Genomic DNA, 144,179 nt, shown 5'->3' with positions numbered 1-144,179 from the left:
TTTGCAAACAAAAACGAGACACCAATGCAGACACGCAGGCTTACATCTTTAAGAACATGATGAAGGTGAACTGCTACCAGTGGAGTTGCATCTGGCCATTGTTATCTGCCCTGCTTTTGGCATGTTTGAACTGCCTTAGATGATGATGTTGCTGCTGCTGCAGCCAGGGCACCACTGGGTTTGATGCCATGATGTTCATTTGGCCACTGGGGCCTTGGAGCCCCACATAATCTGCCCAATTCATTTATTTATTTATTTATTTTCCCTGACAAACCAATATACCAATAATGTTAGTGGCAATGTCATTTATGCTGCTGGCAGTTCTGGTGTTGGTGGCTAGTTATGCAAGTAACGTTAGCTGAGGTTCTTGTTGATGAAATGAAGTTTGTTAATAAATAATCCTAACGTGAATGTTACGATGAGGTTTCCCGATATAACAATACAGACCCAGAAGGACATTGCCTTAGTGCCCTAAAAAAATGCCTCACCAAAGGCCAAGTGACCTTGTCCCTAAAATGACAGACTTCCTGACCTGGTTTCAACTATACAATTGTTTCAACATCCATATCTTATCTGAGGGAATTCTGTCATCTACAGCTCAACAATATTGACGTAAATGAGAGCGTGGAAGGTGATGAAAGAGCCTTCGAGATTTGGCATGAGCGGGAGGACTCTGTGAGGAAGTACACTCTGCAAGCACGTACTGTCATCATTAAGAACTCTTGGCTGCGGGACCTCCGTGACCTGCAGCAGCGCTACAGTCTACCAGCCTGGAGTAAGTGTCATCTACACACACATACACACACACACACACACACACACACACACACACACACACACACACACACACACACACACACACACACACACACACACACACACACACACACACACACACACACACACACACACACACACACACACACAGTGTCTGGGGCTTCTCTAGCTTTGTGTTAGTCATCAGATCAGATTTGACATTTTCAAGTAACCTTGTAATGGCAAAAGACACTATACATTCCTAAATATTGTTATATATATTATACAACATAACACAATGCAATATAATACTGTACCATATACTCTTTCACCAGGTCCGCCAGATTTTGTTGAGATTTTGGCAGATTGCACAGCAGAGCTTGGACAGACCGTTAAATTGGCTTGCAAAGTCAGAGGCATCCCCAAGCCCACGGTGGTGTGGTATAAGGGTAAGGACTATATTTCCTGTGGGTAAATCTATCTTTTTTTTTGCATAGACTTAAGAATTCAAGTCCCTCTCCTCTCTTGTTAGATGGCCGTGCAGTAGAGGCAGACCCTCATCACATCATCATAGAGGATCTTGATGGCTCGTGCACTCTGATCCTGGACAACATGACCGCAGATGACTCAGGCCAGTATATGTGCTTTGCTACCAGCTCTGCAGGCAACGCCAGCACGTTGGGAAAGATCACTGTGCAGGGTAAGTCATGGTGCAATGCATTCTGGGGAATAGATTGATTCAATCATTCGAATCTTTCCCAAAATGCATAATGAGATGCAAGTTTAGCGCTTTACACAACCACTGTAGGATCCGCCATGTCGTTGTTGTGACTTGCATACCATTCTGCATTTTCTTTCTAGTTCCACCCCGCTTTGTCAACAAGATTCGAAATGCCACTCTAATCGCTGGTGAGGACGCTCAGTTCACGGGCATCATTCAAAGTGCTCCAAGTCCTAAGATCAGGTAATCTAAAGCAATGAGCTCATTTTTTCTCCTACTTCTATGTACACAATCTTTAATTCAAAATATTAACACTCTGCATATTGCGTCATGGTCAGATGGTTCAAAGAGGGGCGCCTGTTAACCGATCAAGAAAGGTACCAGACGTACAGTGAAACCCGCAGTGGTGTCCTAGTCCTCATCATTAAAAACCCTGGGGAGAAGGACCTTGGACGCTATGAATGTGAGGTATGGTATTGCTCCAGCATCTTTGCAGTATTTGATGGTATTCTATGCCAAAATGAATCACTGTTCATGGCAGAAAAAAAAGCACATGCAGGTAGGATTAAAGTGCACTTGTTAGCCCGTTCAGTTGGATGATACCTACCAATATATATACGTTTTGTAGCCAGTAATATTTCTTTGATGTTAAGTATTTCTTCTTTGTATTAGAATACACTGCAATTGTTTTTTATTTTGTTGTTGTCTCCAGCTGTCTAACCGTCTTGGCAATGCCAGATGTGGGGCTGAATTGTGCCATGCAGTTGTAGCCAAGGCCAGCGACCGCAGAGGGGAGCAAGCCATTACAATTGAAGGTAGTACAGAATTATATATTTTTTTTTAAACAGACCCACTTTATCATGCCCCAACATCATATATTGGATTGAAGTTAATCCTTCTTCTTTCAAACCCTATTTCTGTTGCAGTCACTGAACAAGAGACCAAAGCACCAAAGAAAACCATTATCATGTAAGTTGCCAAAGTTGTAACTCAGTTGTAACTGTATTAAATGTAAATGAATGACCTAATTAACTAATTACACTCAATGGTAATTGGTCATTTTTGAAGGATTTTTTGAATCAACTCTATTATTCACCATTACCGAGTGCACCAGCTAGATGAGTCTGAAATCAAGGGGTGGAAGCACCAACCTGCCGCATGCAAAGCTATCAAGATGATGACGATGATGTCATAATGTCATGATGTCATGATGTCATGATGTCATGTCCAGATGTCATGATGAAGATCTGATTGCTAGTGCTTTCCCTTACATTGTGTGCCTTCTTCGTCCTCAGAGAGGAGACCATCACCACTGTGGTCAAAAACACCCGACTGAAGCGTCACATGTCCCCCCGCCGCACCTCGGCCATGGGCGTGTTCCGCTCGGAGACCTCCACCCCTGAGTCTCCCAGGCAGAGACGCCCGACGCCCAGGAAAGCCATTCCAACACTCTACGTCACGGAGCCAGACGGGGCCGCGGGGAAGAACCCCAAATGGGTAGAAGTGGAGGAGATCATTGAATACAAGGTTAATAAGTCCCCGAAGCTACCACGGAGACGGGGTCCTTCTCCTGCTCGATCAGAGAGAGAGCATGTCATTAGATCAAAAAGGTCCTCACAGACCAACCCTAATGCCAATAACAACAACAACAACAACAACAACAACAACCGTGTGGAAATCATTGAGGCGACTCCAAATGCTGGTGGAGAGGCAGAGGATAAACCCGAGGAAGAACCTCCATTTGTTGTAGAGTCAGAGCCTGAAATTGACAGATCTGTCTTCAGAGGTGCTAAAAGCTTGCCATGTGGAGGTCACACAGTCATCCTAGAAGACCTCCAGGACTATGTCCCACAAGATGGGGAGGCCTACGGGAGAGATGAAGCCCCGTCTACCTTGGATGTGACTCCCTGTGAGGTTTCTGTCATACAGAGAGACATCAGCGAGCCCACTGTTGGTCAGCCTGTGATATTGAACCTCAGGTGGCCTGTGGCTAAGCCTAAGCCCAACATAGGTTTCTTCAGCCGCTTCAGAGAGCATCTCTCAGGCGTCCTCTTTACCTCTGGACCACCCACATCCAGAAACCAAGAGGAACAGCGCTGCCACAGGAGTAGCGCTTGTGCCTCCGGTCAGCTCACTCGCACCGTAGAGGCATGCGAGAGCCACATTAACCTGGAGATCAAACCTCTTTATTGTTCTGAAATCCAAAAGAATGTCAAGGATAACCAGATGAGCTTTAAGACTCAAGTGTCTGCACATACTCGTGGAGCTGTTGGCGAAAAAGTGCCTTTTCAGATGATCAAGACAAATCTGAATCAGAAGCCTTAGCCCCGGGAGTCAGTCAGTTGAAATGCGTTTGTAGGGTTCTCTATTGCAGGGTCAGAGATCACATATCAGGACTCACAGTAGCCCTTTTAGTCTTAACAGGGAACATCTCTGTAAACTCTACTTTGAAGGGCATATTTTGACCTGTAGTTTGCTCCAAAAGGCATATCATTCCATTTCATGCAGCAGACCTTAAGAAAATCTACTTATTTTGGGCCCCCTTTAATTCCTCCGTGTTCAAAAGGCCCCGTGTCAGCTACCAGCTACCACGCTGTCCGTCATGAGTATTGGGTTAGGGTTTGAGTATGTCTGGAGAATAAATCAGGGGAAAAGGTAGTTTATTGCAGTATACACAGGTCCTTAGTCCTCAACATCTTGCAAAATGGAAACAATTGATAGTACTAGGTAAACAGAAATGACAGCTTTGGAATGATTGGCTGTCAAGGAATTGTACTTATTTAGGACTGTTGTGATACAGTTGCACAGCTAAATGCTGTTGTACTACAGAACACAGTTTGCTTTTTTTTCTCTAAAATCAACTCTGGAGAAGATAAATGGTAAATAAAACGACATTATCTGAGCGTGGGTGCAAACATCTGAATTGAAGTGTTATTGTATTAATATACACACCGGTTCTGAACCTGGGTGTTTTGAACACTCCTGATCTTTCAGACTTCAACAAATCCAATCAGTATTCAGTGTCCCATAGACTCTGTTTCCAGACTATTATAAATGTGTCTTCATAGAATGAGCGCCTTAAATCAATCATAATATGTTGCTCATGTAAACCAAGAAGAAAGTTTGAAAATACAATGAAATTTACATTTAGGTGGGTGACTTAAATGTCTGTTTTATTTTTTTTTCAGAAACAAGGCCTTTTATGTGTCATACCATTGTATTAAGGTTTGGGCTTGCCAAGGCAAATATTTACGATAGCTAAGAACCACACTGGGGCATGTTATCATACACTGCACTTCATGCTCAAAATGAGGAAGTTTTTATGTGTGAACATTTTTACCCAAAGTGAAAGTAGAACCAGAGAAATAGTTTGTGATTAATTTAGTGCAACAGAGTATTGGGTGGAGAAACACTGTGACGACGATTGCAGTGAAATCTCAGTGATTTTAGATTATTTATTTTAAAAACATGCTTTAAAGATTTGAATGTATGCATATCATTTTATTTAGTTACAGTTGTTGATGATATTTATGTAGACACCATTGCCAATCTCCACTATGTCCTAACCATTGGTGTGTGTGCACTCTTGCTTGTTTTATTGTATTTTCTTTTACTGGATCAAATTAGGACAACCTGAGTGCCTGTGAGTAAGTAGCTGTAAATGAAGATTTGCTCGTGTTGGAGTTTTGAGTAATAAATATCTTGCATTCATTCATCAGTATTCGTCAGCATTTGTGTCTTTTTTAATCACACCCACCTGCCACATTTGTGTCTTTTTTAATCACTCCCACCTGCCCTGCGACCCCCCCCCCCCCCCCCCCCCCCCCCACATTTGTTTAGGTAACCGGTCGTACAATATTGATTGATCTTGATTCTTGTACATATTTTAATGTAATTTCTTACTATTTCCTAGCAATTACAGGGAAATTGAGAAGAGTTAACTTAATATGGGTACAGTAAAAAAGTATTCGCCCCACTTGGAAGTCTCCATCTTTTATTCTTTTACAACACTGAATCATGGTCAACTTCATTACTTGATTAAACATTTTTGACACTGATCAGCAAAGAAAAATCGTTCACGTCAAAGTGATAACTGATCTCTGTAATAAGTAATCTAAATGAATTAAAAATATACAATATAAGCAATTAGAGCTCCAAGCGGGAAGAATGTTAGTTCATTTATATAATAAATTATAAAAGAATAATTTGTATGCGTTTTTCGTTGAACTGGGTCCACTTTATGAAGTTTTAGGACATAGATGAAGATCTTGTTAGATGTTTTAGATCAAATGTATGCAGATATACGGAAAATTATGAACGGGTTCAAAACTTTCTAGCACCACGGTAGAGTGCAAATAGAATTTTTAACCTTGCTTTAATGAGCTAGCTGTTTTTTATTTCATTTAGCCAGCTGGTAGATATAGGCTTAGATAGGGTAGATAACCTAGTTACAAATAACATACTGTAGTAGTAGCTAGCCAGCCAACTTGCTAACGTTAGTTTGTACAGTAGTAGCTACTGTACATGATATGATAGGGATCACAATGATGTCCCACCTTACTCTTTTAATACCTCAGCATGTCTGTCTTGTTTCAGAAACTTAGATATTTGCTGCTTTGTCTGTATAATGTCATCTTTTTTCCCTATTTCTTTTCACTTATAAGCGACAGTTCTGACAGAATTACATTTTGACGGCTCAATATTGAAAATAAATGGGTGCATACGAATTAACGTACTTTTACAGATAAAACCAAACAAGTTTGTAATATAATAGGGAGATATGTTTAGGCTTCATGTTGCAGCATGAGGAAAAATAAACTGACGGCAAGCATCATGTAATCAAAACAAACAATGCAAACACTTTATGATAACATGTCTTTCCTACAGAGGGGGGCGCTGTCATGGCAAAAAGTGGCCGGGCGCAAAAAAGAGCCCGGGTGATGTAATATTGGCTTTCGAACGACTCTTGAGTGACGTCACCCGGGCTCTTTTTGGATTTACCCCAGAGCATCTCGCATTATACTTCGCTACCTGAGACCAGCTTTCCTGTATTTTACCTGCAATAAACCAAGCAAACAACCATATGCTTGATCTTTGACTGTTAGGAAAGTTGTTGACTCACTAGTTTGTTAAAGTGTCAAAGTAAGCACATTTCAACAGGTTTCGCCGCTAGCATCTCGTTAGCGATTAGCAATTCCTCCTTTGGCTGCTTTAAGAAGGTCCTTAATGTTTTGTGATTAATAGACATATCCGACGGCACCCACAATTACATTTTCACAAAACAGTGAATTGTTTGCACCACCTTTAACTATAGAGCACAACGGGAGGAATTGCTAATCGCTAACGAGATGCTAGCGGCTAAACCTGTTGAAATATGCTTACTACCGGCAGGTGTAGCTAAAACGGAATACTTCATAGTTTAGGCACAATATTAAGCGACTAAAAAGTAGCTGATGGCTTTCGAAGACTCTTGAGATTGAGGCTGACTGATAGCCAAAAAGTGCCCGGGTTAGGTAGTGTCCGGGTTACGTAATGCTAGCTTTGGTATAGCAACTGTCACTCAAGAGTCGTTCAAAAGCCAATATTACGTCACCCAGGCTCTTTTTTGCGCCCGGTCACTTTTTGCCATGACATCGCAAAAAAACTGCTCCCAGCAAAAAAATAAATTTTTGCGCCCCCTTCTATATCTCCAACCAATATTTTGACATTAAAAAAAAAATCTAACATATGGGTAAAATGAGCCAAAAATCGAAAGAGGAAGGGGTACCTACCTCCTTGCTGTTGTCAGAACATGTTAGCACATTGAGGGGTATGGTTAGATTGTCATTTCTGATGGCAATACAGTGCCTCCAGTAAAAGGAGTGTCTGTGTGTGTGTGTGTGTGCTATGTGATGTGTAAATGCCCTGTGTGTGTGTGTGTGTGTGTGTGTGTGTGTGATGTGTAAATGCCCTGTGTGTGTGTGTGTGTGTGTGTTATCTGACAGATAAACCCCCTGTGCATGTGTGTTTTGTCAGCTCCAGGTCCAAGTGCTGCTTTACTACCTTCAGCATCAGCCCATATCCTTCAGTGAGCTCAAGAGGAACACCCTCTACTTCTCTACTGACGTCTGAGCCCTGAGAAAGAGACTACTGCAGCAACAGCCTCCTCCCTCCAAACTCCACAATCTCTTCTACTGCCCAGGCCCCAAACAGAGGAGGCCAGGCACCATCAACAGTGGAAGGACACAGACCCTGCACTTCACTCATTCATTGCATTTGTAAAGTCTTTGTGTTGTTATCTTATGTCTAGAGAGCACCCATCTCACGTCAGAAGAGGAAGAACTGGAGTGGAGCTCTCATCCGAACCGGTTCACACAATTACTCCTCTAGTCAAGACACCCTCCATCATGTGATTCACCAGAAGACCAGCGGGGAAATCAGGATCCAAAACGTCCAAACACTTGGCCCGAAAAACACCTGCCTTTACACTCCACTCTTTGTGTGTGTGTGTGTTTGTGTGTTTGTGTGTGTGTTTTTGTGTGTGTGTTTGTGTGTACGTGCGTGTTTGACACGAGAGGCCTTTGTTCAGGCTGTGGGTTCTCCATAATTATCCACCTGAGGCCGGTTACTGAAGCTGACACCAGCTTAAGTGAGGTTAGCTCCCCAGGATTCACATATGACATATTTTATAAATGATATTTGCTCAGTAGTTCACCATTTTGATTTACTTCTCTTTAGCTTTGTCCCTGAATTAGAGGACAGTGTGTGTGCGTCTGTGTGTGTGTGAGTGTGAGTGTGTGTGTGTGTGCGTGTATGTTTGAGTGTGTGTGTTTCTCTTGTGCACTTGTATGTGTTGTACTCTGGTTGAACCCTGAGCCTCTTGAAGGCAGTGACAGTTCTGTCCCCATTCTCTTCACATGCTCATGTTTTAGAGAGGGATGAGTCCATGCCAGACTGGCACTATTTATTTGGAATATATCAGTCAGTAAACCAAGTAGTGGTTATGGTAGAAAATATTTCATGTTTTGAAATGCACAAGTTAAAATCTGGACTTTAATCTAATAGTAATGTAGTGACAGAACATGAGACAGGGGGTTATGCAAGAAAGCCAACTATCATTATGGGTGAACTATAAGTATTTCAGTGTGAAGGAATGAGTCAATATTCCTCTCAACTACTGTGCGGGCCTGATCAATAGCTTGTGGAAATGGTTGATTGAAGCTATTGTTGTGTATTCCAGTTATGGCTCACATACCTTTTCAAACTATGATAATTTAATGTTATTTTTTTCCTTAAAAGCTACATTTATTACAGTAATTAAAGGCAAAATGTAAAGAACCTGTAACAGATTCACAAACTTTCAAGCACCACTGTGTGTAGTCATCCTCATAGTGAAGAACAAATGGCAAAGTTACACCAATATGCATGCAATAATAAGTTTCATTAAAATAGCCAGATTGGGGTTCAAAAAAATATAATTGAAAGGACCGAAGAGTTCTTAGAGGATCCAAAGATCCAAAGGATCATTGAGCTGTGTTGGTGACTTAAACAGCTAGGTGAGACAGTCCCATCTCTGGAGTAGATGTGTTGGTCAGCCTAGTTGCAGTCTCTTTCAGTTTAGTTTGGCTCTCAGAAGCAGTCAGTTCAGCAGTAGCCTCATTGAGCCGAGTCTCACAAGATGTTGCACAGGCTGAAAAAGAGATGGTGATGAAAAAAACAACACTTTCCAAGTACGTCTACTTAGTGAATACTCAATGTTACAGTAAATGAATGTATTTTTACGTGTTCAGACTTTGATCTGATTTGATTGAGTTGTTTCAGTTACCTGAGACATTGATGTTCTTTTCAAAGGACTTATCATTGTCACAATGCCCAATTTTAGCACCTTTCCTTATTTTCTGATAAAGTAAGAGAGATGAATCATTTCAAATTCAAATTTGAATGAATAAAGAAATATCTAAACTGCATACTCACAGATCATGTTACATCAATTTGTTCTTCACTCAGTAGCCTCTGTGATCAGCATTAGTACACATAATGTCTAAAATTACAATAACATCTCGTATAGAAACTAAACGCCACCTTAAAGGAGAACTTGAATCTCGGCATCCTGAAGAAACAGCACCCTACGGTCTCTTCCTCCTGTGGCATCTCCAGTGGGCCAGCAGATACAGGAGCCTTGGTGACCTCAGCCAGCGTCTCACTGAGCTCTGGGAAAAAATAGGGAATGATTTATATATCCGCCTCATCCAAACTGGTTAATTTATAGCAGGTAAAATCATGAAAATAGTTAGATCTAGTTCAAGTGTTGCTTCAAATATCACCATGCACTTACTCGCGTTTGCAACAGGAGATGCTTGGCTTACAAGAAGACTCTGTGATCCTCTCTTTGATTTCTGAAGAACACATAGTTACATAGTGAATAAAATATATACCCTACAACTGGGTAGAGTACATCTTGTAGTGTATAGACAGTATGGCTGTATGACAGTACAAAACTCCAATAGCTAAATGATATGCATGATACTCCACCTTTGACTTGATTGTTGGCATCTTCAGCCAAACGGGAAACATTTTTTTCTTGGTCTTTTCCTTTCCTTGGTCTTGTCCAACTGCAGCTTGAATTGGAGGGAGGTGTGCAGAAGCTGGTATGCTGGTTTGGCTACAGGTCTTTGTTAGCTCTTTTGTTAGCATTTCAACCAGTGATGATTCAAACGATGGATCGTGTGATTCAAGGGCAGAACGGAGCACATCTTCAGACCCATACTTTCTCGTAAGTTCCTTGTAAACGCTTCTGTAAATCTGGTGACAATTCAAATCCTGAGGATAACTTTCATCATCTGTGATGTCAAAAGTTGTATCGAGCTCAGACAGAATCTTCTGAATCAAGTCTCTGGACATATCAAGCACATTATCTGGAAGTCCATCCTGGTTGGTGCCAATGTCCTGGTGTAAGCTATTGACTTTCTTCAGGAGTCGAATGACCAGCATGGAGACCAAGGAGGCATAGTCATTTTTGTCGGACTCTAACATACGTAGGTGACATGAAATGGTGACTCCTTCACACTGACTATTTTGCATCAAATCCTTATGTTCGTCAAAAGTACGAGGGGGCAGATTGTTTGAGTTAGTGGTGGATGATCTAGTTTTAGTGTCCTGTGCCTGTTGGTTTAAGAGTTTCTGATCCTCCTTAAGTAATTCCTTCAAGTCACAAGCATAATTTTCCTTTAACTCTGTGGAGAGTGCCACCATGACTTCGTTGGTCATCATTTGTGTGAATACGTTCATTGTACTTCCAAACACATCAGGTGATGATTTTGAGGTCTCTAGATTATTCTGTAAAAGTTCTTGATTCTCAGAAGATGCTGAGGGGAACAAACATGACAGGAGTAGTCGCTTCACAGCCTCCTCTACATAACTGTAAACGAACCCTGATGGAATATTATTCTTTCCCTCAGCTCTAGATGTTAATTTGCACAGAACAGAATCTGAAAGACTCTTTCCAACTGGCACGGAAATGGTCTGGAGACCATGATAACCTTTTAGTGTTTTATGTACTCGATCTGCAATATCACAGGAATATTGACCTATTTGTGTTTCAGTGATCAATTTCTCCAGTCTTCCAGTGATGGGTACACGTTTTTCCCATTCTAAGATGGTGTCTAACACACTACTGATGGTTTCATTTGCACATCCAGGAGACAATGAAGCAGCATCCATGTCAACAAAAGTATGCGTCAGAAGAGGGGAAATCCGTTCGATAAACACTTCAGGGGGAACAGAAGTACCGGGGAGTTTGGTTTGGTCATCTATTTCTGAGTGAAATGATACTGAGGAGTGTGACAATGGCAATCCAGGGCTTGGTGACCTGTCTGTTTCTGTTCCAATGTCCATCACTTGTACTTCATTCAACATAGCACTAAGGATCTTATCAATCAGCTCTACCTGCTTTAGATTTTCTGCAGTCTTGAGATCGGGAAGTTCACTCTGCATGGACACAATTACTTGGCTAGTGACATTGATGGCAGAAGCCACTGTAATTTCTTTTTTACTGTCAGAGTGAAAAGATTTGCAAAACAATTTCCCCACCATGTTCTGAATAGCATTGAACATTCTTTGAGATGTTGTCCTGTAGATCCTTTTCATTGGAACAACAGTTCCTAGGGCTCGTGTTTTCTCCAAAAGATCTTTCATCCCCTCAATAACAAATCCAACAACATCATATGATGTTGAATGAACCTCTTGGCCTGACATTTTGTCCTTCATGGATTCAATAATATCATCAACTAGATCAACTGCAAGAGACTCTGACAGGGGACCAGATGGAAAGATAGCATGAACCTGACAGAGGTCTGTTTGACTTACTGCTTTGGAGTTTGACTCCTCGTCATCTTCAGCAAATTCCTTAACTGGGGATTCGTTCTCAAGAGTTTTGAGCAAAACCTCACTCACTTGTTTTGATACCCTTTGCTGAAATTCAGTGCCAGTAAACTGGTTGAGCAAGGGGATGGATTGTGATAGTCTTGAGGCTTTAGCGTCCTCAGCCATCATGGGTGCTGTAGTAGGACCAGAGTCAGAGTCCTTAATGATGCATGAGGCTGTCAAATCCACATTCTTTTTGGAGATGGAGGAATACCCCTCTGGTAAGGCAGGCACAACTGGATCCAAACCACTGACTATTCTGACAGATTCTTGCAAAATCTCATCGACTTCTTTCTTGGCTGCTGCCAAGAGCATTTCATTTGTTATCCCCTGAGATCCTTGGCGTAGAGATGATCCTTCAGGTCTCCTGGCCTCTGAGGTGCTTACCCTATTCCAAGGCATATAGAACACATGTATAACTGGCAACACTAGTTACGCAGAACTAGTTACACATAGTTCACTTAAATTAAAACATGACGATGAATCCGGTGCTAATTCACAACAGGGATGTTATTTGGACATGATCTGCAGTCAAGAAGTGCTACATGAGGGTGGCATTTTGTACAGTAGTAATAAACAGTCAAATCTTGTGTTTTACGAAAATAAAAGCATAAACAAGTCATTCGAGTGATTACTGTACATACCAAAATGTGTTTAGGCCTGACCTTGTCATTCCACATACGTGTGAGACAGGAACACCCAGAATTTCACTGAGGACTGGGAGCAGGTAATAATGAGCAGTCTGGACTACTTTCTTCACTATGATACCACAAAGATGGCCAACTTCTTCTTTGCTCCTCTGAGTAAACAAAATCAGACAATAAAGAATTTCATCAGAGAGGAATATTAAAGAATAAAGAATATTAGAGAATTTTTATTCAAATCAACCCTCCATATATAATCGAACAGCAATATGCGGAAGATTTTATGTGGCGAAATCAAACTCACAGGCACACATAGAGCCTCACGGACAATTATCCAATGCCTGCAAAAGAGAAAAGAATTTTAGAACATTGGAACTTAATTATCCGACAGGCAAACACTGAATTTTTATTAACTTTTTCTCTTACTCTTCTGTCATGTTCTCCACAAGGTGGCGTATCATGGGGGAGAGGTTCATATGATCCAGATCTGCAAAAGCACATGTATTATTTTTAAGATGTATGGTAGGGCATGTAGAACTTGACCATTTTAGCAGTGGGTCTTTGGGCACAGAGGAACTTGTATTGACTGTTTGATATTAAATGTTCTTTTATGTACTTAAACTAATTTTGACTACTTTTATTGACACACTTTTCATGTCTGAATTTGGCAAAGACTAACCTGCATCAAACCTTTTGGTCCTCGTTGTAGAACTACACTCAGCTCTTGATTCCTTAAAAGATTTTTTCTTTGACTGAGAGAAAACACAAAGTTAGTTGTAATCATCAGTTAATTCTCAGCCGTGGAATAAAATGCATGTCATATCCTCTCTTATTCAGTCAATGTACTGCTTTTTGTCTGTTTTTCCAACATAAACATAAATAGCCAAACATTTCACTCCCTCTCTTTCTATCCTTCTTTCTCTCCTTACTGACACGCAGCACCCTAGCAACCACCATGACTCCCCTAGCAATGCCCTAGCAACCAGCCTAGCAACTACTTCAATTACCATAGCAACTAACCTAGCAACACCCTAGGAACCACTGCCATCATGACAACTTAGCAACCACCATAGCAAAAACCCTCGACTACCATACCAACATCTTAGCAACCACCTTGACTACCAATGCAGCACCCTGGTAACTACTCTAGTAACCACAACTATTCTAGAGTCACCCTTGCAATGACCATAGCAACCACCTTAAGTACTATACAAAGACCCTAGAAACCACCCTGATTACCACAGTGACACCCAAGCAACCTTACCTGAACAGCTATACAGCTAAGCAACCAATGACACCCTAGCAACCACCTAAACTGCCATAGCAACACCGTAGCAACTGCCATAACCACCCTACAAACACCCTAGCAACCCCCATAGCAACAGCTCCACAGGATTCACAACACCCTTACACGATGCTGAGGGGACTGAGCAGTAGTATTTTCAAGAGGAGGCAACACTAATTGGGGAACACCGAGGCAACATTGACCTTTACACCCTGTCATTGTGTTCCTATGACAACTGGTTGTCATGACAACTAACAATTTAAGCTGTTTTGACAACTTCCCTGTATGCTGAACTGCTATACAGCATACATGACAATTAGCAACTTCTGCTGTCATGGCAACTAGGCGTATTAGACATTTATGATCTTATGACAGTTATAAGTAAGACATTTGAATTCCATATTAACTTTTTTGTATTCATTCATACATACATTTTCTTGACCAACTATAGACCTGGGGGGTGTTTTCTGAAAGCGTGGTTGAACAACTACCATAGTTAATAATTATCATTTTGAACACTCTCTCCACAACAACCAAGGTATTTTGTCAACGGCACTTTCGGGAGACACAGTCCTGTTGAGTAAGCTGTTATTTTATTAATTAATTAATTAATTAGCACCACAAACTAAAGCTCCATTTCAATGGGGCACAAAATAGTTAAATTAAATTACACACACAAAACTAGCAATCTCTTTTTTATATATATATATATAATCTATAACAGGGGACCTACGCAGAGAGGGACGTTTTGTCTCATTTTAACCATTTTTAAGCCATAAATAGTCAACGTATCTCTAAAAGACTTAGGTCTAATGCTTTTGAAATCAAACTATTACTGAGGCCTACCTCGTTTCCTTCCGTCATTGTGAGATCGGGAAGACGAGAGTCCGCAAATATGAAAGCAAACCTTTAAAATACGAAGCCGATAGCACTGATGAACTGTAATATTGTGTTGCTCAGTCAATTTTAAGTTCTGTGTGAGAATACTTGAAACATAACCGTGGCATCACTGTGGCTAATGATCTAACAATAAAGTCTCATGTGCGTCACAATGCCCTGATCCGCCCATGAGGCATTTCATGATTTCAAATTTAATAATAATATAATAGACCTAAATTACTTGAGATTCGGTAAATAAGTGGGTTGAGGGGTAACGTATGGTCCGCCGATCAGTATCAGATAATACTTTCCAACAAGACGAACCTTGCTATAAGAATGAGTACTATCAATGTCAAACATAAGTGACGGTCACTTCTCTAAATTAACGCTGATTGCGATCTGGGCAGGTTTCCTGCCTATCTATTTGGTTCAGCAGATGCGCGTTTACCCGAAACGCGGGTTTGACCCTAAGTAGTTGCCGTAGAAAAATGAGTGAAACTTTTTGAACGGGAAACATGTACACTTGATAGCTTGGTAGCGGAGACCGTCACCCTTTTATGTGCTCGTTGTACACACATGTGTCAATAAATTGAATGAATATCTCGGAAAAATGGATGAAGGTTTAGAAATGTCTGCCATGATTCCTGCCTTGCAGGAATTAACAAGGTAAGACGAGGGAGTTAGCAGCTGGTCCTCATGTTTCATGCTAGTGTAGTTCAGTCTCTCTTTGGTAACATTAGCAGCATTTTATAAGCTAGCTAGTCAGCTAACCAATATAAATTGGCAGCTGGGTAACACTAACAAGATACTCTCGAGTAACATTTTAATATTTGTTGTTTGCAGTGCCAGCTCCACGGAGTACGATCAAATCGTGCAGAAACCACGTAAAATACTTTGCCAGTTTATTGAGAGGATACTAAGGGACGTTGATGTTGGTGGGTTATTGAAGTTCCCAAACATTACGATATTTAATTACACAAATTGCTCTCTTAGGATTCGCGGCTGTGATGTACATGCCTTGTAATAACTACAGTATCAATTTTATGTTTTACTGTGCTACAGTTGCTCTGGAATTGTGCAAGACCACCAGCTCACAGCCAGCTTGCGTGATGCTCCTAGACTTTGTCCAGCACTTAATAAAGTCGTCACCAATAATGTTCATGAGGCCATCCAAAGAATATGGTGACATTGAAAAGGGGTGCATAGGTAACTGTCTCACATCACTAATCATAGTTGTTATAGATATATTGGTTTTTTATCTTGTCTGATTTGTATAGCTTTTTGCTATTTTTGGCTTACCTCACAGATTTCAGCAAGTGGATCATTGGCTGCCTTCTGCAAATCATTGCTGCCCCAGGATGCCAGCCTCTGCATGAAAAGATCAACTCCGTCATCTGCTCTTTGCTGCACATGCTCAGAGCTAAGGGCCCAGTGATTTTTGGTGTGTTAGCCACGGGCCTCATCGGCCTGTTCCAGGAACTGTCATCTGTTTCCAGAAAACTCGCGACCTACAATCAAGTGAGCAAGGACTCAATAAAGTGGCCTGTTGTGATGAATCATTTCATGGTCATATCCTTGCCTGCCAGCGCCTACCTCACCCCCACCTCTCTCCTGCTGTCATCATCAGCTGCTCTGGAGGTGTTAGAAGTTGCAGCCATGAGAATTCTGACCGACATCTTACAGGGGATTTACTTCCCTAAGGAAGTGGGAGTGCTCTGGGAAGCTGCTTGTACCGCCTTTGGCTGCGGGAGCCCTAAGGTGAAGGCCGTCGCTTTGACGCTGCTGACCGATGTGGTGACCTTGGGAGAGTTCCCGGAAGGACACTCTCAGGATTTCTTCTCTGCCTTTCTCCGTGTCCTGGACGGTCTTGTGGCGTTTGACCAGCCCGGCCTGAAGCTTTTTCAGAAGGAATTTGAGAGACTGTCCCAGAGAATCTTTCCCTTAGAGAGAGGTGCGCACCTCAGGTTTGAGCGGGTCCACCTGAATATGTTAATGGGAAGGCTTCACAGACTCGCTGTGAGTGGGGAGCTAGAACACCTTATGGCAGCGGAGGTAACGACCGTTCTTGGTCACATCTTCAACTTCATGCTGACCTGTGTGCCTGAGGGGTATGAATCAGCAGAGCCAATCCGCAGGGAGAGAGTCACGGGCATCTGTGAGACACTGACCAGAACCATCGGCACCCAGACACAGCAGAAGGTGAGCTTTTGGATAATGCCAATATGTCATCATGTAGGTGAGCGGTACTAGACATTTAAAAGTTGTATGAAGTAGGAATGGGTGTATCAAGCAGAAATACTACACCCTCTTCCTGCATGCCCACACACACACACACACACACACACACACACACACACACACACACACTCTCACACACCTCATTCCCACTCACAGTGAAAACCATTTATTGGGCGTTTATTTGGTGTCGTGTGGGAATGGACAGTAAATGTTTCAGTGGGATTGGTAATCGATCCCCTGACGACCTAGTACCATAAATGATAATCTTCTGAAATGCTTTCAGTTGGAATCGCAACCGTTGAATTAACGTGTTCAAGAAGGGCAAGGGCAAGGGGGAGGGGGAGGGGGGACTTCTCACCCTTGATTCACTACATTGATATAACAGTAAGCTCTTGCTCCATTGATGTCCCATTACTTCTCAGGATTGTTTAAGATCTATGTGAAGCCATTTAACATTACCGCAAGTGGTTGTGATCAGCCAGTTAGCTAAGGAAACTTTTAAATAACCATAAACGGTTTCAAAAGGCAAAGTTCCATTTGCATGAAATAATGGCTGGTTGTCTTAGCTGATGTTACAGCCTCCTCAATTTAGCTTATTCAATTATAATAGGATAAGGTAGAAACCTTCAATGTGCCTGTGCAGCTTCATATTAGCACAAGTTCATATTCTCACACATTAAAATGAGTAAATATTAAAATATTATCACACGCTAGCAGCTGCCAACTGTTAAGATTGTTCCATAAGCTAAAGATAGCTAGGATGGTAAAAAAGCTACAATGAGTGGAAACCTTCTGGGTGCCTGTGCAGCTTAATATTAAAACAAGTTCTTATTCACTTTGTATTAGTTCCTATTACCAAATACAAATGGTTAAGATGGTTTCCTAAGCTAGATATAGCTAGAATAGTTCATAGCTAGGGTAACTGGCATGAGACCTCGCGTGTTTTACACCTCTCGTGGAATAAAGATGATATTGCAGTCTTAAAGGGCTACTTTTAGGTTCGAATAATAACCTAAATGCTAGTGCTGTTATTCTTCTTTCAGATTGTGGAGGTCTGTCTATGGGCTGCTCTGAAGACAGAAAGAAGAACCATTTTACAGATAACCGATGGAGCCTTGTTGTCTGACTGTGCTGAACCCAGTGCTGACATCAGTGAACTAGCCGCTAAAAGACAGCGATGTTTTCTGCCACCTCCCTCAGGCTGTGTGGCCAAATCCCAACCAGTGTAATTCATGATTGTATATTAGCATCCACTCTCAAATCACAACCAGTGTAATTCATGATTGTATATTAGCATCCACTCTCAAATCCCAACCAGTGTAATTCATGATTGTATATTAGCATCCACTCTCAAATCACAACCAGTGTAATTAATGATTGTATATTAGCATCCACTCTCAAATCACAACCAGTGTAATTAATGATTGTATATTAGCATCCACTCTCAAATCCCAACCAGTGTAATTCATGATTGTATATTAGCATCCACTCTCAAATCCCAACCAGTGTAATTCATGATTGTATATTAGCATCCACTCTCAAATCACAACCAGTGTAATTCATGATTGTATATTAGCATCCACTCTCAAATCCCAACCAGTGTAATTCATGATTGTATATTAGCATCCACTCTCAAATCACAACCAGTGTAATTCATGATTGTATATTAGCATCCACTCTCATTCATTTACCAATTTTGGTGGTCATTTTTGGACTGAAATTATAATGTAGATATTAGTTTTATCTGATGGTCATGTTACGTTTGTATTAATCCACTAGCGATAGCCGTGACATTAAGATTATTAATCTGAATGATCTTCATCTCTCTTATTTGTATGTCAGCATCAAGTTGTGGCTGATTCATTATTGATGACTGGTGTAGTTGATTGTGAGGACTATTGCATGGTAAAGTATTTCTCCGAATGACATCATTTCCCTCCTGTTAGTCTGGTTGAGATGAAGACAAGAAGCCCAGTGTGGGCGGCTTTGGAGCAGAGGCTGGAGGGACTGATAACTGAGCTGAAGAACTGCACCCATTCGAAACACACCCTATTCCTTCTTGAGGGGATAGCTGTTATTCTCCGTCTGGCTGGATTCTGCTCCAAGATCCCCCTCTCAGACACGGACAGGTACGCTAGGAATGACCTCTTATGGCCGTGTCTAGAGTGGCACTTTCTGTGATATGCACAAACGTTTTTATCATGTTACTTTCAACTGTATGTATAGTACTGGCATTATATCACAATATTTATCATTTCTAGTTCAAATCCTTAATGGCTTACTATTAAATTGTTACAGTGGCAACAGCACTAAAAAAATAAGCATTTCAAAAGTATTATTTAAATGAGAAACATTTCAAAGAGTTAGAAGATCAAGAAACATTACGGAATGAAAACTACTTTTTTAATTCATAAACATGTAAAGGTATTGGAAGAGTTTCTCCTAATTAAGTTACAATAAAACAACATCTTGATTTAAGCCTCTAATAACTACCACAAGTCCTTCAATTGTCTTTTCCTGTGTTTGACTAAAATAACATCAAGGGAAAACTAAAATGAAATCACAGTAGCAATAAGCCCTCAAGTCTCCGCCAGGAACAGCAGCCTGTTGAAATGTTCCAGCTTGAGGCATCTCTTGAGGGGTGCTCTGGGGCATATCACAGCATTTGCCCCCCATGCTGAAGGCACCTTCAGGTGGGGCAATAGTTTGCCGTGTGTGGCCAATCCAATGCACTGGGTGACCAATGTACCGTAATTTCCGGACTATAAGCCACTACTTTTTTCCCACGCTTTGAACCTCGCGGCTTAAACAATGACGCGGCTAATTTATGGATTATGATACCTGTGACTGTATACAGTGTCTTTGTGTTTACGGTGGCTTTGTGGAGCTAGGATGCTAGCATGGATGCAGCCGCATGGATGCTTAGCTCCACGCGATTTCTCAGTATCTCTCAATAATTTAACTAATGTCACAATAACCACAGTCTACCGGCGTAGACAGAACACAACTCAAAACAAAAAAAGTTTACAACAATACAAATCCAGTCTTTTCAAGTTCTTTAGCTCACTGGTTTCAAACTGGCGTCTTTCTTCTATCTCGCTGTCTTCAATCTAACGTTCTAGCTTCTGATTGACTCTTGCAACTGTGCTCTCTTAAAGCAACAGTGCACTTATCGTAACTGGCAAAACTAATAATATGCATCACTATTGTATTACTTTTGATATTCATTTTAGCCTGTGTAAAGTTAATTTGTTTCAATGTACCGGTAGGCACCTGTGGCTTATAGACATGTGTGGCTTATTTATGTTAAAAATAATTATTTTTAAAAAATTCAGTGGGTGAGGCTTATATTCAGGTGCGCTCAATAGTCCGGAAATTACGGTATTCATATATGTATGGCTATGGCTGGCTTTGAATGAAGTCTCAACTAATCAAGAAGGACAACACAGCAAGATGAAAATAGTATGCTGTTTAAAAGAATATGGTTATTGTCCAAACGACGAGATGAAACTCAAATCCGTTTATGCCTGCTCTCCCATCACTTATTGCGTAGAACAATCAGAAGTAGGCCCATTTCTTGTTGTTCTAATGAGTATATATGAACCATGGGCGAGTCGTGGCAGTGGCTATCACTGGCAATATGGATGCCGGCGCTAATCGTACTATTTGGTTTTGGAATAAAGTCTCCTTCCACAGAGCCGACTTGATAGAGACCGAGAGAAGATACAGGTTAAACACTGACCGTACAACTGCAGTTTCTTTAGTTATTGGGGTAAACAGACACAGGTGTGTCTCTCTAGGGATCATTCCCATCGTGTCAGACCCTTATAATGACCGCTATGAGCCTGACAAAACAAGCAGTGTTCTGTGACGTGCCTGCTTGCTCCATAGGATCCCATTGTGGAACCATTTTGAGGTTGCCGGTTTTAGTGTTCTAACTGAAGTTTACCAAAACTTTTTAGTAAACGTTTGTACCCAAAAAGATCTAAAAATGATCTTGAAAAAGGTTGAAAAATCCTGGACTTCCCATTAGGCTAATAGCTGTGTTTTTTTTAATGTGTTTTTAGATTAAATCAGAAACGTATGATCCAGTACACCAGATTTGAAGTGTCAGTTCTTGTCTTAAATCCTTGTAGGGGAGCTGGAGTGTGTGACCCTGAGGGAGAACCAGTAACTGAAGAGCACAGTAACACTCTCAGCAACGACGGCAACAAGCTGCTGTGGTTGCAGGACACGACTCTGGTCCAGGTGCTGGAGACCTGCTACAAGCTGCTGGTCAAAGGAGCCGTGGGAGAGGACCTGAAGTCATGGATGGAATGTATTATCAGGGTCTTGGATGCCATACTCTTCATTACCAGTAAGGAGTTCCTCTCATTGTATGGAACACTGAGGGTTTCTGATCGTTTATTCCATTTACTAACTTCTGGTCACACTCTGACATCATGAATTTTCACTTTCTTGTTTGTGGTGTGTCAAGTCAACAGGAGGCCGGACCCCAGTCTCGGTGGTTGTTTCTGTGCCTTGCTGTCCATCCCTTGGGTGCAGGAGCACTATACTCTCTCAGTCTACCAGACAGCTGACTTCCCAGCACACACCACTGCACTCTCCCACAAATTGGCTCCGTGTTTCTGTAAGCTGCTTCACTGCTGTTTTTTTACTGTAGTCGTCCACTTTTTGTCCATCCTATGTATCATATGATGCCAAAACATTTCATTTGATCAAGTCTAGTTGTTTTCACTTATTATTAACTGTGTGTGTAAATCAAACTGCATTTTTTGTCAGTTTTTTCAGATTGTGTTTCTTTTGTTTTTCTTATTCTACTGCAGCGCCTCAAATGCAGGCTCACTGTGTGTTCCTGATGGCACTGCTTCCTAAGAAGGTGTTTCCAGACTGGCGTTCGGCTGTGTATCGGTGGGCCCTGCACAGTATGAATGAGCAGGTGCGGGCGGAGACCGTGAGGGGTTTCCCCATCCTGTTGCACAACCTTGGGGTCAAGTCCTACTGCCTCATCCATGAGGTCTTGCTGTAAGTGAACCTTTCAACTTATTTGGTGACAGGAAACACAAGGTCTGTTTAAATCAGGGGTCTCAAACTCAATTTAGGCTCCTTAGCAGTAGGCGCTCAAAACGGGTTGTTCTGAGCAGGGCTGTTTTAGGCAGCAGGGTATAAAAGGGTTCTGTTTTAAATGATCCTGTTTTAGGCAGGGTATAAAAGGGTTCTGTTTTAAATGATCCTTGACCAAAGGTTGTTACAGACATGTCATTAAGACCCCAAGAAACCATATGAACTTGTGGTAAAATGGGCATACGACCTTTAAAACTAGTTAAGCACATACCTTAAAAATATTGCTTAAAGTTTCCACGTGTTTATTTGGTGTTTATATGGATATGTTTATGAAAATGCAGCATGCACAATTTGAGATGGTTCACTCTATCTAGATGTCCTGTATTTACATGCAAGTGCTGACCCATTTTGCTTCCCATAGGCCAGGGATTTGAAATGTTTTGATATGCAAAACATTCACCACAAATAATATATGTTGTGTGTTTACAGAAGCAGGTTAGAGGACAGTTCACCCTTTGTGAAAGTCCGGTTGGCTGGTATCTCAGGACATCTGGTCTGCTGTTTGGCTGAGAACTCTAGAGTCCAGCTTCTGGAGAAATCCATCATTTCATCCGAATATCTATGCTCCAACTTTACATTGGGAGACACTCATTCTGATAGAAGTACCACTATCGGTGCTTCCATCCTCAAACCCTTCCTTACACTGCTCAAGCCTCAGGAGGATAGTGCAGTCAAACGAGGTGAGAGTTTCTTTGCTACTAAAACATATAATAATAATAATAATAATAAACTTTATTTATATAGCACCTTTCATGCAAAAGAATGCAGCTCAAAGTGCTTATATATAGTGCAGTTGTTGTTGTTTACTCAATATGTTTAAAGGGATTTCTGCTTCTCTTCCCTCTTCCCTGACAGCTTTCATCCAGAATATTCCCCACCTGTGTGCGCACTTGGACCTGAGCAGCGGTGACCCCGACACCAAAGCCCTGGTAACTGCTTTAGTTGACCTCATAGAGGACCCGGACTGTGAGGTACGGATGCTCTTCAGTAAGACTCTCAAGAACATGCTGGAGTCGTGGAGCGGGGATGACTTCCTGAAAGATGTACGTTTATTATTATTATTATTAATATTATTATTTATATTATTATTATTATTGTTTACTGCACTCATCAACCAGATTGTTGTTCTGTGTTGTCTTGTTGTTCTATTTGTGATACTATAGCCTGCATGGAGAATACCAAAACAAATTCCTAGTATCTGTATACATTTCGAAATAAAGTTGAATTGAATTGAATTGAATTGAATTGAGATTGGAAAGATTGATGATGTAATGGTACCATGGTGTCATCGATGTCCATTCTCTCTTCCAGCTTCTTGCTAGCCGGTTGAAAGAGGCCTACAACAAGGCCAAGATGGGAAGAGACGATGACCTGAAAGCCACGCTTATCTTTGCCACCGGAGAAATTGGGAGGTACTGTCTTCAGAAATCAGTCATGATCTTTACCTGAATATCCCTCACAGAATCTTTTTCTTTTTTTTACCAAATGAATCTGACTGTATGAAGCATTAGTATTAACCCCAGCCCTAAATGAATCAGACTGTATGAAGCATTAGTATTAACCCCAGCCCTAAATGAATCGGACTGTATGAAGCATTAGTATTAACCCCAGCCCTAAATGAATCGGACTGTATGAAGCATTAGTATTAACCCCAGCCCTAAATGAATCAGACTGTATGAAGCATTAGTATTAACCCCAGCCCTAAATGAATCGGACTGTATGAAGCATTAGTATTAACCCCAGCCCTAAATGAATCGGACTGTATGAAGCATTAGTATTAACCCCAGCCCTAAATGAATCGGACTGTATGAAGCATTAGTATTAACCCCAGCCCTAAATGAATCGGACTGTATGAAGCATTAGTATTAACCCCAGCCCTAAATGAATCGGACTGTATGAAGCATTAGTATTAACCCCAGCCCTAAATGAATCGGACTGTATGAAGCATTAGTATTAACCCCAGCCCTAAATGAATCGGACTGTATGAAGCATTAGTATTAACCCCAGCCCTAAATGAATCGGACTGTATGAAGCATTACTATTAACCCTAATTGGAATGAATCTGACTATGAAGCATTAGTATTAACCCCAGCCCTAAATGAATCGGACTGTATGAAGCATTAGTATTAACCCCAGCCCTAAATGAATCGGACTGTATGAAGCATTAGTATTAACCCCAGCCCTAAATGAATCTGACTGTATGAAGCATTACTATTAACCCTAATTGGAATGAATCTGACTGTATGAAGCATTAGTATTAACCCCAGCCCTAAATGAATCGGACTGTATGAAGCATTAGTATTAACCCCAGCCCTAAATGAATCTGACTGTATGAAGCATTAGTATTAACCCTAAATGAATCTGACGGTATGAAGCATTAGTATTAACCCTAACCCTAAATGAATCGGACTGTATGAAGCATTAGTATTAACCCCAGCCCTAAATGAATCGGACTGTATGAAGCATTAGTATTAACCCCAGCCCTAAATGAATCTGACTGTATGAAGCATTAGTATTAACCCCAGCCCTAAATGAATCGGACGGTATGAAGCATTAGTATTAACCCCAGCCCTAAATGAATCGGACGGTATGAAGCATTAGTATTAACCCCAGCCCTAAATGAATCTGACTGTATGAAGCATTAGTATTAACCCCAGCCCTAAATGAATCGGACGGTATGAAGCATTAGTATTAACCCCAGCCCTAAATGAATCGGACGGTATGAAGCGTTAGTATTAACCCCAGCCCTAAATGAATCGGACGGTATGAAGCGTTAGTATTAACCATGGCCTGATCTCTTCCCCACTGGGCAGAGCTGCTAAGGGGAGCCTGGTGTCCTTTGCTCTGCTGCACCTCTTGCACTTCCTGCTGTCCAAGACCACACAGGTGTCCATGGTGGCCTACACTGAGATCCAGGCCCTGGCCACATCGAGGGGCTTAAAACTGCAGTCGTTTTTCAACCAGTATCGGAAACCCGTCTGCCAAGTGAGTGTGACGCCGGCAGCTCCACTGACATGTTATCACTTGACATGTTATCACTTGACATTGCAAACCTACAGCTGTGCGGAAATATTTAACCCTCTTGAAAGTTGGTACCATTTTCTGGATTACAAAAAGATACTTTATGTATAGGTCTATTGCAGGTGCAATCTGCGATTCTTACCCCATGAATTTTTTTTTCACAATCAGCGAATTGCTCTTCACAGTCCTCTAGCTGTGCGTTCAGTGTTTGCACTCAAAAAAAACTCTAGTGTTCGTACACAGTCCTCTCTCTGTAAATGGGAAACAAACAATAGGGCTAGCACAGTCATAAACAATCCCAGCCAATCACCACAGGGTACAATTGCATTGGCTGTTGAGAACAAATATCAACAACCTTTCGTGAAATCGAATCAGAAACTGTATCTTAGGCTTGAAGAACTGAACTGAACTGAAACTAAAGAAATCACTGGTGAAACTAATTTATGGAAATAAAAATTGAATGCAAACATATTGTCAAAATAAAAATAAAAACCTTGTTATAACAATTATAACCTTGTTGAAGGTGCCATAGAATGCATTTATTCAGTATTTTAAATCTTTCTCTGGTATCTACATTGAGGGTGTGTGACTTAACATTACTGGTCGGGGCAAAACATGTCCACGTCTATTTACAACCCTGTGATTTGGCCTTAGAATTAAACAAGCTGTTGTCCCTTATTTGAGAGGCTCATTAATCATGTACAGTGAGGCACCGTGATCGCTCACACAGACAGTAACATGATGAAAGAAATCGCTCCAAACTGTGAGTTGAACCATGGAGCGTTTGGGCATCTAACCGTGTATGTTTGAGCGTTCATCCGAGGAGGAAACAGATGTTGAGGAACAGCCAGTTGCTCGGAGATGGGAAATGAACGCTTCTGAGGGGTAAGTTTTGTCATATAGTGTTTCCAGTAACTATCTATCCCACATAAGTTAGCTTTAATACCCTCGCTTCAGCCTTCAGCCACAACAATTACTATTAGCATAGTCATAACTTTGGTTTTAGCATTGGAACAAGAATATTGTAATTATTTTGCAGCTCTGTCAACAATGATTTGATGATGCTAGTTTGGACTCTGGACAGCAAGGACAGCTCCTAAATGTGTTGTTTGTAATGAATTGAGAGTGCTGCTATTAAATTCTGTGACTTCAGTTGGCTATTGATTAGATATTTGTTCAGGTTACCAAAAGTCCAGACAATGTGGAAGCGTCTTGTCAATGTCAGTATCACAGACTTAGCAATGTTGATTACTACTCCCCTGCTGTATATCTGACTAGGACTGCTTGGCCTACCATTAATTAATAACATTACATGAATGGCTGTCAATAACTTTTTTTTCTTCTCCAGGTGTTCTTTGAAAGCTGCACGCATGCCCCTCGAGAGAGAGAAGCCTGTGTTGCAGGGAAATACCACAGGTAACTAAACTGGATACAAATTCACAGACACTGTGTTGCCCCTGCGCACCCCGCCTGCAGTCCCTGTACTGGCCACACGGAGGCAGCAGGTTGTGGGCCTGCAGCGAGACACTAATTACCAGTGATTACCCACACCTGGCGCCAGGTGGGGTATAAGAGCACTGCAACGTCTTGTGATCGGCCTTTTTCAGCTTCCGCTTCTCTCTCATTTACTTTTTGCAAACACTCCTACTCACCAACATACTCTTCACGCATCCACGCATCCTAGACTTTTGTTGGACCTACCTTTTTGAGCAAATAAACACATTTTGGTTATCAATTGACCTCCTTGTCTGCCTCCTTTCTATGTCACGACCTCACAAGTCGGTTGTAACACACTGTCTGGTCTAGGTTAGAAATAAAGAAACTCTGAAGAATAAATAACATAGTAATTTGACATGACAGCTTTACTTTGCTTCAGCATCATACAAATATGACCCACTAATAAACTCTGAATCAGATAAATACTCAAATGATTTGTCCTTTCCTCCTCTCCTTTTCTTGCAGATGATGTGAACACTTGGCCCCCCTTTTTGACGTATTGTTTGAAAATACATTTTGGTCAGACAGGACAAGTCTCTGAGGAGGCATGCTTCCAAAACTATGAGCTAATACGATGGACCACTGCAACAACATTGAGCCTGTTAGTGAACATCATTCAAACAGTCAGAAAACAGTCACAGCTTTTGTCAAAACATTGCTTCATTGTTTGCTTCAGAGAAATGTAACTTTGACCCAATAAATCCAAGTAAGTGTGTAGTGTTGTTTTGAGTACCCACTGCCTAAAATGGTAATGTGTGCTGATAATCTCCATGTCAGAGTCACATTAGAATGAAAACAGCACCTTCTGCACATCAACCCATTCACACTTGCCATCTTCTGAATGCTAATGAACCCATTTCTACCAATTGACAATATAGCCTCTTCTACAGAGGGCAATGAACTAGGTGAAGACAACAGATATGTCAATGTTAGAAGGAAGGGGGATGCAGGATTTCACTAATTTGGCCCAAGCCATCTTCTCTACACATCAGGGAAGAAGAAACGTGATTATGACTGAATCGAGCTCTAAATCATTTTAGGTCATCCATCAGTCAGCCTACTGACTCGCCGTGCTAAACAATCTTCCAGTTACACAAACAACACACTGAGTCAGGCCCTATCACTCAGCACATACACACTTACAACAAGTAACATTACCTTTGCATGATGAGGTGAGCTCTCAACTTTTTGGAGAATAGTTGTGTTTCCTGGGATGACTCACTAGGAGAATGGGTTTGGCAGCCTACATCATCTGGTCACGGGAGCTGATATGATGCACTCTGAAATACAAACGTCATACTGACCGAGAGCGGATATGATGCACTCTGAAATACAAAGGTCATACTGACCGAGAGCGGATATGATGCACTCTGAAATACAAAGGTCATACTGACCGAGAGCTGATATGATGCACTCTGAAATACAAACGTCATACTGACCGAGAGCTGATATGATGCACTCTGAAATACAAACGTCATACTGACCGAGAGCGGATATGATGCACTCTGAAATACAAAGGTCATACTGACCGAGAGCTGATATGATGCACTCTGAAATACAAACGTCATACTGACCGAGAGCGGATATGATGCACTCTGAAATACAAACGTCATACTGACCGAGAGCTGATATGATGCACTCTGAAATACAAACGTCATACTGACCGAGAGCGGCTATGATGCACTCTGAAATACAAACGTCATACTGACCGAGAGCGGATATGATGCACTCTGAAATACAAAGGTCATACTGACCGAGAGCGGATATGATGCACTCTGAAATACAAAGGTCATACTGACCGAGAGCGGATATGATGCACTCTGAAATACAAAGGTCATACTGACCGAGAGCGGATATGATGCACTCTGAAATACAAAGGTCATACTGACCGAGAGCGAATCCTTTGTTCAGAGAGTTTTCAAGGGTGCAGCTGGAGGGTCCTCTGCGCTCTTGAAGCACGCCCAATCCTATGTGGATGTACCAGAGCATCATTTTCAACTCAGTCTGGTTTAGGGTTTCCATGGATCTCACATTAACAAGCTTCATGTGAAAATCCATGTTCCATGTTTTTCTGACAGGCAAAATAAACAAGGGTGTGACCCAGTTTTCTTATATCTTAAATAAATCACACGCGTTACATGAGCTCCCCTTAATTCTGAAGTGAAGCACTGTGGGCCTGTTAGGAGCACTTAGGAGAAGATGCTAGGATCTCAAATGTGCCTAACGCTGCATCACACCACCTAGGCGCAGAATAGAAAAGATGTCGGCTGGTGAAGGAGGTCACAAAGTATCAGGCAATCACTCAGAAAAGTCTGGAGCTGAAGTACAAATCCATGAATGTCAATAGCTGTTGGAGTGAGAAAAGGTTTTATTGTCAGATGACATAGATATGGAACTTTTTTTTGGCCAAAACTCTGAGCGCTTTTCTATGGCGTCAGCCTAACCTCAAGAAACATCGGCCGTACAGTAAGATGTGGTAGCATGCAGTGGGCATACTGGGGAGAAGGTTCATCTCTCAGTAGGGCACTGACCCCAAGCACAAGTGCTAACACTAGCGTGGCTCATATGTGACTAGTGCATTTACTGCTGGAGCATAGGACCGCATTATATCACACTTAAAGAAAATGCTGAATGGAAAAAAGTCATTTTTATAATACCTGAACATTTCAAGAGGGTTGAATACTTTTGCAGGGTATTGTATAGTCACAATGTCATTATTTGAACTGCATATTAGTATTAAGAAACACAAATACTTACAGAATGATTGGACTGTAAAGAAATTCATCAAATCAAAAAAGACAAGTTAACCGTGTAAAGTTTACAGTGTAAAAACAACTGCTCAGACATTCTCTTTGAGTATTGTGTGTGTGTGTGTGTGTGTGTGTGTGTGTGTGTGTGTGTGTGTGTGTGTGTGTGTGTGTGTGTGACCATTTGTTCCAGTTTTTGGTGGAATCCATTCACTCCCGCCACATGACGGCGCTGCGCTCGACCCCAGACCAGAGCAGCGAGGCTCTCCGTGAAGAAGCGGCTCACCAGAGGGAGGTGGCCTTGGACGTCTTCTTCCACGTGGCCCAAGTCTTTGATTTCCCTGACCTCAACCGCTTCCTCAACGTAGGTCTTACCTTTTTCGGCTTTTCCAGAAGGATTTCTTGGTTTAATATGGTATAAAACATCTTGGTCTGTGTGTGCCCAGCTTACTGCACGGTTTAAGAGCTACTTTCAGGAAGTTCAACCCTTCAAGCAGTCTAACAAGGGTTTCTGAGGTGGATATGTGGCGGTCAAAATCATGAATTGTGTTCTCACCTGTTTCACAGTGTCAACACATGGCAGTGGACACAGGATTTCTGAACGTGTTCATGAAGTTTGACATGACTTCAATCCTTTGACTGACTTCCCTCATCTTGTTTGACATGACTTCAATCCTTTGACTGACTTCCCTCATCTTGTTTGACATGACTTCAATCCTTTGACTGTCTTCCCTCATGTTGTTTGTGTATGTGTTCATGCTGTTTGACATGACTTCAATCCTTTGACTGTCTTCGCTCATGTTGTTTGCGTAGCGCACCCTGCAGGTTCTCCTCCCCTACCTAGCAGCCAAGGCCACCCCCACTGCATCCGCCCTCATACGGACCGTTGCCAAGCAGCTCAACAGCAGCCGCAGGGAGGTCCTCATCAGCAACTTCAAGTACATCTTTTCTCACCTGGTGTGCTCCTGCACCAAGGATGAGCTGGAGAAGGCCTTCCACTACCTGCAGGTGATGAACGTAGACATTCCATGAGAAATGGAGAAATAATAGGAGGGTAATGTGAAGTTGGATGGAAAGTGCGTTTTGAATGGAGTTGTCCTTTTTTGTTTTTCTTCCATAGAAAGAGACGGAACTGGAACTAGGCAGTCTTCTGCGGCAGGACTTTCAGGGCCTCCACAATGAGCTGCTCCTCCGGCTGGGAGATCACTACCAGCAGGTGTTCAACGGGCTGGCCATCTTATCCTCCTTCGCCTCCAGTCATGACCCCTCGCAGAGCCTACGGGACATCAACACTCCAGAGTGCATGGTAAGTCCTCGTCCTTCTCCTGCTATGTTCCTATCTGTGTGTAAAGTCATATCTGTGTGTGTAGTCATGTTCAGATCTGTGTGTAAAGGCATATTCATATCTGTGTGTAAAGGCATATTCATATCTGTGTGTAAAGTCATATCTGTGTGTGTAGTCATGTTCAGATCTGTGTGTATGTTCATATCTGTGTGTATGTTTATATCTGTGTGTAAAGTCATGTTCATATCTGTGTGTAAATTCATATCTGTGTGTGTAGTCATGTTCATATCTGTGTGTAAAGTCATGTTCATATCTGTGTGTAAAGTCATATTCATATCTGTGTGTATAAGCATGTTCATATCTGTGTGTAAAGTCATATTCATATCTGTGTGTATAAGCATGTTCATATCTGTGTGTAAAGTCATGTTCATATCTGTGTGTGTGTTTATATCTGTGTGTATAGTCGTGTTCATATCTGTGTGTATAGGCATGTTCCTATCTGTGTGTAAAGTCATATTCATATCTGTGTGTAAAGTCATGTTCATATCTGTGTGTATATTCATATCTGTGTGTATATTCATATCTGTGTATATATTCATATCTGTGTGTAAAGTCATGTTCATATCTGTGTGTATATTCATATCTGTGTATATATTCATATCTGTGTGTAAAGTCATGTTCATATCTGTGTGTATATTCATATCTGTGTATATATTCATATCTGTGTGTAAAGTCATATTCATATCTGTGTGTAAAGTCATATTCAGATCTGTGTGTAAAGTCATGTTCATATCTGTGTGTATAGTCGTGTTCATATCTGTGTGTATAGTCATATTCAGATCTGTGTGTAAAGTTATGTTCATATCTGTGTGTAAAGTCATATTCAGATCTGTGTGTAAAGTCATGTTCATATCTGTGTGTAAAGTCATATTCAGATCTGTGTGTAAAGTCATGTTCATATCTGTGTGTAAAGTCATATTCAGATCTGTGTGTGTAGTCATATCTGTGTGTATAGTCATGTTTATATCTGTGTGTATAGTCATGTTTATATCTGTGTGTGTGTTTATATCTGTGTGTAAAGTCATATCTGTGTGTATAGTCATGTTTATATCTGTGTGTAAAGTCATATTCAGAAGTATGTTAATGGCAACACTTGCACTCTTGTATTTCTGGTACACAGGCTGACTATCTGCAGCCTAAGTTTCTGGGGATCCTCGCTTTCTTCAACATGCAGCTGCTCAGTTCCAGTGCAGGAGAGAAAGACCGGAAGAAAATGGTCCGTGTCTGGAGCTGGAAACTCACGTTTACCAATGATATGATATTGGAATTGCTTACATATCTTTCTCATTTAGTGAATTGTAATAGTGTCTCCTAATGTTTGAACCTTTCATCAGGCCTTAAACAGTCTGATAGCCTTCATGAACCTGATGGGCCCCAAACACATCAGCTCTGTGAGGGTTAAGATGATGACAACACTGCGGACCGGCCTGAAGTACAAGGAGGATTACCCAGAGCTCTGTTGCCAGTAAGGTCCCCCCCCCCCCCCCCCCAGCCTCCGGGATTCTTCTAGTAGTTTTGTAACCACTCTTTACACTATTATTACACTCCTACACAGCAGCATTGAAACATTCAACAGTAAAAGCAGTAAAACATTGTTTCCTCAGAAAGAGTCTGTCAGTGTATTCAGGGTTTTTCCTGCATAGAGAAAATTTGGGCGCGCGCCTAAGCCGTTTTCCCGAGCGCCTACAACAAATCGCGAGCGCCTAACGGTACGTGTCCACGGCACAAATGACATGCGTTAAATCGCTATGCGTAAAGTCGCATGGGGGGCGTGGTCAGGAAAATCATGTTTGGCTGTAGCAAAGTTGGGCTTTGGTAGGGATAGCTAGGTGGGCTTTGCTTTTTAGCGCTCGCGGTTATGTTGGAAGCACCCACAGTTTTGTGCTGTCAATAAAGTCATCATTAAATACATGATTAGATACTCAAACTCCGCGTAGTGACTGAGATCGCTAATATTGGATTGGGTCATTCGTCCCAAAATGTGCTCATGTGCAAAGTAAACAATCAATTAAACGTTATAAGTAACTTATTAGCAGCTAGCCACTATGTGTTCCAATGGGTTTTCGGTTAAAGTGTTAGCGGCAAGCTAGTCCGCGAGTCCAGAGCTTGAGTTCAAGACCTACAATATTCTGTTTGACCTCACAGCATTCGTGTAGCATATAAACAACAAACCGAGTCGATTAGACATATACAAAGTCCTGTAAAAGAGGACGTGTCCGGGTAAAAGAGGACGTCTGGTCACCCTAGTTATAGGTAACTTATTAGCAGCTAGCTAGCCACTATGTGTTCCAATGGGTTTTTGGTTAAAGTGTTAGCGGCAAGCTAACAGTAATAGTCGAGAGCTTGAGTTCAAGACCTACAATATTCTGTTTGACCTCACAGCATTCGTGTAGCATATAAACAACAAACCGAGTCGATTAGACATACAAAAAGTCCTGTAGATAACCTTTATTCACATAAAATATTTCCCAGTAACAGAGTCCCGAGACGCCGCCATCTTGTTTCGATATTTTTGATTACTCCCGCCCCTATGAACTACGTTGGCTTCCAAATAACACACACGCCGAACTGATTGGCTCTCAGCATGCAGCAAATCGCACTCATTTGCATAAAGTTAAAGCAAGCCCAACTTTTTGCAGGCAGCAGACACGATTTTTTCCTCAGTATGCAGCAAATCGCATCCATTCTATCCCAATGAGAGCAGCACGATATCGCATGCCGTGGACACGTACCGTAAGGCAAAAAAAAAAGTCCGCGATAAAAAAAATTAATAAAAAAAAGCTGTCATTCATGGCGCAATTCAGCTTAATAGTGTTTTGAGCCCTCACCGTCGACTTCAAGGGCGCATCCCACCTCCCACCCCCTGAGCCAATCATTGAACAGAGGCTGCGCCAAGCTTGCCAGTTTAGAGAAGACGTTGGTTTGGATTTGAGATTTGAGCAAGCAACTTAATGTAGCTAGCTTTTAGCTGTTTTAAACCAAGGGACTTTACTTCAAAAATGTTGTTTTCAACCTGCTTACAAATCTGGTTAAAACAACTAGTGAAGGTGTTTTAGAATAATATTAATGCCATATACAATAACTGACTTTATGTTAACACCACTAACTAATGTTAGCTGTCTTAATTATTTAGCGCAATGCTAGCATGCATCTACCGTAATTCGATATTTAACCAAGGTAGCCTATTGTAGCTACTGCAAAATATTGATCGCGACCTGTTTACAAATCTGGTTAAAAAGATGAAGGTGAGCTGTTATTTATAGATATATAGAATCTATTTTATAGATTTCTCATGCATCTAATGGCTTACAGCTACCTGTAAAGCATCTAAACGTACAGAGTAAGGGAGGTTGACTGCTAAATACAGTACATTAAGGCAGCCACCAGTCTTTGGATAGCTCTCATAAGTGAGTTATTGTATATGGCATTAATATTCTAACCATCACACATAGGATATATAGGTACACAAACACACTGCTTAAATAAAACACTAAGCCTACTATCAAAGTATTTTTTTAAGATATTGTAGGCAACTGCTAGCTAGCTAGATAATGTCAGCAACTGCTAGCTAGATAATGTCAGCAACTGCTAGCTAGCTGCTTGCTCAAATTCAAACCAACGTCTTCTCTAAACTGGCAAGCTAGGAGCAGCCTCTGTTCAATGATTGGCAATTCATCACGCGTGCAATGCATGTAAGCGAATATGGTCTCAATAGTATGTTTCAAGTATAGGCTACAGCCGAAACCTCGTTATGTTTTGATCAATAGTAATCGAGTTGAAAAGCGTGTCTTCTTGTCTGAACAATACGCAACTGTGAGGTGCGCGAATGGACAGAGCGGCCAGCTGCCAATCAGTCAACTTGCGTATGCATCCTGACTTCATCAGTCGGCGCTGATTTTGAGCATAACATTCTATTTTCAGTATTCATGGCTTTCAATGTATTACAATATCTGCTATGTTGAGGACATACACAGGTGTAGGCTATTATTTGATTTGTCTACCCGTTTGAACGAGTACCAGTAGACCGCGGGGCCTCGGAAGAGGCAGACAACCGCATTGGTTTATCAATGAAAGCTCAGCTCGTTCGGAGGAGAGCGGATAGATTTGTGTTGCATCTCGAATATAATAATATTAATATTATCATTGATAAATAAACCGGTGCGGTTGTAAACTGTCGTTCCGCTGCGAGGGCCAGCCCGACGTGCACGAATACACTTGTACAAATGCAAATGAAATATCCACTCAAAATGCTGACAAAAGTTTGATTTCCAACGAAGCCTCCATTGGTGGGCCAATAGAAGTTAAACACACTATTAAACATATTTGTGGACAGTTTTAATAATAAAACAAAAAGAATGGTATGTAGGTTTGTATAATAAAAATGAATAGTAATAATAGATAAACTTGAATTTCATAATTTGTGTGTTACATTTCTGACCACTGGTTAGATTTTATTGATATACATTTCAGTAGTTTGCATATGTAGAGGTAAACCTTGATAATCTTTGAACCATACATGATAGCACCATGGGGCTTGGACTACTGTCAATCTATTAGCCTATCTATTTTAATCTAAAGTGTAAGCAAAATGATTTCCTGAAGCATATCCTCCATTATTTATGAAATGGTAACATGTAAGCTAATAAGGTGACATGGTAACACAGACTGTGCGCGCGTAGCGCGGAATTTTTTTTTTGAGCACCGAAAACCCATTTTGACCCAGGAAAAACCCTGGTATTGCTAATAGATCTGACTCCCCATAAATGTGTCATTGTGCATGGGTCCCTACGGTAGTGATCACCTTAAATGCTTGGTTTTTCACTGAAAATAAATGACATAGAAATCCAAATCTAAAGAAATCCAGAAAGCTTTACTTTACTTCTGTAATCTGATGTCATCTAACCTGTTCTCATCTCAGTTTTACACATGTAATAGAATAATAGAACTATATAGACCTGATAACAAAGAGAAAGTGTTGTGTGCGTTTGAACAGGACCTGGGATTATAATAGAACTGTATAGAGCTGATGACAAAGAGAAAGTGTTGTGTGTGTGTGTGTTTGAACAGGACCTGGGATTATAATAGAACTGTATAGAGCTGATGACAAAGAGAAAGTGTTGTGTGCGTTTGAACAGGACCTGGGATTATAATAGAACTGTATAGAGCTGATGACAAAGAGAAAGTGTTGTGTGCGTTTGAACAGGACCTGGGATTATAATAGAACTGTATAGAGCTGATGACAAAGAGAAAGTGTTGTGTGCGTTTGAACAGGACCTGGGATTATAATAGAACTGTATAGACCTGATAACAAAGAGAAAGTGTTGTGTGTGTTTGAACAGGACCTGGGATTGCTTTGTGCGGTGCCTGGACCCACCTTACCTGGGGCCTCTTCTCAGCCATGTCATCGTGGCCCTCCTGCCTCTCATTTCCATCCAGCCCACGGAAACAGCTGCCATCATCCGATATCTCATCCTGGAGAACAGGTGACCGTTACAACACACACTTTAAACACAGGAACACTTACCACTGCCTATCCTATACTTGATAGTCCCTGGATGTAACTTAACAATTGTTTAATGTGATTGGACATGGTAATCACAGGGAAGTGAACACAAATGGACATGTGTTAATACTCAGGTGTGTCCTGTGGGTAATACTCAGGTGTGTCCTGTGGTTAATACTCAGGTGTGTCCTGTGGTTAATACTCAGGTGTGTCCTGTGGGTAATACTCAGGTGTGTCCTGTGGGTAATACTCAGGTGTGTCCTGTGGGTAATACTCAGGTGTGTCCTGTACCTTCTGCAGTCCTGTAGTTAATACTCAGGTGTGTCCTGTACCTTCTGCAGTCCTGTAGTTAATACTCAGGTGTGTCCTATACCTTCTGCAGTCCTGTGGTTAATACTCAGGTGTGTCCTGTAGTTAATACTCAGGTGTGTCCTGTAGTTAATACTCAGGTGTGTCCTGTACCTTCTGCAGTCCTGTAGTTAATACTCAGGTGTGTCCTGTACCTTCTGCAGTCCTGTAGTTAATACTCAGGTGTGTCCTATACCTTCTGCAGTCCTGTGGTTAATACTCAGGTGTGTCCTGTACCTTCTGCAGTCCTGTGGTTAATACTCAGGTGTGTCCTGTACCTTCTGCAGTCCTGTAGTTAATACTCAGGTGTGTCCTGTAGTTAATACTCAGGTGTGTCCTGTACCTTCTGCAGTCCTGTGGTTAATACTCAGGTGTGTCCTGTACCTTCTGCAGTCCTGTGGTTAATACTCAGGTGTGTCCTGTACCTTCTGCAGTCCTGTAGTTAATACTCAGGTGTGTCCTGTGGTTAATACTCAGGTGTGTCCTGTAGTTAATACTCAGGTGTGTCCTGTAGTTAATACTCAGGTGTGTCCTGTACCTTCTGCAGTTCTGTGGGTAATACTCAGGTGTGTCCTATACCTTCTGCAGTTCTGTGGGTAATACTCAGGTGTGTCCTATACCTTCTGCAGTCCTGTGGTTAATACTCAGGTGTGTCCTGTAGTTAATACTCAGGTGTGTCCTGTACCTTCTGCAGTCCTGTAGTTAATACTCAGGTGTGTCCTATACCTTCTGCAGTTCTGTGGTTAATACTCAGGTGTGTCCTGTACCTTCTGCAGTCCTGTGGGTAATACTCAGGTGTGTCCTGTACACGGGAAGGCATTTTCCCCTGCCTGGTAGTTAGTAATGTGCACCGTAACTCTGCCAGGTAAAGCATGAAGGGTCTCTCTCCCTCTCTCTCTCTCTCTCTCACACACATACGAATCCCATTAATGTATCACGTAAAAACATCAGATAGTTAACACATTTTCATTCACAGCCGGTCATGTTCAGTCTTCCATTATGATAAAGTAACGGGTGTTGTGTATTCCCACCAAACTGTACTTAACGGGATGCTATGGAGCGCGAACGTTTTAACTATCAACTGGCTTACCTAGTCTATAACTCCATCCATAGATTATTTGAATGACGGCACTACAAATTAAAAACAAGTTTTGATATCACGGTAAACTCAATCTTGCCTCTCTTTTTTCATTAGGGAAGAAGTCAAGGACTTTCTCCATGAAGTCTACTTCTTGCCAGATCACCCAGAACTGAAAGATGTTCAAGATGTCCTCCAGGATTACAGAGAGGTTGGTGAGCTTTTGTCTGCCTTAAGCATATACTGTAGATATTATAAATCTCTGAACTGAACTAGAGTTCTTTCCAGTGCAGTTCTCTTGGAAATTTGTGTCTTGAATTTGCTCCGATTGGATTGTTTTTATAATGGAGAACACGCATCACTGCCTGGCCACATTTGATTTCACAGAATTTATGTTGGCATTAAATTGAACAATACACTTACACCAGCCAGTTAGAACTCTCTAAAACGGCTATACAATGTAATCCCATTGGGCATGCATCCGTGGCAAAGTAAACTGTTATTTTCCGCCACTGACTACGTGGAAAGGATCCCTACAGAGTCTGTTTACCTCAATGACTTATTTCTGCAGTCATTTTATACAGAAACTGAAACTTAAACTACAGGAACTGTAGAAAACAGTCATCTCAATCATATCAGTCATAGTTTTCCAAAGTTAAGAACCACGTCCAGACACCATGTTTGGAACACCACACCCCTTCAAACATCACACTTCGAGTTCCAAGCTGGAGACTCAACATTGGAAGGTTGTTTTCTTGCTTGAAATTCAGGAAATATGCGATTTTTCCAAATCCATTTGAATGCCACATCATTCCCTGATTACACCTGGTCACATCTACCCCCAGTCACTGACACAGCGCAACAATTACACAATCACTACAACTTTGGCCACACACCAAATTTCGCAAAATGTTCATCCATGGGGTGCTTTATAATATTTATATATTTGGTTTATTAATTGATTTATAATATTTATATATTTGGTTTATTAATTGATTTATAATATTTATATATTTGGTTTATTAATTGATTTTAATTTGTCAAATAGGTTCAAAGTTACTCGTCAATCAAATTTGAAGGTGTGGCCCATATTGACGCTATGGCCAATGTCTTTGGATGTCAAGGTCCGATCTTAACGAATCTTGATAATCAATCACCGAAATATTCTCCGGCCACATGCCAAATTTGGTGATATTTCTTCCATAGAGGGCGCTACAACATACGAATTTCATTATCCCAAGAACTGCTTATCCTGAAAATGGGAGATTTGGTGTGGTTTTACTCGGCCCCAAAGTGCCAATGTTTCCATTCACCCGTTGAAGCTGTCAAAACCTTCAACCTTTTTGTCACTTGGTGCTTCCCACAATCTTCTTGGACCCAGATGATCACCACTTGCAGCTATCAAACAATGAAAACAAGACCCTGTAGATGTCTATACCAATGTTATTGCTACTGATACTGATAATGGTGTTCCCTCCACAGCAATCGTCCAAGAGCACGGACCTGCAGGCGTCACTCCTCTTGTCCATGCGAGCTATACAGCATGAGAATGTGTCTGTGCGCACCCATGCCCTCACCAGCCTTAAACAGATGCTCTTCAACAACCAAGTAAGTTACCGTGCTTTGAACATCTTATTAACTAAAGTCACAAGAATGTTAGATGTTTTTAATTCTTTTTCTGCTGTGTCGTAGGATTGTCTGCTGAAATATGTGTTGGACAGTGAGATGGTGGAGCCAGTCATCTCCCAGTTGGTGACCGTGTTGTTAAAAGGCTGCCAGGATATGAACCCAGAGGCTCGCCTGCTCTGCGGAGAGTGTCTTGGGGAGCTAGGAGCTATTGATCCTGGTCGGCTGGACCTGTCAACAACAGACATCCAGGGCAAGGGCTCCACTTTTGTGGTGAGGGTGCTTTCTCGGGTTCACAGAGTTCTCTCTCCCATTCCAAGAGCTCAGATACAGTTACCAGAATGCACATTCATTTATCCTTCCTTCATTCATTCATTCATTCATTCATTCATTCATTCATTCATTTATTTGTTTCCCAGTGATTTGAGTATGATATTAGTTATTGCAACGATTTAATGTCAATTTCATTCATTCATTAGAGTGGAGTGGACGATCAAAACTTTGCCTACGAGCTTCTCATTGAACTGACCAGAACTTTCCTAGCCTATGCAGATGATGTCCAGGCTCAGGATGCTGCAGCCTATGCCATGCAGGTATTTTCTGATATGCCACCGGTCCTCATATTAGCAGAGTGCTTTGTTGCCATCAGTATGATATCTCAAAAGTATAGAATCATGTGTTTTCATGGGCCAAAGTGAAAGAAAAAAAGTCGACTACAACAGCTGATGCCCTAAATCCAGCTCCATTCCAGCATATTCTGGCTCCGTTCTTGACTGGATGTGACTCTTCGTTTTAGGAGCTTCTAGCTATATTTGAGTGTCGGGAAGGCCGAAGTGACACCTCAGGTCGAAGATTATGGAGACGATTTCCAGAGCAGGTTCAGGAGATCCTCGAACCGCATCTTAATAGCAGGTCCGCAAATCTCCAACTGATCTATGAGACATTAACAGCCTAGTGTTCTTCACCCATTGATTTAGTGGCATTATGAAAACTGATAAAGACAAATGTGATGTGTTTGATCATTCCAATGTGGTGTGTGTGTGTGTGTGTGTGTGTGTGTGTGTGTGTGATCATTCCAATGTGGTGTGTGTGTGCTTTAAAGATACAAAAGTTCTCAGAAGGATGTTAACTGGTCCAAGCTGAAGATGCCCATATACCTCAGCAGCCGTGGGAACAATTTTTCGGATTGGTCTGCAACATGGGCCAGCTATCTTATCAGTAAAGTGAGTACTACTTTCAGGTCACTGTTTCTGTTTTGGTTTTGCACATATACTTGGAGAGTGAGTGAGTGCCCTTTTAAATAAAGTTTCAGGAAATGGCCCGTTAAGGCACGTCATGTCATGACATGTTTTGTGTTTCAGGTGAGGCATGAGTTGGCCAGCAAAGTCTTTAACTGCTGCAGATTCATCATAAAGCATGATTATAAGGTGACCATCTACCTCCTCCCCCACATCCTGGTGTATGTGCTACTGGGGTGTACTAAGGAGGACAAGCAGGAGGTATGGGTGTGCACGCGCAAACATCTCTGTCTTCATGGAACACTACCATTAATACGTTTGGAATCTCTGTCTTCATGGAACACTACCATTAATACGTTTGGAATCTCTGTCTTGATGGAACACTACCATTAATACGTTTGGAATCTCTGTCTTCATGTAACACTACCATTAATACATTTGGAATCTGCTGCAATGCCTCTGAAGAAACAAGAAACCGATTCAATGTTAACAGAAAACATGTGTGATGCAGGGTGTCAGTTATCAGAGAAGAGAAGACCCAAACGCACAACACAAGACAGATATTGCAGCCAAAAAAACGAAAGTTTATTCACAACTATCCACGATTACTGGCAAGTGAGGGGCGGAGACAAAAACAAGGTTAACAAACAGCACACACACAAAGGCACATGTCAAACAAAACAGAATCACATGGCAGAAGAAAAACAAGACATGAGAGAGCAGTACACAAACTGTCCAGTAGGGCTGCCAAAGGTTAGACATGAGAGAGCAGTACACTAACTGTCCAGTAGGGCTGCCAAAGGTTAGACATGAGAGCAGTACACTAACTGTCCAGTAGGGCTGCCAAAGGTTAGACATGAGAGAGCAGTACACAAACTGTCCAGTAGGGCTGCCAAAGGTTAGACATGAGAGAGCAGTACACAAACTGTCCAGTAGGGCTGCCAAAGGTTAGACATGAGAGAGCAGTACACAAACTGTCCAGTAGGGCTGCCAAAGGTTAGACATGAGAGAGCAGTACACAAACTGTCCAGTAGGGCTGCCAAAGGTTAGACATGAGAGAGCAGTACACAAACTGTCCAGTAGGGCTGCCAAAGGTTAGACATGAGAGAGCAGTACACAAACTGTCCAGTAGGGCTGCCAAAGGTTAGACATGAGAGAGCAGTACACTAACTGTCCAGTAGGGCTGCCAAAGGTTAGACATGAGAGAGCAGTACACAAACTGTCCAGTAGGGCTGCCAAAGGTTAGTAGTCCAGGCCGGAGTCCTGACACAGGGTTTCCACTTGGAGTTTTTCTTTCCATAAAAAAAATATTTTATCTACGAAATTTGAAATGTACTGTCTACAAATAACATTTGTATCTACGTTACAAACACAAATATAATTACATTTACACCCAGGTAGACGAAAGAATAAGGGTTCCAAGCAGGAAAGCTTTTGCCTAATGTCCATTTCCCATGAAATGTGGTGTACATTAGCCCCTTTTGTGCACTGAAATTGCATATTCATAGCATTTCTTCATATGGTGTTTTCTAGGTAACAGAGGAGATCATGGCAGTCCTTAAAGAGGACGACCAGCGTTCAAGTCGGCTGCAGGAGACCACATCCAGCCTGAGCCAGCTTAGTATTCAGACTGTCTTCTCCATGCTGGACCACCTGACCCTGTGGGGCAGACATGTGCTGCAGAGCTTGAGGAGAAACAAGCCTCCTGTCCAACCCAACCGTGAGCAATCCACACCAGCTTTCTCTCTCACTGGCATGTTCTCACACATGTCTGACCTGTTCAAGTTCATATTTAGCACATATTTAAAGGGAACGTGAAGACAGTGAATCACTCTTTCCTGTGCAAGCATTGAGCGTTTCATCAGATTTGGACATTGACACATGTCTGCGTGAGATCGTTGGAGAATTAGACTCACTGACTACTTCTGGCCGACTTCCTGACTATTACCTGCACCTTATGTTAACCACGTGACCGTCATTTATGTCATTTTATAAAGCCAACCCATTGTGAGGGAGCGGGGCGGCCACCCCACGGTTTGGTATGTGGGCAGACTAGAGTCGATCTGTGAAGTCGGGGAAAACGGTGCAGGAGATGGTGGCTTTCTTATAAAAATATGTAATTATTTATTTTATTCTCTTCAATGACCCCAAACATTTATACAAAACAAACAATCATCCAAAAGACTAAATTAACTCAAAGTACTCACAAAAAGTAGGCGAACTAGGCAAACTGTATGCACTCATCTAGATCCAGTTTTCACTTTCTCCTCGCAGGAGGTAAGTGCTCCTTCTCACGCCCTCTCCTCAAGGAATGAGGCACCCTTTAAAATTGAAATAATGCTGCCCATTGGGCTACATTGGTCCAATCAGCCAAGTTAACTAATGCACCCAAACCATATATTTACACCTTTTACACACACAACACATATTATTAATGTACATACATAACACACTTCACGTCAAACACCCCTCATGCCATCGCTTGATTGAGACGGTATTAACTACTGCCTAACTAAGCGTGTGTGTGGGTGTCCAAAGTGTCTCTCCCGCTCTTGCGGGGCAATGTGCGACAACTTCGCCTTCTCACACCCATGTAGTTTCAGCAGTGGCGCTGGTAATTAAGTAACGCTGTACGAAAAAATTACAATTCATGACTTTCCAAACCTTTAATTTACCTTACTGACTTTCGTGACTTTTCCAGGCCTGGAAAATGGGATTTTAAAATGTAATGACTTTGCCAGGATATCCATGACCGTGGGGACCCTGAATTCTCTTGAGCGTGTTCATTCTTAAAATACAGAAACATCAACCTTTACAATGCATGAATACCAGGCAAGAAACATCCAAGTTTAGCTAGGTAATGTTAGAAAGCTAAAAATCGTATTGGCTTAATTGAATGTTACAAGCCTAGTCTATGGGGCAAACATCTAACGCTATCCAGCATATAAGCTGTTTGATGTGATTGATACATACCGTTTGTTTAAAGCCCCGTTATGTGAGAAGTACAGTTGTGGAGTGTAGTTCACTTTTAAACTACAGTCATGAATACAAATTGCGATTTGAGACCCCCTAATGGACAGTGGTACACATGTATTTGTTAACGAGCTGAAGGACAACGGCAGAAGCCAAATAAGCATGTAGACTGACAAGGTAGAGTAATACTACAAGATTTTACACAAAGATGGCTGCATAGTTTTATGTATTGTGACATCGGAGATGAACGCTATCTTAACCAGGAGAATAACAAAACTAATTTGATTTTTGCTGAAATACTGCTCACATTTTCAGCCTATATACAGTCGTGGCCAAAAGTTTTGAGAATGACACAAATATACATTTTTACAAAGTTTGCTGCTTCAGTGTCTTTAGATATTTTTGTCAGATGTTACTATGGAAGACTGAAGTATAAGCTTTTATTGACAATTACATGAAGCGGACGTAGAGAGTCAATATTTGCAGTGTTGACCCTTCTTTTTCAAGACCTCTGCAATCTGCCCTGGCATGCTGTCAATTAACTCCTGGTCCACATCCTGATTGATGGCTGCCCATTCTTGCATTATCAATGCTTGGAGTTTGTCAGAATTTGTAGGTTTTTGTTTGTCTACCCTCCTCTTGAGGATTGACCACAAGTTCTCAATGGGATTAAGGTCTGGGGAGTTTCCTGGCCATGGACCCAAGGATTTAACAAGGACTTAACAAAGGATTTGTTAAGGATCCAATTAAAAGCATTTGAATGTGTAATGTTACTGAAGGGTATAAAGGTTTAATACAAATTGTGAGGTATATTTGTAGTGGTTTCACAATTCTACTTGTGTTTGTGTGTTTGTATGTTTGTATGTTTGTGTGTTTGTGTGTATTTATTAGGCCCCGAAAGCATTGACTATCAGAAAGTGTCGCACTTCCTCAATGACATTCCACAGGACCTTTTGGCTAAAGCGTCCTTCCGATCCAAAGCATATACACGTGCAGTTATGCACTTTGAGTCCTTCATTGTGCAAAACAAACAAAACATCCAGGACCATCTTACATTTCTGCAGGTTTGTGGGGAGTCTGTAATCTTCCCTGTAGCGTAGAGGAGTGAGCTTTAGCTCACTATAGCCTAATGAATAATACATCTGAATAATTTTTTTCTCTTTCTGAGGTCTTCTACGTTTATTTTTTAAATTCTTTTTCCACAGACCCTCTATGCAGCCATGCATGAGCCAGATGGGGTGCGAGGTGTCAACGCTCTGCGGAGGGACGAGCCCTCTTTACGAGAGCAGATCCTTGAACATGAGAGTATTGGCTTGCTCCGTGAGTCCACTGCTTGCTATGACCGAGCCATTCAACTGGAATCAGACCAGGTAAGTACCATTGCTGATACCAGAGAAGGAACGACTCTAGGAAAGGTTCTATCACTGATATAGAGAACGACTCTATGGAGAGATTCTATCACTGATATAGAGAAGAGAACGACTCTATGGAGAGATTCTATCACTGATATAGAGAAGAGAACGACTCTATGGAGAGATTCTATCACTGATATAGAGAACGACTCTATGGAGAGATTCTATCACTGATATAGAGAAGAGAAGGAACGACTCTATGGAGAGATTCTATCACTGATATAGAGAAGAGAAGGAACGACTCTATGGAGAGATTCTATCACTGATATAGAGAAGAGAAGGAACGACTCTATGGAGAGATTCTATCACTGATATAGAGAAGAGAAGGAACGACTCTATGGAGAGATTCTATCACTGATATAGAGAAGAGAAGGACTCTATGGAGAGATTCTATCACTGATATAGAGAACGACTCTATGGAGAGATTCTATCACTGATATAGAGAAGAGAACGACTCTATGGAGAGATTCTATCACTGATATAGAGAAGAGAACGACTCTATGGAGAGATTCTATCACTGATATAGAGAACTACTCTATGGAGAGATTCTATCACTGATATAGAGAAGAGAACGACTCTATGGAGAGATTCTATCACTGATATAGAGAACTACTCTATGGAGAGATTCTATCACTGATATAGAGAAGAGAACGACTCTATGGAGAGATTCTATCACTGATATAGAGAAGAGAACGACTCTATGGAGAGATTCTATCACTGATATAGAGAACTACTCTATGGAGAGATTCTATCACTGATATAGAGAAGAGAACGACTCTATGGAGAGATTCTATCACTGATATAGAGAACTACTCTATGGAGAGATTCTATCACTGATATAGAGAAGAGAACGACTCTATGGAGAGATTCTATCACTGATATAGAGAAGAGAACGACTATGGAGAGATTCTATCACTGATATAGAGAACTACTCTATGGAGAGATTCTATCACTGATATAGAGAAGAGAAGGACTCTATGGAGAGATTCTATCACTGATATAGAGAACGACTCTATGGAGAGATTCTATCACTGATATAGAGAAGAGAACGACTCTATGGAGAGATTCTATCACTGATATAGAGAACTACTCTATGGAGAGATTCTATCACTGATATAGAGAAGAGAACCACTCTATGGAGAGATTCTATCACTGATATAGAGAACTACTCTAAGATGTGTCATGATGGGTGCTTACATAGTCGTGTGGTTTGAGACAGAACTCTGACTTCATTCATTCCATGCCAAATCAGCTAGACCCCTCAGTTTTTCTCCAAAGTTTTACCATGTATACCCACACTTCAGATGTGGGCACAGGCCAAGCTTCAGAGCCCAATACTTAAGGTACTCTTGCACAAATGTTCCCTCTTGAACTCCTAAAGTGTGCTGTAGCACGTTTCGGACACGGACATCTTCAATACCGTTGAGGATTAAATGTTCTACTGTGAATACATGTGAACTAAATATAAGGAAACATTTCAGCATCCTGGGTAATTGGCAACTCTGGCTTTTCACCCTGTGTATTTACACAAGATTTGAGGGATTTTATTTCTTGCAGGTTTCTCCTTGTAAAATGTTTTTTTTTTTCCCTTGCCACAATCACTGTGTATTGGGGGTCTAATGGCACTGTATACATTAATTAAATTGTAAGACAACCAGTGTTAATCACAGGCACAATGTGATCAAGAGGGGGAATGGATCTGAATTATATCAAATTCAAATAGATAGACGCTGACCCAATGGCTGTAAGATTTCAATGTAATTCTAGCAGCTACAGGCAACCAATCAAAATGAAATAATGTCCTCTATCCACCGTCGCATTCTTGAACCCTCTACAACGGTCTCGCCACACATACAGGCAGGTCTGCTAGAGTAGCATTAAGGGATTCAGGGATTTTCATCACATGCCATTGTTCACCTATGAGAATCATTCTGCAAATCCTGTTGTGTTGTTTGTCATTCATATGGAGGGCACCCCCCCCCCCCCCAGTGAAGAGTAAATATCATGGCTTCCTTCATAGAAATATTTGTTTCTTTTGATGTTTAATGTTTTGTGTAAAAGAGATTTTAACATGGAGATTTGTTTCCAGATTAGCCATTATCATGGAGTCATGAATTCCTTGCTGGGTCTGGGCCAGCTCTCATCTGTTATCACACAAGTTAACGGAGTACTGGCAAGCAGGTGATACATGGATCAATCTCTGATATCTAGTCGCTATGTACATTGATCAAACATTTCTGTCCTGTAATAATCCCTGTATGCTCTATCATCCCAAGGCCTCAGTGGAAATCTGATTTGAACACATATCGAGTCGAGGCTGCATGGAAGCTCTCCAAGTGGGATCTTGTGGAAGATTATTTGGCCTCAGGTAAGATAGTTTGGAAGTGATTGTGTGAGAGTGGTAATTATAGTGTGGCTGTGAGGAGCATTTCTGCTCTAAATGTAAATGTTCCTGTGTTTGTTGAGTTGTTCGTGCAATAAAAACTGACTGCAGTCAGCCTTGTTTGTTTGTTTGTTGTTGTTTGTTTTACCTCCTAGATCAAAAGTCCAGCACCTGGGCAGTGAGACTTGGACAGATGCTTGTGGCTGCTAAGAAACGCAATTCAGAGCTGTTTCATGAGAAATTAAAAATAGCAAGGAAAGACCAGGTTGTCCCATTGTCGGCTGCCAGCTTTGAGTGTGGGACTTATCAGAGAGGATATGAATACATTGTGAGGTATGGATGATCTCAGTGGCATGACATAGTGTGTAACTCCAATTCTTCCCGATTATTATTTCTGCTTCACCATAACTGGTAACATTTTAAAATCATCATTGGGGAAGCTGCTGTATCTGTTGTATTTGTTGTGATTTATTATAGTTTTTCTCCAGTGAAATGTGATGGCCAGAAACCATAGATTCCCAACTGGCATAATGACAATGAAATTACTCAAATGTAGGGGCATCTATAATAACCAAATGTATCGTTTTACTCATAACCTCGGGAACTGTATTGGTTAGAACAAAAAATCATTTCCCCTCCGATTCCTTGAAAGCTACCGAGTCTAACGCACCCATTCCCACCCATGTCTGCCTGTGAAATTTGGTATACTTGTACTTGTACTTGGGCTCATTTCATCACATTTTCTAAAATGGCACTTTTGGCTCGGCCATCAAAATGGCCGCCAACAGCCAATCAAATTTCAGCAGTCGATATTTCCCAGTGTAAATGGCTGTTCTTCATCAAATTTCAGACTCATTCATAATGGCACATTTAAATTTTGGCTCATATCTCTCGGAAGTCTAACATGCCCATTCCTGTCTATTTCAACCTCCAAATTCACCCACCATTTTCAGAAAAGTGAAAGTAAAACAAACTCCTCCAAGGCTGTCCAAGGCTCCAACTCATCCAATTCTCATGAAATCTGGCACACGTCATCCAGAGACCATGCTGACCAAAAGTTATTTTCATATTTTTTTATTACTCAAACCGTTTTAAAGTTAACCAACAAATTTGAAGGTGTGGCCCATAATGACTCTATGGCCAATATCTTCAAATTGAATGAAACTTGATGCTGTCCATCATCATATTCTCCGGCCACATGCCAAATTTGGTGAGATTTCATCCATAGAGGGCGCTACAACATACTCATTTCATTATCTCAAGAACTGCTTTTCCTGAAAATGGGAAATTTGGTGTGCTTTTACTCGGGCCCCATTTGCACGTTGCTTTGGATAAAAGCATCTGTTAAATACCTGACCTTTACTTTTCTAATGTGCCAATGTCTTCTTTCACCTGGGAAGCTGTCAAATCAAATCAAATCCTCGCGCAAGCTGCTTGGACCCCGATAGTCGCTGCCTGTGCGTTATCAAACTTGTAATGAATAACGAATGGAGTGGGTTGGAGTGAATCTCTCATCCCTCTGGTCAGGCTGATAGTCGCTGCCTGTGCGTTATCAAACTTGTAATGAATAACGAATGGAGTGGGTTGGAGTGAATCTCTCATCCCTCTGGTCAGACTGCACATGCTGTGTGAGCTGGAGCACTCCTTCAGGACTCTGGTGCCGCAGTGGCAGCCGGCGCCTGGAGAAGCAGCAGGAGGAGGAGGAGGAGCAGGAGGAGGAGCAGGAGGAAGAGGAGGAGGAGGAGCAGGAGGAGGAGGAAGCGGACGCAGAGAGGAGCACACATCCATGCCGAACTGGGACGCCCGGCTGCTGATGACCCAAAACTCTTTCAGAGCGAAAGAGCCTATCCTGGCACTCCGACGGGCCCTTCTTCATCTCAGTCAGGAGTAAGTCATTCAGTTCTCAAAAGCACTATTCACACTAAAGATGTGTCCTCCTCTGTGTTAGACACTAAAGATGTGTCCTCCTCTGCGTTAGACATTCATTCAGTCTCAAAAGCACTAGTCACACTAAATATGTATCCTCCTCTGTGTTAGTCACACTAAAGATGTGTCCTCCTCTGGGTTAGTCACACTAAAGATGTGTCCTCCTCTGGGTTAGACACTAAAGATGTGTCCTCCTCTGGGTTAGACACTAAAGATGTGTCCTCCTCTGTGAAGTCATTCAGTCTCAAAAGCACTAGTCACACTAAAGATGTGTCCTCCTCTGGGTTAGACACTAAAGATGTGTCCTCCTCTGTGTTAGACATTATACACCTAAGTTACACCACTACTCAAAAGTGTGGAATCACTCAGAAAATGACGGCATTTTCTGGGAAAGCTCAAATCTTCATCAAATGAGCACGTTAATCTGCACGTGCTCTATAAAACCTAATTTAATAGAAATTCAGAGCTAGTATGGAGTAGCAAACACTGAGATGGATAAAGTTAGCTGCCTGGCAAAAGTATTGTGATATGGCAAAAAAACAGACAAAACATTTTTGACATGTATGTTATGAAGAAGATATATTTGACCTTTGCCAACGACAATTGAAATATTTTATTCAAATGTTGTGATGTCATGACATACCCCTTTCTGGTGCTTAATTGCACCCCTAGAAATAGCCCCCACCTCTAGTCGATGCCCCCTGTTCTCATCACCCCCACAGACGTGTTCCCCTGTTCTCATCACCCCCACAGACGTGTCATCAGCCCCACAGACGTGTTCCCCTGTTCTCATCAGCCCCACAGACGTGTTCCCCTGTTCTCATCAGCCCCACAGACGTGTTCCCCTGTTCTCATCAGCCCACAGACGTGTTCCCCTGTTCTCATCAGCCCCACAGACGTGTTCCCCTGTTCCCATCACCCCCACAGACGTGTTCCCCTGTTCCCATCACCCCCACAGACGTGTTCCCCTGTTCTCATCACCCCCACAGACGTGTCATCACCCCCACAGACGTGCCCCCCTGTTCTCATCACCCCCACAGACGTCTTCCCCGTCACCCCTGGGGTGACGCTAGCAGTTGCACCAATGCTCAGGAAGGGACAGCTGTAAACCTCAACACACTTTGATCTTTTGAAGATTAAACGTTACTGGCGGCATTAATATTGTCATCGTGACTGATTTAACTTTTTTTTTTTCTGTAAGGCAGTCATTCTTGTAATCCTAATGCTGGATCCTTGAGTGGCTTCCTGCAGGCTGTGTGCTGGAATTAACCCCAAAACCTTGTCTGTCTCCCTTAACGCATCTCGCTCCTTCTATTAAACATCTTTGGGCGGTCCATTGAACAGTTGTTTTCCCAACGTTGCCAGGTCCAGCAGTGAGGAGCAGGTGGGTGAGTGCTGGCTGAAGAGCACAAGAGTGGCACGCAGAGCTGGCAACCACCAGACCGCCTTCAATGCCCTGCTCAACGCAGAGAACTCCCACCTGTCCGAGCTGTTTGTCGAGAAGGCCAAGTGGTTATGGTCCAAGGTATGTTTCTACAAAAACTATACCAATATAACTATATACTATATATACAAACATTTAGCCTTGATGTTGAGATTCATGGAGGACGTTTGTGTGTTTCCCAGGGTGACGTGCATGAGGCTCTCATCGTCCTGCAGAAGGGAGTGCAGCAGTGCTTCCCCGATGACAACCCTGTCACTGACAACAAGCTGGTCCAGATCAAGGGCAAGGCTATGCTGCTGATGGCCCGACTCATGGAGGAGACGGCCAACTTCGAGAGCAATGCCATCATGAAAACATATCGGGTACAGAGATGTTAAGAACTTTGAGAGCAATGCCAATCATGAAAACATATCGGGTACAGAGATGTTAAGAGCTTTGAGAGCAATGCCAATCATGAAAACATATCGGGTACAGAGATGTTAAGAACTTCGAGAGCAATGCCATCATGAAAACATATCGGGTACAGAGATGTTAAGAACTTTGAGAGCAATGCCAATCATGAAAACATATCGGGTACAGAGATGTTAAGAACTTTGAGAGCAATGCCAATCATGAAAACATATCGGGTACAGAGATGTTAAGAGCTTTGAGAGCAATGCCAATCATGAAAACATATCGGGTACAGAGATGTTAAGAGGAAGGTCATGTATGATGTGTATTGGTAGGATGTGGTATGACAAAAAGGCTGCTAAAACAAAAGGCAGTGTGATGAATTGTGCTGCTTGTGTTATTTATTTTTGATTTGATATGATTCTGATTCATTGTAATTCAGGATGTGACCACCTTGTTGCCTGAATGGGAGGATGGTAACTTTTACTTGGCCAAATATTATGACAAAGTGATGCAAACGGTGACGGACAACAAGCTGGAGAAACAGGGGAACCTGATTCACTACATCATCAAGTACTTTGGAAAGTAGGAGCATTTTTTTTAACTGTTCAGTAATCTTTTGTGCTAGTGTGTGCGATTTGTTAATTTTTATAAATATAGGGCTTATTAACCCGCTGGGTCTGAACACTTTGCAGAGCCTTGCAGTTTGGGAATCAGTACATCTACCAGGCCATGCCACGAATGCTGTCTCTTTGGCTAGACTTTGGTGCCAAAGTTTATGAGGTTGAAAAAGGTAAGTTGTTGTGTGGTCATGCATGTCCTATCTGTATTACAATTGGTTTAGGTTGTTAAAAACTATTTTTGACTTTTATGCTTTTTGTATCTTGTAATTTTTTGATTGGAAACCAATTTTTTGTCGTCTCTCCATGCTAGGCGGTCGCTCTGAACATGTCCAGATGCGTGCTGAGCTGACTAAGATCAACGCCACCATGGGGGAACACAAGAACAACCTCTCTCCCTATCAGTTCCTCACAGCCTTCTCCCAGCTCATCTCCCGCATATGCCACTCCAGCAACGATGTGTTTGCCGTGCTGCAGGAAATTGTAGCCAAAGTTTTCCTGGCCTACCCACAACAAGCCATGTGGATGATGACGGCTGTGTCCAAGGTCAGAAAGCATTGAAATCATCCAATCATCTGTGGGCTCATGAAGTCAGAGACATTGGCCTTTAGTGTTCTATTGTGCATTTTTTCAATGTATGACCTGCTTTTTTTTGTTTTGTCTACAGTCATCCTATCCCACTCGAATGAACAGGTGTAAAGAAATCTTAAGAAAGGCCGCCCATCTCAGCAGATCGCTGGAGAAATTTATAGCAGATGCCACCAAGTTGACTGACCGACTTCTGGAGCTCAGCAACAAGCCGGTACAGCTTAATGCAATCACCCATCCTCTCAGACATGAGGATGATCCATTTAATTATTTTATTGTGTTAAGGAATGTGTTGATTTTCCTAAACTCTTGCCTGTACTGCAACTAAAGGATAGAGAGTAAAGCCTCTCATTTTGTTTAAATGTTTACTGTATGCTCAGCAGACTGTTTAACACATCATTAAGATAATAGATCATTTAATACAAGCAGGAGCGTCTATTGGTTATCTTTTAGAACTTGCAATTTAGAATTGCTCGTTTTTTAACAATTCATGTTGTTAAAAAATAGATGCAAGCAAATTTGACTAATTTCAGTTTTGAATCTGTTGGGCTTACTGATTATTACCAGGTTTTACCAAATTTACAGAAAAACACTGCTGCTATATGTAAACACAATATGAACACTAACTGATAAACACTGCTGCTATATGTAAACACAATATGAACACTAACTGATAAACACTGCTGCTATATGTAAACACAATATGAACACTAACTGATAAACACTGCTGCTATATGTAAACACAATAAGAAAAAACACTTTGTTCCTATCTTGGGCTACCGTAGAATGTTGGTAACAATAATGTTAGAATATCGTCGCTATCATCCATACTTCACAACTGTGTAAGGTGATGGTAATTTATAACACCACAGACTAATGGAGACTCACTCAAGCAAAGGTGGATCAATCAGGAACACGGTTTTATTCAAGTTTCACATGAAGATTCACTTGCTTCTGTAATTAGACAAGGACGTTTAAGTATTCCGCTAAACTGACAGGAAAGGGTGTCAATCATTAGTCTCAACCCTACATGAATATGTATGTGTCTAGCCTGATCCAAATGTGAAGAGCAGCTACAATATATCTGGTCACACACTTTTGCAGGAGACTTAGGGCCTCATTTACTAACAGGATTGCGCCCATTTCAGGCGTAAAATAGCGGGTAAAGACATAAAACCGTATTTCCAAAGGAGGCGCACCTGAGTAAAAGCGCAGATTACCGCTGCTGGGAGGGTATAAGGGAAAGTGGGTGTTCGCAAAGAGATGGGAGGAGATGCGTAAAGTGCGCCTAATTGTGTATAAGTAACGAAAAAAGAGGTGTTTCAGCATGACATATCAGAAATGTTTTTTTTTTTTTTTATGTATATTTCTGATTTATAATTTAATATAGGCATATACAAACTGTCCCACCAGCTAGCTGTTACCCAGAATCACCGCTCATTGTATGGTTTAAACCGTATTTTCACTTCATTTTCAAGCACACCTTCTGCGTAGGAGTAACGGGTATCTATTCAGGAAAAGTACTTGTACTCGAAGTACACTAACTAAACTACCGGTAATTAAATTGTAGAGACGGAGCAGCATATTCATTTCACCTCCCATGTTTATTTTGACGTTATAGCCTCTTGAGCGCAAGCTACCCCCAGTGCCATGGCAACCAAACGTCTGAAAACTTCAGTTTCCCCTGTCCAGGCTACAACTCCAGTTTTCAAATGTATCCGCCTAGGGCAGCGTTTTTGAAAAGCATGGTTTTCAGTGCTGGAATACGCCGTTTTAAAGTAAGGGGTGTTGTGTATTCCTACAAGACTATTTAACGGGATGCTATGGAGCAGTTAACCTGGCTATTAAGTATCCTAGCTATCTATAGCTTAGGGAACCATCTTAACAGTTTGCAGTTGCCTGTGTGTGATTAACTAATATGTGTGAATATGAACTTGTGAACATAAACTCGTTAATATGAAACTACACAGGCACCCTGGGGGTAACCATAGCAACCCAGAAACTCAATGTTCGCTGAAAAGATTAATTTCCCCAAAATCAGCTCATATCACCAATAAAAGACAGTCTTGAATTCAAAGTGATCACAACTTTTAGTGTGGACGGAAGGGCTTAATGGAGAAATATTTATGAGTTTCTATATTTACCCGGGTTAGTTTGCTGTAACCTCGTGAACCAAAAGCTCTAATTCTAATTCATCATCCATTGTGGCAGGAACACGCAGGCTCTTTCTTCCCTATTTTAGCGGAGCGCTAAATAACACTAATGGGCGTTGTTTAGGCGCTGATTACGACGAGGTTCTAAATACCACGGAAAAATACCGTGCGGTATATGCGGTTTGGCAAAATCGCAGATTAAGCTGCGGTCGCAATGTTAGTAAATGAGGCCCTTAGAGTCTGAAAAACAAACCCCCCCCCCTAGAACAGAGAATTTGGCCTGGTTTGAATCGACTTTAAATGATGAGACACCCAAGATACATAAGAATAGTAAAGAATAATTAATAAGAGAAACACATTAATGTCATGTGCATAGGAATATGTGTAATGTAAATGAAAATAATGATTCTGATTCACAACTCTTTCAATTCCCCTTTTTCAAGTCATGAAGCCAAACCATAAAATGAAAACATGGAATCAGAATGAACCTACTGATTTACTCCGAGTAAATCATTTTCTCTCCACACAAGGGCCCCTATTTTGAGGAGGATAACAGCTGGCGTAAAGGGGCCACAGGTGCACTGTTGCCCCAGCGATAAAGCGAGCGGTAAAGGTGTGAGCAGAGGCACTCCAGACAGAGCCAGGCCAAAGTGAATTAGTCACGTGTTTGGTGAAAGCTCACTGTGTCACACTTCATTACAGTGGAAGAAAATGGCAATATTGCCATGGGGTCTTGGCAGTTTTGCAAGGACTTAACCCTAGTGCTTCTTCTATCTATAAAACACACACATAAAACAACGATTCTGATTCCCAACTGTTACAAAGGTAACACCTGGTTTTATCTTCATATCATACCATTCATTTGATGCTTTCATTTATGTGCTGAGACTCCATCATAGTTGCAGGTTTTTCATTGAAACTCCTGCAACTCCCCGCACAAACTCCCCCTTTTTATCACATAGCGCAAATTATGGAGAGAACATTTTCCATAACTACGTAGCCCTGTTAGACTTTCCTGGTAGATACCAGAGGTCAGAAGTCGATCGCAACAAATGGTCAGAGATGAATTGCTTACTAGTGGTACAACCCAAGTCAGGAAGGTATAATCAGGTGTTACTACTCTCTAAAAAGTGACTCTCCTTTCTGTTAACTCGTCACAAAACTTTGCCAGAATGTAGGGCATCTTCAACCCACCACACTTGATCCCAACTCATAACTCCTCTTAATGTAATACCCCGATCATTCCTGAAATACTGACTCGCTCCAACTCTAAAACTCCAATAGTAACTCTTGGCTTCTCCAACTCTAAAACACCAATAGTTAACTCATAACTTCTCTAAAACTCCAATAGTTAACTCATAGCTTCTCTAACTCTAAAACTCCAATAGTAACTCTTGGCTTCTCTAACTAAAACTCTAAAACTCCAATAGTTAACTCATAGCTTCTCTAACTAAAACTCCAATAGTTAACTCTTGGCTTCTCTAAAACTCCAATAGTAACTCATGGCTTCTTTGTGCAGGTGGATGGGAACTGACTACCTCTATAGTTAACTCATAGCTTCTCTAAAACTCCAATAGTTAACTCTTGGCTTCTCTAACTAAAACTCTAAAACTCCAATAGTTAACTCTTGGCTTCTCTAACTAAAACTCCAATAGTTAACTCATAGCTTCTCTAACTAAAACTCCAATAGTTAACTCATAGCTTCTCTAAAACTCCAATAGTTAACTCTTGGCTTCTCTAACTAAAACTCTAAAACTCCAATAGTTAACTCTTGGCTTCTCTAACTAAAACTCTAAAACTCCAATAGTTAACTCTTGGCTTCTCCAACTAAAACTCTAAAACTCCAATAGTTAACTCATATCTTCTCTAACTCTAAAACTCTAAAACTCCAATAGTTAACTCATATCTTCTCTAACTCTAAAACTCCAATAGTAACTCAGGCTTCTCTCTGCAGGTGGATGGGAACTGTGCCAACCTCAGCATGAGTGTGCATTTCAAGAGTCTCAAGCTGTTGGTGAAGGATCCCACCTTCAGCCAGATCCTCATCCCTCTTCAGGCGGTCCTCATCCCCACGCTGCCCTCCACAGGCGGCGCCAACCCCACCCACGACGCCTTCCCTGGGCACTGGGCCTACCTGGCAGGGTTCGATGATGCGGTCAGTCTCTCCACCGTCACCTTCTATTAATGCATAGGGGTGTTAAGGGGAGAACGGGATGGCATTGGGATGGTAGTCAACATTTTTCACCAGCCAAATTGATCCTAATGCTTTTGAATGAGTTGCCAATTACTGGATTAGCTCCAAATGATCTATGTGATCTGAAACTAAAAACTATCAAAAGTAAGTATATATAAAATGGCTTTTCCTTTTTTTAAGGTGGAGATACTGGCCTCACTGCAGAAGCCTAAAAAGATCTGTCTAAACGGTTCAGATGGAAAATCTTACACCATGATGTGCAAACCAAAGGATGATCTGAGAAAAGATTGTAGGCTGATGGAGTTCAACTGTCTTATAAACAAGGTACACTGGGCTGGGAGAGATCACGTGCATGGTATTGCACAGCTCTTTTCAGGTTGTTACATGATTATAGTAATGAACATAAGCAGCAATGATTTGAAATTGAAGATTTCGCTGTATGCATGCTCTGTAACGCACCTTTCGCACCATGCAATAGCTTGTTTACCTAGTGGAAGGTTTGATCTTATAGACACTTTGGGCTTTAGTTATGAAGGATGTTTATCTTAGACGCGTCTAACTTTGCTAATTGCACGATGATCTGGTATTCAAAATGAATCACCAAATTACGAAGGGTGATAACCCAAGAGCCATTTAAATGTCACTCCCCTGTGATTAAATTACAATGGAAAAAATGTAGATGTGTGTAGAGACTTGTATAACGGGTGTCTAATGCAGTTATCAGGCCAGTGGGCAAACTGGATGGATGTATTGTGAATCCTCAAGGTTGATCAAGAGCTGATCGCAGAACATAGTCGCCTATGACAGGGATTCAGAATATTCCACAGATAAGAGCAATCTGCTTGAAGAGTTCAGTGATATCAATGTTGTATACGTTGGTCAATATTTGGTGTGGGTGGTGTACCTTTCCCTGTTAGTGTTTGCGGAAAGATGCTGAGTCCAGGAGGCGGGATCTACACATGCGAACGTACGCTGTCATCCCATTAAGTGAGGAATGTGGTCTCATCGAGTGGGTCAACAACACAGCAGGTCTGCGACACATCCTCATGGAACTCTACAAAGAAAGAGGTAAATGCTTTCTTTAGTGACTGCTGACCCAGGAACAGAAACGGATTAAAAAAAGACACTTCATCTTCAAGAATGTAATCTAGCTGAAATACATTTTTACTTTGCAATGGAGTTTGTCTGCATGCCAAAATGTTTCCAAACTGTTAACCTTCAGGCTTTGAAGATTTCCTGTGAGATGTGTTGGGAATGAACTGGCCTTACACAGTTAGCACTGCATGTTCTAAAACTAAAGTTGATTGAAACTTCATTTGCATGTGGTTTACGCTTATGGAACAGCCTCCCTGACCACCTAAGGGCAACGCAGACGCTGGACTCCTTTAAAGCTGGACTAAAAACATTTTTATTCAGGAAGGCATTTCTGGCCTTGTGTTAAATAGTATGTTAAAATGTTAAAAAGTTTTCTATTATGCTTATGTTAATTCATTTTTATTTTATTGTATTATTATAGTTCGTTTTTAATATGTTGGCACTCTGAGATTCTTTTGAATGAAGGGTGCATTACAAATAAAATAAATTATTATTATTATTATAAATGACTCCTCTCAGGTCTGTACATGACTGGAAAGCAGATTAGGAAGTATATGCTGCCCAAGACGGCGTCCCACCAGGAAAAGCACAAGTTGTTCAAAGAGGTGTTGTGTGCTTCCCATCCTCCTGTCTTCCATGAGTGGTTCCTGAGGACATTTCCTGATCCCACCTCCTGGTAAAGCTGTCCTTTTAATACTCGTCAACTGTGTGTGTTTTGTTCTTGTAACACCTAATGATTTGGTCATAGTTCTGTTTGCCTCCCACTGGAGCTTTATCTAGTAGCAGTAGTTGGAGTCGCTGGAATAGCAATTCAAAGTAGTTGGACTTATTGTATTTATTGTTGTACTTCTTGTGAGTTGACACATTTTGCTGACATTCATTACTGATAACATGAGAAATATTCCATATTTTATCATTGAAAATTCCATTAAAGACATCACCCTATAAAGGTCAGAATCAGAATCAGAAAGGTTTTTTACTGCCAAGTAGGTTTTCACCTACCAGGAATTTTTTGTGGTACGTTGCTGCAAACAATAAACATACACAATAAACAATACACATATTAAGTTATTTTTCAAACAGCAGGAGTGTGCAAGTGATGTTTAGAATGCAGTTAGGGCACAGATGGTATGGTAATAAGCAAGTTTGGCTCCCATAAAACTGAACAGCAACACTAAACAATCAGTGTGTAAAAGATGATCATTTGTACTGCATCAGTACAGGATATACTCCCAAAGAGCCTAATGTATCTGTGTCCTAGCTATGTGTTCTACTGATGATTACAGGTACAATAGCAGATCCGCTTACAGCCGCTCTATCGCTGTTATGTCTATGGTGGGCTACATCCTGGGGCTAGGAGATCGTCATGGAGAAAACATCCTGTTTGACTCTCTGACTGGTGAATGTGTCCATGTCGATTTCAACTGCCTCTTCAACAAGGTTTGTATGTCTGTACATCTACATATACATATACATACTTGGGAGTCCAAGGCCTGTTAGACTCTCTTAGGCCTTGATTGATGCAAAAGTGGCATATATTTTAAAAGACCTCAGCAATAATAACGTGAGAGTAAAAGGAATGTAGTAAAATATTTTTTTAATTTAAATCAAATATAAACATACCCTTACTTGATTTCATACTCGCCATTCTCTTATTGTATGAAAAGCCCTATTTTGCTAATGGGCTGGTCGTTAGGAGCTGCTACCTCACTAAGAGACTGAAATGTGCAAGATTTGAGTTCTATTCTCTCTATTCTTACAAAGTGCTCATTACTTTTTTAGTTTCCAAATGTATATATTTGAAAAATAGATTTTATGGGTGTGTTATTTTTATGTCTCCGTGAAAAAAACTTGCGGAGCTTTAAAGGCATATTAACAACAAGACCAAAATATTACTCACAAGGAAGACGGTCCTCTAAGGGTTCAATGTCTTAGGCACTAGAGCTGTAGCATTAAGTTTCATAAGAAACCGCAGGGTGTGAGTAAAGAGTTGTCTGTAACCATGGATACCACTCTGTAGTCCCAGTGCTTCTTGAGGCAAGCGACACAATGTTGTCCGTGCTTTAGCATATTGGTAGCAGCATCTTTAGTTTTACGACACGAGACAACAGTTAGTTACAAAAGGCTTACTGGCATCTATATTTTAACCCACCCAAATGGTTTGCCTAGTTTTTCTACTAGTGTTTCGCTCACACCTTTTTTTCACAGATTTCCATAGGGAAATGCTAACACAAAAAACTACAAACCTCCGGTCGACTTCCACACTCTATTAAAAAAAATCCCATTTGTGGCCAAGACTTTTGAGCTCTGAACATTGTAGACACAGGTGTTGGCTACATATTAGTGATGTAAAGCATTCGTCTATTTTGCGTAGTCTTGCATAGTAGTTGCTTCTCTAAACTCCAACACTGCAGAGTTCAGACACGGTTTCTTTTGTCAGTGGCATATGGAAGAGATTGGTGTTAGTCCCCACCCCCCACTGTCAAAGGCACGGGCCCTCTGGAATGTCATTGTGGCCCCTCTGTCAGGAAAGTCAGGAAAAGAGAATAGAGATGTTTTTACAATGTACTAAAAATGCTCAAACATGCAGTAGATCTAAATTTGAATTAATAGAAATATTGCATAATTGGAAGAATACAAAAAAATGGAATTAGTATAAAATTAACGATAAAGGTCTCAATCCATAAAGGGGAATTTATTATAATGGGACAGAGAAGAAAGTTAGCTCATGTTTTATAAATGAGTTGCATTGGTCTGGTACCGCTGGCTGCTATATGAAGCTATATGTTAGTCATTGTCTTTAAATACCGGCCCAGGTAACATTGCGTGCACCTCTCACTGGGAAAAAAACCCCAGCATGCATGAAGTTTGTGTTTTTAAAATGAGCTAGCTGCAATGTGATAGATTCTGTTACTGACTTGAGTAAACTTGATGAAAGAATCGATTAAAGAATCTTTGATGAATCTAAAGTATACTATGCTGTGCAGTCGGAGAATGTGATGCAGCTAAAATGATTCTACCCTAAACATGTGTGCACTGTAATCCTTTGGAGAGGAGGGGGGAAAGCACGTATCTTCCTTGTGTGCATCACGTGAGTTTCAGAGGTGGGATAGGCGATCCAGCTACCTAGCGTTTCTATTTATAGGCTAATCAACAGCATAACACTGGCCACTATCAAAACAAGTCAAGACAACATCCGGAAACCAAGATAAAAAAGATAGAAGTGCATGTCTGCTGGCCAGAAAGGCTAAACAAACCCCTCATATGGCTCAAGAAGACCCACAAGAGGGGCACTAGTCCAATGTTGCTTGTAGTTTGGACACAGTTATCAAAGTTGTATTTGAGGAAAAAAGGAGCAGCATTTGATGCAGACAACTGTTAAGCATGGGAGTGGATGGCCAGTGATACCGGGAAGATCATGGGTAGAAGGAAGAATGGATTCTGTTAAATATCAGCCAGTGATACAGGGAAGATCATGGGTAGAAGGAAGAATGGATTCTGTTAAATATCAGCCAGTGATACAGGGAAGATCATGGGTAGAAGGAAGAATGGATTCTGTTAAATATCAGCCAGTGATACAGGGAAGATCATGGGTAGAAGGAAGAATGGATTCTGTTAAATATCAGCCAGTGATACAGGGAAGATCATGGGTAGAAGGAAGAATGGATTCTGTTAAATATCAGCCAGTGATACAGGGAAGATCATGGGTAGAAGGAAGAATGGATTCTGTTGAATATCAGAAAATTCTGGAAACTGGCGTAAAAGGCGTTGGTTTCTAATACAGGGCAATGATCCAAAGCCTTACTTAAAATACACTGTGAACTACTAAAATACATGCATGCAGTTGCTTTTGGAATACCCTGCAGTCCCCAACTTGAAGCATCATTTAAAGCCTGTGGGTAGATCTCACACACCTCTCACATGCAAGACAGCCTTAGTCATTGGTCTAGTTTGACAGGAAGGGAAACAGGCTTAGTGGAAATTCAAATTAGTGACAGTTGGGCATTTGAATGTAGACAGATAATACCAGTGTAAGGAATCTAACATCTCATCCATTTCCACATTTCATAACGGCATGAGAAAAAACTGTTTTTGTTTTCATTAAAACAATTACGCTACTTACCCTTTGGTCTATGAATGGGGGCTCATGCGCACATGTGTGATCCTTAGGGAGAAAGCTTTGACGTTCCAGAGGTCGTCCCATTCCGGCTCACTCAGAACATGGTGCACGCCATGGGGCCCATGGGTGTGGAGGGGCTCTTCAGACAAGCTTGTGAAGTCACCCTTCGCCTGATGAGGGATCAACACGAACCACTCATGAGGTAACATCCAGAGACACACATAGATCAACACGAACCACTCATGAGGTAACATCCAGATACACACATAGATCAACATGAACCACTCATGAGGTACATCCAGAGACACACAAACCACTCATGAGGTACATCCAGAGACACACAAACCACTCATGAGGTACATCCAGAGACACACAAACCACTCATGAGGTTCATCCAGAGACACACGAACCACTCATGAGGTTCATCCAGAGACACACATAGATCAGCATGAACCACTCATGAGGTACACATCCAGAGACACACAAACCACTCATGAGGTAACATCCAGAGACACACATAGATCAACATGAACCACTCATGAGGTACATCCAGAGACACACATAGATCAACATGAACCACTCATGAGGTACGTCCAGAGACACACATAGATCAACATGAGGTTCATCCAGAGACACACATAGATCAACACGAACCACTCATGAGGTACATCCAGAGACACACATAGATCAACATGAACCACTCATGAGGTACACATCCAGAGACACACATAGATCAACACGAACCACTCATGAGGTAACATCCAGATACACACATAGATCAACATGAACCACTCATGAGGTACATCCAGAGACACACAAACCACTCATGAGGTACATCCAGAGACACACAAAGCACTCATGAGGTACGTCCAGAGACACACATAGATCAACATGAACCACTCATGAGGTACATCCAGAGACACACATAGATCAACATGAACCACTCATGAGGTACATCCAGAGACACACAAACCACTCATGAGGTTCATCCAGAGACACACATAGATCAACATGAACCACTCATGAGGTACATCTAGATCAAATCAAATCAAATCAAACTTTATTTGTACGGCGCATTTCATACAAGGAAGTAACACAATGCGCCTCACAGTAGGAAAGAAAAGGGGGGGGGGGGGGGGGGTTTACAAACACTTGTAAAAAAAAAAAAACACACAGATTTTCTAGAGATAAATAAATAAAATAAAATAAACGTACTAACCGCACTGGCACCGTAAAGGACTACTCAGCACGGTCATCGTCAAACTAAGAGACAGCTGCTGGGGGGGGGGAGGGGGGGGTTACAAACACTTGTAAAGAGATACAGATAAGTAAATAAATAAATGTTACATAAATGTTAAATAAATACATTTTACAAGTATTTAGAATACTAGAGACACACATAGATCAACATGAGGTAACATCCAGAGACACACAAACCACTCATGAGGTACGTCCAGAGACACACATAGATCAACATGAGGTACATCCAGAGACACACATAGATCAACATGAGGTTCATCCAGAGACACACAAACCACTCATGAGGTACGTCCAGAGACACACATAGATCAACATGAACCACTCATGAGGTTCATCCAGAGACATCCAGAGACACACATAGATCAACATGAACCACTCATGAGGTACGTCCAGAGACACACATAGATCAACATGAACCACTCATGAGGTACGTCCAGAGACACACATAGATCAACATGAACCACTCATGAGGTTCATCCAGAGACATCCAGAGACACACATAGATCAACATGAACCACTCATGAGGTACGTCCAGAGACACACATAGCATTCATGAGGTACATCCAGAGACACACATAGCATTCATGAGGTACATCCAGAGACACACATAGCATTCATGAGGTTCATCCAGAGACACACATAGATCAACATGAACCACTCATGAGGTTCATCCAGAGACACACATAGCATTCATGAGGTTCATCCAGAGACACACATAGCATTCATGAGGTTCATCCAGAGACACACATAGCATTCATGAGGTAACATCCAGAGACACACATAGATCAACATGAACCACTCATGAGGTACATCCAGAGACACACATAGATCAACAGCAGCAGTTCTTTTATTGAAGAACTGAAAACTTAAAGGCTTGACCAACATAAGAAGGTTTTACCAACTGATGTGTGATTGGCCGTATTGCCTCTATTGCCACACAGACAGACAACTACTGCCTGTTTTAAAATATTGTTTGTTTTCTTCTGATTTGTCACAGCGTCCTAAAGACATTCCTTCATGATCCGCTGGTGGAGTGGAGTAAGCCGAAGGGACCCTCCAAGACCCAGGTCAATGAGTCTGGAGAGATACTCAATGAGAAGGTATTATTTTCATACACCAGATTCCTGGGACTGGATCCATCTTCCTCAACGTTGAAGTTGACTTAATAATTTATTAACCCAAAGGTTTGGGCTTCAGCATACTTTTATTTCAACTCCATTGCATGTTCACATGAGTGTGTCTGGTACATTTACATTTGTACATTTAGTCATTTAGCAGACGCTTTTATCCAAAGCGACTTACAAGGATGTATACACATTTTACATTTACACTGATGGCACACTGCACATCAGGAGCAATTAGGGGTTCAGTGTCTTGCTCAAGGACGCTTCGACAGGGAATCGAACTAGCAACCTTCTGCTTACTAACCGACTTCTCTACCTCCTGTACCACTGTCGCCCTCCGCAGGCCAAGACCCATGTGCTGGACATCGAGCAGAGGCTCCAGGGCGTGATCAAGAACAGGAACAAAGTGATGGGTCTACCCTTGTCCATTGAAGGACATGTCCACTACCTCATCCAAGAAGCCACAGATGATAATCGCCTGTGTCAGATGTATCTCGGCTGGGGACCTTACCTCTGACCAACTCAACCTCAAAACCAGAGTGAATTCATTGAAGATAGAAGACATTCCTTTACGCACTTCTGTATTATAAATGTTTCATGTTTAAAGACTTTACAAAATATGTGTGATTGTTATTTGTTATCCATTAAAAGAGATCTGACAGTGAATAAAACTGGGTATCCTTACCTTAGGAGTTTGTGAGTTTTCTACAAGATGGTTATCTCTTTGATAATGTGTCAATAAGCTGATCCAGCAGGATGGTTATCTCTTTGATAATGTGTCAATAAGCTAAACCGGCAGGATGGTTATCTCTTTGATAATGTGTCAATGATGATCTGATCCAGCAGGATGGTTATCTCTTTGATAATGTGTCAATAAGCTGATCCAGCAGGATGGTTATCTCTTTGATAATGTGTCAATGATGATCTGATCCAGCAGGATGGTTATCTCTTTGATAATGTGTCAATGATGATCTGATCCAGCAGGATGGTTATCTCTTCTCTTTGATAATGTGTCAATGATGGGCTGATCTGATCCAGCAGGATGGTTATCTCTTCTCTTTGATAATGTGTCAATGATGGGCTGATCTGATCCAGCAGGATGGTTATCTCTTCTCTTTGATAATGTGTCAATGATGGGCTGATCTGATCCAGCAGGAAGGTTATCTCTTCTCTTTGATAATGTGTCAATGATGGGCTGATCTGATCCAGCAGGATGGTTATCTCTTCTCTTTGATAATGTGTCAATGATGGGCTGATCTGATCCAGCAGGATGGTTATCTCTTCTCTTTGATAATGTGTCATTGATGGGCTGATCTGATCCAGCAGGATAGTTATCTCTTCTCTTTGATAATGTGTCATTGATGGGCTGATCTGATCCAGCAGGATGGTTATCTCTTCTCTTTGATAATGTGTCAATGGGCTGATCTGATCCAGCAGTGGGAACCTTTGACCTCTGACCTCCGACTCCTTCCTCCGCTAAGGGAGCTGAACCTCAAACCTCTCTCTCATCTAGTCCCACCCTGAAGACCAAAGTCAAAGTCATGTTTTATTGTCACACAGCACGACACACAACACCACACACATGCGTTTGGCGGCGACACAGGACACACACACACGCATGCTGATGAGGTCGCCGGTGACGGACAGGGAGCGATCTTTTCTGTTCTTTTGCATGTTTTTGTGTTGGGGTTCTATGTGGAGGAAACCCTTGTGAACACGGGGAGAACATGCAAACTCCACACAGAAAGGCTCGGGAGATAGCCCACCTGAGCACTGGAGGCCTGGGGAGAACTTACCACCCAAGACCAGGCCCTCAGTTGCCCCCAAGCCCTCCTCTGGTCCCACACACACCTGCTCCAGCAAGCTAGCTGACCTAAAGACCAATAAGTTATTCCAAACGCCCTCGCCATCCAACCCCACACAATTCAAATCAGTGGGAGAGACCAAGCCCTCATCCTCCAGCCCATAAGTGTGTGACCTGAATGCATACGCAGAGGAAGGTGGAAAAAAGAAGACGAGAAGGCAGAGAAAATGGGAAGGCAGAACAGAAAGAGATGACAAAACCAAAACGGGCCACTCCCATGTTTGAAACCGCAGGCCAACCTCATGTGTTCAATGAGAGCCAGAGCCAGTCCGCTAGGAGGATTCTTCAGTGATGTGAGGAACTACAGTACTTCACAACAGCAGCAGATTACATGGGGATGCACTGTGGCAAACATGAACAGAATCCAAACTCCCACATTTTTCTTGGCTGAGGTATTTCATGAGCAGGTTCCTTTGTCTCTTGCCCAAGTAGGTGACCTTAGATGATGTTGAAGAGGAGTTCTACCGGTTTCATTCCACAAGCCTGGGTGATGGGATCCTTTCCAAGAGGGCTAATGAGGTTTGGAGAGAATTTTACATTTAGTCATTTAGCAGACGCTTTTATCCAAAGCGACTTACAAGGATGTATACACATTTTACATTTACACTGATGGCACACTGCACATCAGGAGCAATTAGGGGTTCAGTGTCTTGCTCAAGTACGCTTCGACAGGGAATCGAAATAGCAACCTTCTGATTACTAAACGACTTCTCTACCTACTGTACCACTGTCGCCCACTGATGGCAACAGGAAGAGGAACGCTGTTATGCTGGGCATCCTTGTCATGTTTCACATTAATGCAGACTGAAAGAGTCTTCAAAATCAAAAAGTAAGTCAAAGTAGCTTTAATGTCAATTTCTTTACATGTCAAGACATAGAACGGAATCGATAGGACGTTTCCCACTCTCCCACGGTGAAACATATCAAATATATTCAGCTTTGTGACCAAAAACAAAACCCAGTATGGTGCCAGCCTTAGCACTGATATGCTAAGCTCTCTTTTCTTTTCGCTCTCTCTTCGAACACTAGTCATCACGGATAATTATTGTGAGTAGTTTAGATGGGAAACAAAAGTGTAATTAAATTTTGGCCAGTTTTTTAAAAGTTCTCCTCCGGGAGCTTCTGAATCAGGCTGTTGCCTCGGTCATCGCTAAGCTCTCTTTTGACCAGACAGGCCATGATGGCTGGAGAGTTTGAGTAACACCTTGCTCAGAAAAGCCAAGTACGATGCCAAGCTGCAGAATACAAGTGCAACCAACACCTGAACTCTGTGTTGGTGTCAGGTAAGTAAAACTGACAAACCTAAACCCATGTGTCAGGTGTATGTTGGAAGTGGGGTGGTGAGTGTCCAAATGGTGCACCAGAATGAAATCCTCTTTCATTAATTGTACTGCTATTAGTGTGCTTATTTAGGGTTTTTAGTTTGATGTATTTATTCAGTGAACCTACTGCCAGGCTTTATATTAAGCTACTGTAAATGGGTCACTTTAGTTTATTTTCATGACTTTTTTTCCTCAAGGTCATGTAAGTCAGAATTGAATTAATTTAACTTTTTCCTGAGTTTATATTGAGCTACTGTCAATTGGTTTTATTTTCAGGTACACACTTATTTTTTAGAAAAAAATAATTTGCTTCCATACCCCTAACTGTGAGGTTTCCCTTCATACTAAAGTGTACTTGAATGTTCCAACATACCATGTTGTGGTCATCATGAACATTTCTCCAAAGATATGGGTAGGGGGCAACCCTCTTTATCAGGCCCTGGGGTGGCTTTAGGAACACAGGTGACATTTATGGTCACCGTAATTCCATATCACGATAAATGAAGTCGCATTTTGACAACCTGAAATGTAGCTCCAATGGAAAAGGGAATCCACTCCTGTTCAAAGCATCAGAGACTGCTTGATCTCTCTCACCCACATGGCATGTGCTCACTCATTGCTATCATGTGTTTCATTGTTAACAGGGTGCAAGGACTGCCAAAGGTCCACTCTATACCTTTTTTCTGGTCACTATGTTGAAAGCTTCCATTTAGATTCCAATACCGCCACCTAGTGGTTAGGTGCAATTCATCATGGCACATTTATCTGAAAGAGTTTCATATATTCTGGTTTAAAAAGAATATTTAATATTATATTCATTATATTATTTAATATTATATAAATGAGGTTCATAACCTGAGCTAAATGAAGTATCAGATAATTGTATGTTGATCAGTTCCACGTAGAACTTAGGATACTTTTAAAAGTCATATCCATATATACTACTACTGTTCAAAAGTTTAGAATCACTGAGAAATGCCCTTGTTTTTTTATCAGATCTGTAGTATTCACATTGTTATTGGTGTAAATGATTATTATAGATGTATGCAAAAGTTTGGACATCTCTATTAAATATACAGATTTTGTTGATTTCGTGAAAAGTAGTTAATAGAACCCCTGCATCCAACAGACTGAGTAACACTCCCTTGGCAAATGTTCCAACCTGCAAAAGTCTCTTTGTTTTTAATTATGGAATTTACACCCACTCTTCCGTGCCAATCACATCAGGATCTGAGTTTTCTTGTAGGCTAAAGTTTCTTGACTGACTGCATAACATTTGCTTCCTGAATGTACTAATATTTAGTGGAGTCCATTATTCCCTTTGTTAGCCAGTAGCTGCTGGAACAGTTGTCCCCCTTTCCCCCCCCCCCCCCCCCCCCCCCCCCCCCCACACCTCAGTTGGTTTGGGCCAAACAGACATTTTACTTCATCTATTCACACCAATTATTTCAAACATTGAGTCGCATACTTAAGACATGACTTTTGTGACTAGGTTGCTGGTAAAAGTTTCCTTCCGTTGGCCCATAGATAGACCCTGTTTGTGCAAGCAGTCCTGCAAAGTGGAAGAGTGCACCACCACACCCATGTCAGCTAAGTCTTCCTGCGGGTCTTTTGAGTCTGAGCGATGGGGTTGACCTTTCTGCTGGTTCTGCTGTTGCTCTGGTGTACAGCCAGCGGTAAAGGTGTGATGATCAAAGGCATGATCCAGTGACCAATGGACCAGAGATGTGAGGAAAACTATTCTTGGAGATTTATTCCAGCGTTCCAACATAGAAGCAAGAACCTGGACCCTTCCCATTTCTCTCCCAGGAGCTACTCAGTTGGGCCTCAACCTTGAAAGCAGGTGCAGAAAACAAACCAAATATGACATGAATATTTCTGGGCCATTTCATTGGATCCTCCAATTCAAAAATGATACATTACCCATGGGGTAGGGTCAAGGATGATATAGTCAGATAGGAGGGATTCATCTGGTGTATAAAAAAGGGAATGCAAAACTCTGTAAAACCAGTATAGTCTTGGGACCTGCTCAGGTTTATGCTGTTGGTGTTATACTGGCAAGATAGTTTTTGCTCCACACTGCCTGACTTCTGTTGTTTTTTGAAGATTTTTCCTAAAAGCTAAGAACAAAGATTTGTGTCCAGATCTGAAAAGAAGAGTTTTGACGTGATCAAAAACCTACAAAATCAGCCACGACACGAGGACCTGCATGGACCAGGAGGTATCCGATTAGAAACCTATGAGAGAAGGCCTGCCGATCTGGACAGCCTACGCCTGCTAAGCAACCCCCTCAGTGGAGGACAGAGCTTGATGCGTATCCAGAAAACAGGACCCTCAAACTCAAGTAAAGGATGAGCTCTTTAGTGAGTAGAATTCTGATTATTTTAGGCAGTGTTGTCAGCCCTGTGGGTGTCTTAAGAAACATGAGAGAGAGCAGACTGCAGTGGGGGAGGAGTCCCTAGGGTTGTTGGACAACACGGAGTAGTTCTAGCAAAACCACTGAGTCGTTTTTTACTACGGTTTTTGTAACGTTACGGGAGGACGAAGTGAGTCTCTAGAGACGAAAAGCCTGATTATGTGCCATTGACAACAAAAAAAACACAGTGCAAGAGATGATCTGAGATTATTATCATTGCACTGTTTTTTTTTTATACAATACAAAGTTTTTCAGTTTTTTTTATCTTTGAATCCCCTGGTTCCCTAGTATATATATATATATATATATATATATTTTAGGGTTTTCCTTTGAATTAATTCAACCTCAGTGAATACAAATAAATTAAGTGATTTCAGTTGAGTAAAGGTTTTTCTTTTGAATTAATTAGATTTAATTCATTTCTCAAGTGAAGTGGCTTGAAATAAGGGAACTGCTTGTTGTTATTTAGCTGGGAAATCTCCAATGGGTAAAAGTCAGAATAAAAGCCCAGTTATCTCTGAAGGGGTTAAAGCTCTAGGGTGTTTAACAATAAGGACGACAGAAAGGACATTTCAAATAGATGTCACTGTCAGTGTGACCAATTTAGCTGAATGAGGGGCAATAATGGAGAGAAAAGTCTGACCTTTCAAACCAAATATACAGTCAAGGAATACAGGGAAGTCTGCACACCACCTTTGTAAACTGTTGAACAGAGTTTTGTTTGTCTATGGGTGACCTGTGCTAGAGGAGTTAACCCCTTTCACCTTCTCCATGTTTTATTGTTACGTTACAGACTTATACTACAATAGATTGAGTTCATTTTTTGCCTCAAACATTTACTCACAATAGCCAATAATGACAAAGTGAAAACAGGTTTTTAGAAAATATACAATTTTATTTTACTGACAAGAATAGGTTATTTAGGGGTTACATATCTGATTCTGCACACACCCTTAGCCTAATACTTGGTTGCTGCACCTTTGGCAGCGATTACAGCTTCAAGGCGTCTGGGGAAAGAAGCTACAAGCTTGGTTTCACACTAGTTTCTGGACATTTCTGCCCATTCCTCTTGGCGTATCCTTGCAAGCTCCGTCAGGTTGGATGGGGAGTGTCGGCCATTTTCAGCTCTTCCCACAGATGTCCAATTGGTTTCAGGTCTGGTCTCTGGCTGGGCCACTCAATTTTCTCTGAAGCAACTCCTTTGTTCTCTTGGCTGTGCTTCGGGTCGTTGTCATGTTGGAAGGTAACCCTTCGCACCTGAGCGCTCTGGAACAGGTTTTCTTCAAGGATCTTAGCTGCATTAACCTTTCCCTCTATCAGGACTAGTCACCACATTCCCGCTGCTGAAAAACATCCCCACATCATGATGCTGCAACCGTCATGCTTCACTGTAGGGGTGGTATTAGCTAGGTGATGAGCGGTGCCTGGTTTCCTCCAGACGTGGCGCTTGGCATTCAGGCCAAAAAGTTACATTTTGGGTTCATCAGATCAGAGAATCTTGTCCAAGCGAGCTGTGATGTGCCTTTTACTGGGGAGGAGCTTCCATCTGGCCACTATACCATAAAGGCCTGATTGGTGGAGTGCTGCCTGGATGGTTGATCTTCTGAAAGGTTCTCCCATCTCCACAAGTATACGCTGGAGATCTGTCAGAGTGACCCTCGGGTTCTTGCTCACCTCCCTGGCCATCTTCCCCGATTGCTCAGTTTGGCCAGGCGGCCAGGTCTAGGAAGCTTCTTGGTGGTTCCAAACTTTTTCCATTTACGAATGATGGTGGCCACTGTGCTCTTTGGGACATGTAAAGCTGCAAATTTTTCCGTACCCTTCTCCAGATCTATGCCTTGACACAATCCTGTTTCTGAGGTCGGCAGATTATTCCTTTGACCCCATGGCTTGGAGTTTGCTCTGACATGCACTGTCAACCGTGGGACCTTATATAGGCAGGTGTTGGCAATCCCCAATCATGTCCAATCAATTGAATGTATCACAGGTGGACTCCAATTCAGTTGTAGAAACATCTCAAGCAGTATCAGTGGAAACAAAATGCACCTCAGCTCACGTTTGGGTGTCATATCAAAGGGTCTAAAAACCTGTTTTCACTTTGTCATTACAAAAAATGAACTCAATCTATTGTAGTATAAGTCTGTAACGTAATCAAACGTGGAGAAGGTGAAAGGGGTGTGCAGACTTACTGGGGATCCAGCTCCACAAGAGGATCCAGCCCAGGTGACTGTAAGCCCTCTGATCCAGCTCCACAAGAGGATCCAGCCCAGGTGACTGTAAGCCCTCTGATCCAGCTCCACAAGAGGATCCAGCCCAGGTGACTGTAAGCCCTCTGATCCAGCTCCACAAGAGGATCCAGCCCAGGTGACTGTAAGCCCTCTGATCCAGCTCCACAAGAGGATCCAGCCCAGGTGCTGTAAGCCCTCTGATCCAGCTCCACAAGAGGATCCAGCCCAGGTGACTGTAAGCCCTCTGATCCAGCTCCACAAGAGGATCCAGCCCAGGTGACTGTAAGCCCTCTGATCCAGCTCCACAAGAGGATCCAGCCCAGGTGCTGTAAGCCCTCTGATCCAGCTCCACAAGAGGATCCAGCCCAGGTGCTGTAAGCCCTCTGATCCAGCTCCACAAGAGGATCCAGCCCAGGTGACTGTAAGCCCTCTGATCCAGCTCCACAAGAGGATCCAGCCCAGGTGACTGTAAGCCCTCTGATCCAGCTCCACAAGAGGATCCAGCCCAGGTGCTGTAAGCCCTCTGATCCAGCTCCACAAGAGGATCCAGCCCAGGTGACTGTAAGCCCTCTGATCCAGCTCCACAAGAGGATCCAGCCCAGGTGACTGTAAGCCCTCTGATCCAGCTCCACAAGAGGATCCAGCCCAGGTGACTGTAAGCCCTCTGATCCAGCTCCACAAGAGGATCCAGCCCAGGTGCTGTAAGCCCTCTGATCCAGCTCCACGAGAGGATCCAGCCCAGGTGACTGTAAGCCCTCTGATCCAGCTCCACAAGAGGATCCAGCCCAGGTGCTGTAAGCCCTCTGATCCAGCTCCACAAGAGGATCCAGCCCAGGTGACTGTAAGCCCTCTGATCCAGCTCCACAAGAGGATCCAGCCCAGGTGACTGTAAGCCCTCTGATCCAGCTCCACAAGAGGATCCAGCCCAGGTGACTGTAAGCCCTCTGATCCAGCTCCACAAGAGGATCCAGCCCAGGTGCTGTAAGCCCTCTGATCCAGCTCCACGAGAGGATCCAGCCCAGGTGACTGTAAGCCCTCTGATCCAGCTCCACAAGAGGATCCAGCCCAGGTGCTGTAAGCCCTCTGATCCAGCTGTTCAGGCCCCTTTCTTCCTCCAGCCTCATCAACAGAGTCGACTGCTTGTGCCTCACTTTCACTGCAGGTGAGGTAGAGAGCCATCCCATCCCACAGACAAACACATCAGTAATCCCCTCCTCCTAAATGGGCCCTCGATACATCACACACCCCTCATGCTGCTGCACTGACTGCCTCCTCCTCCTCCTCCTCCTCCTCCTCCTCTATGACCTCACCCTGGAAGGAGGTGCTGCACAGGGAGAAGAAGGTCCTAAGGGGCCTTCTCAAGATGGAAGCTGACAGACGCACTGACCAGGGAGAAAATGAATGGAAGACACCCTTGACCATGTGATGAGCTGCGCCAGAAATATACAAACACAGTTGATGGGACCAAGATGGCCATCCATCAAGACTCAAGATGAGAAGAGTCACAATGTCATGGCAAGGCTAGTGAAGGCAGTGAGACACAATGCTGGCACAGAGGACCCCACCCAGCCAGCCACCCTCGTGCAACAGCATGTTCTTTCAGGACTGAGAGATGAGATATGAGCATACGCCACCAAACACTGCATCCACTGGAGGAGGTCAGAAACATCCTGCCACAGGTGTTTGACCAGGAGAACCCCCGGTCCAACCAAGCCAGTGGGTCTGTAGATTCATCTTTGTGTTTTACACCTTAAAGCTCCATTTCGGGAGAACTGGTATTTTTTGCTACTGGGCTCCCTAAAGTTGCAGAGTGTAGCTCACTTTTGCACCACTGTCGTAAATACAAATCACGCTTTGAGACCCCCGAATGGACAGTGTATGTGTGTATTTGTTGTCAAGCTGAAGGATATGGAACCGGCAAAGACAACGGCAGAAGCCAAAGAAGCATGGAGACTGACAAGGTAGAGTAATATCACAAGATTTTACACAAATATGACTGCATAGTTTTATTTATTGGGACATCGGAGAATAACAAAAAAAGAATGACAAATGCCAAACATGACCATTCACAAATTTGATGTGCCCTGCCTCAGAAATATTACTAATATTAGGGCATTTGACTTCTGCAAGGCCAAAGCTAGGACTATAGTTAGGGTCCAAAACGTTGGCATCAGGAGTGGCACCAAGGTAAGGGGCATCAGGATGTACGACAAAGCCACAAGGTCAAATATTTACACTGAAAAGTACTGCTCCTACTGAAACCCTCTTTTCAGTGCACCACTCTCCTGCCCCCCTTTTAATTGCGTCAAAAACCTGTTGCAACATTCCTCACTTCCTCTTGCTGGCCATGTTGTCGTGTTTAACAGGAGCGGGCGACAGACAGTGCATGTTTACCAGGAGCGGGCTACAGACACACAGTGCATGTTGTAGAGTTTAACAGGAGCGGGCTACACACACACAGTGCATGTTGTCGTGTTTAACAGGAGCGGGCTACACACACACAGTGCATGTTGTAGTGTTTAACAGGAGCGGGCTACACACACACAGTGCATGTTGTAGTGTTTACCAGGAGCGGGCGACAGACACACAGTGCATGTTGTAGTGTTTAACAGGAGCGGGCTACAGACAGTGCATGTTGTAGTATTTACCAGGAGCGGGCTACAGACAGACAGTGCATGTTGTACCGTGTAGGAGTCCCCTCCTTCCAGGTACAGCATTCTGCGTGTGTTGCGGCTATCGCCAGCCAGTTATGCACTGCTATTGTATCCTGCCACCCTACTGTGTTTGTATACCTAAGACTCCCCATGAACCAAGCTAGCCAGTATAACTAAACATAACACATCACAATTAAACACATATAAATCCCCAAAATCAATTAAACTGGGCTACAGACAGCGCATGTTGTACCGTGAAGGAGGGCCTTTACGGATCCCGGGTACAGCATATGGTGTGTGTTGCGGCTGTCACCAGCCAGTTGGGCACTGTTGTGTATCCTGCCATCCTAACTAAAATCCACATGGACCATGCGAGCCAACTGATAACAACGCCCCGGGGAGTCCAGGTGGCCATCGAGGCCCAACAGGGACCACTCTGGCAAGTCAATGCTCCCTGCAGAAGTGCAGTGACACAAGCACCAGAGATTTCCAATTGATCAATGTATAGAATGGACTACACAAATTGCTTGCTGTAAACGATAAATGTGAGTTGGGTATTGTGAATGATGAATGGTAGACAGTAGTTTATCAACTTTATTTTTCATTTCACATCTATTTTTACCCCTCTATTTTTCAATTCACAAGCATTTTCATCAACTCAATTTGTATCAATTAATTTGTGTTACTTTCGCCCTTCATAGTGGTGGCAGGGGTTCATTAGTGGTGATCGAGTGGTTGAATCTCATGCACCTGCACGTAGGCTACTAAAGACTGTTTTTTAAGGGTTTTAAGGAAAGGGAAATTGTAGGTGGAAGCCAGGTTGTGTCCTGAGTTAGCATACTTGTGATCCTGTTTGTGAGATTTTTCTAGATAGTAAGTAAGTACATCCCAAACTGTTATTTGAATGCTTCCTCCGTCCTCGATCCTTCAACTAGTCCCCTGGAAATTCTTCCAAGACAGACGTCAAGAAGGACGTCTCATTTTGTTAAATGCTCTCAGAGGTAGAAGGAGAGAGTTTAGTTCACTGTGTAGGGAATCAGATGTTAAAAAAAAAAACAGAGTGATTTCCAACCCTACATTCCAAAACATTTTATGTCTGTAACTTAGCAACATAATAATGCTAACATGGCAACGGAACTATGAGTAGAATGAGTGATATGCTGTTAAAAGGGCAACAAATGTGAACTGCTTTTAATAATAAACAATATTTTATTTTATTTATTGGAATGATGCATACTTCTTTTTCATTTCAATGTACCATCAAATATTGTTTATAATGCAAGGGCCATTTACCTGATAAGCACAGTGTTGGCTCAAAAGGGGACATCCAGTGCAAAAATAGATCTTGAGCTTAAAACATGTAATTTGCTTCCAATTCTCTACACAGAACTGTGTGCATTGAGTGGACGTTGGGTTGTTTCCATGCACATTTCAATGGTTTTTAAGGAAGATCCAAGACACTTGTGTGACAGACACAAGTGGCCCAATTTACCTGACTTCACCCTAGGATTATTTGCATATTCATAGCTCCGCGAATACTATAACTCAGGCAAAGGCGTAGGCTGTATTACATCCAAACTATTTCAAAGCCATGCAGGGATTTTTTTTTCATTAAAAAAAACCTTCTAAATGTGTAATTTTGAGGAATAGATATGAGTTTTTAGGGGTTTAATAAGCCAGGAGAGGAACTTTAACTGAAGTGATCTTCACAGGATCAAACTGACAAACCCATATAGCTATCTATTTGGGAATTTTCCGATTTTGGGCTATTCTGCAATACAACTGTGACAATTAAACTAAGGAGTCGACAAATACCCTAGGCCCATTTTGTCGGATTTAAATATGGCATTTCTTATAGACCTAATCAGAATGTTTGTAAACAAAGGTTGCCAAGGTACTTCCGGGTGGCTAACTGTCATCCTGTCAACAGTTGTTAGTATAGTAGCATAGCATAGTAGTTTATAGTTGTTCTGCCTCTAGGCATTTAATTTGAATTGTCGAATTTGTAAAAATTTCAGTTTCATCCAGACTTTGATTTTGACGTTGTAATTTTGAGCCGTGCAGGAAGTAGGCAGGTAAAATTGTTCAGAATAATGTAGAAACGGCAGGCTGACGGTCATTACACCGGAGAGATTCCTTATTACAGGTTGATTCCCCAGCAGAGGCATCGCTGTATCTTGTTATAACTAAGTTAATTTCATTGTTTAAAAACGTAGTTATAATGCTAAAAAGGCAATGTTAAAACGTGGATGCTATTAGGAAATGTTAACAGTTAGCTTAACATGTGCTTTCTTTACTTCATGGAACTAGGTGACTTGGCTAATTGCAACATTTAGCTTTTTGTGTTCTAGTTTACTCTTTCACCCTTTGATCACTTGAATTTATTGTCGTGGATTCAGTACAATTTGAAGAATAAATCTGCAAACAAGAATACAAGACATTCTTCATCTTTATGAATATAAGAGAGTTTAGCTCGCTGTCTAGTTGAAGTTATCACACCTCAACGAGGACAGTACAATAGTAGTTAATTTACGAATCGATTAACGTCATGCCGAAGACGTGTTGTGTTTGGGGTTGTAATACCAGATGTACCAAGGAATGTAAAGAATTAGGTTTAGGCTTTTTTTTCCGTTTTCCCACGGTAAAATATAAATCGACCCAACAGAAAATCTGGATACAGAGACTAAGACAGGTGGATAACGCTAGCACAGATCCAGCCTTAGTACGTTTACCGGGCGGTCTCGTTGCATCTAACGGTACCAAACTGTGGACAGGCTGGCAACCAACCACTCATGACCGGATTTGCGGAAGACATTTTCTCACAGGTCATTTATAAAACGTTTTTGTTGGGTTGCTGTTGGGTAGCATAATGGTAGCATAACGTTGGGTAGCATATCGTGCAAGCTTGCTAGCGTGAGAATGCTAGTCCAGTTGTTGTAAATAAACAAACCACACACAGTGGCGTGATCTGGCTTGGCTATGATACGGTTACTTAATCTTTTTTTATAATGCAGGTCGGCCAAACCCTGCTGATCACACTGATTTTGCCCAATCACAACACCTGGGACCTGAGTTAGCTAACTCCAGTCCAACCACATCTGCTAAGAGAGCACAAACCCTCAAAACTGCTCATCTACAATACAATGACAAAGTTTTCAATACTGTCAATAAGATAGATAGATATGTACTTTATTAATATCTGTATGGAAACATTCTTGTGTCCAGACAGATAGCTGGAAAGCTACAAACAGTCCTGAAAATTGTTCATCGTTAAGTTGGATATTGTAGCGATCTCAGTCACTACGAGTTTGATACAATAAACCATTACAATATGACCGTTACTCGCTAACAAATATCAACAGCAACGACATCGGGAACGTCTCTTTTTTCAGTTCACAAGATCATACTCATAAAACGTGTTGTTATCATATTCACAATTATGAATAAACGTGTTTGTAGCCTGGTTAAATTACATGGAAAATCCTGTTGGTTTGTTAAGGTTTACTATGGGCAGGGGCGACGTTAGCCACCCGGAAGTAAGTTATTTGTTGTTGTGACGTCACGTTGAATTGTCGTATACAGATGCTCTACGATAGACTCGTGATTTTTTGAGGTTAAGCTATTAGTTTATTTACGGTAAGGTGGACCTGCAGTGTCCGCAAAGGGATCAGGTGATCCCTCTAACTAAAGAGCGTAGGCAGAGTGGTGAAAATGAAAAATGACAAATAGCAAATGTTTGAGCCGAACCCACTCTGGAATTATTATCAAATATATACACATATCCCACATCAGGGGCAGCAAGTTAACGATGGCGCGTTGAATCTATTTCAAGGGAGCTGAACTGTAAACGGATATTTATTGTGCTGGATCTTTAGCCTATTTTAACAAACACGGGTGGTAGAGATCATGGGGCTGTGCTACAGTCTTCGCCCGCGACTATTTGGACATTTAAGTGGCTCTATTTCAAACGCTGCCTCGGATTCCGACCAGCCTCCAGATTCTGCTCCTTCGCGCACTCGTGAAGAACACGCCGGTGAATCCGAGAAGGCGCCGCTTCGCACTAGCCAAACACACCCCTGGGAGACCGGCAAACAGCTGTCTGGAGAGGCTCGCCGTGGAGACTTGAATACGGACAGTTCAGTAATACAGAATGGAGGTGGTAAGGGATCGGGAAAAGACCGTAAACGATTACAATTGCTGCAAAAGCATGGGCCTCAAAAGCAGAAACATTGGGATAAACTGTTGGTAGAAGAGAAGGAGGCCGAGAAGGAGGCAAAGAAAGTCAGCAAGACCATTGACAAGGCCTTGAAAGAGCTCAAACGGGAATATAAACAGACCCACCGGCTTCTACTATTGGGTAAGTGTAGAATCTGTTATATGACCTCCCCCCCCCCCTCCCTAACTAATACATATATGCGTAGGCCTATTTCACAGCCGTGTATGTGCTAAATTAATAAAACTGTTGTCTTTCAATGTTCACTGCTCACTTATATCTATTGAACGACCATAATAAAAAGGTAGTCCCGACGCAATTTAAGTTACTTTTCGCCAACGGTGTGTGCACAACGCATCATTTGGAGTCTGTTAAAATAACAGGTATGTTACACATAGCAACAGAACACATAACAGGAATGAGTAGCCTACCATAAAAAGGAGGGCAGTTGGACTAAAGTGATTGTCACAAATCATTGAGTGGCATCCGGGTTTCCACCTTTGCCCCCCTCCTAGGCCTATGTTAGCCGTAAGTAAAATGTAAGTACTTGTGTCAGAGAAAGAGTCCACATTTGGTCAGAGGGGCTTGAGAATGCTTGCCTGTCTACTGACCCATCCGATCATATAGGTCAGATGAACTTTTGTAGGCTATCCTCTCGCATGTTTAAATGGCTGGAAACGCGTCTGAGTATGAACATAAATCGGGCCAAAATGTAGGTATAGGCCTGCAGTTTTATCAGACAATATCATTTTCATTGTTGTACATGTTATGCTGTCGTGTTGCGGTCCCCTCCATCTCATTTTCTTCACTGCTACCACCGTTATTATTCCTTATCTTTCTTTTTAGACGTGCCTGTATTCTTACCATGCTCTTACCAAGAAATATATCAGGAGAGGAGTCAATTGAAAGGCAGAAATATCATTTGAGAATATTATGATCTCTTATCAGACCCAAGTCATAGCCCACACTATGGAGTTACCTTTGTGTCTTTATTATGATTTTTTTTTGAGAGAACATAACTCACACTGCAATAAAAAAAGTGCTTTTTCAGTTTCAGTTTATTTCCTCACATTTTTGCAACGTATATCCTTACTCCAAGTTATGGCATACGAATGAAAAAAATTCAGAGCCTTTTAAGATATATTCCCGCAGAAGTGGTATTTTGGTCCTCTCAAGATTTTTCCTGATTTTTCCATAGTGTGTTTGAAAGTCAAAGTAATCTTAATTGAGTCATTGAGTCATAAAGTTGACTTATATGATATAATTTCAGCATCTTTTAACATTGGTACCTCACCCTTTGTTCAGTATATTTCCAAAGTCTTTGTTGTATGAAAAAAAACATGTAGGTATTTAAAGGAAAACTTTCAACCTGGGCCCTATTTTTAGATCTTTTTGGGTCCAAACTTTTGATAACTGCAATTAACATTCGTAATCGGTCCAATATTGAGTTAGAACACCAAAACCACAATACAGCTGTACAATGGAATCCCATGAGGCAAGCCAGCACGTCAAAGTAAACCGCTTGTTATCGACACTGACAGGCTCGTAAATGTTATTATTAGGGTGTGACAACATGGAAAGGACCCCTACAGAGATACACCTGCTTCTGTTTACCTCAATAACTGTAAAGAAACTGTACAATAACAGTTGTACAGTCAGTGTTTTAGCGTTATCTAACGGTCTCTGATGTAGCACCCTAGTTCAGTGCCTGTAGTTGATTGGGCTACCGTGTGGTGCTGGAGTGGGGCACTCAAAGGAGAGCGCCTCCCTTGGATAATCAACTACAGGCACTGAGTGGGGTGCTGCGTCAGAGACTGGACAAACAATTCGCAGAAGCAGAAACACAAAGCATGACATTTAGTTATTTACTTTGACGACATGTATGTTAGTGTCCATTTTTGCACACAGCCAGCACATTACCTATGGAGAACCAACTTGAAAGTCTTTGGATAGTATGATCACTTGTGATTAGTGGGAAATCATATGCATTCAGCAAAACAGTCATTCATGTGGTGACATAGAGGAGTGACAAGTTTGATTAGCTGAAATGATGGAACGTTAAACATTGTTTTGTGAAAGCATCACACATCTAGACTATGGCATGGTGAAAAAATGCGTCATTAGGAAAGGTGGTTCTTGAACAAATATTTACAAAAGCAGATCTAAAAGTAAGAGAGCACATTTAGAGCGAGGTTGTCTTCGCTGACCAGCTTCCTGTCAAAGATACTCCAATGTACAAGTAGTTCCCTTTGAGCTCATAATGTCAGGCTAGTGTGTAACAAGTCCTCTGACATTAGCTAGCTGGGTGAAGGAGTAATGGCATTTAAGACCAAATTAAGTCTGTCACCAAGTAAACACCATATAAGGACAGTCTGCTTACTATGAAAGTAGATGACAGACACAAGAGTACTATTTGATCTTGTGTTGTACATGTAACAACAGAATGACATGACCTTGCTAAGGGAGCAAGGCATTAGTGGGTGTGGTCAAGCTGTCAATCAAAGTCAAACTCAGCAATAGAAAATATGTTCTCATCCCTCAGCCTCAATCCCACCGATACATTTCAGCTAAACGTGCAAGCAAAACGGTTATACACAAATGCAGTGAATTGAATTGCATGCAAAATAGTATTTCTAGTTTTAGTTTTCATAAAAAAAGACTCAAAAGTAACTCCCATCAACATGTTACACATCATACACAACATTATTTACCCCTTAGTGGCTAATAGGGAAAACACGTGTTGTGAATACACACAGCTCACACTGGCTACAGAAAGACTACAGCCGTCCGAGCTCAGAGCCAGTTGCCCGAGCTGTTTTTGAGAGGTGAATAAACAGCAGCGCCGTATAGAGAGGTAGTCACTGCTGTTGACTTTTCCCCCAGTATGGCAATGGCATGGAGCAGTGGCAGTTAATGCAACAATTATGAGGTAACAACCTTGAAGTTCTATGGTAGGGTGTTTAGTTTAAACACGACTTGTATTTTGCAAAAAATGTTAGCTATTGTTTTGCAATTGCATGGACTTGTTTTTAGCCAATTTAAGCCCAAAAGAGTGATAAGGAAGCTAAGTTTATGGGTCATTGTTCTAGTTCAGGGGTTCTCAAACTTTTGCAGGCTGGGCCCCCCCCCCCCCCCCCCAAAGCTGGTTAGGTGTAGTCTCAATGTGAGACATTAGCCTGCTTTGCCTTGCAAAGGTCCTTAATTCATGGTGCAATGTTTGATAAACTTTGACTATGTCTCAAACCACTTTACGAAGTACTCTACAATACAGGGCACTGCAATACAGTGCACTTACATCTGTAGTGCGATCTGTCGCTGATTAGTGTTGTCTCAAATGGAACACTCACTGACGCAAATGTGCGAGCATTTTACCCATAAATCTGAGCGCCAGCTTCCTCCAGGCCTACTGGAAATTTTAAACAAAGATGGCGGACCAAACTCCGCTGACGGCCGTGTTTTGTATGTAAATGTCCATCTTTTGGCGTTTCCTTGCTTAGATTTTTTAAAGTTACCGAGAAATCGACATTGTTCTATCAGATAACACAGTTATTGTAACCAGCAATAATGGTTGAAGTGATTTGCGAGGCGTCAGTCGGCCAACTTTCCAAACTGAAAAGCTGCCGAAGGGCTCCTCCTCTTCCGCTACGTAGCCAAGATGGTGCCCGTTTTGGGCGCGTAGTGCCCATCGTTTTACACTGCATTTTTTGACCGTTTTCAGTGCACAATCCGGGTACTTTCAGTGCCCTGAATTCTGCAGGTTCTGTCAGTGTGAACGCCCTAAGCACTGAAAGTCAGTGTTCGAAGTGCACAAGTGCTCGGTTTGAGACATAGCTATAGCCTCCGGTCATCCTAGATCTGTGCGCGGTTGCGAAAGAAATCTATAAGTAAGGAAGGAGTGAGTCTTTAAAAAGACTTTCGAAAGACCAACCTAAGAAAAGATCTCCGCCAGATTCATGAATGCCTGGAAATGTGTTCTTAAACCGCCAGTGTCCGTAGCTGGGCACTGATTCTTACATTGAACGCGCGTGCTCGTGCACCTGAATTTTCATACAGAAACGCGCCCCGCCAGCTCCTTATAAGGGCATCCAACTGTAGAGACGTGTGGGCTGGAGCCCCCCAAATATATATATATTTTTTATTTTGAGATCGTCAAATTCACACCTAACAACCGACTTAGTGAACTTATTTTGTTGAATTTTTAGAGTTATAAATAAAATAGTCTCGAGTAGCACAGGAATCCCGCCTGTTTGAGACTGTGGTGGCAAGCGCACGGCTCTGTTTGGTCGTGAGGTGAGTGAGTGAGTGGAGAATCAGACGGTGATAACGTCTAGTAAACAGACTTGGAGCGACTGTCCGACCCTAACTGGTGAAAGCTGCCATAATCAGCTGCTGGATATAAAGGTATAGCACATGAAGTTTAAAATAGTAAAAGAAACAAAATGATGAAATCATCACGAGTAATTTATAGATGTCATGGCTCTCTTTTATCATGCCAGTTCATTGATCCTGTGGGTATGCTACCCTACTCAGTAGCTCCGCCAGCTATAACTAGCTAGTGAACTCTAGCCTACAACGTTAACCTACTCACTTGAGCTGCAAATCCCTACCATGCTACAGTATAACTAGCACCTATCTCAGCAGATGTCTTCAATATGTTTATTGTTGTGCCATATTTTAAATCTAAATTTGTTAATTTCTCTTCATAAAACCCACTAGAGGACACTATTTAAAAGGATATTTTCAAATATTTCTTATGGGGGAGCATGCCCCCAGACCCCCCTGGTTTTGCTGGGTCACAGGAAAAAGAATAGGTTTTATCTAGGGGCTTAGCACCCCCCCCCAAAAAAGTGGGAACCTAGATTCGCCCCTGCTTCAGACTGATCAAAATCATGTCAAAGCGGAAAGCGAGCACCGGTCGAGTAAACACAGACCTAACTTCACCAGTGCAGAGGTGGAGGTACTGTTGCAGAATGTAGATGTGTCCATTCTATTCCACTGTGGCTATATCCACGCAATTGAGTTTAGTGCTTATTTATTTGTTCACTGCCATTTGCAGTGTTCGTGTAGTGCTTTTATTTATTTTAGGACATCACGATGCCTCGTTGAATCATGACTATAAATATGAAACGTAATTGTTTATGATAGAAATATTCTTGTATTTTCTTAACTGAGTTCGAGAATGAGGTCCAATGTTCCCAACTAGCTGCATCCAGGGTCCAGCTGAGCTAGGCTTGCTTAGTCTTGTTTTCAACTATATTTAAGTTCCCTGTTATAGGCTAACTTTTGCAGATTTTTTTTTTGCAAAATTTCCCAAATTCCCGAGCTTAACTTCCCATGGAAAGTTTCCGGAAATTACCGGAAATGTTCCGCCCCTTTGCAACCCAAGACAGGATAGTGAAGGTAGACAGGAAATTAGCTGGAGAGAGAGACGGGGAGTAGGATCGGGAAATTACCACAGGTCGGATTCAAACCCGTCACAGCTTCCCCCGAGTGCAGCATTTACATTTGTGAATCTTGTGACATTTATTTGGGAATTTAGAAACTATTCTAATTCTATAGCGCTGGGGTTCTTATAGCCTTATAGTTTGGTTGTCTGCCTTCTTCTTCTTATGTGCTGTTTGGAGTTTCTGCTTTCTGGGAAAATGTAATAGTATAGCTGTGGTAGTACAGCTAAACTTTAATCAGTTGATGAGTCTGCATGTCACCTGAACAAAAATAACAGTGTGCCACTGCCATGGGACGCCTGGTGCGTCTGGTATTGCTCTATGTAACTTCGGGGTACAGGGCGTGAGACCTCTCTACGATGTTGTAGTAGTAGTAGTAGTAGTAGTAGTAGTAGTAGTAGTAGTAGTAGCAGTAGCAGTAGTAGCAGTAGTAGCAGTAGCAGTAGCAGTAGTAGCAGCAGCAGTAGCAGCAGCAGTAGCAGTAGTAGTAGTAGTAGTGGTAGTAATAATAGTAGAGTAGTAGTAGTAACAGCAGTAGTAGTAGTAGTAGTAGTAGTAGCAGTAGTAGCAGTAGCAGTAGCAGCAGCAGCAGTAGTAGTAGTAGTAGTAGTAGTAGTAGTAGTAGTAGTAGTAGTAGCAGCAGTAGCAGTAGCAGTAGCAGCAGTAGCAGTAGCAGTAGCAGTAGTAGCAGCAGCAGTAGCAGCAGCAGTAGCAGTAGTAGTAGTAGTGGTAGTAATAATAGTAGAGTAGTAGTAGTAACAGCAGTAGTAATAGTAGTAGTAGCAGTAGTAGCAGTAGTAGCAGTAGCAGTAGCAGCAGCAGCAGTAGCAGCAGCAGCAGCAGTAGTAGCAGTAGTAGCAGTAGCAGTAGCAGTAGCAGCAGCAGCAGCAGCAGCAGCAGTAGCAGTAGCAGTAGTAGTAGTAGTAGTAGTAGTAGTAGTAGTAGTAGTAGCAGCAGCAGCAGCAGCAGTAGTAGTAGTAGTAGTAGTAGTAGTATCAGCAGTATTAGGATAAGGTTCCCTTTAAGATTTCTGCTAGACAGCAATGCAGTAATCTTATCCAGATCATCTGCTTCAGCAGAGACATACAACTCTGTGTCATCAGCCTCGGAGTGAAAAGAGATGTGATATTTAAGGAAAATGTGGGGGACTCATGGCAATAGGTATAATGAGAATAAAACAAGACTCAAAATTGAGGTACATTACAAACCATAATATAAAATTGCCAATTACTACAGAGGACTGTCTGTTGGACAAATGGGAAACCACTATTGTATAGCACCAGAGATGTCTACCCAGTTGTCCGGGCTGTCAATTAAAGGGGACATATTATCAAAATAATCACTTTTCTAGTGCTTCTACCCATTGGTTTGGGTAACCTGCATGCCTACCAACCCCAAAATACAGAAAAAAGACAACCCAGTCAATTTGTTATGGTCTCTTTATGTCAGAAAAAATACTCTTCAGCAAGCACTTCAGATGTGCTGCTGCTTGTAGAATTAGACCGCACCAGAGCCGTGTAGGGAGTCCCTCTCTATGGCCTTGGACCACCCCTGGCGCAAGCTTTGGACACCTTGGATACGTGAGCTAGCTTCATGAAGCGAACTCGCTACTCTGCACAGAGCAGCACACATCCTCGTGCACAAACCACTTTTCATCTGACTGTTTTGCCAACCTGGGCCAGTTGCAGAACTACAGACGAGGGAAATGTAAGTATTTTTTTTTTAACAATTCTGGTATTTGCTTCTTTGCCCATTTAGCACTAGCTAACAGAAACAGCTGAGGTAATAACTTAGAATAGATGTATGCTAATCTTCATTTTCTGAAAAATCGTTAGGGTCATTTGCCGCAGGATCTACATTAGCATTGGCTAACATAGGTTGTTAGTTGAAGGTCTGCCAGATGCATATTCTTGTTATCAACACTGAGACAGTGAAATAAGAGACTGGGTGTATGAGTTAGCGACATTAGCATGTTGTAGTGGGGGGGGGGGGGGGGGGGGCACAGGGTACATTAGCATGTAGTGTTCTACTGTGTTCTACTTTGATATGTAATTTGTCAAACAGTCACTTCTTGTGTGGGTATGTACGTTAGTTTGTGAGAGCGGGCCTCGGAGCCAACTGGTGTATAGCTGCAGCAATGCAGTCCCTAATGATGTGGTCAGTGTTGAGGACTGTTTCTCTGGCTCTATGTGCTATGGTGAACCCGGGCTAGTCTATTTGATGGATACTGTAGTGGGTTTGGATGTCTATGGAGTGTAACTTGTGTCGAAATGTATGTGTGCATACGTAGGTATAGTGTTGCTACCACGAACAGCTTGAAGATTTCTGTGGAATAGTTATCCAAAAGACATTCCCTTGTCTTTGTGTTCGGATGGTGAGAGGTGTTAACAGCCCTCCTGCATATATGGTCCAAGGCCATTAGCTCTCCCATTGATACCTTTGGACACTACGATGACATGGTCATACATGTTAGATGGGGCACTTATTTGTTCATTAGTTCATGGTGTGGTTAAGAGCTTTTATGGGTAGAGCACACTCGCCTAAAGTTACCAAAACAAATAGTCACTGTGGGTCAGTTTAGAGTTTGGCACGTATTCCAGCAGAAGTAAACAATACTTTTCACTATATGATTATTTGATAGGGAACACTATATGATTACACTATATATATATATATACACACACTATATGATAACACTATATATATATATATATATATACACACACTATATGATAACACTATATATATATATATATATACACACTATATGATTACACTATATATATATATATATATATATACACACTATATGATAACACTATATGATTATTTGATAGGGATTTTGGAGAAAAATGGAAGTAAGGCATGCATAGAATAATAATAATAATATTATTATTATTAATATTATTAATTAATAATTAATATATAATTAATTAATCATTATTAATAATAATAGCAGTGTTACTGTACCTAAACTTGTGCAGAATGAAAATAAATGTGACTTTGTGAAGCAGTATGATAGTAGTTCTAATGGCATACATTTATTCATTAATACAATTTAATAATATTATTGAATTAATAATAAAAAACTGTACAATCTTTTTTTTTTTTCTTTGACAAGGTTTTTCAGGACCCGGCCTCATATGTGGATGAGGAGCTGAAGATTCCCATCCCCCAAGATCTCTCTGCCCAGTTTGACAAACCAGACAAGCTGGAGGTGATAGCCAGCTTTGTGTCATGGTTCAATCAAGGGCAGGTCTGAACCCCACGTACTCTTGGGTGCCAGGGAACTCTCTCAGTATCCGCAGCACCACGCAGGAGGGCAGCACCACTCAGATTCTCGGGCCCAGAAAGCCAGTTTACAAAGCTTCTGTATGTCAAAGACCTGTAATGGCTGAGCAAAGTTTACATTGTATTTAGAGAACAATAAATAGTGACACATATTATAGTGAGTGCATCTTTTTTCTGGTTTCTGGCTACTGATATTTGTCTTTTTTGTATTTATTACCTCTAGACAATCAATGGTGGTGGCAATAATATATATTGCATATAAATGCTAGCATAAAGTATGGGGTAGAGTAAGTGTACGGCAGTACGGTGGTGATGGGTGCATGTGGGCCGAGGGTTTCTACAGGTAGATCGGGGGGAGAGACTACAGCAGCGTCCCATAGCGAAGATAGTCTAGACTAGGAGAGGAAGAAAGAGACAGAGTGAGTGGGTAGAGTTTGGCTGTCCATATGCGTACATGAGGAGTAGTGGGGGTGAGGAGCAATGTTTCCACATCCATCAGCAATTGGATCATGCGATAAGGGAGAGAGAACATTTTTGTTAGTAGACATCAATTTGAGAGATACTTTTAGGTAGTCAATTAACAGTAGGCAATATGGCCATTTTATCAGTATTAAAATAGGCATTAGCAATGTGATATAAAAGGAGAGGGAGAGAGAGAGGCTGCCTGGGTAGGTGTTTGGGAATATTATTTAGCATTTAGTTTTGTTATGTTTAGTTATGGCAGGATACACAACAGTGCCTAACTGGCTGGAGACAGCCGCAACACGCGCCATATGCTGTACCTGGGATCCGTAAAGGCCCTCCTTCACGATACAACATACGCTGGCTGTAGCCCAGTTTGATTGATTTGGGGGATGTTGTATGTGTTTAGTTGTAATGAGTTATGTTTAGTTATGTTGGCTGGCTTGGGGCATGGGTAGCTTTAGTCATACGCATAGTAAGGGTGGCATGGTACACAACAGTGCCCAATTGGCTGGTGACAGAAGTTGAATGCATTCTGTAGTGAGAACACGTTCAAGCTCACGGGTTCGAGGCCAGGATGACCCACCATGCATGCTGGTTGGTTCTGAAGCTGCATAGTCTTGTAACCTTACAAATTTGAAAGGGTACGTGAAATGGAATATAGAAAAGAAGGTGACTGCATAATTAGAATGTCATTCACAAAGAATTCATTCTGCCTGTGGTATCTCCCTGCAGCAGACATTCTCAGGCTCTGTAGGCATTCTTTCACACTTGGCAGAAATACACCTGTATCAGGAAAGACATTCAAAAAGTGACAACATTGCAGGTGAGGATTATTTGAATGCTGTGTTCCTATTAAAGACATAGGTCCCCAAATGCAATGATTTATTGAGAAAACAATGTGTAAACACTGTAATAAATACATACATTACTACGAGTTGTGTCCTGCTTGGTCCATTACTGTTGTCAGATGGCATTTCTGGCTGTGATCTAACTTAAATGTACAGCTGGAGTTTTACCCGTGACTCCAGACACATTAATGACGGGAGGCGTCACTTGCATTTACTTAAACACCAGAAACCTAACTTTTCACAACCAGTAAATTACATAAACTATTTGTAACGTATTGGTACATGAACACACTATTTGTAACCTATTCGTACATGAACACACTCTATTTACATAGTCGAGTCACTAGCATTGAGTTGTCCTGTGTCGACACAGCCAACAAGACTCTATGACCTTAGCCAATGAACAGTCATACAAAAGGAATTGTCGAAGTGACATAAAGTTAACCAATTGTTCAGAAATGTCCTGTTCGGGAGCCTCTTCTGGTTCAGGGTCCGACTCTGGTTCAAAACGGTATGGATGCACCGCTGTGTTTTCAGACTGAAGATGTTTTTTCCTTAACAGTTTCTATGGGAGCTCCAAACCTTACTTGGGTGAGCACACACCTTGGAGGAGGGGTTAGCTGGCTCATTAGCATTTAGAGGAACAGGCACTCAAAACAGGTCGCTCTGAACAGGGCTGTTTTGGACAGGGCAAAAAGGGTGCTGTTTTACTTGATCCTTGTGGTATTTTGACCAAAGTACGTTACAGACATGTCATTGAGACCCCAGGGAAATATATCAACTTGTGGTAAAATGGGCATATGATGACTCCTAGTAACGAGGATACTGACAAGTTTAACACCACTCTATTCTGCATATTTATTTTCAAATCTACACTATTTAATTTTGTATTTAATATTTTAGTACATAACCATCATTTCTATTTCATTTTTCCCCCATGTTAATTATATTATTTTAGTGAGTTATTATAGTCACTTGTATTTTGTGCTTGACATTTTTTTTTCATCAAAGAATCTTCCATTTGCAGTAACAGTACTCTTAAATAATATAAAAATCTGTGACATGCTCCTCGTCTGCTCGATGGTAGTGGGATCTGAGAGCGGACTGTTCTAGAAGCCGTTCTGTGCTGTCAGCAGTCGCCGTGGACCAGTATCGTGTAGAGGAGATTTAGAAGGTCTTTGTTCGTCAGATCACCATTACCTTTTCTACCTCTTCTACCTCTACCTCTTTCTACCAGATCAGTCCAAAACGTCTATATTAGTCCAGGGGTGTGTGTGGAGAGAGGGCCATGGACTCTTTTTAGTATGCTTCACATGAGCAGGAGCGAAGGGAGGATGGTGTTGCCTTGAATCTTTTTCACTTCTGCAAAGCTCTTTGATGACAGATCAAAAAAAAAATGTTGCTAGTTAAACACTGGGCTCTTCAGTATGTCAATCAGTAGGTAGAAATGGCTTCCTCCAGCTTGGAGGGCATTATAGCTTGATTTAAATCCTCAACATTGACAACCTTGACCATTCGCCACTAACCAGTCCTTGAAAACTCCAACAGCCCTTTTGGTATTAATTTCATGTCTGTTCTCTACATTGTTGACATCTTCCTCTTTCAAGTCTTTGTCTCTTACTTTCCTTCCGTGCTAGTTTCCCTTTTTTGTTTTCATTTCTGGAAAATGGGCCTGCTACCAGCGCTCCAAGCGCTAATGTTACCAGGGCCAACAGTGATTTTCCATTACAATGTTAACTACTTGCGGAATGAAGTGAAAGATGTGAAATCGAAGCACAAAACCCATTGCCGTTATCATGCAAGAGACTAACCACCATCTTATGGACTTAAGATGCAGTGTTGTCAGAGTAGACATATATACCAAAAAATCATATTAAATAAATACTGCTACTTGGCACCACTATGTTGATATAATATTATACTATACTGTATCCATTTTTTCCATCCATCCACCTCTTTGTAGCAATGATAGTTCACTGACCAAACTCAAGGGATGGCATTCAGTTTAATAGCTCATCTGGGCGATAAGACTAAAATAATGAAATCAGAATATTTCAGTTTAACAGCTCATCTGGGCGATATGACCAAAATAATGAAATCAGAATATTTCAGTTTAATAGCTCATCTGGGCGATATGACCAAAATAATTAAATCAGAATATTTCAGTTTAACAGCTCATCTGGGCGATATGACCAAAATAATGAAATCATTCAGTTTAACAGCTCATCTGAGCGATATGACCAAAATAATGAAATCATTCAGTTTAACTGCTCATCTGGGCGATATGACCAAAATAATGAAATCATTCAGTTTAACTGCTCATCTGAGCGATAAGACTAAAATAATGAAATCAGAATATTTCAGTTTAATAGCTCATCTGGGCGATATGACCAAAATAATGAAATCAGAATATTTTTTCAGTGTTTTGGACGATTCACAATTTGAATCAATGTTTTCTGTCTACATGAACTCAAGACGACTAGGGCCATATAGGCCATATTGCCCAGTCCGAAGCTGCATATACAGGTTTTAGTGTTTCCAACCAGCAATACCAGGAACGGTCAGTAGGTGGCAATTGCATTTTTTCTGACTACGATGAATACGGTGCCATCACATGTAACAGAGTAGCATCTCCATTGGGATCCGTTATAATAGTGGATTCAGTTTTAATCACATGTAACAGAGTAACTTCTCCATTGGGATCCGTTATAAAGGTGGTTTCAGTTTTAATGCAGACTCAATATTTATTTATAAAAATTAAGCAATATCTTAATATTGCTCATCATGAAAGTAACGGGGAACACAATAAAACAGCTCAAATGTTTTATAGATTTCTCACGTACTCACCAATTTAACAGATTAATCAGACATAGCTCGGTTCCATATTATTCATAGAATGAGATTTGATTTGGAGCAACACGGTCAAATGACGGAGGGAGAGCGACACATCAGGATGACGTGCGAAACAAAACAGTCCAATTAGGGGAGTGCAACAAGACGGAAGTACAGTGTAGAGTTTCACAGTAGGTAACAGAGGCAGTAGGCCTGTGCTCCATGGATGATGGGATATGTAGTCTTTGTCCAAGTATGACTACGCTTTTATGACACCAGCCATTAAATGCACTGGCATTGCTTAACCACAAGTGTGTTTTGGTTGCTATTAATCTACGGTTAATTGGCAACATTGATGTAATAACGTAACGACATTGAAAACAGGCAAACACTTTTATTATGTATAATGTAGGACCCTTCAACGACAGACCTGTAAAATTGTTCCAAAGTTACTGACAAAGTTACTGTTGTAAGTCTATAAATAGACTTAGGATATCGTTTTTTTTAACAAACTGGCCGATAACCAACATAACTACGACATCAAAGAGAGCTCGAGGATGTTATGCACGCGAGTTGAGCCTAGTTTTCAAGGTAACGAGCTGTCAGAATGTTGGAGTTCGTTGGAAATCTCTCTACTTTGGGCAGACATTCTGCAACTTTAACCGATCCGACTGAACATGTTGAACTCTTCCGACAGTACCAATGACCAACAAACACCAACTGCTGGCGCACACTGACCCAACTGTTGGTGTTTGTTGGCGTTTGTTGGAGAATGTTGGTGTTTGTCTGGGCAGTGTGCAAGCTGCTTTTAAGAAGGGGCATTTAGTGGGAAGGGCTGAATTTTTGAGAAATCGTTGGTGATTACGTTCACATAAACTCTACAGACATCCTCAGGCGGAGATCTTTTCTGACGTTGGTCTTCCGAAGTCCGTAAGAAAACTGAAGACATTTCAGAAAATGTTTGAGAATTTTTTTCTTTATTTTGGAGATCGACAGGGAAAGTCTCCGAGATCGACAGGTTGGCGACCACTGCTATACATCATTGTTAAAGAGATTTTCATGTCTCAAGTCATTTCATTTTGAGAACCTGGCTACCACTAGGAGTCGCCACTGCCCTTTGCACGTTTTTGAACACTAGAAGCCGCTATGCTAAACACATGATTGCATGGTTGTCTACAGGCTAGAGTGTGACAATTACACTCTGCTCCTTGGATTGGAGAACATGATTGTCTACTTCAAACACCCAATTCTACCTGTAGGAATGTTTTAAAATAGGCTATAGAGATGAATATGATGTGGGACTATTTATTGAGTGAATGATGAATATCTTTAGGAGGGCGATGGATTACATTACATTTACATTTAGTCATTTGGCAATTTGAAATTTGATCGGAAAAGGAACTTCCAAGTGAGGTAAAACAAACCAAGGATCATTCAATTAAGGAGGCCTAAAATGGCCAAGCAATGCTTTAGAAATTGAAGGCACCAATCCCCCATCTCTTGACAAATAAAGTTTTACATGTCTTTACTTTAGATTTCTACAACTATCCCAACTATTGGGATAATGCCTGGCTATAGGCTGTAAAGTTTTGTATTGAGTTTTGTAGGCTCTTCTGGCCGACGATGTTGGGACTTGTGATAAAATGCTTCCCACAATTTGAGGAACATAAATAGGCTTGATATTAGATCCTATCATTGGGCCCTCAGACAGGGCCACCATCTGAAGCTCATGTTGAGATGATAAGAAAATGTTTTTTTCCCTGACCCATTTTTGTCCCCGACCCAAAGCCCAATACTGCATTTCTGAGCTGAGTCCACCAGGATTGACCAATGGTACGCAAGGACATTCTGCATGAATTTTTTTTTTTGTGTTTGCCATTTTTCTTGGTAATTTTGTGTTTCTTTTTTTTTTTTTTTTTACATTGCAGCAAACCTGCTTTTAGTGCTTTTATTTTAGGGTTGTTAAAGACTGCAGTGCCTTAGGCTTGGGGGTTAGAGAGAATTGAAGTCAAATGAAATACTTCAAAATGCACACATGGACCTCATTTCTGTATAGGCCTATGTTTACAGCTAGCATAGCAAGCATAGTGAGTCATTAGCCTATGGGTAAAATGCTGGTGGTGCTGTCATGACTGGATTAATCTAGTTACAAGTGTATCACAGATACCTTTACTCACAATGAAAGAGAGAAACCGTTTCAATATACTATTTCAGGTTTCTTGCTAAGGTGTGTCTGCAATATTTGTCTGTAAAACGTTAGGCTAGCAGATCAACTAAATCAGTTTAGTTGTTCTCTAACCTATGTGCTCGTTTGCAAAATCATTTAAATCATCAACCAATGGACCTTGTTTGCTCATATTTGTTAAACTGACATGGACACATTGGGTAATTGGCTTGCAGATGATGTCATCACGTTGTCCCCTTCAACAGTAAGTTAAAGTAGCGTTAGCATCTTGAGCTGCACCCTAGGGAACCTTATCCTGCTCTCCGTTTCTCGTACAACTGAAGTGTCGTTGTTTTCCCCAATTTCATTTCTTCCAGTTATTCAAAAGGCATCATGACCAAATAGATTTATCAACATTTTAGTATTTTACTTGACACACTAAACTGGACAGCATTCAGTCAGAGACATTAAAAGTCCGTCATATCTCTATTTCTGATCTGATTGGTGTGAAGATGATACCAGGTTGGATTCCTTCGCCCACCCACTTGCAATTTATTGTAAGTTTTCGTGTAAGCCAAACATTCCTGGGAATCCTCTATACACCCACAGGGGCATTTTCACAGGGCTCTTTCACAGAGCTGTACAACACTCAATGGTGATTGGCTAATTCTTCTTTTAAAAACTGTGAGCGGAGGCCAAGTTTGTGTGACCCTATTTTGGCTTTCCCGTCGGCCTACTGTACAGCCAGAAGCTTACCATTTGACACCAGAGTCATGGTAAATATATGAGGCACATAATAGGAATTTCTGTGTAATTAAAGTATATTTCACACGTGTATTGAGATTGAGATTTTCACGTCTCAAGTCATTTATTTCTGAGGAAGCCTGCTCCCGTTAGGAGCCACCACTGTTCCTTGTGTCCCCAAAAACTGGAAAATTGAAGGTTGTTGTGGATAACAAAAAATAAACCATTGCATATTCAAGAAAAAGTAGGAAAAACATTTATATTTAGAAATGGAGTTCACTTTTTAAAAACTTCTAATCCGGTACCTGAGAAATCAGTTTTGTAGTTTTTTAACCAATGGTGGACCTAGCCTTCTTGTTCTATTTCAATGCGGCTGGCATAATCTATCGGGAAATGTTATCAACTGAGTCATCTTACTCTGGGTCTGCTATGTAACGTGGCGGTAATGCTATTCCAGCAACCCTGAGAACAGCGTAAATTAGATTAAGCGACCTTTTTGACCTCTGTAGCAGCTGGCAACAAATCTGGTGACTTCTTGCAACTTTGACAATACCCGTTTTCCTTGTCACGCAACAGAAAAATAATCGCCTTTCACTGATTTGTAAATAATGTCACATTTGCCTTTCATTTGCATTTTGCCTCTAACGTTGCCCATGTTTATCAAAAGTAATTATTCACCTATGTAGCATTAGCACCTGTAAGTACATGGAGGCAGATGTTCTACAGATCTAATGCGTACTATGCAGCACCATGTTAGAAGTCGGGTGCAAACCTATGCTATGCCTATTGCTGTGCTCTCCATATGTATTAACCCAAACATGGGCATATAAGAAAGCTTACGTATATGAATCATTTTAGCCTAGTGTCTATACTGTTTATACCAACATCTCAGCATCTTACAGTCAGTAGGCTACTGTAAGTAAGTAAGTAAGACATTTCGTACAAGAATTGCAGTTCAAAGTGCTTTACATAAAATCAATAAAAGCAAGCAGCAAGAGCAATACATGGAGTTAAATAATGATTAATATCGTATCAGAACCTGATGTTCCGATAGGCTTCTTGAATAACTAAAATCATGATAAAAGGAATAAAAGGAATAAAACCCTTCTGAAATAATAAAAATAGTGAAAGTTACTGTGCCACAACAATGCAGACACTCGTAGCAGAAAATGAAGGTAAAATCTGATGGCTACTGGGAAGCGCAGTGCAGAAAGCGTTTTAAGATTTAAGATTTTGTGTATTGTTCTAGATAACAATTTGAAACAGTTTTAAAGGTAATGGAGTTCTCACCAGGGTTATTATTATAGCTAAAAGTATGATGAAAACAAATGGTTTTGAGACATTTTAGGAAACTGAAATAATTTACCCAAAGAAAATGTAAAACTAGATGAAACTAATACAATTTCATAAATGTTTTATAAGAAAAGATCCTTGTTGTTATTGTTTCAAGATGGCAGACGCCATATCCATTCAAGGTGGCGGGTGTCACACTCCCAACATTCAGTGTACAGTGTGTAGCTGCCAACCTTAAGATGGCCATATAGCATGTCAAGACCTACACTCGCTCACTAATGGAAATAGTGGAAGTTATTATCAAGTGAAGGAGTAAAATATGTCAGGGAGGAAGCGTGTGAGTCCTGTATGGGACTATTTATCATGTAATAGTGAAAGCACAGTACAAGTGAATGCATGGTAAATTCAGGTAACAGCATATGAATGGCATTGAAATCAAAGGGAAAAAATCCTCCAAATCTTAAAGATCTACCTCAAAGCTACCATTGATGGGAATACATATTATTGTGTATTATCCATGGGAAAGGATGTAGGGAGACGGAACAAAAGTGACGAGCATAATGTTTTTAACAACCTGTACGTTTAACAACATGTGAGTTTTTATGGGGTTTTTAGTTTACTGTATGGGTAGGGTTGGCCGTGAAAACCCATGTCATATAGTTTTCCTAAAGTAAATGGTTGAACTATTTAATCGTGTGCTTGTGTTTTTATGTATATTAAAGGCGCGGTCCGCAATTCTAATCCCATACACTTTTTGTCAAATTCAGAGAATTGCTCCACAAGGTCCTCTAGCTGTCCGTTCAGTGTTGGCGCTTTAAAAGTCCTGGCTCTGTAAAAAAGTTGCAAGTCATTTTTAATTGAAGTCGTGACTCGATTGTACACCTCTGGACAATTCACTGAGATATTTTAAGAAATGTCACAGAACTTTCCTGACACATATATATGTATGTGTGTTTATTTATTTATATATATATGGTATGTTTATATATATATATATGTTATGTATGTATGTGTATATATATATATATGTATGTATATATAGATATATGTATGGTATGTATGTAAACTTGTATGTTAACGTAAACTTTTCCATTTATCCTTAAATCTTAATGGAGCCCTTAAAGCATCATTTTTCAACCATTTGCCACTTAAGTATGTTTTTATAGGCAGTTAGCCTTGGTATCATCTTCCAAATCATTTTGATGGTATGTGGTCATGTTAAGGACAGATAACACCTGCCATCTTCATTAGCAGCTCAGGCTATACTCTGTTTAGTTCTGTGGTCCAGGATGGACTACCCCGCAAACATGCAGAAAAGCTTTCACAGCACCACATAGCAAACTTTATCCAGAGTATATCTTCTATTGCCAAAAAAAACACCACTTAGCATACTTGTAAGCTTTTACTTCAGTTGTGCTGCTATCGGTGTTTATAAGGTGTTCGCATACCTTTTGTGTAGATACACGGCTTGCTTTTGACCAAAACTCAAGCTGCTTGAATATGGAAACTGCTGCTTTAATTGGGAAACGGAAAACGGTGCAGTGGCGTGTTTGACCAAGAGAGGGCGTATCTGTCTTCATTATCTTTGTCCTTTCTTGAAATGTTTTAGAATTAGCACATTTTGATGTCACTGGATTAGTCTTTGTAGTACACTTTTCAATTATTTAGATGTCAGTGATTTTCAAGTATTATAGACCCAGTGAAGCTACAAAGTGGACAGTGGTGAAGTTGCCAGGCGAACTGATAGAAAAACTATAACCATGAATTCAGTTCAGGTTTTGAGTTGTTCCGTGATTACCCACATATTTGCAGTGCATATTTGTTTGTTACTGTGTTAAGAGTATTTTATTTTGTCGTATTGTATGTGCAACATGGGCTATGCGGAGACTTATGGGGGCGTCGAGAAACCCATTTTCTTCCGGGTGCCAGTATTTAACGGGTGCTATGAGGAAAATGTTTTGTTTTGCATATGGACCATGTCAAAAGCCGGACATTTTCAGGGAGAGCAGTCCGCTCTGTGACCCTTTCAGACCAGCCCCAATAGGATGTGAAGGACTTGTCGCACATTAAAGGAATGCCTCTGTGCTTACCTGTAGCCATTTTAAGAACCTTGTCTTCATATCTTGATATTGACTACCTTCCGGATTGATTTTAAGTGGCCTTGATTGGGTAGGCTAGCTGTAGCCACTGTGCGTTAATAAAATAGTCATCGTTCTAGTAACGTTAACCCTGTTCATTAGTCTTGTCCGGTAGCTAGACCACGTATTCTGAAATAGGCTACAGTGCTTCATTGTGCTAACCGAAACTCGCGAATCCTCACTGTTTTCCTGTAAGCTATGTTTGTTAATGGTTATGGAAATCCTACAGATAGGATGCATTATGGAGTACTATGTGGGATGTACATTTCCCCTCACCTGTTAGACACATGGTAGGCTCATCTAAAAGGTACAGGGCTTGCGTGTTAAAGCAATAGGCTACATTGTAGACTAACGGTTTTTCCATGGTTCAGGGTTACTTCCTGGTGCCACAGAAGGAGGCAGTGCTGAGTTAGAGACAGAAATCCTGATAGAAATTTGATAGAAAAATACATGGAGAATAGAACGACAGCGAGATTTGGTTACCATATTTATATTATTTCTGTTATAGTAAGCTATTTGTACAATTCTTGTCGGGGTTATGTGTTTACTTGTGGGCTAAAGCAGAATCGTTTTGGATTAGTAGCCTACACGGATGCCTAAGGTCCGGCTGATTGCGGTTTAAACGGCATTGTAACTGGAAGCAGATTCTTCTTAGCGGCGGAGCACCGTCGCACTGATTTTATCCTTTCGCACCATTGTTTGTGCGTTTATTTTTCTGTTCTGGTTTGGCAGCAAGAAGACACTAAATCATTTTCGATCGACAAGATAGGTTAACAGAAAATGGGTTGTTTGGGTAACAGTAAGACGGAGGACCAACGCATCGACGAAAAAGCACAGCGCGAGGCGAATAAAAAAATAGAGAAACAGTTGCAAAAAGAAAGACAAGCGTACAAAGCCACACATCGTCTGCTATTATTAGGTAAGGTCATGAATGTCCAATATGCTCTTGGCATGCACGGTTTTAGCAATTGTTCCATTTTCAGAGCTGCTCGTTCTGTTGCCTATTTGACAGGTCCTTCAGTGTCATGGTGGTCGGTAGCCTATTGATGCTGCTTTGATTGTGAAAACATATATTTGTTATTTATTATTGCAGTCGTTCATCACAACAACTGTTTCATTAAGACATGTTTTTAATTCATTTTGTTCTGTTTGCTTTGAAGGGGCCGGGGAGTCGGGGAAAAGCACTATTGTGAAGCAGATGAAGATTCTTCATGTCAATGGTTTTAACGCGGAGTGAGTAGGCTACTTCTGCTTGAAAAGAGGCCATATTTTATGCAATTGTGCAGTGATATCCCTGCATTATTTACTCAACATTTCATCTAGAAACCTTTTAGACACATGAAGCCTAATTGCTTCACTATTCTGGGGATACTGCAGCGCTTTTTTGGCCCACAGTCCAGTGGCATGGCGACGCTGTTTCTCATTGATCGTTAGCCCACTTCATAGCCATGAAATATCAAATACGCTGTTGGATTTCTAACATGGTCCCCCTTTTTCCCCCAGCAAGGGCATATCAAATATTGTGGCGTTGGTTGTGGGCGAATGAGTGGGATTGAGAAACAAATATGTTAAGGATTGAAATAGATTATAGGCTATATTTGATGACATTTTGCTTCTTGTATGCTGGTTTGAATTCCATCATACAACTTAAGTTCAGATGTCATCTATGCAACAAGGCTGTCAGTGTCAGTTTCTTAACTTGTAATGTACCTCTGAGTGCTACTCTCCCCCCTGTTTACACAGAGAAAAAAGACAGAAAATACAAGACATAAGGAAAAATGTAAAGGACGCCATCGTGGTAAGTTTAATATATCAAAATATTAGAGTATACCCTTCTGCATCACCATGAATCATTTGAACGGCGTGTGATCCTGTGTTTGTTTCTTCTGGTTTTAGACTATAGTCTCTGCTATGAGCACTTTAATGCCACCTGTTCCACTAGCTAATCCCGAGGACCAGTTTCGGATTGACTACATCAAAAGCATAGCTCCACTTTCTGACTTTGATTATTCACAGGTAAGTGTTTGCAATTTAACCTTCGCTTTGAATCATTGGGTCTGGGGTTTGACCTAACTAGTGATTTTTACAATTGTGTTCCTGGGACACTGTGTAACAGTTTGCCACTTTTTGAGGTATGTTTTTATAGGCAACTGCTTTTGATACCTTTCTCAACTTAGTGTTGATGGTTTATGGTCATGTGAAGAACATATAAACACACCTGTCATTCCCTCGTCATCAGTCGTCCAGACTCACAGCGCAAATACAACTGCAATGCCAGTTAGCATGTTACTAAGCTTTTAGCAGTGCCAACTGGGCTGTTGGTGGTGTTTGCAAGGTTTTTGCACGCTTTTTGGTAATTAGCTCACTAGTATTAGACCAAAACTCCATAATGCTACCGTAAGTACAGTACCAGTCAAAAGTTTGGACACACCTTTAATTTTTGGGAGAAGTGTTTTCTTTACTTTTATTATTTTCTACATTGTAGATTAATACTGAAGACATTTAAACCACGAAAGAACACATATGGAACGATGTTCTAAACAAAAAAAGGGTTATCTACCATGTAGAAAATAACAAAAGTAAAGAAAAAACTTCTAAAAAAATTAAAGGTGTGTCCAAACTTTTGACTGGTACTGTACATGGGAGAGATGCTCGTGGTGAAAGCAAAACATCCTATGTGTCGTTGTCATGCATGTTTGTGTTTCTTTAACATGCAGATCAGGCTGAAGAGAACTATAACACTGGAAAATGCATTGTAATTAAGTTATTTACAGGTATTAAAGGCGAAACATATCAAGACCTTTTGGAAGCATATAGGCAACATTTGGTAGCACATGGGGTGTCACATACAGTAAGGACGTGAAATGTACTTGGCATGTTGTAATTGTCCTGTCTGAGTAGACTTTTCATGCCTAGACATTATGGCCCTGATGGCTTGCACTGTGTAGGAAAGATTACAATACACAATGGGTGTGTGGCTCTGTTTGAATACTGTTGTTTGCCGTAGGTGGTGTTCAGAATGACATGTTTAAGTCTGGGAGGCCTGAGTCTCCGCAGAAAGCATTGGGTTTCTAGAGCTGCTTATAGCACCAGTGTTCATCTCCTAGTGTTCTGAAGTGTCATGGAGGGTTTTCAGGTTTCTTGGGGCTTTTGTTTACCTCTGCTATATTGACATTAAATTGCTTCATTTATTCAAAAATAACTTTGAATGGCCCGTATGGATTAAAATGCCATTTCAGTTCTTTTTGTTTGTTTAAAGATCCACCATATCAAAATGAGCCACGGCCAGCGGAGCTAGTGTAAGAGAACACACACACACAGTAGGACATGACACATTGCCACCTTTATGAGGACCAATCCCCTTATTAGCAATTTTTTGTAATGAATTCATTCATAACATTTATTAACATATATGTGATTCTTGATCGGCTTATGTTAGAAATGCCTATCCAATTAAAACTTGAAATGTTTTGCTAGGAATTACCACAACAAGCTTTCCATGACCGTGTTGGTTTTGTGTTACCCCTCTCAAACATATTGTGATTTGAAACACATACACATCATCACACACACTATTGTATGGAGTTCAAAAACTGCAGGAAGAGTATAGTTTGCAGTGTGATAGAAAACAGCGTAGACAGTGAAGGTATGAGATGAGCTGAGCAAGACTTGCACAATGAGATCTTAAAGGAATCTTCTGTGATATAAACCAGCGTTCTGACTCATTTATGTGGCTCTGTAATGTTGTTAATTAGGATTGTATTGATTACAGCAGAATTCATGAGCTTCATACCCGTCATACCGAGATCGTATGCCTTATACTCAGTACCCTGTCATCTTACAAGGAAGTTTTTGTTATTTGACCCTCTTATACAGGATAAAAGAAGTGCTGCTTAAATGGAATGACATCGTGGCTTCACATCTGGGAAAGAATGGAATTGTTCCCAGAAACAATGTTTCACTTTGGCATTTATTTATCCTTGCTGTACAGACTGCCTAATTATGAAATATATCATATTCATTTATTAATATTTCTACTTTTATATAGTTAGCCCAGGCCAGATATTTCTAGGGTTGTCAGTGGGCAACTTGGTTGGTTGGTTGGTGTGAGATTTAAACATTTTAATTTCCATTTAGATGAAACACTATTTAGTTATATTGTCAGCAGTAAGATCCCCACAGCACTGTAACAGGTCATCTGATTGGTGCAGAGCAGTGACACAGGTCTTATGACAGCGCTGTAACAGGTCATCTGATTGGTGCAGAGCAGTGACACAGGTCTTATGACAGCACTGTAACAGGTCATCAGATTGGTGCAGAGCAGTGACACAGGTCTTATGACAGCGCTGTAACAGGTCATCTGATTGGTGCAGAGCAGTGACACAGGTCTTATGACAGCACTGTAACAGGTCATCTGATTGGTGCAGAGCAGTGACACAGGTCTTATGACAGCACTGTAACAGGTCATCTGATTGGTGCAGAGCAGTGACACAGGTCTTATGACAGCACTGTAACAGGTCATCTGATTGGTGCAGAGCAGTGACACAGGTCTTATGACAGACACATTTCATATTGTCCCAATGGCTAACGCATAGAGGGGATCCAACTTTTAGTTGTATAATGTCAGATAATGGAGCGTGTATTGCTATCATTTTATACTATTTCTGTGTGTGTTACGATCTGCTCAGACTCATTTATCAAGTCAAGAAGAATTACTTGTTTCATTTCATAAGGGCATTGGAGATTGAAATGTCCAAGACATGAATTTTGGGTTAAAATTCCTTAGATGAGTTCATACATGAGAGGCCATTGAAGTTAAACCCAATGGGCATTACTTTTTACAGAAAGTACAGAAACACTGTTTAGGATGGGACTGAGATGACTAGAAGTTAAGATAGATAGATAGATAGATAGATAGATAGATAGATAGATAGATGGATACTTTATTAATCCCGAGGGCAGTTAAGCAGTTGACCACTGTCCAAAAGATCAGTGCCTATTGTAAAGTGACACACACACATTTGCAAAAAACATTTTTCTATGATCAGTTGCGTCCCTGTGTGAGGCAGCCCATGACACAGTGTGGTTATTCAGAGCCCTTGTATCACAAGCCTCACTGGAAAAAGCCTTGAGGATCCTGTTCTCGTCTGTTCTTTTATGGCTGGAGCAGGAGCAGGAGCGGCCTGACGAGGCTGCAGAATTAGTCGCTCTTTTGTTTCTGCAGTTACAGCATAGCGGGTGAGAGCGGCACCAGTTGGAGAGGGTTCGAGCAGTTCAATGGACTGCTATCTCAGCGGGATGTGGGGAGGTGGGGGAAGGGAATCGAAGTGTTGAACTATACAAACAAGTCTGCATGGCTGTTGTTTTTTTGTTTTGGCTTTTGTTTTATTTCAAATGATTGCAGATATTTCCCCCCTTGGCCAGTATCAGGAAGCTGCCCAGCGTCAATTGGAAATGCCCAAAACCAGATATCCCTACTGATGTCAGTTGACCACATCCACTTTTGTTTGATCATGTGTAAAAATGTCAAGATTGCTTAATGGCTCTATGAAAATCACATCACCATATGGGCTGAGAAATACTAGAATTTGTCTTGCTATTCTAAGTAGCAAATGACGTGATGATCATTCACCATTGTAAATATTCACCATTTGCAAAAACAGTCACAAGAAAGTGGGGTAAGAAAAAACAAACCAGCCTAGCCTTGGCAAAACTGGCAAAAACATGGCCAGCAATCGCCAGAAAGTGAAGTGTTTCGGCAAACTCAGATGGTACAGAAAGTGCAACATGATTGAGAAGTTGCATATACTGGAGAAGGCCACAGCACAGAAATGGCAAATATTAGGCTCCTCCTTCGCACAGTTTGATGTGTGGTCAGTCATGCTTATAGCCACCTTGATTAAAGCAACATTATAGGTTTTTAAGAGTTTTTAAGATTTTTGTTGGTAGCTAGTTTTCGTCGATTTTCCGTTTTTATGTTTATTTTATTGAACTTAGTTTTAACCCTGTCAAATTCTTTTTGATGATCCATATGAAAGGGACGTAAACACACAGAGTGGAACAGCATTCTTCTCTCATGCTCCAAAGGCAGCTCGCACAATCTCCACTTGGTTCAGAGTTAAGATGGCCTGCTAATTTGATCCATTCAAACACTTGTAAACACTTCATTCATGCAGCATGATAAATATAAATCTTTTGTGTGCTCACAAGTGGCCCAGAGTGGATATATGACATGACTCTAAAGAAGACATTGGATATGTTCGTATCAGAATGCAGCCACATTGAAATATGGAAAGAAACTAGATGGGAATCAGAGATATGCTTATGACACTCATTTAACAGGGAAGACAGGTAAGAATTTTAAGGTTAATTAGATTCCAATAACCATTAGGCACAAAGCATTGGAACTGTGCATTAAAGCCGCTGTCAGTGATTTGATTTGGGTTTCGTGAAAGATTGTTTATGTGATCTCAACAGCCAATCAAATTACAGCCCCTCCCTTCTGTGCTCCTCAAGCATCGTGTTGATTGGCTGGGATTGTTTACAGCTCGGTCTGAGCCACTGGGGTTGTTTACCATTTACAGAGGCAGGGCTGTGTACAAACACCAGAGTTCCTTTGTGTACAAACACCAGAGTTCCTTTGTGTACAAACACCAGAGTTCCTTTGAGCACAAACACTGAATGGACAGCTAGAGGACCACGAGGGGGCAATTAGCTGAATTTGACAAAGGGTGTATAGGATTAGAAGTGTGGACTGTACCTTTAAGACTTGCTGTTAGCCTTAGCTTATGACTTCAAACTCTTAGTGGTGGTGCGCTTCTCATTCCTCATTACTTTCACTCTTTTTTTTTTTTTCAGCTTAGTTACTTAAAATGAGCTTCAGTCTTTGTTCCCAGAAAAGCAACTTCTCCACTTTGCTGTTGTGGTCTCTTGCTTGTCAACAAATGCATGTGTTTGTGTGGAGGTGCAAAGGCAATGGTTTGTCCAGCAGTGACTGAGGGCTGATTTGTCCAGCAGTATTTGGGGGTTAGGGTTAGGTGATTTGTCCAGTTATGGCATGATTCACACTAGAAACCTGTCGGTGTTACCAAATATCGTACTCTGAATACCAAAACCATGCTGCTGTGCAGCACTACTTGCAAACACAACTATACATTGGTTTGCTATTATTGATTTCATGCTTGAAGTTGATGATAAGGCTAAAGGGGTGTTTGCTACTAACCTTTTTCTTCTGTTTCCAGGAGTTCTTTGACCATGCAAAGAAACTTTGGGACGATGAAGGAGTTAAAGCATGTTACGAGAGATCCAATGAGTACCAGCTCATCGACTGTGCACACTAGTGAGTTCTGAACTTTGTTCTTACATTCTACAATGTCTGTTCTTGAACGTTTCTAGGTGTATATGCACAAAGGAGGAATGTTACTTTGATTTGATGTTAACCCCTTGGAGTAGCAGGGCGGATTGAGACTCAATATTATGTAAGTAGTTTGCATGTCATGTTTTTTTTCTAAAATCATCAAGAAATAAACAAATATTAAAAAGTAGTTTTACAGAAAAAGACATAAACAAATATTGGTTTACTTTTTTATCAAGTGAGATGATGATTCTTAGAAAAGTGTATGAGCAGTAAAAACTCGAAGGTGCAGAGGCAAAACTAAGAAGAAATTAAAACAGATATTTGTACTTCTCAGATATACAACTTTCAAAGTTTTTCACTGTATTTACACCATATCTCTTAAATATAGATTTGCAAAGAAATACTTCGCACTAGTGTTTGCGATGGACTGTACTGTTATCGTTTGCTTTCCATGGTAGTTTATTATCATTCTTTTAACCTAAAGTTCTTCATTTTTACTGTTTAATGTAAGGCCTTTATTAGCTTTTCTAAGCTGGGCTATGTGCTTTTTTGTGCACTTCATATTTTTCCCCCATTGGGTTTGATGGCGGGAAGTTGTGTTAAACTTAAGTGAGACCAGTTTGAGACCCACTGCCATTTCATTGAATGTGTATCACAGTGGTGCGGCGACTCTGACCTATAGACAGGCAGAGTTGATGCTGACCGCAACCCTTTTCTACTCATAGAGCACTCAAAGCACTTTAATGCCAGATTAATGCCTCAGACATCTACCCATTCACACAACGATGGCAGAGGCTACTATCTAAGGTGCCAACCTGCACATCGGGAGCGGTTGGGGGTTCTGTGTCTTACTCAAGAAGGAGCGGTTGGGCGTTCAGTGTCTTGCTCAAGGAGGAGCGGTTAGGGGTTCAGTGTCTTGCTCAAGGAGGAGCGGTTAGGGGTTCAGTGTCTTGCTCAAGAAGGAGCGGTTGGGCGTTCAGTGTCTTACTCAAGAAGGAGCGGTTAGGGGTTCTGTGTCTTACTCAAGGACTCTTCGACACTTGATGAGGAGGAGTCGGGATCAAACTAGCAACCTTCCGATTGCTGAACGACTCCTCTGCCTCCTGAACCAGTATGGCCCAAGAGTTCCCCATTTAAACTGTTCAATAATGTATAATTGGCGTATGACATTTTGTAATCCCATGACTTAGTTAGGAATCTGCCAATAGTTATTGTCCACTAGGGGCCACTAAAACTCATATGCCAGCTGACTGTGACTAACAACGAGAGAAGCAGCCATAGCTTTGAGAATGGGCTGAGAATGTGTGTGAAGCTGTGGGTTTTGGCTGTGACAGCTCAATAAATGCTTAAAGTTATTAATGTCTTCCTTGCTGAAGTTAATATATCTAAACTCTGATGATGTTTTTCCAATGTTATCGTCAGTTTTCCTAGCGTGTGTTCACTAGCATAAAGTTTATTATGTTATTTCTTGGCTGTCACAATTGTCTGTAGAATAAGGTTACTGATTAGTTTGGGAGATTTAGGCCAGAGAAGAACCTAAACCCGCTCAAGTTGGGAAAGAAAAACCTTGCAGCATCTCTATGTGGGGACATTTAAATGACATCTAAATGACAAAGCACAATGGGTATTTGTTCTGCCTTACAAGCCATCAGCTCACTGAGCATAGCTGTGGAGACAGGACTGCATTTGATCTCCAACTCTTGTTGCCAAGTAATACCTTACACAATCCAAAAGCCTACAATTTCTATCATAATGACCATTAAAGTCATCCATATCACTTTGAAAGCATCAGTATGACCTATGGCTTGAGACCTGGCATGGACTTGATATCTCCCCCGGACCATAATCTTGTCATGAAACTGAGTGCTTAAACTTGTTCCACGATACATCCGACCTCCTTGTTACAATGTGTTCTGGCCAAAGTGATACATTTAATAAATATTAACTTCCAGTAGAATCAAAACAGCAGAATGTATTACGCTAGTTAACTCCTTCCTTTTACAGTGCATGAGCTGAGAAAATGTATTATTTCACACACACACGTGCACATGTATAGCACGTGCACATGTATCATAACTGATTCCAGATCAGCTTAAGCTGCCCGGCACGCTGCTTACATTCCAGTTGTAACTACAGTATGTTGTTCTATCTCTAGCACTAGCTCTAGCTAGCCTCCCATTGTTGCCAGTGATGCCATACTGTGTACACACATACACAAACATCCAAAACCAGCTGATCTCCCACCAGTCTGACAAGCCCCCACTTTTCATCAATGAGACCTGTAACATCATCGAAAGTAAAACACTCTTGACGCCATTGGATTAAACAAGCTACTTGGAAAGGTAGCTTGACTTCTGTTCCAGAGTCATTATTGCTGGCCAGCACAACAACCACAGGAGGGCAGAATTTAAGATTAAGATTTAAGACTAATTAACTTAGTTCAAACAGTAATTGAAGATCGTAAACGGTGAGACTAGGGCTATGCTACAGATATTTAATATAATAATATATAATAATTTAATTATAATATAATTAATTTTATTATAATTTAATATAATAATATTGCATTGTATTGAAAAGCAATTTAGGGAATATTGTTCAAGTTCACTATTTTTAGATTCAGCTCCAATTTCGAATTATTGTATTGTTTTGTAAAACAGATGAATAACTATGGTTTATTCCTTAGAGAGGTTCTCCTGGAAACCGTTGCAACATTGCCATCGTCTGACATTGTGATCTTGTTTGACGAATTGATTACTCAGCAATTGTATTGGTCGGCTTAAACCAAACTTTTCACAAATGATGTATGGCTCTGCCCACGTAGTGCCTTTGACCACACCTTTAGCTATTTCTCAGAAGTGTTTTTTGCAGTAGTGCGCATGTTTAGTTTCCACCAGTCATTTTCACTCTCAAACTGCTTGGCCATTCACCTGCATGATCGAACCCTTCATCCTTCATCATCATCATCATCATCATCAGCCAGCAGGGCTTACAGCAGCTGTCTGTAGTGGACCTAAGGCTTCCTGTGTCTGTCTGTGTCCCTCTCAGTGCCATTGGAGAACCACAGAGTTTGGAATACTGACCAAAGATAGAGCAACATCATTCATGGGTCTTGCCGCTGATGTTGATGTTGCTGCATGCTTGTGTACGACCAACAAACTCTGACGAACATTAGATCAACTATTGATATCTACAATCTACACTACAGTTAGTATGGAGAGCCTTTGAGAGGTGCACACCCCATAGGAAGGATAGGAAGAAGGATGCGCCATTCACCTGGACTGTCTACCCACGGAAATGAAATGAATGAAAAAAAAGAGGCAAAAGACCGTTCTGGTGAGGCTAAGAAAACTAAATAATCGCCAACTCTGCCATCTGTATTGCTGGCAAACATCCAACAAACAAACAAACTTTGTGAACTCTAGGGACTCGTCTCATTCCAACAAGAGACACAAGACTGTTGTGTAATATACCTTACTATACTGGTAACTGGTTGCCAGAGGACTCTTCAATTGAACTGTTTGGGTCCTTGGTCCATCGTGCAGACAGAATAATAAACCTGTCAAGGAAGTGGAGGAGTGTGTTTTACTCATGGTGTGATCGTAGGACAGTGCAACCCTTCGAGACATGCTGTTCTCCCAACTGGCTACCCAGGGAATTCATATTGGTAATTGCCACTGTCATATACATCCCCCCCGCAAGCTGAAACCAATCTGATGGATCCATGTCGTTTTGAGAGAGCCAAACACGAAACCGCTTATCCCGAGACGGCATTCGACGGCATTCCCTGAAGAGAGTTGGTTCTACCAACACATTGACCGCAGGACAAGAGTTAGCTGGGTCTGTTACACCCCTTTTCAAGGGGCATGCAAACCCTCCCCTGCGCTGCATTTGGCACAACAGATCATTTCTCTTATCTTACCCTTGCCAGCCTACAAACAAAAAGCTAGAACTGGAGGCCCCTGTTACCAGGACAACGCACAGCTGGTTGGACCAGTCAGTCAGAACAGTTTTGATCACGTGGACCGGGGCATGTTCTGAGTTGCTTCTGACATTAATGAGTATGCTGAAACTGTCTGTAGTTCCATCAGTAAGTCTATTGAGGATGTTGTCCCAACAAAAACGATAGAGATCTAGCCAACATTCTGCTGCAGGTGACTGAGAGGTTCATGCCATCAAACTATTATCTGTGGAAGACGACGATAAAGGCTGTGAAACATGAGTACTGCAACCAAGTTGATCTGCAATTTAACACCAGCACTCGTAGAATGTGGCAAATATGTGGTTATTGAATAACATCACAGACTTTCGAGGCAATATCAGCATGCCCCGGACCACTGTCTCGCTCACCAATGGTCTTAACACGTTCTACGCACAGGCTGATGATGTCATCACCAATGGTCTGAACACGTTCTACGCACAGGCTGATGATGTCATCACCAATGGTCTTAACACGTTCTATGCACACTTTCAGTCAAACACCCTCTTGGAGAGAGGCATTGCACAGGCTGATGATGTCATCACCAATGGTCTTAACACGTTCTATGCACACGTTCAGTCAAACACCCTCTTGGAGAGAGGCATTGCACAGGCTGATGATGTCATCTCCTTGTCTGTATGATCAGAAGACGAATGAAGTCATTTCAATAGGGTAAATGTGTGTAAGGTTGCCAGTCCAGATGGCATTCCAGGGCACATGTTAAGAGCATATGCAGATTAACTAACTAGGGTGTTCACAGACACCTTCAATAAGACTCTTTCCCAGTTTGTTGTGCCCGCATGCTTCAAATCATCAATCATTGTTCCTATATCCAAGAATTCCAAGGCATCTTGCCTAAAGCAAACTTCAGGACCTGGGCCAACTGGTTCCTGAGCTATGTGTCGGAGCGGTGGCACTCAATGCAAGTGCTCCTCAGGGATGTGTCCTAAACCTTCTCCTGTAGTCTCTCTACACCCATGGCCATGTGTGGCCACTGATAGCTCCAACATTGTGGTAACGTTTGTGGGCGATATAACAGTAGTGGGCCTCGTCACCAATGGCAATGATCAGGAGGAAATCAGTTGCTGGAGGGAGCTGTCGCACAGATTTATGGGCAATGGGCAGCATCGAGGCAACGTCGATGCTGCCTTAAAAAACAGAAGTTTGAAGTCGTCTTACTTGACAAGAAAAGAAAGTACAGTCGTTTCGAACAGCACTTGATGCCTCATTGTCCAGTTAGACAGCATTTTAGCCTGTTTCGAACGCATTCCAAGTCCTCCAACGAGGGCAGTGAGCAGCCGAGGATCTTCTGGTGTAAGAGTGGAGTAGAAGTGGAGGCCTAGTCCGACAGTCTTTGGCAGTTAGTCAGAAAGTGATACAGTGGAAAGTGGGTTGGGAAAGTTCTAAGTCAGTAACTTGATTGACCAGTCTGCCCGGGATGACAGTGGCAAATGAAGAGGTGAAGTCTATGTAAAGCATCCTCACACAGCTCCCCCTGGTGTTCAAGGTGGGCCAGTGCAGTGTGAAGAGCAGTGCCGATGGCATCTTCTGTAGACCTAATTTGAAATGTATTGTTTGGAGGATAACCCCATTGAGATGCAGCATCTCGTTTTCGAGGGGGTCCTAAATAATCATTCCAATTGCTCTGTAGGCAAACTGGTATGGGTCAAAGGTGAGAGGGAGACTGGCTTTGATGTGCTGCGGGACCAGCCTCGAAGCATCTCACGATGACCAGTGTAAGTGCAACCAGACGCTAGTCGTTGAGGCTGCTGCTGCTGTCTTTTTTTGGCAGTGGAATGATTGTGGCAGACTTCAGGCAAGGTGGGATGATGATGGATTTAGACATGGGATGTGTTGAAGACCTTTGGACAGAGAAGATAACCCTAAAACTATTCTATCTGAAGTTGACCATGATGCTAAAACAGTCCGGAGTCTACTCTAAATATGTGTGCATTGTTACTCTTCAGAGAGAGAAGAAAACCTTTAGTCTAACTAGCCTGAATGTAACAATCACACACAAGTTTCAGAGCTGAGACAAGCTACTTAGCCCAACCTATCTATCGACGGGATAATCAGTAAGGCCACTGCATTGCAAAACCACGACATGTGTTAACAAATCACTTTCTAGTCATACACAGAATCCTTAGTTGTATTGGATCAAAGGTCAAAAAGGCAACATTCTTCCTTGTCCTCATACTTGACAAAAAGTTTAAATCGGGGCAATGCTTATATAGCAGGACATCAGCATCAGAGACCTGTTGTACCGTGAGTGTACAGTTGTCTTAGAGCAGGACATCAGAGACCTATTGTACCGTGAGTGTACAGTTGTCTTAGAGCAGGACATCAGAGACCTGTTGTACCGTGAGTGTACAGTTGTCTTAGAGCAGGACATCAGAGACCTGTTGTACCGTGAGTGTACAGTTGTCTTAGAGCAGGACATCAGAGACCTGTTGTACCGTGAGTGTACAGTTGTCTTAGAGCAGGACATCAGAGACCTGTTGTACCGTGAGTGTACAGTTGTCTTAGAGCAGGACATCAGAGACCTGTTGTACCGTGAGTGTACAGTTGTCTTAGAGCAGGACATCAGAGACCTGTTGTACCGTGAGTGTACAGTTGTCTTAGAGCAGGACATCAGAGACCTGTTGTACCGTGAGTGTACAGTTGTCTTAGAGCAGGACATCAGAGACCTGTTGTACCGTGAGTGTACAGTTGTCTTAGAGCAGGACATCAGAGACCTGTTGTACCGTGAGTGTACAGTTGTCTTAGAGCAGGACATCAGCAGCAGAGACCTGTTGTACCGTGAGTGTAGAACTGCCTTTAAATCTGCCAATCCACGCTTCCATCGGTAAAGTAGTTTCAATGCAGAAGAGCTTGGACCAAACGATTGAGAGACAGTTTATCTCCAGGCTATCAAGAAACTGAACTCTCTGAAGGAAGTTTTTGTTGATTTGTGTCTCTTTGTTTTTTATTGTGTAATGTGTTTCGTATGTGTTGTCTGTGATACTGCACTGCTGATGGCTTTGGAACCCAGGATTTTAACAAACTGCCACATCTGTTAATAAACTTAAAAATAAACTGACAATAAACTTGAATTTAACTGAAATTGAATAATGGGATCTAGCCAGCTGTTATTATTTCTTGTCACTTTCTTGCCAGAGACATTATAGGAGGAGACCAACCACAGGGAGAAATGAATGGGGAGTCCTTAATGGCGGATCTGTAACTCGAAATCCTGCCCTGTATTATAACAAGCAAAGCACATTGTTAGAAAAGGCATAACTGAGGTTTCACCCCACCTGAACATTTCGTTTATTTCTGCCGTAACCATAGCAATAGCAATCTTGCGCAAGCTCAATGGGAAAATCAACCCAGAGTCTTTCTTTCGACTTATTTGCAGCACTATGGCGTCGTTTAAGTTGCTAAAAAGAATGGCCTTGTAAGGGCTTGTTGTTGTTCCTGGTATGTTAGATATTTAATCCTGGGCTTACTTTAACAGAATGACAGTTTTAAATAAAGTCAAGTGACTAGATAGTGACTGGCTAGCCTGCTAACTAGCTCACTAGTCCAGTCTGTTATGCTATTTCCACACGCTACGCCACGCCCACTCAAAGCGATGGAAGCGCTTCACGTCGCTGGCATGTGTTCGCACCGTTATCCAAGATGGCTGCAGAAAACCCAGACTTGCCTTGCCTTGGGTCACTCTCACTTGTTCCTTCTCTCCATCAGCTCTCTCCACCAGAGGTGACAGAAGGTACAGTCCACACTCACTTGCCTAATAAAGTTCTCCACTAGAAGTAGAAGTACCACCTCAAATTCCTTACTTGAAACAGTATCATTTCATCATTTTACCTTAAAATATCTTCCCCACAATCATTTTGATGGTAGTCTTTCATGTGTAGGCACCCCACAGCCTTATACTTGCACTATGTCATTTTGCTCTGGCAATTACTAAAGCCTGACAAAAGTATGTAATTCTGTGTGGCACTGTGTGTCACCCCAGAATCTAGCTAGCTACTCAGGAAGCTTAAATAGTTATTCTAAGTGCAGACATGGCGGAGGCAAAATGACCAAGCTTGCTCTTTGGTGGTTAGAAAAGTTATTACTCTCACTAGTTAGCCTAGCTAAGCCCCCTGTGAGAACTGACTGTCATTTGTCCACTTGTTAGGTAGCGAACTTGGTAGCTAGCTTGTTAGATAGGTGCTGGTATATCTTGTTAGCATCTGTTGCCCATGTTGGGTAGATAATCTCTTAAATTTGCACCTTTCCTTGTCAGTGTGAGTCCAACTTGTGTCAGGTTAATTCAGTTGGCTAGGTGTTCTTAGAATGTTAGCATCCCGAGTATTCCTACATTATAGCTAGGTAACAGTTTGATGTTCTGATTAAATTGGCTTATTTTCAGGCTAAGAAATATAAGATTCTAATGTTACCCACTGTCATAGCAGAAATATCTGAGCATGTACGTTTGCTTCACTTTTTAAGTTGTGTTTTGATATCTTGGTTGTAGGTAGTAAGTCTTATGTGCAGGTTTTTACATGAACTGTCTCCAATAAGGTTGTTGCAGGATTGTATCTTGTCAGGATGTAGCTTTACCCTCATGGTAAATTGAATGATATGTATGAGGTACCCAAAGGGATTCATCTGTCATTTCACAATAAATGCAAATGTGCAGAGCCGCAAATTGTGTTTACAACAGTGATGTCAAAATTGTGCATTCTTTTTTAATTTCACGCAATATTTTTTACAATTTGTGTAAGTGTGAAAAGTTGAATCTGAAAAATGTTCATGGACTAGCTTCTTGTGAAGTCATAGAATACTTTTCTTTCTCAGTCTCAGTGCCTTGAAGAGAAATGGTGTTTTTCCATATACTTTTTAAATAGTTGCAACTCCCACAAGAATGTGTTCCATTCACATTAAGTCAACTGTCACCAAAAGCCTTCACATATTGAGGTGCCACGTTCATCAACATTCGATTGATCAGCCAGACTTTCTTTTCTGCAGTCTTTCACACCTAGGCAGAGCCCATACTTTTCCCCTTCCTTAGAACCCAGATACACACCACAAGTTTCTATATTCTATATTCCTATATCTGAAATCTTATTGTGGAATTGCCGTGTGGAGACCCAACAGCTATGTGTGGTGACAGAATGAAGCATAGAGTGATGCCAGGAGTTTAAATGAACATCGCCACCTTTGGAAGACAAAGGGACGCCAGGCCACCACAGAAGAGACTTACACGACACTATGGACGATATCTCTTAATTAACGCTCCTTTTTTCTTTCCATCGTAGCATTTTTGTGCATTTGAGAGCTGTTGCATTAAATATGCAGAATAAACCGACACCCTACCCATCAGAATGGCATTCCATTGAGTCCTTTGCCAAATCCTGCAACTGCAACTAACTTCAGAGCTAACGTAGAGATATGTTATAATTAGTGGTAACGATTGGCATTCTCTCCTCAAATTCACCATGAAACACAAGGTTGAGGTCAGGGGACTGGAGAAAAGTCCATGATAGTCAGCACTTCCTGATCATTAACCTGCTGCAGGAGGAATCCCTTCTCCTCAAGGATAGAGTGGTACTTCTGCTTTGGTCCAAGGATAGAGTGGTACTTCTGCTTTGGTCCAAGGATAGAGTGGTACTTCTGCTTTGGTCCAAGGATAGAGTGGTACTTCTGCTTTGGTCCAAGGATAGAGTGGTACTTGCTTTGGTCCAAGGATAGAGTGGTACTTTCAGATAGAGTGGTACTTCTGCTTTGGTCCAAGGATAGAGTCGGTACTGCTTTGGTCCAAGGATAGAGTGGTACCTCTGCTTTGGTCCAAGGATAGAGTGGTACTTCTGCTTTGGTCCAAGGATAGAGTGGTACTTCTGCTTTGGTCCAAGGATAGAGTGGTACCTCTGCTTTGGTCCAAGGATAGAGTGGTACCTCTGCTTTGGTCCAAGGATAGAGTGGTACTGTCATGGACAGAAAGTTCCGGCCTGCCAAAAGTTCCGGATGACGCAAAACAAATAATCTTGGTGTCGTTGCTATGATGGTTACTATGAGCTCGCGGTTGTCATACGCTAGTCGCGAGAAGTTGTCATTTAAAGCTAGCTGTCTTTAAACATTGTTTAGCACTACTTCAATTACTTTTCATATGCATTTGTACTGCTCGGCTAATAAGCAACATCACAAAGTATCTCAACAACCACTGTGATATTTAATTGCTCTATTACAAGTTGTTGACTTACCTTGGACACAGTAGGCTTTTGCAGCCTTTCTGATGGCTCTTTTGGCCGACTCTTTCATCCCTGGCTTGTAATTGTTCGCCTTTAGTACCTAGCCAACTTGATTGATAGCTTACATTTTTTGCATGAAATACCGACATGGTTCTTAAAGGTTGTTGTGAACAGAAAGCTAAATTGTTATTACTTCTGGAAGATCCAGAGCAGAGATGGTTAAAGCTAGCTGTCTTTGAACATTGTTTAGCACTACTTCAATTACTTTTCACATGCATTTGTACTGCTCGGCTAATAAGAAACATCACAAAGTATCTCAACAACCACGGTGATATTTAATTGCTGTATTTCAAGTTGAGAAGGCACGTAGCAATTCCCCACCTCGTGTTAGCAGTAGCATCTAGCTATAAAGATTCTATATCATTCACGTGAAAAAGCAAAACAGCTGATCGTAACGTCTGTTGCGTCATCCGGAACTTTTGGCAGGCCGGAACTTTCTGTCCATGACAGTACCTCTGCTTTGGTCCAAGTGTAGTTGTTTTAGTCCAATGCAAAGCACACCCAGACTTGAACATTCTCACAACCATTCTCTTGCTTGTCTCATACACTCTTCTGTTAATGTCATTAAACTTACGCTTGGATTTAATCAATAAATAAGACTTTTCAGTGATCCAATGGTCTTGTTGTCCTTCCTGAGAAGTGGTGTAGACACTTGTAATTGTCCTCTGAGACCACTACTAGGCAGCCTTCTTTTAGACTGATTGGAGTCTGGCATTCTTTATTTATCATGTTCTGTATCTATTATGATGAAGTCTGGATCTATTTTGGTCTGCCTTATCGTACTCTGAATACTACTGACTGCAAAGCATTACATTGCTTTGCACTGCCCCCCTTAGACTTCTTCAGTCTAGCCATGATTGAGGCTGAAAGCTTCTTTTTGCGTACATAAATGGATTATGGGACACGGAGCACAACACTAGCTACACAATTGGTCTAGTGAACGTACAAGTTCTAACATTTAGCATAATGTAAAGATATATTCTTGGAGTGACGCCTCTCTCCAAATTCCGAAGAACTTGTACAGCTACCACCGATATTATCAAACCTGAACCAAGCGGCATTACCTCAGCTGTCCTTACTACAGCTACGACTGCTAAGAGAGTGAGAAAATTCAGTGTGAGGTCTTTGGTGAGCCCAGAAATGGCTTAACTATTCCGATGGTACAATGTTCAAATTAAAGTCAAGGCTATCAAGAGCCACGCAAGCTTGCAAGGCCACAAGAACTGTATGGCAGTTTTTAAAGCTCAGTCAGAGTCGCCTCAGTCAGCGTCAAGTGTACAGCAACTCACAGCAAGCAAGCCTCAGATACAACTGCTACCAAAATGAAGGTTTAGCGATTGTCTGTTTATTAATTGAGTTATTTAAATACATTTTAAGGTTGAACCAGTTACGAACTGAATTATGATCAAATTATTTTAGCCTGATAAACGACAGCCTATTCATACAGAAAGTAAAACTTGTCTAATTTCTTAAATCCATTCTATATGTGGTGTACAATAAAATGAAAACTACACATATAGCCAGGAGGTTATTGATACGCACTGTTATGTACCAAGATACACTCCCACGTCAATAAACAAAAGATATACTCAAATGACGGAGAGGTTTCCGACAGACCGGTTCCCCATCATTGCAATGAAAGTAGCCCCGCCCCTACTGAGGGACTGTGAGCTGCACACCTGCGCAGGTGCCAGTGATGAATTAAATACAAATGTAAAAAGTATACAGTATATTTATACAGTATATAAATGCATGTGAGTGTACTTATGTGTACATTTCCATGCGTGTAATACAAATGGTGTTAGGAAAAGCATTACACGTTTCTCATACTATAGATTCTGATGTTCTTATCCACCTGAGGGCCCCTAAAGCATTACACGTTTCTCATACTATAGATTCTGATGTTCTTATCCATCTGAGGACCCCTAAAGCATTACACGTTTCTCATACTATAGATTCTGATGTTCTTATCCATCTGAGGACCCCTAAAGCATTACACGTTTCTCATACTATAGATTCTGATGTTCTTATCCATCTGAGGACCCCTAAGGCATCCGTTTCTCATACTATAGATTCTGATGTTCTTATCCACCTGCACAGTAGTGCACTAGTTCACACTTCTCTTTGTGTCCTGGTTAGAGCCGGTCTGCACTGCTCTGTGAATGATGTGGTGCACATTTTTGTACGATATCTTCAGCCTTTTAGCAATTTCTTGCATAGAATAGTCTATTTATTTCTAAATTTGTCTTCATCGTGTCTGCAATCATTGAACTATCATTGCAAAGACCTAGTCAAAATGTCATCAAGCCCAACAACAGTGGTACCTAAGTCCAACTGAATTAGAATTAGGAATAGATCATGTCCAAGACCTAAATGACCTGTTTGCCTAACTGCAACTTTCAATATGGTTGCGCTTGAAACTAAATGACTCTATTCTGATGCAATCAAATCATATTTAACAACCATAGACGTGAAAAGAGGCAATAACGTTTAGCTTTTTTCAATATTATGGGGAAAACCTTGTAAACCGTTTTTTTTCTCTTTTGGGCCTTCAATGATTTTTTTGTGATATGAAAAATGGGGGGGGGGGGGGGGGGGGGTGTCATCCCAGAGAAAATGTTTACTCTTATAGTGTTTAAACACTTATTTTTCAAACATTTTGAGGCAAAAAGGAACACAGAAATATATGTTGTGCTGTTGCTTGCTAAGTCATTCTTGCATGACCAATAGGCTATGCATTCACTCCTTTTACAGCCGGATAACTAAACAAGGCACTACGAGACAAAAGGCTAGTTTATAAATAGTTTATTTGTCAACATCAGCAAAACATGGTTTCGGCAAACAGAACTGCCCCAGCAAAGTTATTTACGTACTCCGTTTTAAGTGTTATATCAAACAGATCCAGAGAAGGATGGACACTGACGTTTCTGATAGATTGAGCCCACCTTGATCACGCTGATGTGTCTGACAATCAAAATAGACACAATGGGCTGTATGGACCACAGATGTTTAAACATGGCATTATCTTCGTATGCACTGGGAATACGGTGAGTCCTTTGGAGGGCAGAGCTCACACTGAAGATTCATGGAGAGCAAAACATGATTGGATAAAAACATTCTCTCCCCTCCCTGTCTGTTCCATGCTGTTTAATGGGAGCTGGAAGCGATGAGATTGGATCAACACCAACTGGAAGATCGTTGGAGCTGAAAGATGGGCGTGTTCCGATAGATTTCTCGTGAAAAACACCACGGTTATACTATAATATAACAGACCTCTATTTTAGCTCTGACGTTAGTTTGCGGTTGTGTGATTTAGCTAGGGACTCGATGGAATGCCGGTCTGATGGGTAGGGAGCCAGTTTATTATACGCTGCGATGGAGAGACAGAGAAAGAGGGATGCTTAGGAGATATGTAGTTTCTCTTCAAAGGCTATGATGTCTCCTCAATGTCCCAGCATCAGTCCTTGCTCCAGCATTTTCTCAGCACACATAGCAGTCGGTGGCTCCACACGGCAAACCCACAGCGGAACCTAAGTTCTCTGTATTCAGTATGATGTTCCTTCTCCAACACAATGTACTCATAGCATACAAGTTACATTTCAGTTATAGCAAGGTAGAATACACAACTTAACATAATGGGTGTGTCTGGTCTAGTTCAAGGTGTAAGGTGGGGCGTGATAGACCCCCATACTGTTCCCCTTCCTATCTAGATATGAAAGGTGTGGCCTTGCTGACCATTTGTGTGTTAATGAACGTGCCGTGATTGTGATACATTCTTGTGGGGGACTGATTCACATGAGTTGCTACTACTTCAGAAGTATATGAAAAACACACATTTTCTTCACAGGAGAGCAGATAAGCAGGCGCAGATAGATGATTTATGGATTATTTTGCTTTCATTTTGAGAAAATTTATCTTTTATTTACTTCACTTATCTCTGGGTGGGCAGATACGCCCCTAGACTGCATTCCAATATTGGTAATTGCTGTATTTGAGTCATTCCCACTCTAATAACCTTATCATTATACTGTATGTCTATGAATTTTTTTAACAACAAAAACAGCAAACTACATCTTGAATTTCTTTAATAAACAGATGAGCCCATCTGATCACTAGCTGTAGGTGATATAAATTAGACACAAGGCTAACTATTTTACCAGATGATAATCACAAGACTTCATACATATGACAAAAAGCATTATGTGAGCAGCAGTGCTACAACACCTTGTTAATCATAGAGGTGAGAGATAAATAGTTCAATAGTTCAAGTTCATTGAAGGCCACAATAGCTTGCAGAAGCTACATCTTCAACTGTAAAGTACATAGTCACGCCATACCAGGTTTTACTCATGTCAACTATAAGGCCACACTGGATATGTAAACACCAACACTGGACAGTGGTTCATTCTAAAAGTAAAATGCATTCGGGCAGTTGTTGTTGTTGTTGTTGTTGTTGTTGATAAATGTACTGAATGTGTGACGTCATGTGGTCAGAAAGAAAAACAAATTCCTCCTGTGCTTTTGCTCTACTCTTTAAAGTGGGGATATAACACCATTGTCGCAGGATGCATACTTTGAAGTGGGATATAACACCATTGTCGCAGGATGCATACTTTGAAGTGGCACTCTCCCACAAAGCATAAATGATCTCAAACGTATTAAATTAACATTAGATGCACTGCCATTTACTCCATTTACCTGCACAGTGCCAGGATATCAATCCAATAGATAGATAGATAGATAGATAGATAGTGGATAGATAAATACTTTATTAATCCCGTGGGGAAATTCTGCATTAGGGCTACCTTTTACATGAGATGCCAGGATATCAATCCAATAGGTCTACCTTTTATGTGAGCTGGGAGCTTTGTTGGAACTGTCCAAGTCAACTGAATCAGGGCCTAAAAGTTCCAGACGAGCGCTTCTTCCACTTTTTGCTTATCAGCGTAGCAATGTTTTGTAAAGACAAAACAAGTCCTGTTGATGCCAGATGGATCTATGTAATAAAGAAGCTAGTAGCAGTGGACTGCAGATCCTGAGTCATTTGGGCGAGGATCTGATTGGCAGCACGGAGCTATATTTGACTGTCGAGATGTGTCTGGGTGTACTCCTTAAATAAAATATACATAGTATTCAGAATCATTTGGATTCACCCCAGTTATGACAAGATTCCAGTCTGCACTCACTATTCCAGTTTAGACTATTATTGAATTTAGTTCAGCAATGTCCTTGTGTGATGTTCCATGTTCCACTGTGCCAGGACATGTACAGGCCTAAATGGCTTATAAACCACCTCTTACTTTCAGTAGCAGGCAATGCAGTTTAGATCCTGGCTTTACGTTCAAACCATGTTACTGTTGTTGGAATACAAAGAGAATATGGGTTCACCAGATATGAAGTCACTTATGAAAGCAGTTTACAGCTGTATACATGTTGCTGTACGTTTACAGATCCAGCTAGTTGGACCAAAACAATGCACAACCTGTTGAATTTCTCAATTTCATTTAAAAAAAAATTCCCCTTTAGCAATTAGACACAATTTGTTACGTTATATTTATCCCGTGTTCTAAAAACAAGCACTTGTATGGAAAGTCAAGCCTCCTTTTCAGTTTAACCGCAAGAAGAAAGACGGTTACAGTTTATCAAAATACTCTTCTTCCTCTGCCAGCTGTAATCTTTCCGCTTCACAATCTCGCCAGATTGTACATTGGCTGAGTTACTTTTGGATGTCTTTGGTTTGATATAGTCTGGATGTTTTGAGTCCCTGTTTTCAGGAATCAAGATTAAGAGTTCTTCGCGGTGTCAGAACTGAATCTGGTCCCAGGTCTTTTGGGTATTGTTTTCATGTAGGTCTGTGCCTCTGTTGGCAGTCCATTCTTCTGACTCCTTTTATAATGTGGCATTGCAGGCACATGCTTACAACCCAGATTTCAGGATAACTGTAGCTATGGTAAGACACAACCAACTTTTTTTAGACCTTTCATATGAACAGCATGTTTCCTTTTTGAACAAAAAGCAGCTGTTTTCACAATCACATGAAGCTTGCGGATGACAAACAAACACTCACACATAGGCTTGGAAAGGAGGAGCGAGGCCAGCGGGGTCAGATACTGTAGGTGTGTGTGGCGGCGGCGGTGGCATTGCAGTCTTGTCAGTGCAGAGACACTGGTTTGGTTGTCTGTCGCTCAGCCCTCTTCTGTAACCCTTGGAGCTTATGTAAAGGAGCTATGGAGCCAGGGCAGGCAGGCAGGCAGGCAGGCAGGCAGGCTGCAGCTATTTTTAGCAACAGCACTGCAGAGCAGGAACTGGTGCTGGGTCACGTGTGTGTCCATCCTATCAAAGGGAGTCTCCCAGCAGTGTGCTGTAAACAGAGGAAGGTCAGTGCAAGAAGGTGAGGCACAGAAGCAGAGGCGTGTGTGTGTGTGTGTGTGTGTGTGCGTGTGTGTGTGTGTGCGCGTGTGTGCGTTCGTGTGTGTGTGTATGGAGGCTTTTGGTGCGGGTCTCTTATATTCTGGGGAGATTTCTGACTCAAATGATGAAAACAATTCTAAAACCAAATCCACATGTAATCAATGCAAGATTGCCTTGTCATGGAAAAAGTATCATAGTCATGTAGTGCAGCTGGTCCTACTGAAATATTACCTACAGACAGTTATAGAATTACTTAATGGGATTGACTTTATTATGCCTTAAATCTTGCTTAAATACTATGCAAATGTCAATCGTAGAAAAACCTTCGTAACCAGATGGAAATGCATATTTAAACTTTGTATGTATTTTGTATATTATGTTTTCTTTTATTTCACAAATGTATGTGACATTTGGCAACACTGTTTGCAAAAGTTTTTGGTTCTCAGACAATACTTAAACTCATACTTTCCCTCGTTTTCTTCATTGCCGTATGCTAATTAAATCCCGCACCACATCCCACACCACAAGCTTCAGTTCAGGTGAAATTGCCTTCACCTTTAAAGATTGAGTCATGACAGTGATAGTACTAATGAAATAAGTTACTAATGAAATAGTAATCCAACTATAAAGCCTCTTCTCTTTATTTACTCACATAGCTGTATAAAATGTGATCGAGGGATATTCTGATTGTACTCTCCTTTTCCATGTGTGTGGCTTGTATCAGTGGCAATTCCACATTCCAATGTGGTTTTCAGCTTCTAGTTCAGCTGTTTGGTGGCCTGTTGAAGCTTACTGTGTACAGGCTCTGCTGGTTCTGACTCTGCTAACATCTTGATTTATTTACCTTGGTTGATTGCCATCTTCTGAAGATCTCTCTGTTTGAAATGAGTATTAAATAAATGAGAATTCAATTGATTGAAAATCTGTAGTAGTGGTAGTCAGTGGCGGCTGGTGCTTTCAAACACAGGGGGAAACACAGTTAAGATGAATTTTCTAACATCAAAAATACATAAACTCAATTCAACGAAATTAGCATGAGCCACTAAAATTAAGCCTACCTAGTTTGAATTAGCTAGTTAGCATTGCATGCTCTGCAAGCTAGGGAGCCAGCTAGTCACTAAACACTAAACACCCCACCTAACAGCTAACTTCATAAAACAAACATAAAGCAATCACCACTGCATTTCAGGTCTACCCTCCTCTTCTATATTGTCTGTAGTTTGTTGGTGAGTAATGCCTTTCAGATCAGGTGAATACGTACTGGGGCACTAATTGCTGTAAGTGAACATAATATATTCGGTGCGGCTTGTGGGTGATTGTATATACACCCTTGAGGAAGATATGTTGTGTGAAATTTGTCCTGGCATTATGCTTTATGTTAGCATTAGTAAGGCCCAAGGAGTGAAGCTCAAGTCATTTGACCTGAAAGTACAGTTACGTTTGGAATGTTGCTCCACCTGCAGGCCTGTGGTAAAACAGGAGTTGAAGTGTGATGGCGTGTGTGTCCTGATGATGTTATGTTGAGCTGTGTTGCTATGAGAAATTAGCTACTTCTTCTGCATTTTCTTTCCATTTACACGGTGCTCTACGCTTCATGCATCACTTGCTCTAACACTCTGGTTCAAAATGGAGCCAAGTCACCGAAGAATGATGCACTGTTCAGTGAGGATGGTTGTCATTTAAAGCTCAGTTCACACTGTAGTTGGAAGGCCTCAGATATTACAGAAGTAGCATATTTACAGGGATGAGAAATCAAAAAGGGATGTATTGCTTGCTTTTGGCCCAGTAATACTTAATCAGCACTGTATATCTGTTGTTCATAACACTTAGTGTTTGACATTTTATTATTTACCAAAATGTCCTAAAAAGTCTTCAATGCTATATCGCTAGGGAACTATTGCTGGCCCAAGGAGTTGAATGGTTCAATGTGTGATTTGTCTTATCCGGCGCTCTGGTGAGACTGCTTAGATGGTTGAAGCTATCTCTCGAGCGATCTGACTCCAATTATTTATTAACCGTTGCTGATACGCTTGTGCCTAGATATGACCAAAAATGATCATTTATAAAATTATGTCTCCCTGAGAATTTACTACTTGTTTGCCAAGGACTCATCTGAGTTCACAAAGGACTCACGCAACTCTGCCGCCAGCAGACTGTTAAATAGTTACTATTACAGCTAACTAACCCGCCACGATAAGTAAGTGTTGTGACACAAACCATCACGCAGTTCTGCCGTGACCTAGAATGTATCGTGCCCAGTTAGTGTGTGCACAACAGATTCTTTGTAACTCAAGTGTTGTAAACCCAATGACTAAGCTAAGTCAAGAATACAACATGAAGCTGTAATACTACAAGCAACAATACAAAAGTCAAAACAAAGGCAGACATCTAGCTTACGTGTCACAGATATGGCAACACACAAGAATGAGTGTGGGACTTACTTCTGTATACAGAAACACTCAAAATACAACTTTGCCTTCAAATAAAGACATTCTTAAACGACATGACAGATGGACATGTGCATGGAGAACCTATTGACACGGATGACCTTTGAACTATAGGGGGGTCTCCTTATCTCAGTGGCAGGAGGGAGGATTCCAGAAGCACATTTTGTGACTCCAGGTGGGAGTGTCACTGTGGAGTGGAAATATTTCCCCATGTTTCTGGAAACCTTACCCTATTGTTCTACAACCGACACCCTTGTACTCCGTTGAAAATATCATTGACCATTGAAATATCAAACCCCAATGTGCTGACATTTTCTATTCACCAAATACCTTTCAACCCTAAAATATGGCTAGGTGTGACCTCCCAATGGCCTGTACCCAGGAGAAGGGGAGAAGGGGAGAAGGGGAGAAGGGGGGGGGGCCAGGAGGTCAACGGCAGACCCAGTGAGAGAAAACAATGCTCAATCACTTCAGACAAACGTCAGAAGACACACAGAACAATAGAAGAGTGCCTCCACAGGCCACACCAGATGTGTTTCTCATTGTTTGCTCAAGCAAAAGATTCTCGGGAGCAAAGAGCCTCGCAACGCTACATCTTGAACATTACCCATTCACAGAGGATTCCCCCAATCAGGGGATTGACTGTCGTGAAATAGCAGGTCAGAACTTTTAGATGCCCGTGTCCTCAAACCGACTCTGATGCGGGACTGGAGGAGGTCAAGTAAATATCCATATACACTGGCAGCAAAAAAATGGTGTATGTGTTGCTGCGTGAACATATGTTTGTCAGAGGGGAGGGATTTAAAGTGTATCTCTCATCCATTTTGCTACAGCAAGTTAGCTCAAAAATATGGAAAGTATTGATTAGGTTGAAGCCATAGCTAATTAAAGAGTGGGTACTATTTGTAAAAAGTCAACCCAATTATCAAATGAGCACATGAGGCCAGTGGCACCGTCAATGACATGAAGGTTGTCTGTATATGGCCTTTGCACACACACTATCAGTAGCACAGAAGGCACTTAGCTGCTGCTCTTCCAACAGATTTAATGAAGAATAATTCTTTTGATCAGATGACATTTTCATAGTACTTTTATTGTGTTTCAAAGCATTTATTTATTGCATGATTGCCTTACATTACAATACATTAATACAAAAGAAAACGTACATGCCCATATACATACGAAGTTTATATATATATGACTAACTGTCACAACTGTGTTTTTCTTGACTAATTCAAAAACATTGGCTAATACAATTTAAAGAAGCAGTAAGTAGCGAGCTAACTAAATAAGAGCTGCCATTATTGCCTTGCAAACACCAACAACAACATTAAGGTTGGCGCTGATAAAGGCTATCTAGCTTGGTAACTGATGCATCTCAGGTTCCTGACCACACAACTGCGTAGTGAGTGGCTTGGGTGGCTAGTGGGAACTTGTGTTCACCTTCCCTTCCCATCAACATTAATGTGAGGATGCTATACACTAGTTGCATACCAAAAAATGTAATTTATAATAAATATAAAATGGTAAAACCCTACATAGTCTTGGAAGTGCTACATACTTTCACTGAAGTTAGAAGCCAGACATCTATACTGCCCCCACGCACTTTTAGAATATGCACCCACACATACACAAACAGCCTGCCAAGACTTTGTGACAATCATGTTTTAATCTGCAATCATTGAACTTAACATACACAATTAGGTGGACAGTCTTTGTCTTCTGCTGAATTCAGTGTATGTGTCTGAGTAGTGCTAATGCCAGTTAAACATAATGTATTCTTGATGAGGGCCGCACTCATCTTAGAGACCCACATAGATTGTAATTTTAAAGTTTCTTTAGGGAAGAGTGATTTGTGTGTGACTGGGTTTCCTTCCTGCGTTCTGTCTCTGCCTCTTTGCCCCTCTCTCTGGGCACCACGAGGTGTCTCTGCCTCTTTGCCCCTCTCCCTGGGCACCACGAGGTGTCTCTGCCTCTTTGCCCCTCTCCATGGGCACCACGAGGTGTCTCTGCCTCTTTGCCCCTCTCCATGGGCACCACGAGGTGTCTCTGCCTCTTTGCCCCTGTCCATGGGCACCACGAGGTGTCTCTGCCTCTTTGCCCCTGTCCATGGGCACCACGAGGTGTCTCTGCCTCTCTGCCCCTCTCTCTGGGCACCACGAGGTGTCTCTGCCTCTTTGCCCCTCTCTCTGGGCACCACGAGGTGTCTCTGCCTCTTTGCCCCTCTCTCTGGGCACCACGAGGTGTCTCTGCCTCTTTGCCCCTCTCTCTGGGCACCACGAGGTGTCTCTGCCTCTCCATGGGCACCACGAGGTGTCTGTGTGCGCTGGGCTAAGTGAACAAGGCTGCATGTGATCAGTGCCACGTGAGCCTGCACCACAGACACACAGATAGGCACACACACACACACACACACACACACACACACTGGGGCCATTCCTTCAGGGCCCAGAGCCTCAGTTGGCCCCTGATATCAGAGCCTCCATCTCTTTCCTTCCTTCTCTCTTTCTTTTCTCTTTCTCAAATGACAAACAAGCTGAAACCTTTTAGGAAAGAACAAGTAGAAATAAAAACACTTTAAATAGCCTGGCTGCATGTACATAGCTAGGGATGTTGCTGTTAAATTGTCTTTAGTAGTAGACTGCAAGTGACTGACTAATTCCAAATCAAAATGACTAGCCCAGTTCTTGGTTGCATGCCTCCTGCAAAAAACCCTGGTCCAGTAGGACTATTTTGTCATCATTTCAATGGTAATATATTTGTACTTTAGTCAAGTTGGAAGGAAAAATGCCTAAGTTAGGACGGCAGTTGATTTGGAGACAGTGTCTGTGAGAATGCTGTTGTTGTTGATGATGATGATGTTGATGAGGAGGAAATTCACCTTTAAACATGATGGCATACAACCAAATTAACCAAGAAATATCTCCAAAGTAGATGAAGGTTTTGTAATGGCCCAGCCAGAGCCCAGATCTGGATTAAATTGAGCATCTGTTGGGTGAGTTGAAGAGAGCTGTTGACAGGAGATCCCCTCACTATTGGATGGATCTAGATCTGTTTTGCATTGAAGACTGGGAGCAGAAGCCCACTGAGTGCTGTAGTCCAAATCAAAAGTATTAGTTTAGGGGGCTTCACAATTATGCAACCAGGTCATTGGAAGTTATTTATTTCCAGTATTTATCCCTAATGTTTTTAGTTAACGGTGAAATATGATCTGACATGATTTTGCTTGCTTTCATTTTTACATCACAAAAAAAGTACTATTTTAACTGGAGGGTGTTTACTTTCTCCATCCACGGGACATACTCTCTTCCATTCCCGCTCCTACACACACACACACACACACACACACACACACACACACACACACACACACACTATGAATCATAAACTAGATGTGTGTGGCAGAAGCTGTTCTAAGGCATTAAAAAGCTTTAATGTCATTTACAGACATTTTCTGTATGAACTATGCAGTCATACTAGACACGCTCAGAGTTTTCAGTCGTTAACTTGACTACATTAAAGGGCACAATGTGTAGCTGTAGTGGTCAAACATCAAATTCCTCTGGAACAATCAGTGATGTCTTTCTGAAAGAACAATGATACATGATAAGTTTACCAGTAAAATATACACAAATAACAATAAACCTTTTAAAGAGGAGGAAGAAACACAGAGCCACGCCTAGAAACACACACGAGGCCCCCTCCACCTCCAGGTGCACGGAGAGATTGAGCCAGAACCAGGATCAGGATCAGCCCCAGCCCCAGGGCCTCGGAGACCAGCACCTCTTTAACATTGGCCTACGCCACGAGAAGGGTCCAGTGCTTAGACTGTAGACCAGTTGCTCAAACATCACACATCGTGAAAGTCCTGGAGAGAATGGAGTGGAAGACACCGTGACGTGACTGCTTCAGTGAGCCCACTCTCACCTGAACAAAGCAGGCAGCACTGTGAAGATCATGTTCTTTGAGTGCTCCAGTGACGTGGCAGGAGGTTGGCAGCACTGTGAAGATCATGTTCTTTGAGTCTTTCAGTGACGTGGCAGGAGGTTGGCTGCACAGGGGCACCAACCACAGGGAACTCTTCTCTCAGCTCTTCACCTTGTATACCTCAGACTTTTTAGTACAACTCGGAGTCCTGTCATCTGCAGACATGTTCAGATGACTGCAGTTGTTGGGGGGGGGGGGTGGTGTGTCAGTAGTGGACAGGAGACTGAAAACGTGGGACTGGTGGAGCACTTTGTGGCATGGTGTGGGAACAACCACCTCCTTTTAAATGTGACCAAGATGAAGGAGATGGTTGTGGATTTTAGGAGGACCAGGACTAAGCTGTACACTATGTCCATCCTAGGAGAAGAGGTGGAGGTGGGGGAGGGGGAGGGGAGGGCTACAGACACAGACTAGAGATGTAACACTGAGGCTGTCTACAGGAAGGGACAGAGCAGAGTCTGATTCTTGAGGAAGCTTAAGTGTGTGCAGAAAGATGTGGCATATCTTCTACCAGTCTAGTAGCCCTGTAGCTCCTCTGAAGTGTCTAAGACTGTAGTGAAAATATATACCTATTTCACTAAGCAGAGGTATATATTTTCACTACAGTCTTAGACACTTCAGAGGAGCTACAGGGCTACTAGACTGTGTGTAATTATATATAACTGTACTGCTTTACTCTTAGATTGTATTTTAAGGCTACTCTGAAACTGTTCCAACTTGCCACCACCATTGGCTTCAGTTGGTTTCACTCAAATCAAGAAAGGCTACTAATTGCTGGGTTGCAGTTGAAAGACACTCCCACAGCAATCAAGGCACTTTGTCAAGGCAGAAACTGGGAGGACCTTCAGCCGGGTGCAATCAGTGAGCATGCTACTTCCATAGGGCTGTTGCTGAAGCGTCAGCCCTCGTGCTCAGCCCTTTTCGTGTGAAGACCTTTTTGGGTAAAGACGTGCAAGTCTACCTGTACAAGACCTTTTTGGGTAAAGACGTGCAAGTCTACCTGTACAAGTCCACCGAAACAAGGCTCACAAACAAGGTAAACTTTTTTCATTTTGATTCTGCCATAGCCATGTGTCACAGTAGCATCTCTGTTGTCACTGGTTGTCAAAAAAGATCACAGCGCAGCAGACGGCAGCGCAACCTGGGTAATCTCCGCTCACTTCAACAAACCTCTTCGGCTGTAACCTCTTTCTCTGTTGGCCTGTGGAACTGTCAGTCTGCAGTCAAGAAAGCTGATTTCATCTCAGGTTATGCCAACCACCTCTCCCTAGGGCTCTTAGCTCTCACGGAGACATGGATCACACCTGAAAACAATGCTACCCCGGCAGCACTCTCCACCAACTATGCCTTCTCCCATACTCCCCGGCCATCTGGTCGTGGAGGTGGGACGGGGCTGCTGATTTCAGACAACTGGAAATTCACTCCACTGCTGCCTTCAAACAGGTATGCCTCCTTTGAATATCATGCAATTATGGTAACTGCTCCTGTTAAAACTTATGTGATTGTTATCTACCGTCCACCAGGACAACAGGGTGATTTCGTCCATGAGCTGGACACCCTGCTGTCATCCATCCCTGAGCAGGAGTGTCCAACACTCATCCTTGGCGACATGAACATCCACCTAGACAATCCCAACTCAGCTGACTTTCGAACCCTGGTTCACTCGTTCGACCTACAACAGGTCCCCACTCCTCCAACTCACAAAGCAGGAAAAGAGCTTGACCTCATCCTTGCTCGGAACTGCACCACGGACAACCTAACGGTAACCCCTCTGCATCGCTCGGACCACTTCTTCATTCGCTTCGATGTTCGGCTCATAGAGCAACCCTCTGTCCCCCCTCCGATGGTCTCGTTCCGGCGCAACCTCCGCAACCTCTCTCCCACCCACTTTTCCTCTCTGGTTTCTTCTGCTCTTCCACCTTTATCCACTTTCTCCTCACTAGGTGTCGATGATGCCACAGAATCACTCTGCTCCACTCTGAGCTCATGCTTGGACACTTTGTGTCCACTTTCCACCAGACCTGCTCGTTCTACCCAGTCTCATTCGTGGCTGAGTGATACCCTCCGAACGCAGCGCTTCAATCTCAGAGCGGCTGAGAGAAAGTGGCACAAATCTGCAGCACTGGACGATCTTGCAAGCTACCAGACACTGCTGGCCTCCTTCTCATCCAGCATCACTGCTGCTAAGAAGACTTTTTTCAACGACAAGATCAACGGTGCAACTGACGCTCGGAAACTATTCTCCACCTTCAAAACTCTGCTCTACCCTCCTCCTCCTCCCCCAGCTACTAACCTCACTGCTGATAACTTTGCTTCCTTTTTCACAGAGAAAGTGGCAGCCATCGGGAAACAGTTCGACCAACTGTCTCCCCCCCTAAGGGCGCAACCGTCAATGGCTCATTATTTCCTTCTTTCACCCCTCTCAGCGAGAGTGAGGTCTCCAAAATCCTAACAGGTAGCCGTCCAACTACATGCCCGCTGGACCCCATCCCATCCAATATCCTTCAAGCCATATCGCCTGCCGTCTTACCGGCAATAACACAGGTGATTAATGCTTCATTTAATTCTGGAACATTCCCTTCTTCATTTAAAGTGGCTCGGGTAACACCGCTGCTCAAGAAGCCGTCTCTCGATCCCACTCAGGTGGAAAACTACCGACCGGTCTCACTTCTCACGCTCCTATCAAAAACCATTGAGAGGGCAGCTTCCAAACAGGTCACAGAGTTCCTATCAAGGAACAATCTCCTCGATCCAAACCAGTCTGGATTCAAAAGTGGTCACTCCACCGAAACAGCCCTGTTGTCTGTGACAGAGTCCTTGAAAACAGCTAGAGCAGCAGCTTAATCCTCAGCTCTCGTCCTGCTTGATTTATCAGCTACGTTTGATACAGTCAACCACCGCATCCTTCTGTCCATACTGTCAAGTATGGGCATTTCTGGCAAGGCGCACTCCTGGTTTGAATCGTACCTCACAGGGCGCTCGTTCAATGTGTCATGGCAAGGTCAGCTGTCTGTACCTCACCACCTTACCACAGGGGTGCCCCAAGGCTCGGTGATGGGACCACTTCTCTTTGCCATCTACACCACTTCGCTGGGCCCTATCATCCGCTCGCATGGTTTTTCCTATCATTGCTATGCCGATGATACTCAACTGTTTCTGTCTTTCCCTCCTGAGGACACCACTGTCTCGGCGCGGATCTCGGACTGTCTTGCTGATATATCCACATGGATGAAAAACCACCACCTTCAGCTGAACCTGGCCAAAACGGAACTGATGGTCTTTCCAGCCAAACAGGCCATCCACCACAACATCAGCATCAATATTGACTCCTTGTCTCTTGTTCCATCCAAAACAGCAAGAAACCTCGGGGTCATTATTGATGACCAACTGACTTTCACGGACCACATTGCCTCTGTCTCTAGGTCCTGCCGCTTTGCGCTATTCAACATCCGCAAAATCAGGCCGTACCTAACCCAGTATGCCACCCAGCTGCTGGTGCAAACCTTGGTGAATTCCCGCCTTGATTACTGCAACGCCCTCCTAACGGGCCTGCCGGCTTGCGTGGTGAAACCACTACAAATGATCCAGAACGCGGCGGCGCGTCTGGTGTTCAACCAACCGAAGAGGGCACACGTCACCCCGCTTCTTATTGACCTCCACTGGCTGCCTGTAGCTGCTCGCATTAAGTTCAAGTCACTTATGCTTGCCTACAGAGTGCTTGATGGTTCTGCTCCCACCTACCTAAATGCTCTTGTAAGGGCAAATGTTACACCCAGGATGCTGCGCTCTTCTAGTGAGCGTCGTTTGGCACTGCCGTCTGTGCAAGTACGGCAGTCCAGACTATTCTCATTTGTAGTTCTACGTTGGTGGAATGAACTACCCAGCACTACCAGAGCAGGGGCGTCCCTCTCTACCTTTAAGAAGCTTTTGAAGACCCAACTCTTCATAGAGCACTTCCCGTCCTAACTGGCACTTCGACTAGTAACTTGCAATTACAGCAGTTACATTTCTGCACTTCTTTCTTTCTTTTTTATTTCATTTTGTTATATTTCTTATGTAAAGTAGTATTTATTTATTGTTACACCAGGTTCTATTGCTCGTAGCTTGAATATTCTCTCCCTTGTACGTCGCTTTGGACAAAAGCGTCTGCTAAATGACTAAATGTAAATGTAAAAGTGCAATTTCTTTTCCCGCCATCTGTTTTGGGGCAGCAGCATCAGATTCAGGGACACATTGATGCAGAAGGCTGGGGTGCTGGGGAGCTGGGGTGCTGGGGCGCAGAAGGCTGGGGTGCTGGGGCGCTGGGGTGCAGAAGGCTGGGGTGCTGGGGAGCTGGGGCGCTGGAGTGCTGGGGTGCAGAAGGCTGGGGCGCTGGGGTGCAGAAGGCTGGGGTGCAGAAGGCTGGGGTGCTGGGGCGCTGGGGTGCTGGGGACTGCTCTGCTCTGCTCTGGAGCCCCTAGGGTTAGTTGTGGAGAGAAGGATGTTGCACAAGCTGCTCAACAGAATGGACAACACTACACACCCCTTACACAACCAACTGGTCAGACAACAGAGTGTCTTCAGTCTGAGGCTCCATCAGCTCTACTGCAGTCAGGATCATGACAGGAGCTCCTTCCTGCCCTCCACAACACCAACACCAACACCAACACCCAACACACTGTTATTCTGTTTTTTGTTTTTTTTATTATTATTTTTTTCCCACTTATGAAATGAACTGAAATGTTCATTTGGGGATAAGTGAGGTACTCTATGTGTTTGTCTATCTGTTTATCTATCACTGTAAGGAAATCAGTGTTGTCAGTCTCCAACATTTTGTTGTCATCAAAAACATGTATTCCACTAAGAGCAGGACGTGCTCATGCTTCAGGTACATATGCTCCTATATAAAAGTAAGGCTCAGAGCTGGTATTGTTAAGACTGTCCACACAGCAGCCATTGGTAGTGCCAACGGGCAGTGATTTCAGTCATTGGCAGTGCCAACGGGCAGTGATTTCAGTCATTGGTAGTGCCAACGGGCAGTGATTTCAGTCATGTAACAATATGGAAGTGAGTGGTCAAACTTGCATTCCAAAAACATATTTAGAATCACCAGCAAAATTGTAAAACCAAAGAAATAGCTTGCTAGTAAGGTCCAACAAACTATTGTGGGTGTTTTGCCTCGTACACATTTGCCAGAAGTGTCAGCATTGCTCAACTGAGGGGAAATGTCAGTTGCTCCTTTTCCAACAAGGTTAAGAGAAAGATTAGTTCTCTTCAATACATGGCAGGAGCTCTAGTCATGGAGTCTCCTCTTCTAATGTGTCTGACTGTGTACAAATGAACTGGAGACAAGTCATTGGAAATGAAAGTACAAACCCAATGCTGAAGGAGAAGAAACACAATTCAAGAAATGACAAAAATACTAATGATTGTAACTGTCCTACTGTTCTACAATGATACTTGTTTGAATACAGCTAAAAAGGATGCAATGACCCACGGTTCTTCTTTGTGTGTTTGTTTCTGTTCGGGTGGCATGGACTTCATTGATGCTTGACCCAAATGTCTTTGCAGAAAAATATTCAGACATTTATTGCCATCTAGTGGTTCTAGTTAAATGTCATTCTGCTGAAAATGAGGTACACATTGTGTAATGATTTAACAATAGAAATGGACCTGATACAAGTGTGAGGTCCTCTGTGCTGATTGGATACATTTACTGGCCTGTGCAGTGATCATGAAGTGACCATTTTGCATGTTTATTTTTTTTTTTTACAGCTTTTTGGACAGAATTGATGCCGTAAGACAAAGCGACTACACACCAACAGACCAAGTATGTGTCTCTTTTTGCATTCCCTCTCCTACACACACACACACACACACACACACACACACACACAAGTATGTGTCTCTTTTTGCATGCTTTTTTGTGTGGTGACCTGATATTGTTACATTGTTTCCTAATAACCTTTTTCCTTCACAAAGACATGACCGGCTACTTCCCCAGGCCCCCTATGTCATGATAAACCTTGCAAATCAACAAACGTTTATGGAAATCTCAGAATATTCTTAAATACAAATGTTAAATGCCCTGGAAATGATTGAACCCTGGAATGATCGATTGGAAGGTTTTTGATTGATGCCACAAATTAAATCAGGATTTCACATTGTACATGAGGGCACGGAGAAATTTAAAGTAAATTAGTAGATGTGGGTAACCTATCCAATCAGCAGCAAGAAGGGCAGAGCGTCATCCCCTTCACCACCCCTTGTGTTCAATGCCTTTAAATGATCTCTTCAAATGAGTGGGAAGTTGGCCAAATTTAGAGTTACATGTAGTTTTTTCAACAACTGGTCTAAGGAGACTTGGGTTCGATGCTGCATGTAGTCTACCTCAGGAGAGCCTATTGAAGTTTGGCCAGAATTAGGACTTCAGATAATGAGGCTTTGGTCTCTGATTCAGTCTGCTAAGACAAACACCTATGGTCTTCCAGCATCATTTTTACTCACAGGCATGAATTTCCATATTTTCAGAAATGGTTTGTCACCTTCATGTTCACTTAATTATCAAATCAAATCACTTAAAGTTCAAAGTTCAAAGTACTTTATTGTCATTGTCACAAAAACAACGAGACAGACGAAGCAGCATCAGACAGCTAAACAACTTAAGTTGCTGTGCACATTAACTGCCACAGCTAAATAATAATAAATAACAATTAATAAATAGATAAATAAATATGCCCCACCTTGACTGTCTTAGCTGTAGGTCTACTGAACTAATTCTTCCCGCTCGTGTTCACTAACTCCTGTGGCTGAATGGCCGGTTGACTTTCTGAATGCTTAGCTGAGAGGATGAAAGTGTGGAGGATGATTGAAACATCAGAATCGCTAGTTTAAGGAACAAATGCCCAACAGGTCTTTAACTCACAGCTTTATTAAACAGACAATACAAGGAAAGGATTAGAATTGTCAAAAGGAGAGAAAAAAACTACAGGATAAGAAATGACAATGTTCGGACATCAGGCTCTGTGTTTGGATCATAGAGACAAAATGTCATGAGGTGCAGGAGAAGTGCATGATACTACCTCTCAACCACAGCGGAGGACATATGATTGGCTGAGGTGTTTTGGTGCGGGGAAAGGGGGAAATATGATTGGCTGAGGTGTTTTGGTGCGGGGAAAGGGGGAAATATGATTGGCTGAGGTGTTTTGGTGCTGGGTAAAGGGGGGCATATGATTGGCTGAGGTGTTTTGGTGCGTTGTGGAGTATTGTGTGATGATTGATTAATCTAATCCATTTTAAAACTTTCGGAATGCACTGAAGGATAACTGAAAATGAAAATGGTTCCTGTGTCTTTTATGCATGTTGGTGCTTTGTTTGGGGTGTTTTTCATGCAACTGTCCACCATTTAGGGCAGGGCATTTAAACACATGTATAAAATCAGAGGAACGAGGTGTATAGTATAATATTATGGAACACAGATGATCTATTATGCCCTCAGAGTTGGATCATCATTACAGGTCCAAAAGCATTTTCCTTTTTTAGTTTAACAAAAACTATTCACAGCGACTTTAATTATTACCCTTCTGTTTGTTCCTTTTTTTAAGGATTTGCTACGTTGCAGAGTGTTGACTTCAGGGATTTTCGAAACCCGTTTCCAAGTAGACAAAGTAAACTTTCAGTAAGTCCTCGTGCTTCTTGTACTTGTTTAGCAGCCAGCCATGGCTAGATCATCTCTGAACTCAGTCATGAGAGATGGCTGTATGCATAGTAGTTGACAGATAGCATATAAAATCAAATATAATATTGTAACATCATCTGTGTGTCTACAGTATGTTTGATGTGGGTGGCCAGAGAGATGAGAGGAGAAAATGGATCCAGTGCTTTAATGGTGAGATTAACACTGATATGCATATACATTTTTTTTCATGTATATCATTTGACATTGCAAAAGCTGTTGACCTTTGTATATTTTATTATAAATATTTATTTTCCTTGAAGTGCATACTTTTCAAATAATATTTGATATTTTTTAAATATATTGACATCATGTGTTTGTCCTGTCTCTTCAGATGTGACAGCCATCATCTTTGTAGTGGCGAGCAGCAGCTACAACATGGTCATAAGGGAGGACAACACCACAAACAGGCTTCGGGAGGCCCTCGATCTCTTCCGGAGTATTTGGAATAATAGGTACACACCACATTGAGCATTGGCTTATTTATTTCATTTAAATTGTATTTATTTCAATTCATTTGGTTTAGTTGTTACCTCTCAGACATGTGTCATGATGACAGTTCACTACTCAATGAACGAAAGCATTGGCCTCTCCACGTTTTTTTTTTTGTAATTTTCAATTCAATTTCTTTCAGATGGTTACGAACGATATCCGTCATATTATTCCTAAACAAACAGGACATGTTGGCTGAAAAAGTGTTGGCTGGGAAATCCAAAATTGAAGACTATTTTCCTGAGTATGCTCGCTACACCATACCAAATGAAGGTAAGCATGCTGCATGAACACATGAAGGTTGTGTGTTAATCGAGTGTTAACATTCAGACTTGCACTTCAGCAGTTACATTCCTGCACTTCTTTTTCCTTTCTAGGTCGTTTTTCTAATTCTTATGTAAAGTAGTATTAATTGTTACACCATGTTTTTTATTGCTCTTAGCTTGACTGTTCTCTCCCTTGTACGTCGCTTTGGACAAAAGCGTCTGCTAAATGACTAAATGTAAATGTAAATGTAAATTCAGAAATGTCACACCTGGAGGCACTACTCCAGCATGAAGAACATGGTATATTATTCACAACCATATACCCACTGATGCTAGAGCTAATAAATGCTGAACTGAACTCGAAAGTTATTCAACAATTTTAACCCTTAAAACAATTTGGTGATATTGCAAAAACCATCAACAAAAAGTTGGGTTTAGGGGGGCCCTGTGGCGCACGCCGATAAGCCCCCCATTTACGGGCTTCATTGCCCGCGGGGACACAGGTTCAAGTCTGGCCTGATGTCATTTCCCGGTCCTCTCCCCGGTCCTGTCCAAATAAAGGCATAAAAAGCCCAAAATAAATCTTAAAAAAAAAAAAAAAAGTTCAGTCCAAACATATTTATGTGCAAAAGATAGTGTTATGTGACGCAACCATTACTCTTGATAATCTCTAGTAAACACACTTTTCACACCTCTGCCGTAGCTGCCATTGTTCTTTTTAAATCCAGCCAAAGAAGTTTTGAGAAGTAAGTCTAGGGAATGAGGTGGACATTACAGATCTGATTGCTGAGCCAAGTTTTGATTGGCTGTGTGCATTATTTTATTATTATTATTTTAAGTCTTAATTACGCCTCCCTGAAATTCTGATTCTGTGGGCCACAGACATGTTACTCATCATGACATCATCATCAGGTATATATGGGCCACAGACATGTCACTCATGACATCATCATCAGGTATATATGGGCCACAGACATGTCACTCATGACATCATCATCAGGTATATATGGGCCACAGACATGTTACTCATGACATCATCACTGCTGATATACAGTAGGGGGCAGTGGTGTTATGATATGTGCTGAACCTGAGGCAAGATGTCCTGCACCTAAAACTCTGGAATCTCCTTCCTGAGGGAAGAACCTAGCAAGGTGAAAGGGGTCAGCGACCCCCCCCTCTGTGCCTTGCATCTGATACGTATGGCGGCATATGTGGAGGAGACATAGAGAAGGTCACAGGTCACAGCCAATTATCTTAGATGCTGTACAAACAATTCTTTCTAACTGTCACAACCCTCACAAGGCCGATTGTGTTGCCTGAGTGACTGAGAAGACGAGTGCACTCTCTACAGATGTATGGAGCTAGCACATAAAGGGAAGTCTCTGGTGGTGGTGGGCCTTGTGTTGTGTTGGCCTTCCACTTCAGAGTATGGCATATGGTGGGGCCAAGGCATTTAGAAAGTGTCAATCCTCTCCACTGTCTGCTCATTAATGACCACATCCCTCCGAAAATCAATTATCATTTCTTTTGTCTTTTTGTGATGCTTAAAACCAGGTTATTAGTCTCCCACCACCTCCACTAGGACCCCGGGCCTTCATCATGCCTGCCACTGCTCTGTCATCTGCATATTTCAAGAAAAACACACAGATTCAGAATGGGATACACAATTCAATTCAACTTTATTTCGCCATGTATACAGATACTAGGAATTTTTTTGGGAATTCTCCATGCAGGCTATAGTATCCAAACTATCTCCTGCACGAGATCTCCACGGCCGCTACACAAGCGCCATCGGAAATTATTGGTATACAGTGAATAGAGCAGAGGTGAAATAAACTTGACCCTAAAGGGCCCCAGGGTTGAGGGTCATAGGCCTAGAGAGCATGTTACCTATCTTAACCACCTGCTTCCTATCTGACGTAAACATCTAAAATCCAGTTGCATAGAGAGATTAATAATCAGCACCTGAACTAGAATCGATAAACAATACCCTTGCAATGTGATGGTGCAGGTGGTGTGGTGGGGGCCTCTAGATGCTGCACCACACACACACACACACACACACACACACAGACACAGACACACACACACACACACACAGACACAGGATACTGTGAACACAGAGGAACGGCATCCTGTACAGACCTAATAGGCAAACTGAAACATGTCCATCTCAACATCCCATCAAATATTACAGAGCAGTCCCTCGTGCACCTTCATAACAACAGACGTTTGAGCAACAGGCCTGTAGTCTTTCAGACAGACGGAATTAGACTTATTGGGTTCAGGGATGACAACAGCAGATAAGAGACCAGTTCAAATGATCTGTGAAAAGAGCCGTGTTGGTTGGTGCAGTATCTTAATGTAGTGTGTGCAGACACGTGGTCTGGTCTGGTCTGGTCTGGTCTGGTCTGGTCTGGTCTAATCCAGTCTCTTAGAGTGTGTGCAGACACGTGGTCTGGTCTGGTCTGGTCTGGTCTGGTCTGCTCTGCTCTGTCTACTGTTCTTAGTAATCCATCTGACTTCAGATCAAAAGGAGGGATAGCTCTGCTCTGCTCTGCTCTGGATAGCTCTGCTCTGCTCTGCTCTGGATAGCTCTGCTCTGCTCTGCTCTGGATAGCTCTGCTCTGCTCTGCTCTGGATAGCTCTGCTCTGCTCTGCTCTGTCTACTGTTTTTAGTAGTCCATCTGACCTCAGATCAAACCTGCAATAGAATTCATTCAACTAATCTGGGAGTAAGGGATCCTCATCCCGGGCTGTGTGTTCATGTAGCCAGTAATCCTCTGTGTCTTTGGCTTGTAGTTGGTTCTGCAGGTCATCTTTATGCTTCCTTTACTGCCTCAGCCGTTCTCATGGCTCGCTCTTCTAGTGATCTGACTCCTCTCTTCAAAGCCTGATTGGTCTTCACATAGAGCATTCGAACCTCCTTAACATACTATGGTTTATTAGAACTGAAGACGCATATGCTTTCTGAGAGATACATCAATGATGTAACCATGTCAGTGTATGAATCTAAATTACCACATGCATCTTTAAAAACAGTCCCATCAGTCCACCCATGTCGATCATTGTAAACTCAACTTCATGTTCTCGAAATCACTGAAATATGTAGCTTTCATAAACCGAAATGTTGATATTTAAGCTCAATAGGCAATCATTTCACACCCCTCCCCTCCCCGTGTTCATTGGCTGGAATTGTGTATGGTTCGGTCGGAGAACCGCGTACAAACACCAGAGTTCCTTTGAGCATGCACACACAACTGACAGCTTTTTTTTTTCCTGAATTTGACCGAAAAAAAATGTTTTGTGGACTTTAATTTATATAATTTCATGAAATGGTCCTCAAATCACCAGAGTGCTTTGAGGGTTAAGGGGGTTTAATAACTTCGAATTCACCTGACCTCAATGAAAATTTGTGTGGCACTTTCTGCATCTTTGTCCACATTGTATATTCTCAAATGTGTAGCTGAATTGTAAAGTTGTAGGTCTTTCGTGAAAATAACCCCGATTTATTACTTTGAACAGCAACCCCTGAGCCTGGAGAAGACCCAAGAGTGACCAGAGCAAAATTCTTCATCCGTGATGAGTTCCTGGTGAGAAATTCCTTGACTTTGAAACAGATATCTAAACACTGCCATTTTGTTTGAATGTAGCCCATGGAAACACATGCATGTAATGGCCTTTGTTCTATCACTACAATAGATTGGATGTGATTTCTGAATCCAGTTATATAATTTTCTACCTTGTAAAATTTTGGAATGCTACATTGCTTCAGACAAGCAGTGAAACATAAACCAACTGATTTTAACTTTCTCAAACCACATTGTAGCAATGGCTATTGTAGCTACCTAGTGCTCCCATTAGATTCTGTGATTTTGAATCTGATGTTTTTATAGTTATATTTATAGGTTAAATGAACTACTTATTTTGTGCCTGTCAATATGTGTGTGTATGTCTACCACAGAGAATCAGCACTGCAAGCGGTGATGGCAGACACTACTGCTACCCCCATTTCACCTGTGCCGTGGACACCGAGAACATTCGCCGGGTCTTCAACGACTGCCGAGACATCATTCAGAGAATGCACCTTCGACAGTACGAGCTCTTGTGAACTGGGCCCTGTATGCTTCAAACAAAAACAAAAACACAGAACAAGAAAGGGCAACCCAAAACTCAAACCATGGAGGAGTACTACTGAAGTTTGTGAAACCCACCTTTTACATTTTTTTTTTGGAGTGCTTTCTATTGGGATAGTAGTCTTTTCTCCCTCTTTGAAAGCTTTCATTGTTTCTGCTATTCCATGGAGCCTTTGGTTGCCTCCCAATTGGATTATTATTATTATTATTAGTAGTAGTAGTAGTAGTAGTAGTACTGCAATTCAACTTCATTCAAATCCTGGACTGGCCTGATCTTCCCTGAATGGATGGATTGATGGGCGTGTCTGTGAACTGCCGGATGCAGATGAATTGCCAGATGAGTTGAGCGTTTGGCCTCTTCCCACTGAGCTGTGACCACCCACCACGTTCACATCTACTCACTGAAGTCTTCAGCTACTTCACTGAAACATACTTTGTGAGGGTGGAAGGGGCTGTTTCAAACACAACAAGTACTGACGTCAGACACGAGAGGAAGGTAAACATGCACTTTTGCATCAGATTTTAAATAAAAACTTTTAAAGTCCACACAAAATGTAGCATCACAAATATTTATTTACTTGGTCAGAGTTTTCGTGTCTGCAAGGGTTGTGTGTGTAGACTGGTGCACAGAGGAAGTAGACTGTTTCTTAAAACCCCTCTGGTCCCAGAGAGCGTCTCAGGGGAGCCAGGAGATGTGACGGTGAAACGTAGACTGTAAAAACACGGGCAGTCAGCCTTCATCATCAGAGAAAGGACAAGCCACCACTCTCGCTCTGCTCCGTCCGCACGGCCACCTGTTGGGGGAGGCTCTCAAAGTGAAGAATTGGAAGTTCTACTACGGTTTTTGGTTTCATAACTTGTACATACTGTGCAAGGCAGATTTATCTTGTACAGACTGAAAAATGTAATATTGTTTTGTACAACTTTATTGAAATATAAAAAATCTACTTGTAGATCTTTGTGCCTTGATTATGGCTGTACCTGTAAAATGAGATGCTGAGATGTAAGTATGTTTTGACTGCGCTGTACAGCTTGATGTCAACCTGCAGACAGAACTCCTCTCTAGAGTTTAGGGGGTTTTGTTTTGTTTTTTGTTTGTTTTAATGTTTTATTTTTTAAGGAAATGCTGTTTATATAAAATAAATAAAATGGGGGAATTAAAAAATGTATACAATATGCAAATGTAACACTTACCTGCAGTGAGGACGAGATCCAGCACTATGCCTTTTCTTTTATTCTCCTCTCCTCCCTTTTCTTTTATTCTCCTCTCCTCCCTTTTCTTTTATTCTCCTCTCCTCCCTTTTCTTTTATTCTCCTCTCCTCTCCTCCCTTTTCTTTTATTCTCCTCTCCTCTCCTCCTTTTGTATTTCAGTCTCAGCTTTAAAAAGGAAATCAAGTGAGGTGCCCAAAATTGCAACCTGGTGTTGTTAAAATAGGAAGGATTTTTTTTCTTTCTTGTTTGTTGTTATTCAGATTTTAAGTAAATCGTGTGTGTGTGTGCGTGTGTGTGTGTGTGTGTGTGGGTGCGTGTGTGCGTGTGTGATGCATAAAGAGAAAATAATGTGTACATAAAACCTGATGTTGGCTCACAAACACATTGCGTATGTATGTTCAAGTGTGAATCTGAGTGCATTTAATGTGCTACTTGTGTAATATGTACATGTACATTTATAGACATATATAAATATATATGTACAATTTATACATGTTTCATTATGTGTGTGCCTAGGTGTATACATACATGATGTATGTATATTGGAAAGATGTATAAATACACACATAGGTAAGCATGTCTAGAATGAGATGAATAAATGAGCGTGTGCAATATTGAATACACCTTTGGGAAGGGGCGTGTTTACTGGCTCACAGACAATACATTGATCATTCAATCCAGTATGTTTTCTACTGTTTTGCCACTAATTTAAGGAAATGAAAGCCAAATTTAAAATGTTGTAAAAAAAAACTCTTCAAACTCTAAGAATATTACTCTTAATCTGAATCTGCTTCTGTAAATCGAACCTATTTCTTACAGTAAATACTGCTGCTGTTCAGTCCATGGTCCTACTACAAGGCAAAAGAGAGAACACAAACTATGGCCAAGAACAACAGCTATGGTGAGGGGGTTACTCTTTTTGCCTGGATAAACAAGGCCTAGCAACATGGTGTGCTCGTGGGCCAGTATCCTCAAGAAACAAGGCCTTCGCTGCCCTGCCCAGATAGGATAGGGAAGGGTACAAACAGGAGCAGAGATTAAACATTTCTATGCATAAAATTTTACATCACAACAACAGTACAGAATATTGCAAAATAAAATTTTAACTTGAATTAATTGACCACTGGCGTCCTATTTCGATCTAGCTGTCCATCATTTATGCGTGATACAGCCCATTAATAAAAGCATGTTGCTAAGACCCTCATCCACTCGATAAGCCTTTTATACTTCAATAATAAGCAGATGTAAATGAGAACATTTGGCCAACACATTGAAAACAAATGTTTTCCCTGTAAAGCTATTGTTAGCAAATAATTATTGAATTGTTAAACAATTCTATTGTTTAATATCCATGGCAGTTTCTAGACTTGTTTCATCCAGCCACACAATCTGGATCATTGCAAACTATAGGCCCACCATCGACCACTGTTTTGTCATCATACTCTTCCTGTATTATTCCATGGGCAACTATTTATTTGTTGACTGTGACCATAAATATTCAAACCCCTTTTCTGACTACAACAGGGACACTCTTCATTGTAAAAGGTCTGAACAGTGGAACTACTATGCACTGGCAGTGTACTATACTTAAATGCTCTTGTAAGGGCAAATGTTACACCCAGGATGCTGCGCTCGTCTAGTGAGCGTCGTTTGGCTCTGCCGTCTGTGCAAGTACAGCAATCCAGACTATTCTCATTTGTAGTTCCACGTTGGTGGAACGAACTGCCTAGCACTACCAGAGAAGGGGCGTCCCTCTCTACATTCAAGAAGCTTTTGAAGACCCAACTCTTCAGAGAGCACTTCCCTTCCTAAACTGGCACTTCGAATAGTGCTTAACTTGCACTTACAGC

General features: G+C 41.7%; 4 protein-coding genes and 1 long non-coding RNA gene across 6 annotated transcripts in view; 3 read left to right on the top strand and 2 right to left on the bottom strand.

The window, feature by feature from the left end:
* The window catches only part of obscnb (obscurin, cytoskeletal calmodulin and titin-interacting RhoGEF b), a 108,980-nt gene extending 103,785 nt beyond the window's left edge, over positions 1 to 5,195 (top strand). Inside the window, 9 exon segments of the mRNA XM_031560166.2 lie at positions 1 to 65; positions 598 to 775; positions 1,092 to 1,205; positions 1,289 to 1,456; positions 1,618 to 1,720; positions 1,816 to 1,945; positions 2,190 to 2,292; positions 2,404 to 2,446; positions 2,773 to 5,195. The exon segment at positions 1 to 65 is cut by the window's left edge and continues 94 nt beyond it. Of these exon segments, the coding sequence (XP_031416026.1) occupies positions 1 to 65; positions 598 to 775; positions 1,092 to 1,205; positions 1,289 to 1,456; positions 1,618 to 1,720; positions 1,816 to 1,945; positions 2,190 to 2,292; positions 2,404 to 2,446; positions 2,773 to 3,802 (1,934 nt within the window). The 3' untranslated portion in view covers positions 3,803 to 5,195.
* Positions 5,196 to 8,739: 3,544 nt separating this feature from the next.
* On the bottom strand, positions 8,740 to 9,533 carry LOC122128646. Its single transcript, XR_006151537.1, has 2 exons — positions 9,282 to 9,533; positions 8,740 to 9,146 (listed from the first exon to the last, which is right to left on the bottom strand). It is a non-coding gene; the product is annotated as an uncharacterized LOC122128646 (long non-coding RNA).
* Positions 9,534 to 9,892: 359 nt separating this feature from the next.
* On the bottom strand, positions 9,893 to 15,086 carry LOC116218469. Its single transcript, XM_042703085.1, has 7 exons — positions 14,928 to 15,086; positions 14,654 to 14,714; positions 13,202 to 13,274; positions 12,949 to 13,009; positions 12,827 to 12,863; positions 12,544 to 12,677; positions 9,893 to 12,266 (listed from the first exon to the last, which is right to left on the bottom strand). Exons 1-7 carry the CDS (start codon positions 15,044 to 15,046, stop codon positions 9,893 to 9,895), a joined length of 2,859 nt encoding a protein of 952 aa, XP_042559019.1. The 5' UTR covers positions 15,047 to 15,086.
* On the top strand, positions 14,681 to 64,867 carry atr (ATR serine/threonine kinase). Its single transcript, XM_042702988.1, has 47 exons — positions 14,681 to 15,352; positions 15,530 to 15,621; positions 15,749 to 15,892; positions 15,993 to 16,885; positions 17,968 to 18,149; positions 18,871 to 19,053; positions 21,061 to 21,281; positions 21,402 to 21,554; positions 21,751 to 21,949; positions 22,478 to 22,728; positions 22,904 to 23,091; positions 23,360 to 23,460; positions 24,862 to 25,033; positions 29,507 to 29,677; positions 30,127 to 30,321; positions 30,434 to 30,619; positions 31,779 to 31,874; positions 31,993 to 32,123; positions 35,998 to 36,141; positions 37,705 to 37,798; positions 39,070 to 39,195; positions 39,280 to 39,486; positions 39,693 to 39,806; positions 40,010 to 40,125; positions 40,316 to 40,436; positions 40,575 to 40,712; positions 41,985 to 42,171; positions 44,316 to 44,488; positions 44,630 to 44,794; positions 46,926 to 47,017; positions 47,113 to 47,204; positions 47,375 to 47,552; positions 48,834 to 49,106; positions 50,511 to 50,670; positions 50,772 to 50,951; positions 51,422 to 51,564; positions 51,675 to 51,772; positions 51,913 to 52,145; positions 52,267 to 52,401; positions 56,295 to 56,495; positions 56,715 to 56,858; positions 57,452 to 57,602; positions 58,149 to 58,305; positions 58,916 to 59,069; positions 61,800 to 61,951; positions 64,007 to 64,109; positions 64,477 to 64,867. The coding sequence occupies exons 1-47, from the start codon at positions 15,297 to 15,299 to the stop codon at positions 64,648 to 64,650; spliced, it is 8,019 nt and encodes a 2,672-aa protein (XP_042558922.1). The 5' UTR covers positions 14,681 to 15,296; the 3' UTR covers positions 64,651 to 64,867.
* Positions 64,868 to 78,258: 13,391 nt separating this feature from the next.
* Positions 78,259 to 143,441, top strand: LOC105893781 (guanine nucleotide-binding protein G(olf) subunit alpha). Of its 2 annotated transcripts, none has more exons than XM_031560169.2 (12): positions 78,259 to 78,974; positions 99,210 to 99,282; positions 99,793 to 99,847; positions 99,946 to 100,065; positions 105,291 to 105,388; positions 134,263 to 134,317; positions 136,092 to 136,165; positions 136,317 to 136,375; positions 136,557 to 136,677; positions 136,857 to 136,987; positions 140,506 to 140,573; positions 140,945 to 143,441. In XM_031560169.2, the coding sequence occupies exons 1-12, from the start codon at positions 78,524 to 78,526 to the stop codon at positions 141,089 to 141,091; spliced, it is 1,452 nt and encodes a 483-aa protein (XP_031416029.1). In that variant the 5' UTR covers positions 78,259 to 78,523; the 3' UTR covers positions 141,092 to 143,441. The 2 variants fall into 2 exon arrangements, with proteins under 2 accessions (XP_031416029.1, XP_031416030.1); XM_031560170.2 differs by lacking the exon at positions 78,259 to 78,974 and adding an exon at positions 97,050 to 98,968.
* Positions 143,442 to 144,179: the final 738 nt, after the last annotated feature.

The sequence above is a fragment of the Clupea harengus genome, chromosome 22 (assembly GCF_900700415.2).
Source record: "Clupea harengus chromosome 22, Ch_v2.0.2, whole genome shotgun sequence".
In the NCBI taxonomy this organism is placed as follows: domain Eukaryota; kingdom Metazoa; phylum Chordata; class Actinopteri; order Clupeiformes; family Clupeidae; genus Clupea; species Clupea harengus.
This window is presented reverse-complemented; position numbering and strand designations above follow the sequence as displayed.

Coding starts and splice junctions, on each gene's coding strand:
- atr (XM_042702988.1), top strand. CDS start 15,297: ATGGATGAAGGTTTAGAAATGTCTGCCATGATTCCTGCCTTGCAGGAA. Junction 16,886..17,967: donor GCACCCAGACACAGCAGAAG/GTGAGCTTTTGG, acceptor TTCTTCTTTCAG/ATTGTGGAGGTCTGTCTATG. Junction 30,620..31,778: donor TCAACACTCCAGAGTGCATG/GTAAGTCCTCGT, acceptor TCTGGTACACAG/GCTGACTATCTGCAGCCTAA.
- LOC105893781 (XM_031560169.2), top strand. CDS start 78,524: ATGGGGCTGTGCTACAGTCTTCGCCCGCGACTATTTGGACATTTAAGT. Junction 99,848..99,945: donor ATGTAAAGGACGCCATCGTG/GTAAGTTTAATA, acceptor TTCTGGTTTTAG/ACTATAGTCTCTGCTATGAG. Junction 136,988..140,505: donor CTACACCATACCAAATGAAG/GTAAGCATGCTG, acceptor TACTTTGAACAG/CAACCCCTGAGCCTGGAGAA.
- LOC116218469 (XM_042703085.1), bottom strand. CDS start 15,046: ATGTTTGACATTGATAGTACTCATTCTTATAGCAAGGTTCGTCTTGTT. Junction 13,275..14,653: donor CAATGACGGAAGGAAACGAG/GTAGGCCTCAGT, acceptor GTTTTCTCTCAG/TCAAAGAAAAAATCTTTTAA. Junction 13,010..13,201: donor GACCAAAAGGTTTGATGCAG/GTTAGTCTTTGC, acceptor GTGCTTTTGCAG/ATCTGGATCATATGAACCTC.